At 43.2% G+C, this 144179-nt stretch overlaps 4 protein-coding genes across 10 annotated transcripts; 2 read left to right on the forward strand and 2 right to left on the reverse strand.

The window, feature by feature from the left end:
• Nucleotides 1-352: 352 nt before the first annotated feature.
• On the reverse strand, nucleotides 353-12719 carry NUDT21 (nudix hydrolase 21). Its single transcript, XM_075838713.1, has 7 exons — nucleotides 12568-12719; nucleotides 8304-8504; nucleotides 5203-5266; nucleotides 3155-3244; nucleotides 2989-3064; nucleotides 803-917; nucleotides 353-590 (listed from the first exon to the last, which is right to left on the reverse strand). The coding sequence occupies exons 1-7, from the start codon at nucleotides 12681-12683 to the stop codon at nucleotides 569-571; spliced, it is 684 nt and encodes a 227-aa protein (XP_075694828.1). The 5' UTR covers nucleotides 12684-12719; the 3' UTR covers nucleotides 353-568.
• A 113-nt stretch (nucleotides 12720-12832) lies between these two features.
• OGFOD1 (2-oxoglutarate and iron dependent oxygenase domain containing 1) lies at nucleotides 12833-22818 on the forward strand. The gene is made up of 13 exons (XM_075838714.1): nucleotides 12833-13063; nucleotides 14279-14424; nucleotides 15022-15068; nucleotides 15491-15591; nucleotides 16054-16170; nucleotides 16662-16753; nucleotides 17481-17609; nucleotides 17686-17799; nucleotides 18328-18407; nucleotides 18481-18713; nucleotides 19740-19868; nucleotides 20274-20332; nucleotides 21074-22818. Exons 1-13 carry the CDS (start codon nucleotides 12910-12912, stop codon nucleotides 21233-21235), a joined length of 1563 nt encoding a protein of 520 aa, XP_075694829.1. The 5' UTR covers nucleotides 12833-12909; the 3' UTR covers nucleotides 21236-22818.
• Nucleotides 22819-36563: 13745 nt separating this feature from the next.
• BBS2 (Bardet-Biedl syndrome 2) lies at nucleotides 36564-91455 on the reverse strand. Of its 7 annotated transcripts, none has more exons than XM_075838721.1 (18): nucleotides 91302-91455; nucleotides 74441-74565; nucleotides 71577-71804; nucleotides 69273-69398; nucleotides 66565-66627; nucleotides 58983-59060; nucleotides 55442-55546; nucleotides 52047-52133; nucleotides 50584-50719; nucleotides 47440-47579; nucleotides 47218-47365; nucleotides 44941-45112; nucleotides 43264-43393; nucleotides 41911-42042; nucleotides 41691-41828; nucleotides 39386-39498; nucleotides 38864-39012; nucleotides 36564-37199 (listed from the first exon to the last, which is right to left on the reverse strand). In XM_075838721.1, the coding sequence occupies exons 2-18, from the start codon at nucleotides 74555-74557 to the stop codon at nucleotides 37093-37095; spliced, it is 2169 nt and encodes a 722-aa protein (XP_075694836.1). In that variant the 5' UTR covers nucleotides 74558-74565; nucleotides 91302-91455; the 3' UTR covers nucleotides 36564-37092. The 7 variants fall into 7 exon arrangements, with proteins under 7 accessions (XP_075694836.1, XP_075694837.1, XP_075694832.1 ...); XM_075838722.1 differs by lacking the exon at nucleotides 91302-91455 and adding an exon at nucleotides 90048-90068; XM_075838717.1 differs by lacking the exon at nucleotides 91302-91455 and adding an exon at nucleotides 81074-81129.
• Nucleotides 91456-97101: 5646 nt separating this feature from the next.
• Nucleotides 97102-100891, forward strand: LOC142661304 (metallothionein-1-like). Its single transcript, XM_075838723.1, has 3 exons — nucleotides 97102-97248; nucleotides 97797-97862; nucleotides 100663-100891. The coding sequence occupies exons 1-3, from the start codon at nucleotides 97218-97220 to the stop codon at nucleotides 100752-100754; spliced, it is 189 nt and encodes a 62-aa protein (XP_075694838.1). The 5' UTR covers nucleotides 97102-97217; the 3' UTR covers nucleotides 100755-100891.
• Nucleotides 100892-144179: the final 43288 nt, after the last annotated feature.

Here is a 144179-nt window from a genome sequence, read left to right on the forward strand (position 1 = left end):
AGTGCTCACCATGCAGGACAATGCCTGGTTTTTCTCACCTAGGTGCCCCCAACAACTCATGATCTTGAGATTGGCACAGTTCTAAGTGGTTGAAAAACGTCTAATCTACGTAAAGGTCTTTCTACATAAAAGGCGCTCCGTGTACCAATTGATTTATTATCTGTTTGACCGCCATGTACAGAAGCACCTACATAAAGTGGAGTGCTATCTGCTGTACAATACACTGCCTCTTCACGCTGGGAAGCATTCAAAAATCCACAGTATAAATTCCATAAGAAAAGAGGGAGAAAAGTGCAGAAACAAGGACTTTAAAGGGGTAACCGTTTGATATTTGGCAACAAACTGACAGGCGGAGGAAAAAAAAATTCATTTAATTGTGTAAGAAAACCAAATGGTACATGAAAATAATAAAAATAAAAGCAATATCACGTCTTGTTACTGTATACGTCGGCACAGTCTATCTATTGTGACAGCAACAAGTTAGGTAAACGCCAAGGTTTCCACATTATAAAGCTGTTCTCACAGAGACGCTTCACCCGCACATTGTCATCCCGGACCCCGCACGCGATCAGTTGTAAATAAAGTTGAACCTGTGGAAGAGATTAGACATGAATATAAGACATAATGCTATGGATCTCCTCCATCACGAAAACACACAAAATCTTCAAGAGACCAAACGCAGCAATGTTCATAAAATGAGCTGTGAGTGCCCCCGCAGGAGAAGTGAGGTATTACACGGTGCCTATTCAAATAAATGTAATACGGCATAAATCCATATCAAAAAGGTAGAGAGCTAGCTTACCTGCTGAGCAGCTGCGGAAGGCTGGAAATGATGGGTCCATATCCAGGGGCATTATCGTACAGTTCAAACAAAGGGGCAGCCACAAGTTTGTAATTTTTCGGTACTGCGAATAGCGCTAAAATAAATTATGAAGAGATTATTACAAAATCTTTTTGCTACTTACAGCTCTTACTAACATATTGAGCGATAGAAGAAGAAAAACGAAGGCAGGTTCAGAAACCATATAAAAGCAAAAATCGAGATTGTCCACAAGTGGACCGGACTCTGGAAATGTGTGGACTTTTCAGACTGGCCCCATTGGTGCCACACAATCTGATTCACAACTACCGCTGTAGGATCCAGCACCGGCTGATATCTACTGGATTTGATCCAACAGATAATGGTTGGTTTCACTTGCTGGTCCTGACCCTCTTCACTTCTGGGCGCCGCCACACACAGGGTAATGCTGCATGGCCGGGCCCAGGATCAGTAGGTTAGGATATAGAGGCGTCTTGTCTGGGTTCTGAACTTATTTTGTGGTCTATTCTGGGGTCTGGATTAATTCTAGGTTCTGGAATAAATTTTTATCTTGTCTGCACAGTATATCGGACACATATGGCAACATAGTATTTCTCTAAGGTCACATGTGGCACAATATATCTCTGGGAAACGGTCGTCTGATAATGATCAATTGTCACGCCATGACAGGAGTTGTACTTCTTTTTTTGCCGTGACTCGGCCTAACTAAAAACTTTTAACATTGAGCTAGTAAGTGCTGTAAATGGGGCATTCAAAAGTTTGCTATGGGGCCTAGTACCTTCTAGTTGAACCCCTTTAGGGTAAGTGCACAAAGGGCAGATATGCTGCTTAAAATCACACAGCGCAGGAATTCAGCCTGAAAAAAACAAAAAACGGACCAAATCGTCCCCTGCGGAAATACTGCAAAAATAAAACAAAAAATGTATACTTACCAGCCGGGCTTTATTATGGCCTCCTGGGATGACGCTGTAGTCCATGTGACCCTGAAGCCTTTGGAACGTCATCCCAGGAGGCCAGGCGGTCCTCAGAGCAGAGGATTGTGTCGCTATGACAACGAGCAGGGGTAAGAATGAATCTTTATTATTTTCTAGTTTTTTTTTCTTTCTGCAATGCGATTTTTGCGGCAGGAACAGTTTTTCCGCCGCAAAAATCTCAACATTTGTTGTTTTACCTCCCCATTGAATTCGAAGGGGAAAATCCGAAACAGAAGATGCTGCAGATTCTCCAAAATGAAATCCGTTGTGGAAAATCCACAGTGTTTACGCTTCGTGCGAACATACCCTTAACCCCTTCCCGACTTTTGTTGTATGGATAGGTCATGGAAAGCCAGTGCTTCCCGCATTTCGCCGTATCCACGCGTCAAATGGATGGCACCGGCTTAGAAGCAGAGTCGGTGCCATCATTGCCGGATGTCAGCGGTGTATTACAGCGAACATCCAGCTGTAATGGTGGGGAGCGAAATTAGCTTTGATCCCCACCATTAACCCCTTAAATGCAGCGGTCAAAAGCGATCGCTGCATTTAAGGTGTTGGCAGCTCATCGGCACCCCAGCAACGATGTAATCTATCACGTCTAAATTCATAATTTACAGGTGGATCCTGCGTGTTAGAGACCCGCTGACACTGAACCCGTCAGTTTGTTTTTATATAAAAAAAATAAAAAATATGCCTTTTAAAAGGTTGACATAGCCGTTAAGGGTTGGCATTTTTCAATGCTTTCCACTATAGGAAATTGACGGAACCTTAATTTAATCTTCAGTAGAGTCTAAATGACCCGTCAGAGGTGCGATGCCCGGACCAGTAACTAGTCAGACCCTCTTATTTTCAGGGTTTGAAACCCAAGTTTTCAACTTCTCATGACTGAAAATGTTGAGTTACACAAGGATCAGATCAGAACCATAGCACATTTCACTCAGGACACTGGTGTCCCCGATCATTGATTCACACTGAGGTGTCAAAAGTGGAAAGCTGCGCTCATGGACAAGGCACAAAACTATTCTAATCCAATAACCTAAATTATACATAAAGTATCAATATTGTCTAAGCTTGGGAAGAAAACGTGTAATAAATGAACGGCACAATGCCGGATATCTGACAGCGAAGCTCAGGAAATGCTGTATTTTCCAGAACAGCGAAGAAGAAATCTACACAATAAATCAGCACATTCACCTTTCTCCTGAAGCTGCACCAGGAACAACTTCTTATGTTCCTTTGGCTTTGTAATATGTGCAGGAATATACGGATACTGTGAAGACAAGCAGTGATGGTAAGCGCACGGACACAATGTAATATTTCTTCAGCCTGTTGTACAGATGTTGGACTTTTAAGGACAAACCTGGGGTGGTTCAAAGTTTGGCCTCCACCAGTTACCAATACAGTCATCAATGACCCAGTCCTGCTGCACCCCGTCCTGGCGGCCAAGGATCTGCAAAAACAAATTGTCTGCTTGAAGACTACAGTCACAGTATGGGGATTTAGAAGTAGCAAAGAAGAGTTAAAGGCCCTACTACACCGGCCGGTGCAGCGAGCGCCAAACGAGACATCGTTGATCGTCGCTCGTTTGCTCCTGTCACACGGAGCTATGGATAGGGATGACGGGTCGTTACTCCGATCGCTCGTCCCCATACATTATCATCATGTCGGCAGCGCGTCTCCCTGTTTACACACCAAGATCTGCTGCCGACAACATTTTACTTTTTTAAAACGATACGACCAGCAGAAGATCCAGCGTTTGCTCGTTCATCTGCTGATCGCTGCTGTTTACACAGGACAATTATCGGGAACGAGCGTTCTGTGAACTGAAGATGACTATTCCCCTTGTCGATAAGAGTCTGTCCCTACACAGTTCGAAACAATTAGTAATGACATTTATTTAAACATTGCCAGGAAGAATAAAATAGGCCATTAATATGTGGAGCACCTCATCCCCTTTAGGGGGAGTTTACACTGAGTTTTTTTTTTGTCACGTTTTTTTGATGCGGAAAAAACGCCAAAAAAACGTCTGAAAGCGCCTCCTATTGCTTTAAATGGGAAGCGGAGGCTTTTTTTCCTTCGCGAGCGCTAAAAAATGCTCGCGGGAACAAGTGACATGCCCTATCTTCGGGCGTTTATGTATCTGAACTCCCATTGACATCAATGGAAGGCAGAGAAAGCGTTTTACGCAGCGTTATTTGCCGGCGGTGCTAAATGGCCGTGGGCGAAAAATGCGGCAAACTGATTTTGAGGCAAATTTTGATCTGCCTGCATGCAGATTTTTCTGCCTGCAAAAAAAAACTCAGTGTGAACAGGGCCTTAGGCAGCTGATTAGTGGGAGTACTGGTAGTCGGACCCCCACCGATCAGACATTGATGGTGCATCCTAATGATTATATTAAACCCTTTAGCTCCAAGTTTCAGTGTTGACAGATATAAAGTATGGATCCTTATTATAGGATCTGATGGAGCATCGAAAAATACAAAGGGGGAATTTATTAAAACCTATAGGCCCATTTTCTGGTGTAGAAAAGTACAAATGTTGTGACTTTTCCATTTTTGCACTGCCACCCCACCCAAGAAATTAACCATCATTTTTGCCAGAAATTTGAGTAAATTATAGATTTGACTTTCTGGCGCATTGCTCTCCAGAGAGGCACCTAATTTAAGAGGTGTGCGCCTCTATACAAATTAGGCGTATCCTGGTTTAGCGCATTTAGTTTTAAGGGGTTTTACTATCAGGAACATTTATGACATATCCACAGGATAGGCCGTAAATGTGAGATAGATGCTGGTCCCACCACCCATCTCTAGAACGGGGCCCCCTAAACCGCTCTGTGCTCCGGCTGACTCGTGTGATTTCCGACCATGAAGAAGAAAACAGCGCAGCTTGCTGAGCTACGCTGTTTCCACGAGTCCCATTAAACTGAATGGTAGTTATAGAAACAGTGTAGCTCGCACGCTCCGCTGCTTCCGTAACTGCTATTCACTACTATGGGAGTTACGGAAACAGCGTAGCTCAGCAAGCTAGACTGTTTCCGTAATTCATGGTCGGGAATCTCACGCTTCAGTCACAACATAGAGCAGTAGAATAGGGTTTAGTGGGCCCCATTCTAGAGATAGGTGCAGGTCCCAGAGGTGGGACTCGCATCTATCTGACATTTATGGCATATCCTGCAGATATCCCATAAATGTCCCTGATGGGAAAACCCCCTTCAGGCTGGCGTATAAAACGCCAGTCCTACTAAATTCCCTCTAGAATGCGCATAGAAAGATGAATGTGAGAGCAGCCAGAAGACTCCGTATTCAGGACCCACTCGATAAGGAAACACCCACATAAAAGAGGCTTAAATATGACGAACCCCCCCCGCCCCTTCCCCGCCACACATATTCCTTGGTAATAAATACATACTTCGGTCATGAGGCGCTTTAACCCTTCTACCTCATCCTCTCCAGGGTTGAGTTCCCCACCAGGCCTGGAAAGAAACACTTCAGTTATCATGTGATAAAAATAAAGATAGGACGAGTCTCATTTGATTGAATTAGAGAGCAGAGTTTGTATGTAAGTTTAAAGGGAACCTCAATCCAAAAATTAAAAATATTCCACTTCACTAGTAAGATTCAACTGCTGCAGAAATGTGTAGATTTTGTAAAGTAGACCTGACTGATACAGAAATGCCCTTTTATTCCCATTTTCACCATCTGCTTTTCTAAAATAATGTTCTCCAGCACATTCTACGTCCCTCTGGCTGCCCTTAAAGGTGTATACACACAAAGCGTAAACAAGCGTTTTCGCAAGACAAATTGACATGATTCAGACGGATCATCAGCACCTCAAGTCAACGTCCACACTTTTTTCTGCAGCGCATGGGGATTTGCTGAAATCTCATCCACTTTGCTGCTACTGTAATAAACTGCGGATTTTCCGCAATTAAATGCGTTGCGAAAAGTCTGAGGTGTATACGCCCTGTGTGTTCCTACCCTAAAGGAGTTTTCCCACCAATATCAGTTATGGCCTATTTCTAGGACATGCTAATAAATGGGGTTCTGACTGCGGAGACCCCATGATCCAAAAAATAGGGGTGCTGCTCCTGACCAGGCAGTAGGGATTTCACGATACCAGAATTTGGACTTCGATACCGATACTTCGTGTAGTATTGCGATTTCGATACCAAAACGATACTTTGCCAACAGTAATAAAAAAAAATAAAGTTCTTCCATTTTCTGATGTGTACGCTGTAAAAAAATAAAATAAAAACTGCTATCACTTATTGTGAGGCACGAGGTGCGATGAATTTAACCTCCACGTGCTTCACATTAATAGTAATTAACCCCATCATATTTCTCAGTCATAATGGGTTAATGTGTGAGGTACATGATGGGGTTAATTTCTATTAATGTGAGGCACATGGAGGTTAAATTCATCGCACCTCGTGCCTCACAATAAGTGATAGAAAGCAGTTTTTATTTTATTTTTTTACAGCGCGCACATCATAAATGACGCAAAAAAAATGTGGTGCAGGTTATTACGGCCGCGCCAATACTGAATATGTGAATATTGTATGTATTGAGACTTATTTTAATGTTTGTTGTAAAAAAAAGTGTGTATTTTTTTAAAATTTAATATTACTTTATTTTTAAACTTTAATATACTGGCATTTATCTATATACGGATAGCACACAGGCAGTTGTTAGGACATACCCAAGTATGCTCTAACAACAGGAAATATGTTAAGACAGCCCTGGGGTCCTTCAATGGACCCTGAGCTGTCTGCCCATATATGGTATGTCCCTTGATCGCGTCGCAGGAATTCCCTGTGTCGCGATCCAACGGGGCATCCCCCCTTCTCATTTTCCCCTGAATGCTGCAGTCAGCTTTGATCGCAGCACTCAGGGGAATAACGGCGGAGATGACAGGTTTCTTTTATCTCCGCCGTTATAGAGCGGAGTTGCGGCTGTGTAATACAGCCATTACCCTGATCCTGACAGTAAGTGCGCGTGCGGTCAGCATGAGGTGATGCGGCCGGCGCTGCACTAATAAGCGGCGGTTCAGGCACTGAAGACAGAACGTGGGGGTGTTTTGTAGAGCGCCCGCCATGTTCGGTCTTCAGTGCCGCCGCTCATTGGTGCATCGATGGCCACATCGCATCATCCCGACCCCGCGCACTTGTCAGGACTCAGGAGCGCGGCAATGGCTGTATTACACAACCGCAGCCCCGCTCTCATACATTCATGTGTTACAATACGGAGTTGTGCGGCCGCACAGCTTAGTATCGAAATACATGAAATAACGGTATCGAACCGTTTGGGGATGCGGAGTATCGAAATAGTATCTACCAGGCGGTATGCAGAGAATGTGGGCGAGTTGCCGTACCTGCACAATGTCAGATCAGGATTGACGCGATGCATTGCAAAAAATCAACGGGGCGTTGCACTTTACGATTGCTGCAATCTCCTTATTCTAAGGCTCATGGGAGGTGCCAGAGGTCGGACTCAGCAAGTGATGGCCTATGCTAGCAATATGTTATAGTCCTTCGATAAACATGTATTCTCGGCTTAGCCGAGCATGCACATTTGTTTATCAACATTTGAGAGGGAGACAAGCTGTTGCAAGACACTTCTGGTAGTCCCTTATTTCCCAGAGTAACAAAGGACCGTCTGTCACCAGAGGACAGTTGGATTGCCCCCAGACACATTAGATTGTCTGTGGATCCTGCAGATTTCATTGGGATCCGCCAACATAAATCTAACATGTATGGGCAGTTTTAGGTTGTCTCCAGGTCAGCCAAAACCGTACACGACCCTTCACCTTTGTATTAGACAGGCTGATGTGCTGGCCAAATACACAGGATTTTGATCAGCCAGAACGCGGCTGATCATTGGTCTGTGGGATCGATCGTATGAGCGATCCCAACAGCAACACGCCAGACTAAACTGCAGACAAGGGAGAAATATATTATATCTCAAACTGGGCATAGCGCAAAATGGCAAATGATTGGACAAATGATATTAACAGACAATAAAGAGAAAGATGGGACAGGCCTCCAATACGGGTGATATGCTTTGAGTGTCTACCACACCACTGCTTGGTTTGGTCTCTTTTGCTATGTATGCTCAGCCTGAAGAAGGGTTTTTTATGCCTGAAACGTTGCAGTCATGTAACTATTACACCAGCCGTGTTTCTGTGTCATGGAGTTTGAATAAAATTCACTCAAAGCATATCACCCGTTTTGGAGTTCTGTCCCAACTTTCTATGTATTGTATTTTTCTGTAGGATTGGACAAATCGTTAATATGTGCGGGTCCCTGTACCTCTTATTCAGAGAATCATTGTAAAAAAAAATGATAATATAATGTCCAAAGCTGCCTATATATACATGGGAGCATTGTTATAAGTTGTAGTAATACTTCGGTGTATAAACGGGCATCTAGAACAACCCCAATGAATACGACTGTGTGTAGTAAACGCACAAACACCCAGGAAAGTCAGAAAAGCAATAAAGGTCCAACTTACAGTTTGAAGAACGTGGTTCCCAGCTGTAATAACAGCACGTGGGGTAGTCTGTGCTCGTGTACGATCAGGACTCCTTCCACAGTGCGCCTCATTCCAATCTTATCAAACTCTTCCCGCATTCGCTGGAATCGAGCAGCCACCGAGCTGTCCTTCTCATACAGAGGCTCCTTGGTACCAAATGTGTAGTTAGTCAGAGGATACCTGGAGGGAAACGGGCCAGTATTAAACAAAAGTTTAGCACTCCGCAAGAGACAACCAAGTATAGAGAGAAGACATCTTATCAGGGGGTCAGAGCGCTCACATCAGCAGAAGAAGATGAGCGCCTCCGTCTAAATACAGACATCAAGGCCTAAAGAAGGTCATACACAGACTACTGTCAATCATACCTACTGATTTCAATGGGACTGGACAACCAATCGAATGCGTATTAGATGTTCGGCCAAAGTACGTTTGGCATATGTCGGGGAGCGGGTGACAAAAAGGATTGGGCAGGTTTCATTTCCACATGCCCGATCCTTTGTTCTCCAGGGAGATAAGCGGTCACCAGGGAGGTCTGGCAGTGGCTTATTCCCCTCTACCCATTGAAAACACATGCACGCTCAGCCGAACCAAGCATGCATGTGTATGGGGAGGTTAGGAGGAATAACAGTAGCCGAACGGGCGTTCCACCGACAGCTATTGAAAGTGTTTAGCCATCTTTAGTCTTGGTTTTACCGTCAGTATTTATTCATCATATGTACTGTATGTACAGTAGGATTTAAAGTGTATGTTCTGGTTTAAAAACAAGGTTATGTATAGAATTAATCTACAGAAATGTTATGCAAATTTGTTCATACATTGTATTACTTGAGGATGGACAGGAGGAATGTACGAGGCACTCACCGCAGTGGCAATAGAAAGGATTTATTTGAACAGATCTCGGTCAATGATGATGTGAAAGATTTTGGCATCTTTCACATCATCATTGACCGAGATCTGTTCAAATAAATCCTTTCTATTGCCACTGCGGTGAGTGCCTCGTACATTCCTCCTGTCCATCCTCAAGTTTTGCATACGTGCTTTATTTCCCATCGATGAGCATCCTGCCGGCAACAAACTTGACAGCTGTATCCCATGTGTTTTGAGCTACACTACTTCCATATGTGAGTCCATGTTTTGCTAAGTACTTGGAGCAGTGCCAACCCTCTTTTTTCTCCTTTGAGACATTTCAGCCAAGACTAAGGACGCAGTAGCATCCGAAACGCGTAGGCTCTGAGGACATCACCGCCCGCTTACCCTCACACCAGGACTATACCTCTGGACAATCTTTTAAACCAAAGAACATTAAACTTGGAAATCCGCTTCCATTTTAAACTTCACGCAGCGCTGGATCAACTCTTTCCTTCCTTTCCAATCTATTGTATTACTTATACTGATCTAGAATTACAGATTACAAGTCATCCAGCGCTGCATCCACAATTCTAGAAGCTCCAGAGCTGGAATCTGTCAGCAAGCACGGCTTGTTCAGTGTCTGCAAATAGCTTACCCTTGTGGTTTGCGTTCTGTACAATATTTACACCAGGCAATGTAAAATAATCTAATGTTTGAAAAAACAACTGTATAATAATAACAACAACTAAGCGGTTATATAAGTGTCTGATAAGCTTATTGACAATTTCTAATAACAACCAGCAGAATTGTGAATTCAGCTCTGCGGTACAATACAGGTGGTAACTCAGAATCAGTGCAAGACAGGGCTGTACAGAGTCTGTGCTCCACCTAACCCCCAATCCTGCCTCGCTGCTGGGAAACTAAGCACTTGCTGAGTGACTAGCCTTGGGATAACAGAAGGGATCCCACTGATCAGCTCTTGACAGCGGCAGCAAGAACTAGAACTTTTTACACTAGTGACAGTGGACTAAATTCAGCCGGCTCATAGATGTTTTGCATTTATGGGAGGCAGAGCTGTCAACAAATCTCAGCCATGACACTGAAGTACAGCCTCCCTGGGAATGGGGTACATCATTAAAAAGTTGGGAATCATTCTCCTGTAGGGTTGCAGTAGAGTCACTATGTAATGCAGTCCCTAAAACCTGCAGCAACCTTCACGTGGGATGGTAGCGATGCACAGAGTCACACTCCAAAAGAGATCAACATTGACCTGGTGCAGCTTTTACATGGATAGCCTATTGAGAATGTGACTTGAGTTGCATTTTCCTTGATCCAAACTGAAAAGTTGATGACAAATGTTAAAGAGGCTCTGTCACCAGATTTTGCAGCCCCTATCTGCTATTGCTGCAGATCGGCGCTGCAATGTAGATTACAGTAACGTTTTTATTTTTAAAAAACGAGCATTTTTGGCCAAGTTATGACCATTTTGTAGTTATGCAAATGAGGCTTGCAAAAGTCCAAGTGGGCGTGTTTAAAAGTAAAAGTCCAAGTGGGCGTGTATTATGTGTGTACATCGGGGCGTTTTTAATACTTTTACTAGCTGGGCGTTCTGATGAGAAGTATCATCCACTTCTCTTCAGAACGCCCAGCTTCTGCCAGATCACGCTGTGACGTCACTCACAGGTCCTGCATCGTGTCAGACGAGCGAGGACACATCGGCACCAGAGGCTACAGATGATTCTGCAGCAGCATCGGCGTTTGCAGGTAAATCGATGTAGCTACTTACCTGCAAACGCTGATGCTGCTGCAGAATCAACTGTAGCCTCTGGTGCCGATGTGGCCGACACGATGCAGGACCTGTGAGTGACGTCACAGCGTGATCTGGCAGAAGCTGGGCGTTCTGAAGAGAAGTGGATGATACTTCTCATCAGAGCGCCCAGCTAGTAAAAGTATTAAAAACGCCCCGATGTACGCACATAATACACGCCCACTTGTACTTTTACTTTTAAACACACCCACTTGGACTTTTGCAAGCCTCATTTGCATAAATACAAAAATGGTCATAACTTGGCCAAAAATGCTCGTTTTTTTAAAATAAAAACGTTACTGTAATCTACATTGCAGCGCCGATCTGCTGCAATAGCAGATAGGGGTTGCAAAATCTGGTGACAGAGCCTCTTTAAATCCATCATCCACTCAATGAGAAAAACAATACAAGTAACACTACAATTAGCTCATGTAAATGGATACAGTTTGGTAATATTTAGAGTTCTATAAAACGAACAATATCAATTATGATCAGTGTATAGGATGATCCGGGAAGTGAAAATCTTCTCTTAGGGGCTGCAAATGAAATAAATGAAATAAAAAAGCAATACTTACCTATCTTCGCCCCCGGCATCCAGCACGGACGCTCCGGTGGCACTCCCGTTAGTTGTTTACAGGCACGTGGCCTGTGACCTCTGTAGCCAATCACAGAGCTCAGCGGGACTCACTAGCGACAAATCGTATTTCTGCCAAAAGTCCAGAAATACAACATATGGGCGCAGAGCCCTCTGATTGGCTGCAGCGGTCACATGCTACGTGCATGTAAACAACCACTGGGAGAGCCACCGCCGCAGCACTTGATCGCCGTGGGGCAAGTATAGATGATTATTGCGCTTTTGTTTTACCCCATTACCATAAAACATACTGCAAAAAGAATGCAACTTAAACTCTATTTGCACTTAAGATTTTTTTACGGATCCAAGGAAAATGCAAAGTGCGCCTTCCCATAAAAAACATCTCTCCGCTGACTTCAATGAACCGGATGTTCCATGGTCTTTATTTTAAAGGGGTATTCCAATCGGAGTGATTAATGGCATATCCAGAGGATATCCCCCGTACAGGTGCGCACGTTTCCCATTGTGCAATATACACTGAACGTGCACCACAAACGTGATGTGTAAGAGCTCATTCAATGACAACGGTTATCCATGTGCCAACATTTTTTTTATAAAACTAATCGAACTGAATAAAGCTTTGTTCACAATGGCGTCAAGGCTTCTATTTATTACGGATCATGTGACAGATCCAAACGGTGACCAAAGGACACCCCATTGACTGAATACGTGGACATATCTATGTCCACGTCACATTAATGTCAATAATATCACAGCATGCTGGCAAAGGGTCATCAGGCTAGTGTGAACAAAACCGCCAGTGTAAACATAGCCTTAAACTGGACATTGTAGAAGTCACTATCAAACCGTACTATGTGTTATTATTGGTGTGTGTGTGTGTGTGTGTGTGTGTGTGTGTGTGTGTGTGTGTGTGTGTGTGTGTGTGTGTGTGTGTGTGTGTGTGTGTGTGTGTGTGTGTGTGTAAACACACACGTCTGCAGTCCCCAGCTCACAGGTTTATGGTCCTCTCCAGGGTCAGGGGCTTGGTTTGTGGCAGGTACTTGTTCCCGAATTGGTTGACTCCACGAGGCCACCCGGTCTGAGAGCGATTGGGAGGAATCACCGACATCCTGCTGCCTGCCGCTGTCCTCCGGTATCAGTTCTCCTACAAATTATTACCAAATTAACGCTCGAGCGCCCAAGAGCCAAACAACGGGTGCACTGAAAGCGTACGCGCCACTTCCGGCCACGACAGGAAGTTGTCGTCATAGCGCTGCGACGCTCTTCCGAAGGATCATGGGAATTGTAGTTCCGGAGTATAATTTTAACGCTATAGTTATTTTCGTGGAGGGGAAATGAGCGGAAAGCGACAGAAGACAGGAGAGAAGGATGGAAGGAGTAAGAAAGGCAGGCGGGAGGTGAAGGCTGAACTGTCAGATGCTCTGGGGATCCAGGCTGGGCGTGAGGAGGCCAGGAGAGCCTGGGAGAAGAGGGAGGCTGCCCAGTGTGGTAAGTGGGAACACGTGTTCTCCTGTCAGTCTGATCCTTCTCCAAGTCACAAGTTCATGTTTTACGGCATGACAAAATATTAAGCCAAATGTACCACAATGTGCGCGATCCATGACCACAAAGTGACAGCAGATGGATCAGACATGAATGTTGTGTCCACCCCAAGTATCTGTGATCAGCAACACGCCATTCCTTGTATTTAATGTGAAAGGGAGCCCTGGTTGCGAAACGCTGCCACTGATATAGAGTTCTAACACCTCAGGCCGGGACTCCAGATTATCACACATTGCGATCACATACTTCTGGGTTATGAATGACCTAAACCTCCAGTCCATGGTGGATCTGTAAGGGAACCTGTCTCATTGCACATACGTTCTGATCTGTTAGCAGCAGGTCATAGAGCTGAGAAGATTCATATATGGTTTAGTGGGAAAAGATTGAATAGAATTTGTCATTTATTGATCTAAACCTCAGGATTTAGGAGTCCAGGGGGCGGGCTCACTTACTGATTATAGTTGCAAATACATATAACTATTAATCAGTAAGTGAGCCCGCCCCCTGGACTCCTAAATCCTGAATTTTAGATCAATAAATGACAAGTTCTATTGAATCTTTTCCCACAAAACAATGTATCAATCTGCGCATGTTCGGCCACCGCTTCATTCATTTCTATGGGGCTGTCGAAGATAGCGCTCGGCAGCCCCAGGAATGGAGCGGTGGTTGAGCTGGAGCGGTGGTTGAGCGTGTGCAGTTCTGCTCCATTCCTATGGGGATCTCAGTAACGGCAAAGTAAACCCATTCTCGTGATCGGTGGGGTCCCAGTGGTCGTACCCCCACCGATTACATATTTATCACCTATCCTGTGGATAGGTGATAAATAACGATTATTGATGGGAAAACCAAGGGTTCCTAGCAACGTGAACCCCTAATCCTGCATGGCGGATGTCTACTCTACTCTGTTCTTCTATCTATGGATTTCGCGATACTCTGTTATGTCAGTGCTATATGTGTCTATGGGTGACCACCCACTGATTGTTATGTGGATTGCATCCTGTCAAGGGTTTTGCTTGCATGTTACAATATTGTATTGAATTAATTTCATGAGAAATTGGAGTCCTTAACCAAATTCAAAAAAAGGTAAGAGTGGAAACATCTATCAATCTCGGAGGGAAAGAAAATGTATGTATACACTTTATTATTCTGTTCCCTCCTTAGGCTCTGTTGTCTTGGATTCTGTCCCCTTCCAGCACTGCGTCATCCATTCCTTCATTGAAAATCCCAAATTTCTTGATGGGTTAAAGGAGGAATTACTGGCATTGAGGTTCCATGAAAAATCCAATGATCTTTACAAATTCCAGCAGGTACAACAAGTGACGTGCCCATCGTGTCATTGAACTGTACCCAGCAGGATACGGTTGTTTTTCCCCAGACTTCCCCGTTTATTCTATATTACATTAGTGATATTTTCCATTGATCAGGGAATACTGCCACCATGTGGCCAAAACTGATATTGCTGTAAATTTTCTTTTTCCACATAGTCATTACTCCCTAAGGCAACTTGTCACTGGGACAGGCCACTTCACATTAGTAACACTGAACCAGGGAGCACAATTTTGGCCACTAAACTACTGCTCAATGTGGTAAGGGAAAATAGCTCACCACGTGGGCTAACTAGGCTGCATGGTAGCTCGCCGCCATTCTAAACGCACAGCCCTTCAGCGGAGTGAAGAGGGGTCATGTCAAGTACGGTTTCTCACAAGTCATGGGTGTGGGACAGGCTTCCTCTTGCCACTTGATTGGCACATACGGGGCATGTAGTTCAACTTATAATATGACATTATCGTTGATATTACTTAATGCAAAGGCAATATGTCCTGGTGACAGATTTCCTTTAACCGGCAACCATAGCTGAATAAAGACTGTTTTTTTTTTTTTTTTTTTATTGGTTTCTTTTATAGTCTGAGGATCTGAAGAGCAGGAAGGAGCCACACATCCGCGCACTAAGGTCAGAAGACTGTAATGATCCTGAGTCTCCATTTAATACAACAGAATCCCGTTATCTTGAGAGCTGTAATACTTTGCTAACTTAAAGGGGTATTCCGACTTCAGACATTTATTGCATATCCATTGGAAAGAGATGGGACCCCATCCTAACGGAACAATGGGGTCCCCGACCCATAATCAGCAATCTAAAGTGACCATAGATGAAGTGGAGAGCGAGCCACGCAAAAGCTCCTATAAGCATCCTCCGGCCACTTTGGATTGCCGTATGGGTGTTACGAGACCCCATTTCTGATAAGCGGAAGTCCCAGAGGTGGCATTTCCTCTTATAAATTTCTGCAGTGCCAGTGTCGGAATGAACCATTTCTATTGCTTTGGACACGTTATCCCTCGCTTATCTGACATGTGATCCTCTTCTTGTTGTAGAGAGGTCTTGTTTGTAGACTTTCGGCGGTGGCTTTCAGAGGTGACAAGTGTGGAGCTGGAGACAACTGTAGACCTATCATGTGCTGAGTACAACTACACTGGTAAGTGGTGGATGCCTCACCAGTCCAGATTGAATATCCTTTATTTTTTTATTGTTTGTTTTTATTCCATTTTAAGGTCACTGGCGCTATATAAAAGAAAGACGGGATTCTAGAGTTCTTTCTTTTGACGCTCGGTTTGGTTGTGTAGGTTTCCGAGAAAACTGGGACACCCAGTAGAGAAGGCGGAAACTTTCTAGTTGTGGGTTTATTACAAAAATGTTGCCGACTACAAAGTACAACGCTCTATGTGCTATACCCACATGAATGGATTTTGGAAGGTGCACAGCAACATATAGGACTGGCACCAAGTTCCCGTGAATATGAATATCCTATAATGTGCGATACAATTGGTGCCAATAAGAAGATCTAGGCGGTGCTGAGAAGTCATTGACCGTCTGGGGAATCCTTCTTTCTGCATGTTCTATACAACCCGCCGTATTATATTCTCTTTCTCCGTCACAGACGCGTTGCTGTGCCATGACGATGAACTGGAAGGGAGGAGATTTGCTTTCATCTTGTATCTGGTTCCTGAGTGGTCCGAGGCGGATGGGGGGACTCTCGACCTGTACAGCACTGACGGTACGTCTCCTCTTCTATGTCAGATATTCCTTATAAGTGAAGGCGTGTATCTACAGGTTGTCGGGGATTCTGCAGCGTTTCGGCTTCTGACCTTGAAGTACTATTTGCTCCCCATTACATGTATAAAGGTGTAATAAGGACAAATCAATGTCTTAAAGGGAATCTGTCGCCAGATCTAAGATGCCCTATCTGAGGGCAGCATAAAGTAATGAGACCCTGATTATAGCGGAGTGTCACTTGTCAACTTGCAGCAATTTTCATAAAATCGCTATTTATCAGCTGAGCGCGAGCCGAGTGCAGCTCCTCCCCCCCACCACCGCTGATTGACCGCTTTCTTCCTATACTGTGCATCGCTGTCAATCAGTGGCGGGTGGGCGGAGTTTGCCCGCAGCTCATGAATATCGAGGACAACGGAGCGTCATAGAGAAAGTATTGATGAGTAAATCATGGCTGACTGATAAATACGCTGCACATTTGTCATTCTTTTCCAGACCGGACACAACCTGGGTCTATTGTAAAGTCTCTTGTTCCATGTTGGAATACATTGATTTTCTTTGAGGTCTCTCCAGTCTCTTTCCATCAGGTAGGAAATTCAAGATGTCACAGCGAGCAGAGTTAGGCCTTGTTCACACAGTGCAGATTTTGCATGCATTTTTTTAAAGTCAAAACCAGAAGTTGGATCCAGGCGGTTAAGGCTTAAAAAAATACATGCAAAATCGGCAACAAATCTGCACTGTGTGAACAAGGCCTAAAAGCCTACATATTTGTCATCATTTTGGGATTTTACACTCTTTAAAGGGTTCTAGACTGTTAATAAAGCGTAACCCTCTAAGGCCCGGTTCACAACTGCTTATAACGTAAGCCGTGACTCTGCTGGATCTATCGTACAACGGATACCAACCGTGCCCGATGGGTCCCATTGATTTACAGTGGGGTCCATCGGGGTTTTGACGGCAAGAATAGTGCTGCATGCTTCACTATTCCAGCCATCAAATGGGGCGCAAATGTAAATCGTGCCTAAGAATGTCTAACCTGTAATGAGATTGGGTAAGCAAAAAATTCAGTTTTAGGCCATATTTAAAAACAGTATTAATCCTGGAGTAGAAAATGGCCCATGTTCCAAATTTTTCTAGCATCTGGCCTCATAGCGGACGATTTTCAGGTTGTCATGTGATCTCTTATGTTACAGACGTGGGCCAATATCTGGTTAGATTGCAGAAGGGTTTTTCTAAAAGTCAAAAATTTGGGGCAACCCCTTTAAGTAAATTTTTTTTATATTCTAATGCGTATGATCTGTTGTTGTTTTGCAGGTTTCGGAAGTGTTATCTAAGGAAAAATGTCGCCTGTCAGTCAGTGGATGGTTTCATGGATCCTCCTTGGAGAGGCCCCCACGGTCTCTAGACCCCGCACCTATCCGTAACCCCCACATCCCTCGTGATGTAAGAACGGGAAATTGATCTGGAATCGGTTTACGGAGTTTTGAATTGTTTGCTGATCTCTCTGTCTTTTCCGCAGCATGAAATCCTATATGAATGGATCAATCCAGCGTACCTGTCATGTGAATATCAATCACAGATTCAAGATGAATTTGAAGACTCATCAGAAATTCTTTTGAAAGACTTTCTTAAGGTTTCTCTTACATTTTGTTAAATAAGTGGTGGGGAATAGGACTAAAAGGGGTTTTCCCATGAGATATTTATGGCATATCCACAGAATACCTCTAGGACCACCATCTATGGGGAGAACGGGGGTCCCATGATCTGCCGTTGTTTTAACGGAACAGTGTGGCCGTTCCGCCAAAAATAGAACAGAAAAGGTCCTAGTCCTGCCCGTTTTTGACGGAACCGTTTCGGCAATTTCATTCATTTGGTTAGTTGAAACAACAGACTGCGCATGTAAGCCATCAGTGTGCGGTCCGTGTTTCACGGATCCGTCATTAGCGGTCGTACGACAGGCAATGGAAGTGTGCATGAGGCCTTATACAGATGGCGCTTCATGACACTATGTGCAGGTACTGTAGTGGGCAAAGGGAACCCCTAAGAGCTTCACATTTTGAGGCCTCTGGAAAGTAAGGTTTTAGGGGTGAAAGATTTGCAGGTCCATGGAGGGGGAAAAAGAAAACGAACTGAGGTCAAAAATATCCTTGTCTGATTTCAGGAGGAGAAGTTCAGTGCGGTTTGTGCAGCTTTGGAGACACAGAACATCGATTGGGAGCTACTGGGCCCCCCGAACAGAAGGTGAAGATGGGGATTATTGGAATCTGTTCCTGTCGCTGTTCTGTACTCCACTTACGTTATCTATGTGTTTTAGGTGTTATAAGAGGGCAAAAGAAGAATTGCCTGATGCGTTGCGCTCCTGCGTGGATCTCTTGCGATCGGAGGCCTTTTTCCTGTTGCTCTCCAACTTTACTGGTCTCAAGCTGCATTTCTTAGCCCCGGACAATGAAGATTCTGATGAAGATGAAGGTTCCTCTGGAGACCAGGCAACGTCCTGCACACAGGAGAATGTCGTGGAGCAGGCGGGTCCTGCTGCTCAGTCAGGGGGTGAGTAGAGGCCCAACTTACCTGCCAGGTGTGGTTAAACCCCATGCTCAAAGTGTATCCTCTACCCTAACTGCACTGCGAGAGTAGAGGACGCTGCTCATGAGTAGCGGTGGCTTCTCCTATTCACTTACGAGAGGACGTCCCATATTACGGCCAGGGAGTAGTTGCAGTTTCTTTTGCTTTACTTCTCTCGTTGATTCCCCCCTTACATCCCACTGTTGGATCAGTCAAGCTAATTATCAAGCTCTATGCTTGCTGTCAGCGAATAAAAACATTCTTTACATCGGGAGAGTGCGCCCTGCTCTTGTCCAACTAAGGGCTTATTCAGACGAACGGGATATACGGCCGTGCAACGCGCGTGATTTTCACGCACATCGCACGGACCTATATTAGTCTATGGGGCCGTGCAGACAGTTGCGTTATTTTTCCGCAGCGTGAGTCCGCTGCGAAAAAGTCACGACATGTCCGTTCTTTGGGCGTATTTCGCGCATCTCGCACCCATTGAAGTCTATGGGTGCGTGAAAATCATGATTGCCCTACGGAAGCACTTCCGTGGGACAAGCGTGATTCGCGCAACAGCTGTGAAAAGGATGAATGAAAACAGAAAAGAACCACGTGCTTTACTGTTTACAAACACCCAAACGGAGTGTCATGATGATGGCGGCTGCGCGAAAACCACGCAGCCGCGCATCATACGGGGCTGACACACGCAGCTGTCAAGTGTCTTTTGCGCGCGCAAAACGCACACGCTCGTGTGAGTCCGGCCTAACAAAGACGTAGCTCTTTGATACACTCCACATCCTCCGCACCTGTGTCAGTTGGACATGATCAGGACAAGTTTTCAGCCTCTGGATATAAACAAGAATGATTCCATTCACTGATAGCAAGCAGAGAACTTCAGTTTACATGACAAAATTGCAGAATGTTCCATTATACAATAAATACGCTTTAGTTACATAAAACGTACACATTTTGACTTTTTTTTTTTTTATATATTTCTCTTATTTGTATATTGCTTTGTTCAAGGGGATAAAGTTCCTACATACACTGGAGAGCTGAGACACTGGGAGCACGGGCACTATACTATGATACATGACAACGATCCTGAGCGCCAGCAGTTTGCTCTAGACCTTTTGTTGTTTTGTGGATGTGAAGGTAAGGATTTCCGGTGATTTTAGTGGTATTGGCATCAAAATGGCAATAAAGGGTTATTCTTATCTGAAGCATTTATGGCCTATACACAAGATAGAAGGGATCCCAGAGGTGGGACCTGCTGTACAGCGGCAGCCATTGGCCACTCATCGGAGAGGCGGCTGCACATGCGCCTGGTCAGTCTCCATTGAGGCTTATAGAAAGAGCTGAGCGCTGTGTAAGTGGGGCCACCACCCCGTGGATGTTTAATGGTTAACTTGACCCTTGCTCTCCTGTTAGGTGAGGGCTATAAATGTCTACGATGGTAATGCCCCTTCAAGGCTGGGGCTACGCAGTGATGTCAATAGTTCCCTATAGAGAGAAAGCTCATGGGTTAAATGTATTGACGCCTCTCTCTTTACTGCGCAGACTGGGAAACCGAGTTTGGAGGATTCACTTCTTACATCGCTAAGGAGGAAGATGAAGAGGTAAATATAGACTCGGGGCTGAAGTCTGTGTTTTAGTTCAGTAATCTAAAAGGAGACAAGTCAGATTTTAGCCGATTATCTGTCCATGTAATATCTGCTCTGTGTATGTAGAGGAATTGTCTGCACTTCTGTGGATGTCGTTCTAGCAAAACATCTAAAAATCTTGTGCGTAATAAAGTTCCGGAAACAAGACGCTTAATGCATAAAAGAAAACATTTGAACAAAGTGTCAGCGGTGCCCATAGCAACCAGGTTTGAAATAAGTAATCTGGTTGCTATGGGAAATACTGACACTTCTGAGAATTGCGGATGAGGCTCATCCCCTTAATATGTTTGACACTTTCCTCTTATAAGGTTATCAAACGTGTCCTCCATTTATGCGACAGAGTGGCCGCTGTTCTCGCTGGACCCCCTTTTGATATATGGCCCGCTTTAGGAATAACCTAAGTTGTGCTCCTTAAGTGTAGAATGTTTGTTACCCCTAATGACAGAGGTCAGCAACCTTCGGCACTCCAGCTGTTGTGAAACTACAACTCCTAGCATGCCCTGACAGCCAAAGGCCGTCAGTACATGCTGGGAACTGTAGTTTGTCAGCAGTTGGAGTGCCGAAGGTTCCTGATTCCCTGTCCTACAACGCCCGCAGCGATCCTTGCCATATGGCATGGCAGCACTGTGCCAGACCTGCCGACATGTTCTCTCCCCTGCCTTTTAATCCTGCGACTGAGCCCTTGTCTATTCCCAGCTCCTCAGTGTTTATCCTGAGAACAACTGCCTGGCCTTGGTTTACAGAGACAAAGAAACAATGAAATTCGTGAAACACATCAACCATAGGAGTCTACAGAGAGACGCCAAACACCCAAACCGCAGAGGATTCTGGGACTTTGCTTTTGTGTACTATGAATGACAAGCTGAGTTTTTTTTTTTTTACCTTCAACACTTCAAAGCGTGACTAAATACGTACTCTTAAATGGTGAGCTCTTTAATAACCTCAATGTGATTCTCAGTGTTAATGAGTGGAGTGAACCAGACGTGACTGATTGCACCGTGCCCCAAAGCAACAAGAGCCGCAGCCTGGCGTGGACATGTTTTATATGGTCTCTGCTTAATGTAAATATGGAATATAGGTTTTCTGAGTTTAAGAAAAAAAAAAATTAAAAAAATAATTTTTTTTTATATATATATATATATATAAATTTGAATGTGTTTTATAGAAGAAAAGCAGATCTAGGAAAGATTTGTGGTTCATCCGTGACACATTATTTTGACTGACATCCATCGTGGGGAAAATGTTTGAGGGGCTATTGAGGGACTATATACAGGATTATGTGACAATAAATAGTATTATAAGTGACAGCCAGCACGGTTTTACTAAGGACAGAAGTTGTCAAACTAACCTAATCTGTTTTTATGAAGAGGTGAGCAGAAGCCTAGACAGAGGGGCCGCTGTGGATTTAGTGTTTTTGGACTTTGCAAAGGCATTTGACACTGTCCCTCATAGACGCCTAATGGGTAAATTAACCCCTTAATGACCGCCGATACGTCTTTTTACGGCGGTCATTAGTGGGCTTTATTCTAGAGCGCCGCCAAACTACGTCGCTGCATTAGAATAAAGTAAACAGAGCAGGGAGCCGTGAAATCTCCCTGCTCTCAGCTGCCAGAAGCAGCTGAGGGCTGGGAGCGTCCCTGCTCTGCCGGGTGAGATCGATATTAGTATCGATCTCACCTGTTTAACCCTTCAGATGCGGTGCACAATAGCGAGCACCGCATCTGAATGGTTTTGGAGAGAGGGAGGGAGCTCCCTCTCATCTCACTGACACCCGGCGATAAAATCGCCGAGTGTCTGTGTCTTCTATGGCAGCCGGGGGTCTAATAAAGACCCCCAGGTCTGCCTGCAGCGAATGCCTGCTAGATCATGCCGCAGGCATGACCTAGCAGATGCCTGTCCGTTTTAAACGGACAGGCAGTAATACACTGCAATACAAAAGTATTGCAGTGTATTATAATAGCGATCGGATGATAGGGAAGTCCCCTAGTGGGACTAGTAAAAAAGTAAAAAAAGTTTAATAAAGTTAATTTAAAAAAAAAGTGAAAAAAAAAAAATGAAAAACCCAGCTTTTCCCCTTACAAAATGCTTTACTATTAAAAAAAACTACAATAAAGCAAAAAAGTTACACATATTTGGTATCGCCGCGTCCGTAACGACCCCGACTATAAAGCTGTTACATTATTTAACCCGCACTGTGAACGCCGTAAAAAATAAAATAAAAAACAATGGAAAAATTGCTGTTTTCTGTTAATCCTGACTTTAAAAAAATGTGATAGAAAGTGATCAAAAAGTCGCATCTACTCTCAAATGGTACCAATAAAAACTGCAAGTCGTCCCGCAAAAAACAAGACCTTATACAGCTATGCCGACGCAAAAATAAAAAAGTTACAGCTCTTCGAATGTGACAATGGAAAAATCTAAAAAATGGCTTGGACATTAGGGCCCAGAATGCCAGCAGGGGGAAGGGGTTAAGGACTATAGGTTTAGAAAATATAGTTTGTAATTGGATTGAGAATTGGCTCAAGGATCGTATCCAGAGAGTTGTGGTCAATGATTCCTTCTCTGAATGGTCCCCGGTAATAAGTGGTGTACCCCAGGGTTCAGTGCTGGGACCACTATTATTCAACTTATTTATTAATGATATAGAAGATGGGATTAATAGCACTATTTCTATTTTTGCAGATGACACCAAGCTATGCAATATAGTTCAGACTATGGAAGATGTTCATGAATTGCAGGCAGATTTAAACAAACTAAGTGTTTGGGCGTCCACTTGGCAAATGAAGTTTAATGTAGATAAATGTAAAGTTATGCATCTTGGTACCAACAACCTGCATGCATCATATGTCCTAGGGGGAGCTACACTGGCGGATTCACTTGTTGAGAAGGATCTGGATGTACTTGTAAATCATAAACTCAATAACAGCATGCAGTGTCAATCAGCTGCTTCAAAGGCCAGCAGGATATTGTCGTGTATTAAAAGAGGCATGGACTCGCGGGACAGGGATGTAATAATGCCACTTTACAAAGCATTAGTGAGGCCTCATCTAGAATATGCAGTCCAGTTCTGGGCTCCAGTTCATAGAAAGGAACCCCTGGAGTTGGAAAAAATACAAAGAAGAGCAACGAAGCTAATAAGGGGCATGGAGAATTTAAGTTATGAGGAAAGATTGAAAGAATTAAACCTATTTAGCCTTGAAAAAAGAAGACTAAGGGGGGACATGATTAACTTATATAAATATATGAATGGCACATACAAAAAATATGGTGAAATCCTGTTCCTTGTAAAACCCCCTCAAAAAACAAGGGGGCACTCCCTCCGTCTGGAGAAAAAAAGGTTCAACCTGCAGAGGCGACAAGCCTTCTTTACTGTGAGAACTGTGAATCTATGGAATAGCCTACCGCAGGAGCTGGTCACAGCAGGGACAGTAGATGGCTTTAAAAAAGGCTTAGATAATTTCCTAGAACAAAAAAATATTAGCTCCTATGTGTAGAAATGTTTCCTTCCCTTTTCCCGTCCCTTGGTTGAACTTGATGGACATGTGTCTTTTTTCAGCCGTACTAACTATGTAACTATGTAACATATTTGGAGCCAGAAAGAATTTTTATATATATTTTTTTCCCCTAAATTGAGAAAATTGGTTTTTGCCTTGTGTTTTTTTTTTTTTTTTTGCTTTTCTCTAGAATAACATTGTAGGATAAGGGTATGTTCACACAAATCTGATACGCTGCAGAAAAATATGCATCATATCCGACCTAGAGCCTGTATGATCGGTGTTCCGCTGCCTCCAAGCACCAGAAACTATACAGTGGTCGGTGCCAGATCACAGTATAGTGGCCGCGCTGCAGCCCTGCTCATATTCAAGTGAATAGGAGCGGAGCAGCCATAACCCAGCACGGCTGTTATACAGGGACTGGAGCCTTCTGCTTCCGGCACTGACCCCGCGTAACTTCCGACGCACAGAGGCAGCTGGAACAGCTGATTGGTGCGGGGTCCATGTTAAAACTGCCCCAACCTGGACAACCTGTTAACTACCCTTCCTTATGGAATCTGGAATCGTAATGTCAAGAAATATGTGGATGTAACATGGACTGCAAATATGGTCAAGTGAATGTGCCTTAGGCCAGAATCACACACACAGTTTTGAGATCAGTTTTTTTAGCCCAAAACGGGAGTGGACACAAAAGGAAGGAGATGTATCAGTGTTTTCTTTGTCTTTCCTTCCTCTTGGATCCACTTCTGGTTTTGGCTGAAAAAACTGCAACCCAAACCGTGTGTGTGATCCTGGCTTAAGCTCCCCTCCGTTAAAAATTTATGCAAGCCTCGGCCTACATCTGTTCTGTTCTCCAGGCCAACTTGTATTGCCAGTAGAACAGATGTTAAGTGGCATCATAAAAGGAGAGATATCCATACCGCCATGTTAAATTGTGCTTATTTTTAAAATCTATGCCAGGGTTGTAGATTAGAAAGTTTCTGGTCCCCTTAAACAGTTCCCCTCTTGTCCAGGGGTTGCCTGGTAACACAGCTTTTACCCATATTTAACCCCTTAATGACCGCCGATACGCCTTTTTACGGCGGTCATTAGTGGGCTTTATTCTAGAGCACCGCTATTCTACGTCGCTGCTGTAGAATAAAGTAAACAGAGCAGGGAGCCGTGAAATCTCCCTGCTCTCAGCTGTCAGAGGCAGCTGAGGGTTGGGGGCGTCCCTGCTCTGCCGGGTGAGATCGATATTAGTATCGATCTCACCCGTTTAACCCTTCAGATGCGGTGCTCAATAGCGAGCACCGCATCTGAATGGTTTTGGAGAGAGGGAGGGAGCTCCCTCTCATCTCACTGACACCCGGCGATAAAATCGCCGAGTGTCTGTGTCTTCTATGGCAGCCGGGGGTCTAATAAAGACCCCCAGGTCTGCCTGGAGCGAATGCCTGCTAGATCATGCCGCAGGCATGACCTAGCAGATGCCTGTCCGTTTTAAACGGACAGGCAGTAATACACTGCAATACAAAAGTATTGCAGTGTATTATAATAGCGATCGGAGGATAGTGAAGTCCCCTAGTGGGACTAGTAAAAAAGTAAAAAAGTTGAATAAAGTTAATTAAAAAAAAAAAGTGAAACAAAAAAAATGAAAAACCCACTTTTTCCCCTTACAAAATGCTTTACTATTAAAAAAAACTACAATAAAGCAAAAAAGTTACACATATTTGGTATCGCTGCGTCCGTAACGACCCCGACTATAAAGCTGTTACATTATTTAATCCGCACTGTGAACGCCGTAAAAAATAAAATAAAAAACAATGGAAAAATTGCTGTTTTCTGTTAATCCTGACTTTAAAAAAATTTGATAAAAAGTGATCAAAAAGTCGCATCTACTCCAAAATGGTACCAATAAAAACTACAAGTCGTCCCGCAAAAAACAAGACCTTATACAGCTATGCCGACGCAAAAAAAAAAAAGTTACAGCTCTTCGAATGTGACAATGGAAAAATGTAAAAAATGGCTTGGACATTAGGGCCCAGAATGCCAGCAGGGGGAAGGGGTTAAAGGGGTTTTCTAGCTAATAATAGTTTTTTTTGCTCATTTAAATATAAAGTGAGACTTGCATATAGGTGGCTGCTCCGTCGGTCATATGCGCCGTTCCATGTTATCAACGCCAGTCATGTGATTACATCAGTTCCGCCTCTTCACAGGCCCGGACATCTTCCCACGATTCTGTTTTCAGAATTCCCCTATAAAGGGTTTCTTACAGCAGACCTGCATTGTAAATTAAATCGGTGCCTTCACTGGTCGTTCGATTAGTGTCACCGATTATAGTGAAGATCTGTCATGTCCCTTTCATCACTTATTTAATTTCTGTAAGTTGTAAGGGAAGCAGCTTAGGCTAAGTTCACACTAGCGTTAGTATACGTTTACCTGTCTTCCGTTAGGGGAAAAGAGGATCGAAACATTAAACGGAAAGCAACGGTTCCGTGAGAATTACCATTGATGGTAAGGCCGCCTTTTCTACATGGGCCACCGGATGTTCGTTAGGATTTTTAATGACTTAAAATTAATATCTGTATTTAACCCCTTCACGCTCCTTGACGTACTATTACGTCATGGCAGCTCTATCGTTCGCGCTCCATGCCGTAATAGTACGTCTTGCAGTTAGAACAGCGGTGCGCGCGCCCGGCGCGTTCATGCGCTGTGATAGCTGCTGTTTCTGACAGCAGGCTATCACGGCATAATGGGACGGGACCATTTACTATGGTCCCGCCTCGCCGATCGCCGCTATTGGCTAGTCAGTGAGTAACTAGCCAATAGCAGCGATCGGTCTCATTCAGCACAGCAGTGCTCGAGCCCGGCGTTCCTGAGCTGTGATAGCTGCTGTTTCTGACAGCATGCTATCACAGCATAATGGGCCGGGACCATTTACTATGGTCCCGCCTCGCCGATCGCCGCTATTGGCTAGTCAGTGAGTAACTAGCCAATAGCAGCGATCATTCTCGTCACTTCCTCTCTCTGACCTCACATCCTGCTGCAACCGCCCTGAACGCCCTGTTGGAGTTAGCGAGGCGTTGAGATCGGTTGTGAGCAGAGAGTCAGAGAGAAAAGAAGTGAAAAAAAGTGAAAAAAAGTTTCTAAAACAACGTTTTTTTTGCTTCCCACCACCCCATCCACTACCCACTCCTGTTCCCTTCCTCTTTGAGTTCTACCCACGTTTTTTGGTCAGTGATCTCCTATCACTGACCACTTTTCAGTCTTCAGGACCACATTTCTTGGTCCCTGGGGATTTTTTTTTCATTTTTTTCTATATAAAACATAAAACAAAAAAAAAAATATAAAAAGAAAAAAAAGAAACAAAAAAAAATAGTTAGTTTAGCCAATTTTGAAAATTTAACTGGTTAGTTTAGTATTAGCCCCTTCCCGCTCCTTGACGTACTATTACGTCATGGCAGCTCTATCGTTCGCGCTCCATGCCGTAATAGTACGTCTTGCAGTTAGAACAGCGGTGCGCGCGCCCGGCGCGTTCATGCGCTGTGATAGCTGCTGTTTCTGACAGCAGGCTATCACGGCATAATGGGACGGGACCATTTACTATGGTCCCGCCTCGCCGATCGCCGCTATTGGCTAGTCAGTGAGTAACTAGCCAATAGCAGCGATCGGTCTCATTCAGCACAGCAGTGCTCGAGCCCGGCGTTCCTGAGCTGTGATAGCTGCTGTTTCTGACAGCATGCTATCACAGCATAATGGGCCGGGACCATTTACTATGGTCCCGCCTAGTAACTAGCCAATAGCAGCGATCATTCTCGTCACTTCCTCTCTCTGACCTCACATCCTGCTGCAACCGCCCTGAACGCCCTGTTGGAGTTAGCGAGGCGTTGAGATCGGTTGTGAGCAGAGAGTCAGAGAGAAAAGAAGTGAAAAAAAGTGAAAAAAAGTTTCTAAAACAACGTTTTTTTTGCTTCCCACCACCCCATCCACTACCCACTCCTGTTCCCTTCCTCTTTGAGTTCTACCCACGTTTTTTGGTCAGTGATCTCCTATCACTGACCACTTTTCAGTCTTCAGGACCACATTTCTTGGTCCCTGGGGATTTTTTTTTCATTTTTTTCTATATAAAACATAAAACAAAAAAAAAAATATAAAAAGAAAAAAAAGAAACAAAAAAAAATAGTTAGTTTAGCCAATTTTGAAAATTTAACTGGTTAGTTTAGTATTAGGGTTAGTTAGTGTCAGGGAACCGTCAAAAAGCGTAGTTAGGTATAGTGTCAGGGAATTTAGCGTCAGGAATCGGTCACCGTAGATAGGCTTAGCGTTAGGGATCCATCACCGTAGTTAGGTTTAGCGTCAGGGAAGCTCGGAATAATTAGATAGGTTTAGTGTCAGGCACCCGTCACCGTAGTTAGGTTTAGTGTCAGGGAAGCTTGAAATAATCTAGATAGGTTTAGTGTCAGGGAATCGTCGCCGTAGTTAGGTTTAGCGTTAGGGAAGTCCACATAAAATTTAGTTAGGTTTAGTGTTAGGAACCCTCGCCCTAGTTAGCTTTAGTGTCAGGGAAGTCCACTTGCTCTCTAAAAACAAAACACACATTTGTGCTAGTTGTGCTATCCTATTGCTCCCAGTTAGGGATTTATTTTTTTGCAGTATATAAATTTTGTCTTCGCACAACAAGCATGTCCCAACGGACATTTACTGCTGAAGAGGCGTATGCATTTCTGGCCTCCGACACAGACTCGTCGGATGGCGATACACTATTTTATTTGTCTACCTCCTCATCCAGCGATGAAGAGGAGGGACCCCCTAGGAGACGCCCCAGGACCACCACCATAGTAGAAATCCCTGAGAGAAGTGACCCCACAACAAGTGATACCCCTGAGCGAAGTGACCCCATTTGGACGCCCACACCAGACCATTATGAACCCCAAATCCCTGAGTACACGGGCAGCCCAGGCATCAAATTTAACACGGCAGGGTTCAGTGAGATGGACTTTTTCAAGTTCTTCTTCACTGATAACTTTATAGAGCTAATGGTCACCCAGACTAATTTATATGCCCAACAGTATATCACCAAGAACCCCAACTCATTTTATGCCCAATCCCAGAGGTGGACTCCTGTAAACGCAGCAGAGTTGGGCAAGTTCTGGGGACTGCTCTTGAACATGGGGCTTCTAAAAAAGCCATCCATTAGGACCTACTGGAGCACGGACATCCTATACCACACCCCGATGTACCGTATGGCCATGTCCAGGATGCGTTATGAGGCAATACTTCGCTTCCTACATTATGCCGATAATGAGCAGTGCCCACCCCGAGATGACCCCAGTTTTGACCGTTTATATAAACTGAGACCCCTATTAGACCATTTCAGTGCCCGGTTTGCCCAAGCATACACCCCCGAGAAGTGTATTTCCATTGATGAGTCCCTGGTACATTTTAAAGGGAGGCTTCAATTCCGCCAATACCTGCCAAGTAAGAGGGCAAGGTATGGCGTGAAGTTGTATAAGCTGTGCGAGAGTGCATCAGGGTATACATATAAATTCAGGATATATGAAGGGAAGGACAGCAGTATTCAGCCCCCAGAATGCCCCCCCTTACTGGGAATTAACGCAAAAATTGTGTGGGATTTGGTGCACCCACTGCTGGACCAGGGTTACCACCTCTACCTGGATAATTTTTATACCAGCGTCCCGCTCTTCAAGTGCCTCGCTTCCAGAAGGACTGCGGCATGCGGCACTGCTAGAAAAAATCTTAGAGGCCTCCCTAAAACACTGCTTGGGCAAACACTCAGAAGGGGTGAGAGCAGGGCACATTCTAGTAGCAACATATTGTGTGTCAAGTACAAGGACAAGAGAGATGTCCTTGTATTGACAACAATACATGGCCACACCAGTACCCATGTACCTGTACGAGGTACCAGTACAGAGACCCCCAAACCAGATTGCATCCTGGACTACAATAGGTACATGGGAGGGGTGGACTTGTCAGATCAAGTCCTGAAGCCCTACAGCGCTACGCGGAAATCGAGGGTGTGGTATAAGAAGCTGGCCGTGCACATCATACAGATGGCATTGTACAATGCGTACGTGCTACGTCGATGTGCAGGCCAGAGGGGAACTTTCCTGGAATTTCAAGAGGTGGTTATAAAGAACCTAATTTTTGGCGACCAGGAAGGAGGGGCACCCAGTACTTCTGGAAGCGAGGCCACACGCATCGTACCAGGGCAACACTTTCCAGGAGAAGTTCCCCAAACTGGCAAGAAGGGAAAAAGTCAAAAGAGGTGCAAAGTGTGCTATAAGAGGGGGATAAGGAAGGACACAACATACCAATGCGACACGTGTCCCGAAAAACCAGGGCTCTGTATGAAAGATTGTTTTAAAATTTATCATACATCCCTTGATTTTTAATTTACCCTGATGCACTCCGCACAGCTTATCCCCCTCATCTTTCCCTTTTGAGCCCTGCAATGTGCCCAAGCAGCAAATAACAGCCACATGTAGGGTATTGCCGTACCCGGGAGAACCCACATTACAATTTATGGGGTGTATGTCTCCGGTGGCACATGCTGGGCACAATATATCGGACACTGAAATGGCATATATGTATAGGAAATTGCAAATCTCACTTTGCACCATCTACTGCGCATTACCTTTTACACAATAACTGTTGGGTCAAAATGCTCACTACACTCTAGATGAATGTCTTAAGGGGTGTAGTTTTTAAAATGGGTTCACTTCTCGGGGGTTTCAACTGTACTGGTACCTCAGGGGTTCTGCCTACATGACTTAGCACCAGAAAAGCTCCAGTAGGCTAAATGGTGGTCCTTCCCTTCTGAGCCCTGTCGTGTGCCCAGGCAGCTAATAACAGCCACATGTAGGGTATTGCCGTACCCGGGAGAACCCACATTACAATTTATGGGGTGTATGTCTCCAGTGGCACATGCTGGGCACAATATATCAGACACTGAAATGGCATATATGCATAGGAAATTGCAAATCTCACTTTGCACCATCTGCTGCGCATTACCTTTTACACAATAACTGTGGGGTCAAAATGCTCACTACACCACTAGATGAATGTCTTAAGGGGTGTAGTTTTTAAAATGGGGTCACTTCTCGGGGGTTTCAACTGTACTGGTACCTCAGGGGTTCTGCCTACATGACTTAGCACCAGAAAAGCTCCAGTAGGCTAAATGGTGGTCCTTCCCTTCTGAGCCCTGTCGTGTGCCCAGGCAGCTAATAACAGCCACATGTAGGGTATTGCCGTACCCGGGAGAACCCACATTACAATTTATGGGGTGTATGTCTCCAGTGGCACATGCTGGGCACAATATATCAGACACTGAAATGGCATATATGCATAGGAAATTGCAAATCTCACTTTGCACCATCTGCTGCGCATTACCTTTTACACAATAACTGTGGGGTCAAAATGCTCACTACACCACTAGATGAATGTCTTAAGGGGTGTAGTTTTTAAAATGGGGTCACTTCTCGGGGGTTTCAACTGTACTGGTACCTCAGGGGTTCTGCCTACATGACTTAGCACCAGAAAAGCTCCAGTAGGCTAAATGGTGGTCCTTCCCTTCTGAGCCCTGTCGTGTGCCCAGGCAGCTAATAACAGCCACATGTAGGGTATTGCCGTACCCGGGAGAACCCACATTACAATTTATGGGGTGTATGTCTCCAGTGGCACATGCTGGGCACAATATATCAGACACTGAAATGGCATATATGCATAGGAAATTGCAAATCTCACTTTGCACCATCTGCTGCGCATTACCTTTTACACAATAACTGTGGGGTCAAAATGCTCACTACACCACTAGATGAATGTCTTAAGGGGTGTAGTTTTTAAAATGGGGTCACTTCTCGGGGGTTTCAACTGTACTGGTACCTCAGGGGTTCTGCCTACATGACTTAGCACCAGAAAAGCTCCAGTAGGCTAAATGGTGGTCCTTCCCTTCTGAGCCCTGTCGTGTGCCCAGGCAGCTAATAACAGCCACATGTAGGGTATTGCCGTACCCGGGAGAACCCACATTACAATTTATGGGGTGTATGTCTCCAGTGGCACATGCTGGGCACAATATATCAGACACTGAAATGGCATATATGCATAGGAAATTGCAAATCTCACTTTGCACCATCTGCTGCGCATTACCTTTTACACAATAACTGTGGGGTCAAAATGCTCACTACACCACTAGATGAATGTCTTAAGGGGTGTAGTTTTTAAAATGGGGTCACTTCTCGGGGGTTTCAACTGTACTGGTACCTCAGGGGTTCTGCCTACATGACTTAGCACCAGAAAAGCTCCAGTAGGCTAAATGGTGGTCCTTCCCTTCTGAGCCCTGTCGTGTGCCCAGGCAGCTAATAACAGCCACATGTAGGGTATTGCCGTACCCGGGAGAACCCACATTACAATTTATGGGGTGTATGTCTCCAGTGGCACATGCTGGGCACAATATATCAGACACTGAAATGGCATATATGCATAGGAAATTGCAAATCTCACTTTGCACCATCTGCTGCGCATTACCTTTTACACAATAACTGTGGGGTCAAAATGCTCACTACACCACTAGATGAATGTCTTAAGGGGTGTAGTTTTTAAAATGGGGTCACTTCTCGGGGGTTTCAACTGTACTGGTACCTCAGGGGTTCTGCCTACATGACTTAGCACCAGAAAAGCTCCAGTAGGCTAAATGGTGGTCCTTCCCTTCTGAGCCCTGTCGTGTGCCCAGGCAGCTAATAACAGCCACATGTAGGGTATTGCCGTACCCGGGAGAACCCACATTACAATTTATGGGGTGTATGTCTCCAGTGGCACATGCTGGGCACAATATATCAGACACTGAAATGGCATATATGCATAGGAAATTGCAAATCTCACTTTGCACCATCTGCTGCGCATTACCTTTTACACAATAACTGTGGGGTCAAAATGCTCACTACACCACTAGATGAATGTCTTAAGGGGTGTAGTTTTTAAAATGGGGTCACTTCTCGGGGGTTTCAACTGTACTGGTACCTCAGGGGTTCTGCCTACATGACTTAGCACCAGAAAAGCTCCAGTAGGCTAAATGGTGGTCCTTCCCTTCTGAGCCCTGTCGTGTGCCCAGGCAGCTAATAACAGCCACATGTAGGGTATTGCCGTACCCGGGAGAACCCACATTACAATTTATGGGGTGTATGTCTCCAGTGGCACATGCTGGGCACAATATATCAGACACTGAAATGGCATATATGCATAGGAAATTGCAAATCTCACTTTGCACCATCTGCTGCGCATTACCTTTTACACAATAACTGTGGGGTCAAAATGCTCACTACACCACTAGATGAATGTCTTAAGGGGTGTAGTTTTTAAAATGGGGTCACTTCTCGGGGGTTTCAACTGTACTGGTACCTCAGGGGTTCTGCCTACATGACTTAGCACCAGAAAAGCTCCAGTAGGCTAAATGGTGGTCCTTCCCTTCTGAGCCCTGTCGTGTGCCCAGTCAGCTAATAACAGCCACATGTAGGGTATTGCCGTACCCGGGAGAACCCACATTACAATTTATGGGGTGTATGTCTCCAGTGGCACATGCTGGGCACAATATATCAGACACTGAAATGGCATATATGCATAGGAAATTGCAAATCTCACTTTGCACCATCTGCTGCGCATTACCTTTTACACAATAACTGTGGGGTCAAAATGCTCACTACACCACTAGATGAATGTCTTAAGGGGTGTAGTTTTTAAAATGGGGTCACTTCTCGGGGGTTTTAACTGTACTGGTACCTCAGGGGCTTCTGCCTACATGACTTAGCACAAGAAAAGCTCCAGTAGGCCAAATGGTGGTCCTTTCCTTCTGAGTCCTGCCATGGGCCCAAACATCAGTTTATCACCACAAATGGGGTATTGCCGCACTCAGGACAAATTGGGCAACAAAATGGGGTGTTTTATTCCTTGTGAAAATAAGAAATTTTGAACAAAAATTACATCTTAATGGAAAAAAATATCATTTTTTTAATTCACAGCCCAATTCAAATAGGTGCTGTGAAAAAACGGTGTGGTCAAAATGATAACAACAACCATAAATGAATTCCTTGAGGGGTCTAGTTTCCAAAATGGGGTCACTTCTGGTGGGTTTCCATTGCTTTCATACCTCAACACCTCTTCAAACCTGGCATGCTGCCTAAAATATATTCTAATAAAAAAGAGGCCTCAAAATGCACTAGGTGCTCCTTTGTTTCTGAGGCTTGTGTTTTATTCCACGAGCGCACTAGAGCCACATGTGGGACATTTCTAAAAACTGCAGAATCTGGACAATACATATTTAGTAGTATTTCTCTGGTAAAATCTTCTGTGTTACAGAAAAAAATGGAATAATATTGAAATTCAGCAAGAAAAATGAAATTTGCAAATTTCACCTCCACATTGCTTTAATTCCTGTGAAATGCCTGAAGGGTTAAAAAACTTTCTAAATGCTGTTTTGAATACTTTGAGGGGTCTAGTTTTTAAAATGGGGTGTTTTATGGGGGTTTCTAATACATAGGCCCCTCAAAGCCACTTCAGAACTCAAGAGGTACCTTAAAAAAAAGGCTTTTGAAATTTTCTTAAAAATATGAGAAATTGCTGTTTATGTTCTAAGCCTTGTAACGTCCAAGAAAAATAAAAGAATGTTAAAAAAACGATGCCAATCTAAAGTAGACATATGGGAAATGTGAACTAGTAACTATTTTGGGTGGTATAACCGTCTGTTTTACAAGCAGATGCATTTAAATTCTGAAAAATGCAATTTTTTCAAAATTTTCTCTAAATTTTGCAATTTTTCACCAATAAACACTGAATATATCGACCAAATTTTACCACGAACATGAAGCCCAAAGTGTCACGAGAAAACAATCTCAGAATCGCTTGGATAGGTTTAAGCATTCCGACGTTATTACCACATAAAGTGAAATATGTCAGATTTGAAAAATGGGCTCTGAGCCTTAAGGCCCAAACTAGGCTGCGTCCTTAAGGGGTTAATATATCCCTCTGAGTGCCAGTTCTTACCCTTGTTTTTTTCCCATTCCACTTCGCCTACTTTATTTATGAGGCACTGTACTTACTGCATTGTGATAAAAGCTAACTAAACGTTAAAGAAATGTTTTTGACATATCAGAAGTTTTGATCAGTGGGGATCCGAGCACTGAGCCCTTCACCGATCACTAAAACGAAGTGGCAATAGTGCTCGGGTTCAGCGATGTGCCGCTTAGTTTCTGATCGTCTTTGTGCAACTTTATAATTAATTTTTATAAAAAATAATTTTTACTTTTTGAGATACAACTGCTCTGTATACAAAGCAGCTCTATCTGGCGCTGAGACCTGAATCCGTCAGGTCAGTGGGTACTGCGTGTCTCTGACACAACCGATCACAACTAAGTTCATAACTTAAATGTTTGACAATAGGTGGATCCTGCGCAAGACCCGCTGTCACTGAACCCATCAGTCCCACTGATCTGACTGGTACAGGTCTCAGCGCTAGATACAGCTGCTCTGTATACAGGATACAAAGCAGCTATATCCCAAAAAGTAAAAATAATTTTCAATAAAAATGAATTATAAAGTTGCACAAAACAATGATTGACCTCATGAAAAAAATAAAAAAATTCAAAGGTGTAGACTTTTTTTTTTGTGTTACTATTTACTATATGTATATTTTTATGTTGTGTTTTTTTTTTTTTTTAATACAAACACCATGCCTATGTGGCACTTGCATTTTAACGGGACTTAAAGAGGCTCTGTCACCAGATTTTGCAACCCCTATCTGCTATTGCAGCAGATAGGCGCTGCAATGTAGATTACAGTAACATTTTTATTTTTAAAAAACGAGCATTTTTGGCCAAGTTATGACCATTTTTGTATTTATGCAAATGAGGCTTGCAAAAGTCCAAGTGGGCGTGTTTAAAAGTAAAAGTCCAAGTGGGCGTGTATTATGTGCGTACATCGGGGCGTTTTTACTACTTTTACTAGCTGGGCGTTCTGATGAGAAGTATCATCCACTTCTCTTCAGAACGCCCAGCTTCTGGCAGTGCAGACACAGCGTGTTCTCGAGAGATCACGCTGTGTCGTCACTCACTTCCTGCCCCAGGTCCTGCATCGTGTCGGCCACATCGGCACCAGAGGCTACAGTTGATTCTGCAGCAGCATCGGCGTTTGCAGGAAAGTAGCTACATCGATTTACCTGCAAACGCCGATGCTGCTGCAGAATCAACTGTAGCCTCTGGTGCCGATGTGTCCTTGCTCGTCCGACACGATGCAGGACCTGGGGCAGGAAGTGAGTGACGACACAGCGTGATCTCTCGAGAACACGCTCTGTGTCTGCACTGCCAGAAGCTGGGCGTTCTGAAGAGAAGTGGATGATACTTCTCGTCAGAACGCCCAGCTAGTAAAAGTAGTAAACACGCCCCGATGTACGCACATAATACACGCCCAGTTGTACTTTTGCAAGCCTAATTTGCATAAATACAAAAATGGTCATAACTTGGCCAAAAATGCTCGTTTTTTAAAAATAAAAACGTTACTGTAATCTACATTGCAGCGCCGATCTGCTGCAATAGCAGATAGGGGTTGCAAAATCTGGTGACAGAGCCTCTTTAAATGTTTTTGGTCATTTGTTCAGTTGAAAACATAGAGCTGTGATTGTAAGAAAGCATAAAGCAAATACAAACATCTGCCAAGACTAAACTTTAATGCACAATATTACTATAAAAAGCTATAAATATTCAAAAAATAAATATAGTATCCACAGGTGTAAAGCTCTGTAGGACCCTGATGAATGATTTTCAGAGATGAAATAACTTAAAGGAATACTCCGGGCAACGCTGATACTTTGTGTTATGCCTAGTGCAGGTCCTGAGGGGGCACGAAGAATCAAAGGAACAAAGATAGAAGTCCCGCACGTCCCCCAGAGTCCCTGCACTAGGGATAACACAATATCAGAGTGGCCTGGAGTTTTCCTTATAATATAAAAACCTAATAAAACACAAATAACAGACGAGCAGCGTTCCTTTATCCAGAATACGTTGACTCTGCTTTTCAGTCTCCTTTCACACCTGAAGGAAACAGTTACACCCAAATAATCCCGTAATCCTTCTGTGAGGCTTATTATGTCAGAATTAAGATCTTCTAAATGAACAGCTCACAATCCTTTGGTTTTCATGTCTGTTGGATCCCAGTTGTCTCCGTTCCTGAAGGCCTCGACTAGGATGGAGTAGCCCCCACACGCATGATTTTGAGCAAGGCATTGATGTTATTGCTCCGGATTGCGTCCCGGCATGCTGTGATCACCTGGGCTTTGGGTTTGCCAACTAGAAAAACAGGAGTTGTACAGTCGCATGAGTGCTCAGCAGCAATCAGATAATGCTTCTCAATTTCTATTGGAACGTATAAAATAAAATGCATCATTTGTTAAAGGCGATTTCTGGGTTATAACGTTGATGGTCTGAACATTAGGATAAGCCATCAGTCAGGGGCATAACGAGGAAACACTGGGCCCCATAGCAAATGTTTGACTGCGCCCCCTCCCCTGGGTGCCACACACAGCCCGCTCTTGTAGATACAGCGCCCCCCCCTGTAGACAGCGCTATGCAGCCCCCCCTTATAGACAGCACTATACAGCCCCCCCCTTATAGACAGTGCTATACAGCCAGGCCCGCCCCCCCGTACAGTGCTATACAGCTCCCCCCTTGTATTGTAGATAGCACCACCACCTCCCTTGTATATAGTGCGATATATCATCCCCCCCCTCCAAACCCCCAAAAAATGATACTCACCCGGGTCCTGTTCCCCAGTCAAACGGAGCAGCTCCTCAACGCCGACAGGATCCTTGCGTGGACCAGCATAATCCAGTGAGGTCATCGTCACGCCGGCCTGTGCAGCGATCCTGAGCCTGTGCCTGATAGGCTGCACACCGAATGTGGCCTGAAGCCTATGGTAGAGCAGAGAGATACCTCCCTTCTCTGTCAGTGTTCAATAGTATCTGCTTCCTTCGGACGGAGATGCTATAAAATGTGGCATCGCTACCGCTGTAGCAGCTGCTAGCGGAGACTCCGGCATGGGGGGGGGTCCGTGGCGCGGGACTCGTAGCCGCCGCTATGGCTACTACAGCGGTAGTTACGCCTCTGCCATCAGCCACTGGTGCCCTCACTATCTGTAGACAGAAGGACTGTAGTGCCCTAGCGACACAATGCTACTATCGTCCATGTTGCAGTGATCTACTCTACCAGGGACAGCCACACGGACATCTTCCTGGGGATCGGAACCTCACAGATCATACATTGACGGACTACGGACAGCACTGTGCCTCACTGGGCACTCAGACATGACCCCCATTACAGTTTAACTTGGTTAAGTTACTTCCTAACTTCATTTTTTTTTTTCTCTGCGTTTCTTCAGCGACTGGTGCATGAAACACAGACAGCGCACAGATGACATCCGTGTGCTGTCTGTGTTTTTCATGCACCCACAGATTTCAATGGGCGACATGGTCCACAAAAACGCACCAAAATAGGACATGCAGTGAGTTTCATGCAACGTACACATGCTGCTTGAAAAATCACGCATGTGTGAACAGCCCCATTGATTTACATGGGTCCATGTGCTGTCCGTTAGTTGAACGGACAGCATACGGATGTGAAATACGTTTGTCTGAATAAGGCCCGAGGTTTCAATCAGACGGCTGTAATGGATGCGCATTTTAGCGTCTGTATTATTGCCACAAGTCGCGGTCCGACCACACTTCTAATGACCTGAACTAACAGCATTGTAGGACTCTATGATGCTGTTACGGTCATTAGACTTGCAGTCGTGGCCGTGACTTGTAACTATAATACGCGCACAAAAATGCGCCCGTACCACGCTTGTTTGATCCCGGCCTAAATAAATTCGCAGGAGTGCAGAATTGGCCAGCAAAAAAAAAGTGTGAGCCGCTTTACTTCCTTACTCTACGTTACTTTGGTTACCTCTGACATACCTCGTAAACGTCCTGCCCGCTGGATCGCCTGGTTTACACACTTTAGATTGTTCAGTAGTTCTGTATGGTTGTTACAACGAATCTTATAGCGATTGATCAGGTCTTTGTTGAGGTCATATAGTTCTGTGTAACGGTTCTTCATGTTCTTTCTGTTTGATTACGAGAAAAGAATATAAGAACCCAATTACATGTGACGCTGTATGTCATCTGTTGTTCTCTGTAAGCAGCCGCATACACACAAAAACGGCACTTTTATAAACTTTGGATTTTTTTCGAAAGTCTTCATTGAATAAGAAGTTGACAATAGTTGGCCATTATTTTCGGGGGTACGGTACACCCCCCCTTCCCATTACCCTGCCGTACAATAGCGCAGTCAGGACGAATGACAGGACTATTCCTATCTAGCGAACCTCTGAATAACGTATCAGTTTAGATCGTTTACCTCTATGAACATTTATAGTATCATCCCTGGTGACAGCCTATAAAAGGCCACATAGCTACACACTTAGGAAAAAGACTTACATGTCCCTCATGAGGCGGGAGTCCTCGGCCTGCACTAGCATACTGCGGATTAGGTTGGATTGATCTGCCATGTCTGCAGTTAGTTTCTGATGTACAGAGTGAGAGTCATCTACCTGTGAGGCAAAACAGCATTTCGTATACAGCTTTATAAGACCGGATTCTCAACCGTTTTAGGAACATGTAATAAGCCTTCCAACTTACCAGAATCCGAAACTAGGAAGCCGCAGCTTCACAGAATAGAAAGCTTAAAGAGGCTCTGTCACCAGATTTTGCAACCCCTATCTCGTATTGCAGCAGATCGGCGCTGCAATGTAGATAACAGTAACTTTTTTTTTTTTTTTTTTTTAAAACGAGCATTTTTGGCCAAGTTATGACCATTTTTATATTTATGCAAATGAGGCTTTCTAAAGTACAACTGGGCGTGTTTAACGTTAAAGTACAACTGGGCGTGTATTGTGTTCGTTACATCGGGGCGTTTTTACTACTTTTACTAGCTGGGCGTTGTGTATAGATGTATCATCCACTTCTCTTCAGAACGCCCAGCTTCTGGCAGTGCAGACACCGCGTGTTCTCGAGAGATCACGCTGTGACGTCATTCACTTCCTGCCCCAGGTCCTGCATCGTGTCGGCCACATCGGCACCAGAGGCTACAATTGATTCTGCAGCAGTATCAGCGTTTGCAGGTAAGTAGCTACATCGACTTACCTGCAAACGCCGATGCTACTGCAGAATCATCTGTAGCCTCTGGTGCCGATGTGTCCTCGCTCGTCTGACACGATGCAGGACCTGGGGCAGGAAGTGAGTGACGTCACAGCGTGATCTCTCGAGGACACGCTGTATCTGCACTGCCAGAAGCTGGGTGGTAACAAAGAGAAGTGGATGATACTGATTCGTCAGCATCATACACTCCCATTCCTAACGCCCAGCTAGTAAAAGAAGTAAAAACGCCCCGATGTACGCACATAATACACGTCCAGTTGGACTTTTACTTTAAACACGCCCAGTTGTACTTTTGCAAGCCTCATTTGCATAAATATAAAAATGCTCATAACTTGGCCAAAAATGCTCGTTTTTAAAAAAACAAAACATTACTCTTATCTCCATTGCAGCGCCGATCTGCTGCAATAGCAGATAGGGGTTGCAAAATCTGGTGACAGAGCCTCTTTAAGCATTATTCCACCCACAATGACTGTTTTTGTTTTTTTTACTTTACTTTTTTAAACTAGAAATCCAAATAGATATTATGTATAACTTATAACAATCATGTATTTCAATGGTTATTACACCTTTTATAGATTCAAATATTTCACTGATTGCAATAAAGTTTGTACAATGAGGGTACCCACATACGTCGCGGATTCGATGCAGATTTTCCATCCAGATTGGCCGGTGGAAAATCCGCAGCAAAAGATTGTAGCAGACAAATCTCATCCACATTCTGCTGGACATTTTCCGCAAGGAATTTAGTGCATTCTGTGGATTTTCAAATGCTCCTTCTGTTCTGGATGTCCGCTATGGATTTCACCATTTTCAATGTGGAAGGAGTGAAATCCGGGGTGAATCACAGTAAAATCTTCACGTAACACATGCAGATTTTCCTGCGGATTCAGTGGGGAAAATGTGCAACAAATCCGCTACGTATGTGGGTACACTTAAAGCTTATGTTTAGCTTGTTCAGGAAATAGATTTTCAAATACCCTATTAGGATATTCTGAGTTTGTTGGGGAGAGGCAGTAATGCCGATGTGGCCCCTGCATTCACCAGGCCTGTCTTCCCACATGCAAACAGCTAAAAGCTCTTACTAAACACACATAATAAATAATGTGTGTATGTATATATATATATATATATGTATATGTGTGTACATACACAGCACACAAGAAAATGGCGACCGCACTCTGCGAACACTAATGCCACCTAAACCACTAAATATGCATTACTGCTAAAACTACTTACAATAGTGAGGTTCTTAGCGCACATTTTGATCAAATTGTGTGAGCCCACCTGCCACGACAAGGCAGTCTATAAGGTGGGTCCCTTCACTGCACATACACCCAGAACTGGGACTAAATCTTCATATATCTGGGGATGGTAGGAACCAGCATTAAACTAATTAAAATCACCCATAGCAAAATTTATATATATATGCTGAATGTCATCTGAAGACCAGTTTACACGTACCAATTCTTCAAACCACGACGAACGATCAGTGATTTGAAAAATCTTTACCAGTATCTGACAGACATTTCCATCCGTCCTCGTGTAGGTTCAATGATAAAGACATATGTATTGTAAATGGACTCACCTGTACAAGCACCTTCCGCAGCTGATCAAAGTATTTGGGGAAATTGGCCTCTATTGGGAGGTCTTCTATAGCCAGGAAGGCTGCCATGGACTGAATTATATCTCCAGCAAGGTCAATGTCATCAGTTCGTAACGTGATCTGCCGGGATAAAACAACATATTATACAATAGTAAAATAGAGACGTTACTGCTCTAGATGTGACATAAGGAACAGACTTCACCTCTCCATTGGGCTTCATGTTCAGCAGGAGGGGCCCTGAATCACGGAGTGAGGTAAAACTAATCTGGAATGGAGCGCTCTGCACCTCTGTGTCTTCTGGTAACAGGAAGTTCTGGTTCAACCAAAGAACAACCTTTCCGAAAGAAAAGAAAAAGCTGAACTGACAAGTTATCGTTACAGTTTATATGACTCGTATTCTGGCTTTTTTGTATTGTTAAGATCCTTTAGTGTACATGAAAAATGCCCAGCCAGTGCTTAAGGTTACAGGTCCAAAGCCGGCAGCTGTGCTACTGCCAGGTCCTCATGACAACACTTCTTCTGATATCTGATCAGTTTAACATTTTGTGGATCCCAATTACCATCTATATCAATGTATATATCCTACTTGGCTAGAACAGTGGTAGTGGGCTTGGTAGAAATCAGAACAGGAAGTGTTGTCATGAGGACCTAGCAGTACAGCTGCAGCCTATGAGTCTGTTTCTCTAGCAAAGTTCCCTCAGCACACAAGGAAGATACTAAAACGCTACTACACGAGGGTTGTTTTAGATGTTTTATACCTCCCTGTTCTTGGTTGCTGATGTCTGGGTACGACTGGTAGTTTGCCTTAGGATTTATGGGCTACGGTACTTTGGGTCTGGGTTCTTTTTACATTCCTTTTATCACGTGTTAAATGCGAGCACTGGACTCTGGTCTCTTTAAAGAGGACTTGTCGGCTCTACTGACATGTCTGTTTTATGCAAATATTTATATTCCACCTTCTTTTCAGGATTTTGAATTGTGCCGTTCCTCTGTTATTCTTCCTGGAAATGTATGAATAAATAGCCAACTGGGCGCTACCATCTTCAGTAGTATGTGTCTCTTAACCAGCGCTTACAATGCCAGCCTGTATAAAGAGTGCGAGACTGTGTAAGTTTACACTGCATTGACAAGGGGAATGGTAATGCCCAGTTGTCAACTCATTCATACACTTCCAGGATGTAAAACAGAGGGACAGCACAACACAGATTTTTAAGAAAAGATGCTCCAGAATTGTTATTTCATTTGGGAATGCAAGTCTATAAAGAAACAGACATGTCAGGAGAGGTGGCAGATCCTCTTTAAAATACTATATATATATATATATTGAGCCGATTGAACATGTCACAGCGCCGTAATTAGAATACACGCTTTGAACGGCCGTACATCAGTGTAAAAGTTTTGTAACTTTCTAATATACGTTTTTTCAATTCCTCCTCGAGCAGACTGTACCTGAGGTTGTCATCGAAGACGTGGCTGACCATGATGGACGTTATTGGTGCACCTACAAACATTCCCAGCTTTACTGAAAATATGAAGCTGCTGAAAATCCACTTACCCTCTGAACCCGCTCATTGATGGTGAAGGTGACATGGCTGCCAGGCTCGGGGGCAGCGGCAGGGTTACTAAGCACATACATGGAAAAGCGAGGGAGCTGCCTTGTCAGTTCAAATACATGGTACTGTGCACTGTTTACAAGAGAAAAACTCAGCGTTTAGTTATAAAAACTAACAACATTAGAAACTTATTGTGTTAATAGTAATGAATCAGGAAGGTATTTTTTCTTTTTTCTCCTCCCAAAGGGTCTCCTACAAAATGTAAGCTGGAATCTGATTGGTGGCTACTGGAAACAAATAATTTTAATGAACTTGTCTACGTTGACTGTGCACCTGCGTGAGCATCACATGACCAGGACAGATCGTCACCCTGTGACAGTAAACAATGTGGTATATGCATGCAGTAGGATAGACTCCCATTGTAAAAAAAAAAAACGTACGCCACGTGGTATACGTTTCTTTTACTCTATACAGTTGAATGAAATAGTATAGTCGACTACGCTATTGATTCCATCAAAACGACGGAACCCTTGCACAACGGAGACAAACGGAAACCATGGGCACCGGATCCGTCACCGTTGAAATCAATGGTGATGGAAAAGAAAACACATTTGTGTCTGTCAGGGCTCCGTTCCGACGTAAAGCTCAGACGGAACGGAGAACTACATGATGTGAACAGTATCATCTGTCTAGTGTATGTATATGTGGAGCGGCAGATATATACTATCAGCAATACAGATGGCATGGACTTTTGTGTATATAGATAAGGGAAATCAATGATCTATCTACAATACATTTCTGGAAATAGCCCAGAGATCTGCAGATAACACCCAAGGTAGGTTTGATGCTGCTCTTTTCAACTACAATGTGATCAAAGGGGCCCCTTTTACTGCCAATCGAGATCAATTTGTGGTCCAAGGACGGCATTCTCCAAAGTATCTATTCAAAACAGAAGCAGAGAAAAGGAAAACTGGACTAAACCTACTAACACCTAGGCTGGGTTCACACGACCATGTTACATCCGTAATGGACGGAACGTATTTCGGCCGGAAGTCCCGGACCGAACACAGTGCAGGGAGCCGGGCTCCTAGCATCATAGTTATGTACGATGCTAGGAGTCCCTGCCTCGCTGCGGGACAACTGTCCCGTACTGTAATCATGTTTTCAGTACGGGACAGTAGTTCCACGGAGAGGCAGGGACTTCTAGCGTCGTACATAACTATGATGCTAGGAGCCCGGCTCCCTGCAGTGTGTTCGGTCCGGGACTTCCGGCCGAAATACGTTCCGTCCTTTACGGACGTAACATGGTCGTGTGAACCCAGCCTTACAGGGCTAACTGCACATACAGGGCAGTCTTTAGGTTGGATGGCGCCCTATGCAGAACCTTCTATTGACACCCACCCCCTTATGGTCTACCATATAGTGCCTAAATAATACAATATTAAATTGTACAACCCACCGTACCATATCGTATCCAAATAGCACAGCCAGACAGTTTTAAAAAAAATAACACTGATCAATCAAACTAGGGAACGTATCTAGATCCGGTGGGTCGATCTTTCCATAGGTTCGGCCACAAAGTGTAGGATCAGGGTTCCCGGTGCCCAGGGCCAGTCCGTGTGACCGCACACCTCTAAAGTTGGCCTAAACAATCTGCCTGACCCCTGGTATGATCTTACCTGCTTTTGTAACCCACAAAAGCTTTAATGTGCAGATCCACAGGGACATCTTTAGGAGGGCAGATGGGAACTCGAATCCGACCAGTGAGATGTTGAGCACTGGGGTGTACAACATGGCTTTCGCCCTCAAATATTCCTTCAGCAAAGATAAGTATTGCGCGTATAATGGTGTCTATGGAAATACAATCTCTTTGTAAGGTTCAAAGCGGTAAACACGTGTAAAAAATAGTTATGGAAACTGTCACGATATATGTCGTCCTAAACATTAAAGGAGTATTCCGGTTTTAGTAAATAAAGCTCTTTAAATGTTTAATGGAAAGTTATACAATTTTCCAATATCATTTCCATATCAATTCTTCATGGTTTTCAATATATCTGCTTGCTGTCACTTAATAAGAATTTTCCTTGTTTACTTCCTGGTCATGTGACGATCACGCAAGTGCAAGGCCCGTAACAAGACATAATCTGATAATGTCCTGTCCACCACATGACCAGGACAGATTATGACCTGGAAGTAAATAAGGGTTCCCAATGAATGACAGCAAGCAGAGATATTGAAAACCATGAAGAATTGATATGGAAATGATATTGGAAAATTATACATAGTTGTATAAGGTCTTTTTTCTTGCGGGACAATTTTTAATAGCACCATTTTGGGGTACATATCATTTATTGATTAACTTTTATTAACTTTTTAATAAGAGGGGGAATAGAAAAATAAAAGCAGATTCGCCACTCTTTTTTTGCATCCTAAATTTACGCCGTTTGCCGAGTAGTATAAATAACACAATAACTTTATTCAGTGAGTCGTTGGAATTGCAACAATACCAAATTTATATAGTTTTCTTATGTTTTACTACTTTTAACACAGTAAAAACCCTTTTTTTTCAAAATTATTTGTTTTTGTGTCTCTATATTTGAAGAGCCATCATTTTTTTATTTTTCTGTCGATGCAGTTAGATGAGGGCTTTTTTTTTTTTGCGGGACGACTTGTAGTTTTTATTGGTACCATTTTGGAGTACATGCGACTTTTTGATCACTTTTTATCACATTTTTTTGTAACGCAGGATGCACCGAAAACGGCAATTCTTGCATTGTTTTGTATTTTCTTTTTCACAGCGTTCATCAAGTGGGTTAAATAATGTAATAACTTTATAGTCGGGGTCGTTACGGACGAGGCGATACCAAATATGTGTAACTTTTTTACTTTTTTTCATGATAAAGCATTTTGTAAGGGGAAAAATTGGGTTATTAATTTTTTTTTACTTTCGATTTTTATTTATTTATTAGAAACTTTTGTTAAACTTTTTTATTAGTCCCACTAGGGGACTTCACTATGCGATCACCTCATCGATTTTATAATACACTGCGGTACTTCTGTGTAAAACGAACAGGCATCTGCTAGGCCATGCCTCTGGCATGGCCTAGCAGGCATTAACTAGAGGCCTTTATTGGGCCCCCGGCTGCCATAGCAGACACCGGCACCCTGCGATCGTATAGCAGGGTGTCGGTGGGGGGAGAGAGGGAGCCCCCTCCCTCCAAAACCACTCAGATGTGGCACTTGCTATTGAGCGCCGCATCTGAAGGGTTAAACGAGCGGGATCGATACTGATATCAATCTCGCCCGTCGAGCAGGTCTTCAGATTTAACTGCTCCCCGCTTTGTTTATTTAGTCCGATGCAGCGCCGTAAAAAGGCTACTGCATTGGAATAAAGCAGTAAAAACACTAATGGGCGGTTAGTAACGGGGTTAAAGGGGTGTTCTTAGAACAGGGTAGTTGAGAACAGTCTGATCGGTGGGACTTCCACCTAACACCAAAATGGGGGTCCCGAGCCCCTGTTCCTCCTCACTGCAAGACCACTTTGAATGGAGTGGCAGACAAGCATGCACTGTGCCGTTTTATTCAGAGTCTATGGGACTGATGGAGACAGTCCAGTACAGCGCTTTGCCGTTTCTGTCAGCCCTATAGACATTAAATTGAGCGGCAGGGTGCCTGCTCGTCCTCTGCTCCACTCAAGCTCCTCCTCACTACAGGGGTTGCTGTAAGAAGGAATGGGGGGCTCAGAACCACCATTCTAGTGTTTGGTGGGGTTCCAGCGGTGGGTAGGTGATAAATGTCTATTCTGGGAATACCCCTTTAACTTGAATTTCACAACCTACCATACCCGAGACTTCTACCAACATTCATAAAAGGGAAAATATGTGAGCAGAGGTTTGAAAGGAAATCCATCTCCTTCACTTCCTACAATTACCACCATTAGTCTGGATCATCCTCACCATTTGATGTAGAAATGCTGAGCTCGACATGTGCAGACTGAGTCTCAGAGCCCAGGTTGACAGATAGAGCCGTCTGCAGCTGCGTGTTCGCTGGAATCACTCCCATCTGCCCATCAGGCTCGCTGACTTGGAGTCGTAGTTCTGCCTGCTACAAAGAACAACCAGCTATCAGCTCACTGTGGCGCTGTACACTGTGGCATAGATGTCAATTTTAGGATGAACCTTTGAATTCTCCTGATAGTTCTTCAGTTCCAGCAATAAGTTCTGCTTCTTCTGACTGAGCTCTCGGACAAGTTCCTGCTCCACACTTGTGTCCATTAGACTCCCAGCAGTTTCCTGACTAGAAGGAAGGTAGCCCCTCACTGCAGGCGAAAAACGAAATCCGTCACTTACCAATTATCAGCTTTCCGTAATAATCCAAACTGCACAATAATCCAAATCATGACCAGAAAAGGATTCGATGGCGGCCTATTCCGACCCAAAAGAACGAATATTGGCTTAAATTGATAAACTTGCAGTGGGTTGCTTACATATATCTGACATTATTTATAGCAAAGTAACATCAAATAGAGACGTAAACTACCCACAACCAGGTTCATTAACAAATCATAAAACGGTGATCATATCCTACTACTATCATCACCAGTTCTTAACCCCTTCCTTCCACAGCCATTTTTTGGATTCAAATTTTTGCCTTTTCCTCCCCACCCTCCAAAAGCCCTAACTCTGTTTTTCTGTCGATATAGCCGTATGAGAGCTTGTTTTTTGTTTGACGAGTTGTCGTTTTTCACAGTAACATTTATTATACCATATAATGTACTGGGAAACTGGAATGGAATTGTGGGGTGGCATGGGAAAAAAACAGTGACTCCTCCATAGTTTTTAGGGTTATATCAAGTCCAGAGTCAGCGCAGCGTCTACCAGGACATTTTAGGGCACTTCATGCTTCCCTCTGCTGACAAGCTTTATGGAGATGCTGATTTCGTTTTCCAGCAGGACTTGGCACCTGCCCGCACTCCCAAATGTACCAACACCTGGTTTAATAACCACAGTATCACTGCGCTTGATCAGCCAGCAAACTCGCCTGACCTAAACCCCATAGAGAATCTATGGGGTATTGTCAAGAGGAAGATGAGACACCAGACCCAACAATGCAGACGAGCTGAAGGCCGCTATCAAAGCAACCTGGGCTTCCATAACACCTCAGCAGTGCCACAGGCTGATCGCCTCCATGCCACGCCGCATTGATAACACCTCAGCAGTGCCCCAGGCTGATCAACTCCATGCCACGCCGCACTGATAATACCTCAGCAGCGCCACAGGCTGATCACCTCCATGCCACGCCGCATTGATAACACCTCAGCAGTGCCACAGGCTGATCGCCTCCATGCCACGCCGCATTGATAACACCTCAGCAGTGCCACAGGCTGATTGCCTCCATGCCACGCCGCATTGATAACACCTCAGCAGTGTCACAGACTGATCGCCTCCATGCCACGCCGCATTGATAACACCTCAGCAGTGTCACAGACTGATCGCCTCCATGCCACGCCGCATTGATAACACCTCAGCAGTGTCACAGACTGATCGCCTCCATGCCACGCCGCATTGATGCAGTAATTCATGCAAAAGGAGCCCTGACCAGGTAGTGAGGGCATATACTGGACATACTTCTCAGTAGGCCAACAATTCCGTATTAAAAATCATTTTTGAAATTGGGCTTATTTAATATTCTAATTTTCTGAGACACTAAATTTGGGCTTTTCATTACCTGTTACCATAATCATCAACATTAAAAGAAAAAAATGCTGGAAATAGATCTCTCTGTGTGTAATGAATGTATAGAATATATGAGTTTCTCTGTTTGAATTTAATTACTGAAAGAAATTAACATTTCTCAGTGCTCCGACCCCCACCAATCCAAACTTCTGACATGTCAGAAGTTTGTCAAACGTTTAGCTGCACTTTAAACCAGCTACCTAAATTCTGCATAAGTCTATATCACGTACTTAAAGGGTAACTAAACTCAAAAAACTTCTGTCATGTCATAGCGACATGTCAGGAGTTTTGATCGGTGGGGGTCTGAGTACAGAGACCCCCACCGATCGGTAAAACGAAGCAGCAGATGTGTTCGGAAAGCGCTGAGCTGACTGCTTTCTGATCGGCTTTTATCAGACAGCAGAGCAATTGGTGCACGGGCTCAATAGAAAGTCTATGAGCTCATACACCAACTGCTCGGCTTTCCAAGAAAAGCCGATCAGAAACTAGCGGCTAGGCCCTCCTCTGAGGATTTGTGCCTCTTTGTTTTAGCGATCGGTGGGGGTCTCAATGCTTGGACCCCCATCAATCAAAACTTCTGACATGTCACTAGGACATGTCAGAAGTTTTTTGAAGGTTTAGTTACCCTTTAAAGAGGACCTGTCACTTGGTCATATAAGTCGAACTGATTAACTGATCTAAATAGTGCTGTCTCCCTGATTCCAGCGCTGTTTTTTTCCTGTACCCCCTGTTCCAGAGATATGGCCCACTGTTGTGTTGGCTCCCTCTATGCTAATTTGTTGTGGTCAACCCACGGGGTCTGAGCTATCCTCAAGCTGCCTCATGCTGATTGGTCAGTATCAGAGGCAGGGAAGCTAGCTCCACCCCAATGGCGAACTACAGCAAATTAGAATAGAGGGAGCCAACACAACAGTGGGCCAGATCCCTGGAACTGGAATGGTCCAGGAGAAAAAATAAACAAATAGCACTGGAATCCGTGAGACTGCGATATTCAGGTCAGTAAATCAGTTTAACTTGTATGACCAAGTGACAGGTCCTCTTTAAAGGAACACTTTAGGCAGAAATGTTATGTCTAGTCCAGGGCCTGAGAGGCTGGTGCGTGACTCAGGGATATAGAGAGAACCCTTGAGTCATGCATCGCCGCTGTGGCTCTGCATAGGACATAACACAGTGCATTAGTTTTGCTCAAAGTTCTTTTAACTCTAAGGCCTCATTCACACGAGCGAGAATAACGTCTGTGTGCTGCGCATGGAAATCACGCGCAGCACACGGACCCATTGATTTCAATGGGGCCGTTCACACATGCACACGAGTTTTCACGCAGCGAGAGTCCGTTGCGTAAAACTCACTGCATGTCCCATATTGGTGCGTTATCACGCACCTACGCGCCCATTGAAATCAATGAGTGCGTGAAAACCACACGCTGCACACTGATGCATAACGCAACACACACGGACCAGATTCACGTGCGTTTTTCACGCGCGTGAATCTGATACGCTCGTGTGAATGAGGCCTAAATCCTGTAGTGTATTTTCACCAACTATATACTTTCACCATAAATGCTGTTATACGCTCAACATTTATCACCTTCTCCATCTATAGAGCAACAGATAAGTTGGGTTTTTCCATCCATGCGGTAATCTCCTTCTACCACGCCAGCTATAGATGATGAGAAATTATCCTTAAAAATCACTTCTCCTGTGCGATCACTGCGAGCGTCAACCTATAAAACAACCCCAGTAATAAACGAATGAATACCAGGATATCAGCAACAACAGGCATAAACCAAAAGGACTATATTGTCACATGCAACAGCGTAGAAACGACGCACAATTCATTGAAACGTAAACCAGAATATATTGTTATACATTCTAGACTAGATACGGTTTACCCAGTAATATGTTTAGAACAGTATGTGTAGCCATTACTGCGGTTATTTGCTATCCATAATGCAAGTAAAAGGAATTGCATGGAACAGGGTCCATCTCATTCTCAGCTCTTGGGATGATTTCCTCTGGATTAAAACACCCTAAGGACCTGTATAAAGTGGCGTCATGATCTGCCCCCCTCTGTATAAGTAAATACCCCCTCTTCTATGTTTAGGATGCAACAGATGGGATATTTGTATTTAGATGGGGGGAGGGGCGGTTCAGTTCGACAACATCCGTAAAGACCGTAGAGATAGATGTTGTCACTCAGTTCTATAACTGTAATGCAGATACTTGGAAAAAATCATGGAAAACGTCCAGCAAAATGTGGACAAGGCTTATAGAATGATATGTACTAAAGATAATGAAGAAAAGCAGTGAAAATCACCTTTTGTATGGCAAACATGTACTCCTGTGTATATAGAGGACAGATCGATATAGAAGATAGATATAATAGGTCGATAAAATGGTGTGCATCATTCTTATGTGTCTGACATTGATAAAGCCCCACAATGTATAAATATTGGAAGGTAGAAGAGGCAGAACATTGGGGGCAGATTTACGAATACTGTAGGTTTTTAGACCAGGCATTCAGAAAATGTGACAAATTTAAGAGGTGCATGCTGTATGATAAATTTGTCGAATCTTCCTAGACACTTTTTTCTTCCTTATACCAACTATTTGTTGGCTTAGCTCGCGACAGTTTTTGTGCCAAATTTGCGTCAAATTTTTGGGGCATGGTGGTACACTTTAAGCCATGCCTCTTTTCCAGACCACACCCATTTCCCGCTAAGCCACACCCCCTGGTTGAGAATGACGGGAAAAAAAATTCAAAACCAGTTAATAAATGTGGCGCACGGCATGTAAGCAAGAATTTTGTCGCATTTTGAATAGTAAAACTGCCCTATTGTATTCTTCCCCCACCTCAGGAGCAAGCCATTGGGTCTTTATTTCAGACCTGCTATTCTACGACGAGGCACAGAATGGTCAGGGAGTGGTTAGATGGCAGTGGATACATTTAACCAAAGCTTATATTCATGACCACTAGTCTGACCATATTTACAATACACCAACAGACCACAGGTAAAGCGCTGTCCTAACTAGAGAATGTAAGACACTCACCTTCCCATTGGACCATCCTGTGATCAACTCACAAACCCCATCAGAATTAAGGTCGAAGGCGTGGATGCTCATTGCAAGGTTTTTAGACTGTGGATGGAAAGATGTAGAGAAAAGTTCACTTACAGGAATTGATATAAAGCAGCAGTTTCATATTCCGCTTTCCTCCACTATATGTTTACATTATAGAGAGTTAGTCCATTGAACTTTGCAACTGGTACCGTCTTATACTATAGTGTTCAAGAAGCAATGCAAATACAATGTAGAAAGTCCCGTGTGAGCTCCTGTTATAGCTCAATAGTATCAATTTGACATTTAACTCAATCTATATATGACTTTATTTTTAAAGGGGTTTTCCAGTCCTAAGAAATGCACGGCCTGTCCTGAGGATTATCTGATAGACACGTGGTAATGTCTGACATATACGTGTATTGATCATTATTCCAACACAGGGTTGTGTCTGTATAACACAATTCCAGAAGATGAGGATTCACTTTACTTGACCCCACACCAAACAGATACCTGTCCCATGTAGCATTCTTGTCTCTTTATCCTCAGGATAGGCCATTAATACCCGATCAGTGGGGGTCCCACTCCTGGCACCTCCACCTATCACTTTTTTTTCTAAGGGGCCGTGGCGTACGTATGAGCGCTGCTTCCCCTTCATTACTTAGGCTTCATGCACACGACCATGCCCGTAATTACGACCCGTAATTACGGGCACAGCCAGCCGAGGACAGCCTGTCGTTTTTACCGACCGTGCTCCCATTATAAAGTATAGGAGCACGGTCCGTAAAATAAAAAAATAGGACATGTCCTATTTTTTCCGTCAGGTTTCTACGGCACGGACACCCTCCCTTAGACATACGGGCAGGTGTCCGTCGGCCATAGAAATGAATGGGCCCGTAATTAGGGGCGATTTTACGGTCGTGTGCATGGGGCCTTACCTGCTTGTACTGTGAATCGCGGACACACTTGTAGCAGCGGTTCACAGTAATACAGCCTTCTCCCGAATGGGCACCTTCAAAACACCTGATCGGCAGAGGTGTTGGGAGTGGGACCCCCACTGATCAGGAATTGATGGCTGAGGATAGGACGTCAATTTCTTAGGACGGGAAAACACCTTTAATATGGCTGGGTTTTATTACAACACCCACTACCAAACAGTTTCATCAATGAGTGAGAATACAGGGTGTATTAAAGTGTTTTAAACCCAGTAGACCCACGGCCCATGAATTGTAGGACACCTTTGTGCACTAAAAAGTACTTAAAATAAAGACATAACAAGAATAACAGATCAGTCAGCGGCTTTGGTGAACAGTTTAATGGTAGCAACAGGAGATTGATTTATTTTAAAGTGCACAAAAATGGACGGAAAAGTGAAAAATAGCAATAAATATACAGAGGTGTAACGTGAAGCTCCTGTGCCCCAATGAAAAATCTGTAACAGGGCCCCCACCTACCAGGTGCTATTTTAAATATTGGTGTCTCATTATGTTGCACCAAGGATCGATTGTGCCGGCTACTTCTGCCCCCCCTAAAGCCACGCCCCTGACTACAATCAAACTCACCCTATGTAAACGTGGCTGACAACAGGGAACAATAAATTGCATTTAATTGATTGATCTTGGTTCATTGCAGGGTATATATATATAGTTTGAAATGCTTGTTGATACAACAGTAATATATGTACAAGTTCTACCCTGAACTTAGTTATTGCCTCAACTATGGACCATACACTACAGATTTTGAGATATCAGTGAAAAGGTCGATCTACCGTACGGTTTTATTTTCGGTCATTGTCGGGTACAGTCTTGTAAATGCTTTAATGTCAAACGAAAGATCTGCACCCCATCACTGGAAGCCAAGACCAGGCCACAGATCAAGGCAGATATCGATTGGTGATTTGTTGTCTTAACTTATAGAGTTGTCCTACAGAACATCAACCCTCACAGACCAACAAAGAACGGCAAGTTGTTTAGAAAACGGCTGTCTGAAACTCCTTATGTAGGGTTAGCTTAAAGAGGCTCTGTCACCACATTATAAGTGCCCTATGTCCTACACAAGGAGATCGGCGCTATAATGTAGGTGACAGTAATGCTTTTTATTTAGAAAAACGATCTATTTTAAACCACTTTATGAGCGATTTTTAGCTTTATGCTAATGAGTTTCTTAATGCCCAAGTGAGCGTGTTTTACTTTAGACCAAGTGGGCGTTGTACAGAGGAGTGTATGACGCTGACCAATCAGTGACCAATCAGCGTCATACACTTCTCTCCATTCATTTACACATCAGATAGCGATATAGCTATATCGTTATGTGCAGCTACATACACAAACACTAACATTACTGTAGTGTCCTGACAATGAATATACATCACTACCAGCCAGATCGTGATGTTTATTCAGAATCCTGACACTTCTGAATCTTTTCTGTGAGATTCCAGCAAGGCAAGCGTAATCTCACGAGATTACGATGTAACCTGTCATTTCAAATGAGATTACGCTTGCCTTGCTGGAATCTCACAGAAAAGATTCAGAAGTGTCAGGATTCTGAGTACACATGACGTCCCGGCTGGTAGTGATATATATTCATTATCAGGACACTGCAGTAGTGTTTGTGTATGTAGCTGCACATAGCGATATAACTATATCACTAGTGCAGTGTAAATTAATGGAGAGAAGTGCATGACGCTGATTGGTCACTGATTGGTCAGAGTCATACACTCCTCTGTACAACGCCCACTTGGTCTAAAGTAAAACACGCCCACTTGGGCATTAAGAAACTCATTAGCATAAAGCTAAAAATCGCTCATAAAGTGGTTTAAAATAGATCGATTTTCTAAATAAAAAGCATTACTGTCACCTACATTACAGCGCCGATCTCCTTATATAGGAGATAGGGCACTTATAATGTGGTGACAGAGCCTCTTTAAGGGCATAGAAGGTGCATCAGGGCTCAGCAAGTCCTAGACCACACCTGGCTCGTATCTTCTATTGTTTTATTAACCATAAAAAGACATTTAGGCCTCATGCAGACGACCATAACTGTTTTTACTGTCCGCAAATATGGATCCGATGGCTACGAATACACATTCGTGGCCGTTTGCAATTGCGGAAGTGCCCATAGACTTCTGGGGGGAGGGGGGGGGTGAGTCCATGCTGCATTTGCGGACAAGAATAGGACATGTTCTATGTTTTGCGGATCATTTCTGCGACATGGACACACATCCCTAAACAAAGGGTGTCCGTGGCCTATAAAATTGAATGGGTCCGCAATTTTATCCGTAATTACGGATTCTGTAATGACGGATGAAAACTACAATCGCGTGCATGGGGCCTTGGATGGCGCTCCTTCAAATAACCTCAACGCAATGTCTGGCAGATTGATATACATACCTTTATCCTCCAGTATCGTGACATCCGTTCATAAACCCCAACCGTACCATTAGACAGTGCGTATCCAAAGCGACTGGAATACATGGGGCACAGTGATGTAATCGTCTGAAATGAGAAGTATCATTTAAAGTCTCTTATTGAGACTGTGACCTCTACAGTTTCTGTAATTCATCCATAATATTCTAAGCACGCGGCTATTGATGTAAATAGTCCTATGCTTGTAAAGCTATTTAGGTACAAAATATACAACACTTAGGGCTTATTCAGACGAACGTGATATACGTCCGTGATTTTCACGCGCGTCGCATGGACCTATATTAGTCTATGGGGCCGTGCAGACAGTCCGTGATTTTTACGCAGCGTGAGTCCGCTGCGTAAAACTTACGACATGTCCGTTCTTTGTGCGTATTTCGCGCATCACGCACCCATTGAAGTTAATGGGTGCGTGAAAATCACGATCACCACACGGAAGCACTTCCGTGGGACGCGCGTGATTCGCGCAACAGCAGTAAAACTATGAATGTAAACAGAAAAGCACCAAAGAGTGTCATAATGATGGCGGCTGCGCGAAAATCACGCAGCCGCGCATCATACAGGGCTGACACACGGAGCTGTTAAGTGCCTTTTGCGCGTGCAAAACGCAGCGTTTTTTGCGGGCGCAATACGCACACGCTCGTGTGAATCCGGCCTTAGTATTATAAACCTGGTTTCTATTTTGCACAGTTATTTAATACAGTGATTTCCAACCTTATTACTACTAGGGAACCCCTGATTTTTTTCTCACTCCTGAGGAACCTATACTCACATTCCTACCTTAAAAAAGTTTAGTGTAAGCGTGCCTAAAGAATTCTATAATTCTACATTCTGGACAAGATTTGTTGTCTGCGTGGTTAGGCCCATGCCGAACGTCTTCGGACAGACTGAAATCAATCTTCCAGTGACCGCTCCTGCTGCTGCGGTCTTCAGGGATCCAGGGTATTATGGCTGGGAAACACTAGTGCAATGGATGTTTTCATTCTGGTTGCTGTAGTTGACTCCAGCGCATGTAAATACATATTCTCCTCTAGTAAACACTATAATAAAGACGTTAGAAAACGGGTCCGTGGAAGCGTAAAATACCAAAAGCATAATTTACCCTTACCCAATTTGGTCCCTATGTTAACCCACTGCCATAATGATGTCGTCTATAGAAATGACTCGTCACGTGAACTTTGCAGACTATCACAGCCCGTTCCGAGAGATTTTAACATGTACCGGGATGCAGCATGGAAACCAGCGAGAAAACCTCCATAATCTACACTGATGCCTGAATTACAGTGCGAAATAGAAATAAACTTCATATTACAAAGTCACTTATTTGATAATTAACCCCTTAATGAGAAACCTATTTTAGACGTTAATGACCAAGCCATTTTTTAAGTTTTTCCATCGTCGCATTGCAAGAGCTATAACCTTTTTATTTTTGCGTCGACATAGCTGTGTAAGGTCTTGTTTTTTGCGGGACAAGTTGTATTTTTTAATAGCACCATTTTGAGGTACATATTATTTATTGATTAACTTTTATTAACTTTTTTTTGGGGGGGAATAGAAAAAAATCAGAAATTTCGCCACTCTTTTGCGTCCTAAATCTACGCCGTTTACCGTGTGGTATAAATAACACAATAACTTTATTCAGCGGGTTGTTACGATTGCAACGATACCAAATTTGTATAGTTTTTGTATGTTTTACTACTTTTACACAGTAAAAACGCTTTTTTTTCAAAATTATTTGTTTTTGTGCCTCCATATTTGAAGAGCCGTAACGTTTTTATTTTTTCGCCGATGCGGTTGTATGAGGGCTTTTATTTTGCGGGACGACTTGTAGTTTTTATTGGTACCATTTTGGAGTAGATGCGACTTTTTGATCACTTTTTATCACATTTTTTTAAAGTCAGGATTCACAGAAAACAGCAATTTTTCCATAGTTTTTTATTAAATTTTTTACGCCGTTCACCGTGCGGGTTAAATAATGTAATAGCGTTATAGTCGGGGTCGTTACGGACGCGGCGATACCAAATATGTGTAACTTTTTAACTTTATTTTGTTTTTTTAATAGTAAAGCATTTTGTAAGGGGAAAAGCTGGGTTTTTCATTTTTTTCACATTTTTTTTAAAATTAACTTAATTAAACTTTTTTTTCACTTTTTTACTAGTCCCATTAGGGGACTATAATATGCGACTCTGCGATCGCATTTATAATACACTGCAATACTTTTGTATTGCAGTGTATTACTGCCTGTCCGTTTAACACGGACAGGCATCTGCTAGGTCATGCCTGCGGCATGATCTAGCAGGCATTCACTCCAGGCAGCCTGGGGGCCTTTATTAGACCCACGGCTGCCATTAGAGACAGACACTCGGCGATTGTATCGCCGGGTGTCGGTGGGGGAGAGAGGGAGCTCCCTCCCTCTCTCCAAAACCACTTAGATGCGGTGCTCGCTATTGAGCACCGCATCTGAGGGGTTAAACGTGTGAGATCGATACTAATATCGATCTCACCCGGCAGAGCAGGGACGCTCCCAGCCCTCAGCTACCTCTGGCAGCTGAGAGCAGGGAGATTTGACATCTCCCTGCTCTGTAAACTTATTCCGATGCCGCGACGTAAAAAGTCTATGGCATCGGAATAAGGCCCGTTAGTGACCGACGTAGAAACACGATGGGCCGGTCACTAACGGGTTAAAAAGCTTTATTAAAAATCCCTTTAACTTCTAATGTCCAGTAGCACTGGCGTTAATCTCATAAAGACCCTTCAAAGTGTAACTAAACTTTGAAAAAACTTTTGACATGTCATAGTGACATGTCAGAAGTTTTGATCGGTGGTCCGAGCACGGAGAACCTGACCGATCGCTAAAATGAAGCGGCAGAATAGCTCGGGTGAGTGCTGTGCCACGTTTGGTTTCTGATCATCTTTCCTTGGAGGGGCGTACGGGCTCAATGGAAAGTATAGGAGTCTGTATCCGCTCGCTTAGCTTTCTGAAGTAACCCAATCAGAAACAAAGCGGAACATCGCTCAACCTTGCGCTTCTGCCGTTTCTTTTTAGCAATCGTGCGGGTCTCAATTTTGGACCACCACCGTTTAAAACTTCTGACATGTCAATATTTTTCAAAGTTCAGTAACTAATATTATACAGCTCATTCGGATGATAGGCATTCTGCCCGACCTACCCATACACATCCAAGATTGGTTTGGCTGAGCGTGCCAGTGTTTTCAATGGGGCGAGTGGAACAAGCCGCTACCAGACACCACGGCTGGCGGCTTATCTCTTGAGAACAAAGGATCAGGCATGTTAAAATCAAACATGGCTGATCCTTTTTTTTCCTGACATCTGCTGAACAAATGTTGGTCAAACATATAATACAAATTACAAGGTCGGCCGATCCTGATGAAATTGCATTAGACTAACTTTGCCAAGTTCGGCCTACGCTAATCTAATGTGTTTGGTGATCTTAAGAGATGTAAATGGGCCTTGACCAGTTCAGAATGACTGAATACAGCCAGTTACCTCAGTCTCTGTCATTTCAGCAACAATCTCATCTTCTTTGAACACTCTAATATCAAAGTCTTCAGATCCGACAAGAAGCTGTAATAAGTCATGAAAAATCGGTATATTAATGCTACAATTAATTGGAAGCACATTCAATAAGAGTGATCTTCAGGGGCCTGCCACTCCTACTAATCCCTTGAACAGAGTACGGTGGCGGCCCCTTCATGTTCACTGAATTCTACCTAGTCCCTTCTCTCTCAGTGACAGCTCTATCATCCAATCAGGAGACCGCTAGAGCTGTCACTTAGAGTAGAGTGGAGAGGCAGGGGAGCGGTCAGTGTAGAGAGCAGGTTGCATGACCATCACCTCCGGTATTGTAACACTTCTCTCCCCGTCCTCTATATAGCGCTGTCAGCAGTTTGAGGGGTCCCCAAGATTCCCTTCAAATCTGTTCTGCCCAGAGCTGAGAGGAGCAACTTGGTCCAGACATCCACCTTATTGCATATCCTAATCAGGAGAGGATATATAATATGGCTAATAGAAACTTTAACCAATTTAGCTATCCTATTCCCCAATTATTTGAATTCTGTTATGCATGAGATTGATATCCCAGACAGGGCAATAGGGGTAGGTGTGTGCTCTAGGGGTTAGAGGGCCGACTTCAACCAATTTATTTTTCAGAGAGAGAGAAGGAAGAGAGGAGGCTGGCACTGCCCAATCCAGACAAAGCGATCCTTCTACATAGAGATTTCTACTGACATGTGGTCATATATGGAGTCGGCTATATGATTGCCCACAGGGTGCCATCCACGGCGAGTGCCTCGATTTTTCTATCTTTTTTAATTCAACCAATTTATGGTCAGACGTGAATACTTTCCAAACCGATTTATAATATACATGCTAGTGGTTCCACAGCCAATGCAAACAGCAAGGGTGAAAGAGGGCATCCCTGCCGTGTCCCATTTGCCAAAAGAAAAACGATCTGACAACGGCCCCATTAGCGCATTTGGAGCGTGGTAGAGCAATTTAACCCATCTGCTGTAATTCGGACCAAATACCATATTTTCCAGAACTGTCCGCAGATATCCTTCATTCAACACTATCGATCAGAGATAGGACAGCTCTGTTCTGGGGATTGCCTGGGACCACCTGGACATTGAGAAATAGTCTACAAAGGTTCACTGCTGTAGACTTCAATGTCATGAATCCGGACTAGACCGGGTGAACCACTGAGGTAACTACTCTTGTCAATCTGGTAGCTAGAAAGTTTTCCAGACTCTATATATGAGATGTGAACTAGGAAACAGGCCTCAATGAGTCGGGTAAAAGTAAGTAAGTAAAATCATGACTACCGCTTCATATACCGAGGCCGGTAATCTCTCTATACCATGACCATCTTAAAGCATACTCAACAAGTCTGGTAGTAGTATCTCTCCGCATTCTTAACTGGTACAGCTCTGTACATTTAGTAGCGGCTGTGCACGGTATTACGGCTCAGTACCATTCACTGTAGAGAGCTGTAATACCAGACACAGCCACTGCCAAAAGTACAAAGCTGTGCCTGGTAACCAATGAAGGGGATGCGGCGGGGGGGCGTGGCCAGGCACTGATGTGAGCGGTCGCACTGAACCTTAGCTCCGTGTGCTGAACCCTGTATTTCATCCTGTGGAGAAAGTATTTCAGCCAAGATTCCTTACCTGTTGAGAAAGAAGGGTAAGAAACCCACTCGACAAAATATGGGACCCTCCAAGACATCGGGAGCTGGGGAAAAACTGAAAGAGTTCGCCAGGAACTCGGGACAAGATGGCGCCCGGGGGGAGCAGTCCTCGTCGGCACATGTTCAGGAGAGACGGCCTGCTGCACTCGCCGAGGCAGGGGAAGCGGCGCCCCCTGAGTTAACGCTGAAGCAGGTGACGGAGACGCTCCTGGCGGCGATTTTGGAGACACGTACCTCGGTAACAACGAAGGTGGAGGAGGTGAAGGTGGATGTCGGGCTGATGCGGCAGGACCTCCATAATCTGAGAGACCGGGTAACTCAGGTTGAGACAAGGGTTTCGGACCTGGAAGATGTGACGGCAGCAGTACCGCGCACGCTGAGAGACCTGTCGGGGAAAGTGGAGTTGTGGCGCCAAAAAGCAGATGATCTCGAGAATCGACTGAGAAGAAATAATTTGAGGATAATAGGCCTCCCTGAAAGGTCGGAGGGGCCTAGACCAGATGAATTTGTGGAGAAGTGGCTGAAAGACCTATTTCCAGATACAGTATTTTCAATGGCCTTTGCAGTTGAAAGGGCGCACAGGGTGCCAGCGAAACCACCACCACCCGGGGCGAATCCCAGACCATTGCTGGCGAGATTGCTAAATTGCAAGGACCGAGATTTGGTGCTGCATGCGGCAAGGCGCAAAGGAGTGATCAGAGTGGAGAACACGACGGTGTCCATTTTTCCTGATTTTTCCCCGGAGTTACAACGACAGAGGGCCTCGTACATCCACGTCAAGAGACGACTTCGGGAGCGGCAGATCCCATATTCTATGGCGTACCCTGCGCGACTGAGAGTGGTGGATGGAGAGAGATCCATGTTTTTCACTACCCCTGAGGCGGCAAATGAGTGGCTCACCAGAAATGGACGGTCTCCTCGACGCTGACTTGAAGACCACGTTTTATATGAAGGGGACAGTGAGTTTACATGATTGCAATATGCATTTATTGAGGGGTCCCTATGCAGTGGATGTTTAATCTCACACACACGTGGGTTATATACAAGTGTATATAAGTGTTCTTGGTGTACTGAATATATGTATGTACTAAACCTTGAAGAAGATAAAGGGAGAGGGGCAGATATATTGAGGCGGCAGAGGAGTAAAATGTTATAGTTTAAATAACTGGATTAATTACCCTCACGTGTATCTAAGTTATAAGGAAAGAAACATGGAATCTTATATGGCTGAAATACAGCTTAACAAAGGGTGAAGCCATTGAAAAGGTACTATTGCTTATCTTGATTCCTCTGTGTCACTAACCTAAGCAGTGGAAACTTCCCCCGTTTTTATGCACTTTGCATTTTTTATACCTTGTAGGCTTAAGCAGCTCCTGATGAGCTTAATTGTTCAAAGTTATTGGTTTAAGGTTCAAGTCGGTTTTGCATGCCTGCTACATGATGACATGGGAACAGGGTCCCATTATTACTGCTCGCTGATTGTGGGGGGATGGTGCCTTCACATAGAGATATGGTATAGAGTGGAATATGGCGACACTTAAATTTATGTCCTGGAATGTGAGGGGGATGGGAACGCCGGGTAAGAGAAATGTGATCTTTTCTATTCTACGGAGGCATATGCCTCATATTATATGCCTTCAGGAAACGCATCTTACGGCAGATAAGGTGCATATGCTGAGTAAATCTTGGATTCAATGGGGGCGGCATGCTACTAGATCCTCAGCATCACGGGGAGTATCATTGCTAGTACATAGGAACTTACGCTGGGAGGCGTTACATACAAGAATAAATACTGATGGTAGATATGTGATGGTTCATGCTAATATAAACTCTGTCCCTTATGTCATAATTGGTATCTACAACCCGCCACAGGGCTCAATGAGTATACTCAGAGAGGCCATCACATTCGCATCCACTTATCAGGAGGCGCGAGTTATACTAATGGGGGACCTGAACCTCACCATAGACCCTCTGTTGGATCGCTTTACTGCTAGGTCGGGCCCCCGGGACCCCACGAGCCCCACTCCGCTAGCATCTATGATAGAGGAGATAGGATGGTTGGATCTATGGAGAGTGAGCCACCCGGGAATAAGGGAATACACGTGCCATACTCCGCAGTTTAACGCTTTGTCTCGCATTGACTACGTGTTGGGATCTCCCGCCATTTTCTCAAGCATGGCTTCTATAGAGCACTTGCCCAGAGGGGTGTCGGATCATAGCCCGATTCTTTTACAGTTACATCAACGGGAAGAGGGAAGGAGGGGAGCTCTTAAGATACACCCATTTTGGTTGCAGTTGTTTACGGGAAGTGATAGGATACCTGACCAACTAGATGTCTTTTTAGAAGCGCATTCACAAGAACAAAATAGTGCACTGGTTTGGGATACATTAAAAGCGTATTTGAGAGGGTGCTTGAAATCCTCTATTTCCTATGTTAAACGCTCCTCAGCCAAACAAGAAATGGATTTAGCACAACAATGCAGGGGTTTAGAGGATACTTTCGTACGGGACCCATCCCAGGGTAACAGAGAAGCGTGGCTGGCAGCGGGTAGACAATACTTGCTTCTAGTCAAAGAAAAGGCAGCAAGAAGGATATTCTTCTCTAAACAATCCTTTTTTGAGCACGGTAATCAGTCGAGTAAGCTGCTTGCACAAATAGCGAAACAGAATACCATGTCACCCCCAGTGCTACGTATATCCCAACCAAACCAGGGTACAGCTAATACACCATTAGACATACTGAATAGATTTACAGATTTTTATGGGGAACTCTACACTTCGCAGGCACAGTATTCGATGGAGGAACTGAACTCCTATTTAGATGTGGCAAACTTCCCAGGGTTGTCAGAGGAGAATAGAATCAAGTTGGAGGCCCCTTTCTCGATACAGGAGATAGAAGACTGCTTAGCCTCCATGACAAAAGGGAAGGCGTCGGGTCCGGATGGTCTCCCTGTAGAGGTGTATATTAAATATGCAGATACTCTAAATTCCCAGCTATTAACGGTATATGAGGACGCCTTTCAGAAGGGTGAATTGCCAGTCTCGATGAAGGATGCCACTATAGTTGTCATTTTGAAACCGGGAAAAAATTCAGAGGAATGTGAGTCGTACCGCCCGATATCCCTACTCAATGTGGATTATAAAATCCTAACCAAACTTTTAGCTAATAGACTTAGTGGTGCTATCACAGATATTATTCATCCGGACCAATCCGGTTTTATCCCAGGCAAATCAACATCGGATAATATCCGCAGAGCTCAGGTAGTGACCCAGATAGGGTGGTGGGAGCAGCAAGACTGGGCATTGGCCTCGCTGGACGCGGCTAAGGCCTTTGATTCAGTAGAGTGGCCTTATTTGTTTGAGGTCCTTCGCAGATTTGGATTTGGCGAGAGATTCCTTAAATGGATTAACATCCTATACAAAGATCCGAAGGCATCGGTGTTGGTCAATGGGATTTTGTCTCCCTCCTTTTGTCTCCATAGAGGTACGAGGCAGGGATGCCCCCTGTCCCCTCTTCTGTTTGCAGTGGCCATTGAGCCCCTGGCTATCCGCATCCGTCTAGATACGGCTTTTCAGGGTATCCGCATAGGACCACGGGAGGATCGGATTGGTCTTTATGCCGATGACATGATTTTGTATATGGCTAATCCAAACGCCTCCTTACCAAGAGCAATGACAATACTGGATGAGTTTGGACGGTTCTCAGGCCTATATATCAACTGGAGTAAGTCATTTCTTATGCCCCTTAGACCCGATAACTGTGGGTGGGATAGGGACTTCCAGGGCCTGCAGGTGGTTTCCTGTTTTAAATACTTAGGGGTCCATATAGTTAGGGATAGTGGCGCTTCATATGATCTAAATATATATCCCCTGTTGACATATCTGAGGGATAAATTTGCTGTTTGGAAGGCGCTCCCTATATCGACGGCAGGAAGAATAAATTTAATTAAGATGATAGTGCTGCCCAAAATGTTATACCTCCTAGAACACGCGGACACCCTGGTCCCTAAACGATTTTTCAACTTGGTAAGCTCATTATTTTCCTCATTTGTATGGGGGGAGAGTCGCCCCAAACTTAAACTTAGCACGCTCCAACGCCCCAAGGAACAGGCAGGGGCTGCTCTACCTGACGTGTTTTTGTATTACTTGGCAGGCCAATTAAGATTTATTAAAACATGGGTGGCTGAGGAACCAATGCCTAATGCAGATCTCCACTTGGCCCATTTTCTTAGGATTCCCTCTTTGTGGCCCATACTTGAGCCGCATGGATATAGCCCCAGGCATTCCTTGCCAATAATTAAACTAGCCAAACAGGTTTGGTCACACGTTAAGAAAGTTCTGGGATGGGAGGACATAGTTGCAGAGCTGCCACTTTGGTCTCATCAGGGTCTTTCTCATTTTAAGGGGATGCAGGATTCTGATTTTTGGATTGAAGTAGGTGTAGCGCAGGTGCAAAACCTGATAGATGACGAGGGACATATGATATCAGCCAGAGAGATACAGGATACATTCCGGATCCCTGAGAGAGACGCATTCCGCTGTGTACAAATTAGGCATGCTTTAAAATCCCAGTTCAGGGAAGATCAGAGATCCATTTCTTCACTTCCACTCATTGGTATTCTGAGAACACAGGGACCAAGGGGGATGGTGTCTGCACTTTATACTTACCTCCTGTCGCAGAGGGTCGCTCACGCTGAAATGTCGGTTGAGGTTGGATGGAGGGGTCTTATTCCTACATTATCTAGTGAGGACTGGGGGGAGGCCATGGGATCACATCTCTTGGTCTCGCCTGCAGCGAACAATAAATTGACACAATTGTACATCATACACAGATGTTATATTACCCCCATTAGATTATATCGGATGGGAAGGGCACCTAACACACAATGTCCTAGATGCTCTCAAGATCAAGCTGGCTTTGATCAGATGATGTGGTTATGTCCAGTCATAGCCAATTTCTGGAAAGAAGTGACGCAAATACTGTCCTCAATTATGACCAACCCGATTCCATGTGAACTAGGTCTATGTTTATTGGGGCTGTTGGGAGAGAGACCCCGGACACACTATGAGGGTATCTTCCTGCGAGAAGCCCTGTTCTTAGCCAGAAAAGCGATAGCCATCCGATGGATGGGGGACACTTTTCCGGATATATCGCAATGGAAAAGCCTGGTCAATGCTATTCTCCCATATGAAAATATAGTATATAAACATAGAGGATGTCAATATAAATTCTTGAAAATCTGGGGAGAGTGGTGCTCCTCACCTCTTGCCTCTTTCAGCGTGGGTGACCTTAGAGAATCCTTACCACTTCAAGTAGGAGGGATCTGAGATCTATATGTCCGGGTATTTTGATGCCCTAGATGTGAGAATGGAGCTTGATCCTGGTAAATAACTGCGACCTGTATGTCTATAGATTCACAAATAAGTGTGACACTGACCTGCCTGCGTGCAGTGAGTATTTGGAGTCTCCTGTGACTCGCCTTCATGTATAAATGTAAATTGCAAACTCTTGTTTCTAGTGTGTATTCATGGTATGCAGGAATGTTAATGTTAATGTCATTATTCTGTTTCCATTTGCTGATGATTTTTGTATGTACTTTTACAATAAACCGAGTTTGAAAAAAAAAAAAATGAAGGGGATGCGGCGCTTGGAGGAGTGCCACAACCCCGACAACTGATCGGCAGGAATACCAAGAGACGGACCTCCACCAATCTAATATCAGTTTTAAAGAAGCGGATAACCCATTTAACGTTTCTATTTAAACCAGGAAAAAAAAAAGCCAATTCTTGATTGCAAACTAAATTATTTGCACCGTTAAGGATAGCAATTCATAAAATTTGTTACATAAGGGAGGATTTCTGTAAACTGTAAAGCGAGCTTACCTCATTTTTCCCATCTCCATTAAAATCACACAATGCTAGGGAGCGCACATTGTCCCCTGTAACCTAAAACATAAGAATCAGGGAATATTACACATGCACACAATGATGTTTACAGATAGAAAAAGCAGAGTCAACGATTAAGCCCCTATTGTGGCCTATAGAAGAAACATAGATAAGGGGGCTTCCCCATTCAGACAGAACCGAGACACTTTTCAATGAGTATCATGTAATGCTTCATTTTCCCTGCGACATACAGCGGCAATGAGCATTTATGGAGCTGTTCCTCCAGATCAGATAGTTACAGGGAACCAGCACACCACTTTATTAAAGGGGTTGTTCCATGAGAGACATTTATGACATATCCACAGGATATGTCATAAATGTCAGATAGATGCGGGTTCCACCGCACCTCTCTCCAGAATTGGGCCCACTAAATCCCGTTCAGCCGTTCCATGTTGCGGCTGAATGAGGTGAATGCCGACCATGAAAAAGGTTATATAGTTATGTAAACAGGCTAGCTCCCTGAGCTACGCTGTTTCTGTAAGTCCCATAGAACTGAATGGAAGTTACGGAAACAGCTTAGCTCGCATGATAAGCTGCTTCTGAAACTGCCATTCACTACTATGGGAGCTACGGAAACAGCGTAGCTTTTTCATGTTCGGAATTCACCTCATTCAGCCGCAACATAGAGCGGCTGAACGGGGTTTAGGGGGCCCCGTTTTGGAGATAGGTGCGGGTCCCAGAGGTGGGAGCCGCATCTATCTGACATTTATGACATTTCCTGTGGACATGTCATAAATGTCTCTCATGGGAAAACGCTTTTAATATAGGTGTATGTTCTAGATGACGAGTAACCTTGTAAGTAGAGGTAACAAGGAAGTTGAATCCAGCGCTTAGGTGAAGGTAAAATGGAAAGATTTTCCAAGTTTAATTAAATTTTCATTAAAAGTCCAATAAGGTATGGTCCTGGTGTGTGGGTAATGGGAGAATATGATCCTGTAAAGCCTACGCGTTTCGGACGATAGCAACGTCCTTAGACTACAGCCAAGTCTAAGGACGTTGCTATCGTCCGAAACGCGTAGGCTTTACAGGATCATATTCTCCCATTACCCACACACCAGGACCATACCTTATTGGACTTTTAATGAAAATTTAATTAAACTTGGAAAATCTTTCCATTTTACCTTCACCTAAGCGCTGGATTCAACTTCCGTGTTACCTCTGTTCCTGCATCGTGTGCCGACACGAAAAGATCCAGGCGCTGACAGCGACACTCAATATTGTGTCAGGTGAGCTGGAGGATTCCTCCCCTTGTTTCCTAACCTTGTAAGTACATTGCATTACTTATCTTGGACTGATCACGAATTACAGCCTCATTCAGAGCTGCATTCACAGTTCTGCTGGTAGTCATGAGAAACAGTCGACAAGATTGTTGTCAGACACAGCCCTAACAGCTTAGATGAACTCTTATAATGCAGTTTTGGAGTTAGTTTTCCAATTCGATTATTTCATAGCGTCTGATATAAAGACTAAACTTCCCAGAAGGCAAACCACCAGAGCAGACTCCGTAAAGACAATGGACAAGCAGGAAAGTCTATGGGATTTTGGTGCTGAAATTTGTAGAATTGTGAATAGAGTAGAAGACAGACTGTAAACTCGGGATAAGAACTAGATAAGTAATGCAATGCTTTTGGAAAGTTACTCACCTTTTACGTAGATTCATTTAGACGTAAACTGTAAAATGATGTCTGAGGGAACGGGGTTTTACTATAATCAATATTTATCACCTATGCACAAGATAGATGATAATTATCTGATCGGTAGGGGTCCAACAGTTGGGACCCCACCGATTTAGAGAACGGGCTTACCTGGCCGTCCACGTGCACCCCATATGAATGGAGTGGTAGTGCGCATGCTCCATTCCCGTCTATGAGGCTGCCGGAGATAGCGCTTAGCAGTCCCATCGAAATAAATAGAGCAGTGGCCGAGTATGCGCAGCATAGCTACATTCATAACGGGTGCACAGGGACGGCCAGGTAAGCCCGCTGTCGGGATCGGTGGAGGTCCAGCAGTCGGACCCCAATGGATCAGATATTTATTGCCTATCCCAAGGATATTGATTATGGTAAAACCCCTTTAAGTAGTAAGATGACAATGGGAGGGGGTTACGGTAAGACTGCATGATCAAATGACTCAGCGCAATGCTTCACCAACAGCATTTAGGAGCTTAGTGCACTGTAAGAAGAGATCTCTCTATGCTGCGCTGGCACCTATGATCAATCAGATCTTTCCTGTTCTCAAAACTTTCATTGTGGGGCTGGCACAGAGAGGTGAATTATCGCACAAAGATTTCCATTATGCTGGAAAATATCTGAGATGAGCACATTTACCAACTCAAGTTTTGCAGAATCGCATATAAATCAGTGATGCGCTCTACATTAGGATACATTAGTGAGTCAATCTGACATGTTTGTAGTTCGCATTTGGCGTTATGAAACGAATAATAGGCCAATCCATTCGTTGACTCTATTCTGTGGGCTGAGGTGATGAATCAGTTGGATTGATAAACTTGTCTCATTCAAAAAGCCTTTTATGCAAAGAAAAGTCAATGAAAAGACCAAAAACACAATAAAACGAGATAACAGATGAGAACATCAAACTCCTATCTTTTACCATCTCCAAAAACACACAAGAACATAAAGTCCTACCGTCCAAAACATGTCATTCCCTCTGCAGTCAAATCCTTGCAAGGCACAGTTTCCACCAATAATTGCAAGGGGACAAGTGATATCACCCAAGGATCCAAGGACGACTGCATTGGCTCCATCCACAATCTAAAGGATTTTGAAAAAAAGTCAAAAAATGACAAAAGTAGTTATTATCATGCACATTCTGCAGCTCTTTCCAATCAGGTAGAAGTAGAAGCCATTGAGTCCTGCTCCCCTCCCCCACAGAGTGATTGACAGCACCCCTATATAAGTTTGTATATCAGGAAAGTTGTCAATAACTCTATGTGAGCCTGTCATCGCAAATTCACTAAAACCGCACGGACAAAGGCAGCATTTGACGTGTAGATTTTGAAGAAGAAGGACTTAAAGGGATGGTCTGGTTTTAGGTAAATAAAGTTTAATTTTATAATAAAACCAATAAAATAACTTTCTAATATTGTGTTTCAATTCTTTGCCATTTTTAGATCTCTGCTTGCTGTAAACGTAAACATTCTTGTTTACAGAGTCTGAAAACCCACTTATGGCTTATTAAATACGGCAGCAAGCAGAGATCTTATAAACAGTGAGAAATTATAACACAAAGTGTATTAGAAAGTCCCAGAACAGATGCAATGCAATGATTAACCCCTTAGTGACCAGCCCATTTTAGGCCCTAATGACCAAGCTATTTTATTCGTTTTTCTATAGTCGCATTCAAAGAGCTATAACGTTCTTATTTTTTCGTCTACATAGCTGTATGAGGACTTGTTTTTTGCGGGATTAGTTGTGCTTTTTAATTCACCATTTTTGGGTACATATAATTTTTATATTAACTTTTATTAACCTTTTTGGGGGGGATTATAAAAAAAACCTGAAATTCCGCCATTGTTCTATGCATTTTTAAATTGACGCCGTTCACTATGCGACGTAAATAACATGTTACCTTTATTCTCTGGGTCGGTACGATTACGGCGATACCACATATGTGGAGGTTTTTTTATGTTTTACGACTTTTGCACAATAAAAACACTTTTGAACTAAAATTATTTGCTTTTGCATCGTCGCTTTCCAAGAGCCGTAATTATTTTATTTTTCCATCAATGTAGTGATTTTTTGGGCTTGTTTTCTGCGGGACAAGACGTAGTTTTGAATGGTACTGTTTTGGGGTGCATGGGACTTATTGATTCATTTTTATTATGACTTTTTTGGGGGGCAATGGAAAAAAATTGCAATTTCGCCATAGTTTTTTTGCGTTTTTTTTTTCCAGTGTTCACTTTGCGGTTTAAATTATCTATTAACTTTATTAATGGAGTCATTACGGTCGCGGCGATACCACATATGTGTACTTTTTTTTTTTTTACACTTTTACTAAATAAAACCACTTTTTATGGAAAAAAATGGATTTATTTTTTTACTGTACTTTTTATTAATAATCTTTATTTCACTTTGATGACTGATTTTATTAGTCCCACTAGGGGACTTTACTGTGCGATGTTCCGATCGCTGCTATAATGCTCTGGTATACTTCGTATACCAGAGCATTATTGCCTGTCAGTGTAAATCTGACAGGCAATCTGTTAGGACGTGCCTCCGGCGCGTCCTAACGGGCATATGTCCAGGGCAGACCTGGGGGCTTTTATCAAGCCCCCGGCTGCCATGACACCCCATCGGAGACCCGCAATTTCATTCGCGGGCCGCCGATGGGTGACAGAGGGAGCGCACTCCCTCTGTAAACAAAGTTAAATGCCGCGGTCGCTATTGACGGCGGCATTTAACGGGTTAAACGGCCGCGATCAAAGTAAACTTCGATCGCGGGCGTTGGAGCAGGAGCTCAGCTGTCATCAGACAGCTGAGCCCCGGCTCCAGCCTGCACGGGGGACCCGTGCAGGACTTAGACTAGGCTGACGTGAAAAGGCGTCAGCCTAGCCTAAAGCCCATTAGTGAATCACGTGAAAAGGTGTATTGGTGGTCACTAAGAGGTTAATAATGGTTTCATAAATGCTTCCTACAGAACAAACAGCCGACGGACGAGCAAACACTACTGATAACAATAGGGTATAGTAGAGGTTAGAGATTGGCCAATCAATCCATTAATATGTGATATACAAATCAATTCGCAAATTGCCTGTTGGTCGATCTGATTTTCCTTTTGGCAAAGTGATTAAAATATGAATTGATTCACCAACTATATTCTATAAATGTATCAAGCAGGTTGATTTGCAAACTCATCTCAGAGAGTTGGCAAAAGGCTGACGGCATCAATAAGTCAACTGGCGGCTATGTAAATCAATTCCTTTCATTTACCTCTTTAAAAAACAGGTCAGAATTGTTATGAACATCATAGGCCAAAAGGTTGGTTTGGGTTCCCACTATAAGCGAGTCACAGTCCAGTTGGGGGTCCAGCACTCCAGCAGCGAGGCAGCTGACACTTTGGTTAATATTTAGCAGGGAGATGTCCGAGTCTTGAGCGCTTTGTACTAAGCGGTTTGCAGAAAAACGTTGACTGCGAGCATGAGGATTATGTATAAAAACCTAAAGGAAGTGTACACAAAGCGATTACATATACAGAGTACAACAGATTCAAAAAAGTAGACTAAGTGGATCCCTATCCAAGCAATTCATGCCATTGCTATGGGGCCCAGCAGGTGGGGATCCAGCACCTTCCTCAAGTACCAATTCAGTGCTATGATGTTTGGAGAGATGGAGCTGCACCCCCTTGTGTCTGTCGTAGCCCCCCCCTCAGCACTGCTGATCTTCAGTGTATAGTTATAGTGGGTACCCCCTGTATAGAACTTACCACGAGGTGCTCCAGAAATGTCTGCCGGTCACAGCCACTAAAGTTCTGATCGATGTAGCAGAGCCCGACTTGGATGCGGGACACTACATGCACAATATGTGTGGCTACCCGATCAATTCGAATAAAGGGTGCTTAACCCTTTCACGACCAAGGGTTATTGCTGCCCCTGTGTCCAGGTCAAATTTTCAATTTCTGATGTGCACTTCTACAAACAATAATATCTTTGCAGCCGCTTTGAATATCACAACTATTTTTACTTTGTTTTTTTTTTACAAGACTTATGAAGCTTTCATTTTCTAGATTAGTTTAATTAATTCCGTGTTTTTAATTTTTATTACGAGCAGACAAATCACTAAAAATGTGAAAAAAAACCAACACTTTTTTGTAATTTAAACAGTCAGTTTTTCATGGCTGTTTTGTATCAATGTGTCTCAAAATTTGATTCCATTTCGCGGCCATCTGACCGTTTTTAACCGCCATTTGCCATCCATTTTTCATGGACGCTAAATTTTTTTATACATTTTAATCGTTAGGGTTGTTTTGTCCCAACTCCCTGAAAACACCACAGTGCCGATGTAGATAGTGACGTAATACCACTGTAGATAATGCCACATTGCCCACATATATAGTGCCAGTGCCCACATAGATAGTGCCACAGTGCCCACATAGTGCCACACAGTGCCCATGTAGATAGCGCCACAGTGTCCCCTGTAGGTAGCGCCCATATAATGCAGTGCGGTGGTCTAACTATCTACAGCGGGGATGGAGAGACGGCTGGGGCTCCCTCTAGGAGGGGAATCTTCGGCCAGAGAGCTGGCCGGGGATTCCGCTCCTAGAGGGAGCTTAGGTGGCATTATCTACAGAGGGCTGTGTGCGGCGCTATCTACAGTGGGCGGTGTATGCCAGCCGACATGAGAGTGCAGCGCTGCTCACACTGAAGCAGCACTGCACTCATTAAACCCCGTTCCAGGCTGTCAACGTTTATATACGTGCTAACTGCACGGGGCATCGGCAGTTGGAGCGTATATAGCCGTATGGTAGTCGTGAAGGGGTTAATGTTTCTTGCTGTTACCTGCTGATCACTGACTTTGTGACCTGGATTGTTTGACTATGCTATTAGTTTGTGACCCCTTTGTCTCTGGTCTGGATTACTGATCTTCTCTGTTTTCATGACCTTGGCTAGTTTGAGTTTATTAGTTTGTGCTCCATGTACTGTATTTGGCTATTGTACTTTGTCGTTCCAACCCTGGAGAGTTTTTTTTATTACGTTTTTGCTGTATTCTTTGGCACTGCACTGGAGTAATTTATCTAGACCTAGTTACATGACTACGAAACTTCTGCTCGCTCCACTACGTTTTCCTGCCTCTGTTCCACCCACATTAGCCAGAGAATTGGTCACGGGAAAAACTCTTTAGCGCTCTTGCACACGACCGAGATCGAGCCATGAAAAAGGGTCCGAGTGTCGGTTGGATTTCCTGGCCCGACCGCAGTACAGGTGAACTGGACTCCTGGCATCATAGACATTTTATGCCTCCCCGCGGAACTGCTGTTCCTTATTGAACAATATGATACAGTATGAAACGGCAGTTCCGTGGGGAGGCAGGGACTCCTGGCATCATAAAATGTCTATGATGCCAGGAGTCCCGTTCACTTGTACCGTGATCGGGTCAGGAAATCCATCCGACACACGGACCGCTTTTCACGGCCCGAACTCAGTCGTGTGCAAGACGTGTTAGGCCTCATGCACACTTTGGTTGCCTGTCGTACGGCCGCTAATGACAGATCCATGAAACACGGACCTCACACGGATGGCTTTCATGTGCAGTCCATTGTTTGAACGGACCAAATGATTGGAATGGCCGAGACTGTTCCGTCAAAAATGGACAGGAGTAGGATCTGTCCTATTTTTGTCGGAACGGCCACACGGTTCCGTTAAAAAAACAACGTAAGTGTGCATGGCCGCATAGAAATGAATGTGCTATCCGTTACAAAAACGGATAGCACACTGAAGAAAGTAACTGAAGTGGGCATCCTTACACTTGAGTCCTGGGGCCAACAAAAAACACAAACCAAAGTGTCAGGAAAAGGCGGTTTAGTAGGTGAAATGCGAGATTCACTTTAAATCGTTCTTTGAGAACAGAACTCGGTATCAAATTTGAACTTGGTGTGTATTACAGAGCAATAGATATGTCAAAGAGAACCCATCCCCCACATAGAAAGAAGCCAGTCATTTGTTGGATTGATGCCTATCAGTAAAGCACGTACGAGCACAATGATCCATGAAGATGGCATAGTGCCTCAGTGATGTCACTTGTAACCTGTGATATACAGTGACTCATATCATATGGATATCACCGTTTTATTCTTATACCTTTCCAGCTTGGGTGGCTGCAGTCAAACATGGGTGCGTCCCATCATATTTCCCCACGGTCACCATGCGAGGGTTGATTTTGTGATTCAATTTCAGGGTAAATATTGGAACAAGCATGATCGCTCCTAACAAAGAGATAAATTAAGAAAATATTAATTGCACACAATGCTAGGCCAAATGCACAAGATGCGTATTATGTGTGGATTTGCTGCGCGTATTTCCGTGTGGTAAATCCGCAGCGCAATACAATACCAGCCACGGAAATTAGATTTCAAGAAATGTCATCTACACTTTGCAGATTTTTTCTGCACGTAAATTCATCTGCGGTGCGTTTTTCAAAATCCGAGGCATCTCAATTTATCTTGCGTTTTCGCTTGCGAATTGTATCTGACGCATCTACACTACCGTTCAAAAGTTTAGGGTCACTTAGAAATTTCCTTATGTTTGAAAGAAAAGCACAGTTTTTTTCAATGAAGATAACATTAAATTAATCAGAAATACATTCTATACATTGTTAATGTGCAAAATGACTATTCTAGCTGCAAACGTCTGTTTTTAATGCAATATCTACATAGGTGTATAGAGGCCCATTTCCAGCAACCATCACTCCAGTGTTCTAATTGTACATTGTGTTTGCTAACTGTGTTAGAAGGCTAATGGATGATTAGAAAACACTTGAAAACCCTTGTGCAATTATGTTAGCACCGCTGTAAACAGTTTTGCTGTTTAGAGGAGCTATAAAACTGACCTTCCTTTGAGCTAGTTGAGAATCTGGAGCATTACATTTGTGGGTTCGATTAAACTCTCAAAATGGCTAGAAAAAGAGAGCTTTCATGTGAAACTCGACAGTCTATTCTTGTTCTTAGAAATTAAGGCTATTCCATGCGAGAAATTGCCAAGAAACTGAAGATTTCCTACAACGTGTGTACTACTCCCTTCAGAGGACAGCACAAACAGGCTCTAACCAGAGTAGAAAGAGAAGTATGAAGCCCCGCTGCACAACTGAGCAACAAGACAAGTACATTAGAGTCTCTAGTTTGAGAAATAGACGCCTTACAGGTCCTCAACTGGCAGCTTCATTAAATAGTACCCGCAAAACGCCAGTGTCAACGTCTACAGTGAAGAGGCGACTCCGGGATGCTGGCCTTCAGGGCAGAGTGGCAAAGAAAAAGCCATATCTGAGACTGGCTAATAAAAGGAAAAGATTAATATGGGCAAAAGCACACAGACATTGGACAGAGGAAGATTGGAAATAAGTGTTATGGACAGACGAATCGAAGTTTGAGGTGTTTGGATCACACAGAAGAACATTTGTGAGACGCAGAACAACTGAAAAGATGCTGGAAGAGTGCCTGACGCCATCTGTCAAGCATGGTGGAGGTAATGTGATTGTCTGGGGTTGCTTTGGTGCTGGTAAAGTGGGAGATTTGTACAAGGTAAAAGGGATTTTGAATAAGGAAGGCTATCACTCCATTTTGCCACGCCATGCCATACCCTGTGGACAGCACTTGATTGGAGCCAATTTCATCCTACAACAGGACAATGACCCAAAGCACACCTCCAAATTATGCAAGAACTATTTAGGGAAGAAGCAGGCAGCTGGTATTCTATCTGTAATGGAGTGGCCAGCGCAGTCACCAGATCTCAACCCCATAGAGCTGTTGTGGGAGCAGATTGACCGTATGGTACGCAAGAAGTGCCCATCAAGCCAATCCAACTTGTGGGAGGGGCTTCTGGAAGCATGGGGTGAAATTTCTCCCGATTACCTCAGCAAATTAACAGCTAGAATGCCAAAGGTCTGCAATGCTGTAATTGCTGCAAATGGAGCATTCTTTGATGAAAGCAAAGTTTGAAGGAGAAAATTATTATTTCAAATAAAAATCATTATTTCTAACCTTGTCAATGTCTTGACTATATTTTCTAGTCATTTTGCAACTCATTTGATAAATATAAGTGTGAGTTTTCATGGAAAACACAAAATTGTCTGGGTGACCCCAAACTTTTGAACGGTAGTGTATTTCTGCATGAAAATGTAAAAACCGCACCTAAAAACGCATCAAAAAATAATATTTCGGTTTTTTAGGCATTTTTAGGTGTGGTTTTTACATTTTGATGCGGAAATAGGTGCGGTTTTATGCTGCAGATTTTGGTGCGTTTTTATAAACCCGTCAGATACAATTCTCAGACGGAAATGCAAGATAAAGTGACGCTGCAGATTTAAAAAATATATGTGTGCAAAAATTCTGCAACGCGTAGATGAGATTTCTTGAGATCTTATTGACTTTGCTGGTACTGTATTACGGTGCGGATTTGTCGCAGGAAAATCCACGCAGCAAATCCGCACGAGATGCGCATCGTTTGCATGTGGCCTAAAGGTAAAAGTTATGATAACAGCACAAATTTAGGGAATAGCTGGTTAAAGGGTAAATATAAACGTTCGACAAAACATGGCAGAAGTTTGGATTGATGGGGGTCCGAGCACTGAGACCCCCACCAATGGCTAAAACGAAGCGGCAGAAACGCTCGTGTGAGCGCTCAGCCGCTTTGTTTCTGTTCGGCTTTTTCCGGAAAGCCGATGTATCGGAATACAGGTTCATAGACTTTCTATTGAGCCCGTACTCCGATACATTGATTTCCGGAAAAAGCCGAACAGAAACGAAGCGGCTGAGCGCTCACGCCGATTCGTTTTAGTGATTGGTGGGGGGGTCTTCGTGGTCAAACTCCCACCAATCAAAACTTCTGACATGTCACGTCAGAAGTTTGTTGAACGTTTAGTTAGGGCATGACCACACGTGGCGGATTTCCTCCGCAACTGTCCGCATCAATGCCGCACAGAATCTGCGTTGCAGATTCTGCTGCGGATCTGCACAAAATGTGCAGTACATTGATGCGGACTAGCTGCTGCGGACTGCGGGAAAAGTGCTTCCCTTCTCCCTATCAGTGCAGGATAGAGAGAAGGGACAGCACTTTCCCTAGTGAAAGTAAACGATTTTCATACTTACCGCCCGTTGTCTTGATGACGCGTCCCTCCTTCGGCATCCAGCCCGACCTCCCTGGATGACGCTCCAGTCCATGTGACCGCTGCAGCCTGTGCTTGGCCTGTGATTGGCTGCAGCCGTCACTTACACTGAAACGTCATCCTGGGAGGCCGGACTGGAGACAGACGCAGGGAGTTCTCGGTAAGTATGAACTTATATGTTTTTTTACAGATACATGTATATTGAGATCGGTAGTCACTGTCCCGGGTGCAGAAACAGTTACTGCCGATCGCTTAACTCTTTCAGCACCCTGGACAGTGACTATTTACAGACGTCTCCTAGCAACGCTCCCGTCATTACGGGAGCCCCATTGACTTCCTCAGTCTGGCTGTAGACCTAGAAATACATAGGTCCAGCCAGAATGAAGAAATGTCATGGTAGTAAAACCAATACGCTCCGCAGCACACATAAGATCTGCGGACTTCATTGCGGAATTTTGACTCTCCATTGAAGTCAATGGAGAAATTCCGCCATGAGTCCGCCACTGCTCCGCAACAGACAGAGCATGCTGCGGACACCAAATTCCGCTCCGCAGCCTATGCTCCGCAGCGGAATTTTACGCCTCGTCTAAACGAACACTGCTAAATTAAAGTGTAAGTCAATGGACAAACGGCACCGCTGCGGATTAACGCTGCGGAGTGTCCGCAGCGGAATTTAAGTGAAATTCCGCCACGTGTGAACCCAGCCTTACCCTTTAAAAAATACCCCAACATATTTTGTCCATATCGTGTCCATGGGCGATGTCTGGTGTTGGGAATGGATCCCAAGAATAGGGGGTGCCTGTTCCCTGCTTAGTCATTCGATGATGGCGCTTATATCTTGTCACATCACACGTGTATAGGTTTCTTTCCACTTTTAATTGGTGGGGGGGGGGGGTGCGATTTTACATGTTGCTGCTGGCAGCAGAAATGTAGAAACTAGAGATAGTATGGGATAAATGTCTGAAAACAATACGACCTTTCTGTACGTGCCAATAAGTAAGTGACATTGTGCCAGGCATAACGTTGCAGTGTGGGCACACATATAATGGAGGCTTTCACCATAAAGGGTAAAAAGGAAATAACAAAAAGCTAAAGGGTCATGAGAGGAATCTGTTACAGATGGAAATGAATAAAACTTCCTTAGAGAAAAGAAAATCGGGAATTAGGACTTCTAATATCTGAATATATGTTGAAAGAGAACACCTCCATCAATACTAATAGGGGTTCCCCTTAAAGTCACTGAAGCCTATAAAAAAAACAAAAACTGATATATAATTTTTTATCTCTGTGGGAAACAAATACATAGAGCCCTATGGGCAGACATAATATCCAGATCACCACGGACGCTGCCGCACTTCCGAAAATTCTATGGTGAGGAAATGTAGTGAACTATTTTTCTAGCCACCCGTTATCATTACAAAAATCTGGGAGATAATCTCTTGTAAATATTAGTCGTATAAATCCTAGAAATATTTTATTTTCTGTTGTCACTCGGCTTTCTGGGGCTCCTCCAATATTCCTAGTTCTTCCACTGACAGGAGGAGGGTTCACCCAGTGTGGAATTGCTGCAGATCTTTGGTCAATGAAAGTGAATGGGACTTGGATGTTTTGCAGATCCCTACACAACATGTGGGACGGGAGTTGCGATCCCTTTGTTCTATCAGTAAATGATGGTGTATCCCAGAAACACGACACAACTTTCTCTCATGTAAAAACATTTTTTAAAGGGAACCTGTCAGTAGTTTTCGACCTCAAAATTGCTGGCGGGGTGATGTAGGGGAGGGGGAGGGAATTTTATACTTACCTTTTTTTTTCTTGGTGATGAAAGTTGCATCACCGAGAAAACGACGTTTGATTCCCCTGGCGCTGCGGTCACAACGGCCACTCTCTGTGTTGAGCGAGAGTCTAGTGGCCAATCAGGAGACCGCTAGAGCCATCACTTAAAACAGAGGAGCGTGGCTGACTTGGGGCAGTGCAGGAGCACTTGCACATCAAGCCCCGCCTCAGTGGCACTTGCGATCGGCACAAATAAACCAGCGTGAGAAAACTTGCATGACTGAGAAAAAGGTAAGTTTCAAATTCCCTCCCCCCTATATCGCTCCGTCAGAAGATTTCCGACCTCAATACTGCTGACAGGTTCCCTTTAAAAGCTAAAGGGGTATGTGTGAAAAGCACCATGGACACCTTCACTTTAGGGAGCAGTTCTGGTCCCGGTTACACTCCCCCACCCCCCACAACATCTTCGGAACGACAAGTCAGAAGATGCCTAAGGACTGATGCACACGGGCGTATTACACCCCGTAAAAGCTCTGAGGTGTATGGAGCTGTAATACGGCACCTATGGCAGTCTATGGAGCCACACTGTGCCCCTGTATGCCCCTTATTTGCCTCAAGAAGCATTGTTTCTGGGGGAGAATATCTCCATAACACGATGCCATATGGAGTAACCGCGCCGTCATATGGCAGCACGTGGAGTACTACGGGGAACTCTGTGCCACCATACAGCCTAATCTAGAGGTGATTTTTAGAAGCGTGATCAGACGATCAGCGATCCATTCCTGACAATCACATGATCATGCTTTTAATCTCCCCAAGTTCAACGTCTGAAATGAATGACTTAATAGTAGATTGCGGCCTTTTATTCGCCTATACTTTATATTGGTAAAATAGTAAACAAAAGCAATTTTTTATATCCACAGTGGCGTAACATCACGTGACTGCATCGTCCAATGGCTGTCATGGTATATTATAACACTTTGGACGCAATTGTGGTTTGGAGGGATTGGACGGCGTGGCCGTTATACGTTTTATCACTATAAATCACTACAGCCATAGTCTGTGACATCAGCCTAAGGCTACATTCACACGAGCGCCACAGATTACGCGCATAATCTGGTCCGCGTGCATTTCGTTATTGAATCCGTGCTTTGCGAGTGACATGTTTTTCACGCACTCGCAAAGCACATTTTTTATTTATTTTTAAGGCTACATCCACACAAGCGTGACAGATTTATGCAAGTAAAGTACGCGCATAAATCTGGTCCGTGTGCGTTGCGTTATTGCATCTGCGCTTTTCAGAGTGGCGTGTTTTTTACATAATTATTTTTTTTTTAATGCTATTGATGCGCAAATCACGCACAGCACACAGATGTGCATCCGTGTGCTGTGCGTGATTTTCACGCACCCATTGACTTGGGTGCGTGAAAAACACACCAATATAGGACATGCAGGACTCTCGCTGCGTGAAAACTGCATGTGTGAACGGCCCCATTAAAAAAATCAATGGGTCCGTGTGCTGAGCGTGATTTCTATGCACAGCACACGGACGATGTGAAGGGTATGTTATACAGCCATTACTATACACCTCCCAGCACTGCTACATACAGAGCTCTATACACACGGAGGTAGTAGCTCTGCAGACTGCACTGGAGCAGGTTAGGAGCTAAAGCTGTGTCCTCTTGTCTCCATGGCAACCCAATCTGCCCGCACCTAACGACACTCTCCCTGCCCCGGTCATCATGGCCTCCGGGCTTTACGTTCCTCTTCCTGCTCTGATATCACATCTCATCTCCCTCTGGTCTTATTGTTATATTCACTGATATGGATAAACTCACCGTAGCTAGATCCTGGAGAGCTAAAGGACCTTTGATGATGTCATGGCCATGTGATTAGTCACATGTGTGGGAGGAGTCAGGCTCTGCGTTGCGCTGGTTTGTTCCCCTCCCCCGTTTTGTTTATTAGATTTTGTTCACACAGTGCAGATTTACTGCAGATTATTCATGTATATATATTTTTTTTAAATCAAAACCAGAATTGGATCCATGAGACGAGACACTTTAAGGCCTTCCTTTATGTATTTTAACTGTTTAGGCTTTGTTCCTGGTTTGGGCTTAAAAAATACATAGAAAATCTGCAAAAAATTTTGTTGCCCAAATAACCCCATTAAAGCCTTATTCACACGAACGTGTCCGTTTTGCACGAGTAAAAAAACGCAGTGTTTTTTTGCGTTGCGGTTCCGTGTGACATCTGTGTACGGTGCGTGTCTACGATTTTTACGCGCGTATGTCATCCGTATGTCACGCGTTTTTTACGTGAGCAAAATAAACGGAAGGGGGTTGGGTTTTTTTCTCATTATTTCTTTAGCAACTGTTGCATGAATCACGCACAGCACACGTAGGACATGCAGTGAGTTTCACGCAGCGGACACACGCAGCGTGAAAAACACAATGTCTGAATCGGACCATTGAATTGCATAGGTCCGTGTGATGTCCGTTGTTTTAACGCACGGTGAATCCAGCCTATGAAGTGTCAATCATGAGCAGGAAGAACAAAGCAATCTCATGTGCATGTAGCAGATCTGTGTCTGTAAGCCAGGGTTCACACTATGCGTTTTAGCATGCAGTTTTTTTGTTTTGGTTGATGAACTCCCATTGAGGGACATGGAAGTTTATCTACCAAAACAAAAAAATGAAACAAAAAAGCACAGTGTGAATCCAGCTCAGTCCTCATTCACACATTGCTGATTTTGTCAGCATTTTATATCAGTATATTGAAGCCGTATAAATGACTGGATCCTAAACACAGGGGAAATATAATGTAAAAATGTATAATTCTCTCTTTTGCATCAACTCCTGATTTTGGCTTCAAAATACTGATCAAATCTGCAATGTGTGATTGAGGCCTTAGGGCACTTTAAAGCTGGGCTCACTCGAGCATGATACGTCCGTAATGGACGTAACGTATTTCGGCCGCAAGTCCCGGACCGAACACACTTCAGGGAGCCGGGCTCCTAGCATCATAGTTATTTACGACGCTAGGAGTCCCTGCCTCTCTGTGGAACTACTGTCCCGTACTGAAAACATGATTACAGTACGGGACGTTGTCCTGCAGCGAGGCAGGGACTCCTAGCGTCATACATAACTATGATCAGCTGATGAATGAGCATCTGCTCTTTCATTGGCTGATCGTTGCCCTATTTACACAGGGCAATTATCGGGAACAATTACCTGTGAACGCTCGTTTGCCCGATAGTTGGCCGGTGTAAAAGGGCCCTCAGGCTCTGTCCACATTTGCATTTGCGTCCATTGAGGATTCTGTCGCTCTCTCTGGTATTTTTTATGCTAAGGGCCTGTTCACATCACCGTTCGCTTTCCGTTCCGGGGTTCCGTCTGAGGTTTCCGTCGGGTGAACCCCGCAACGGAAAGTGAAAGTGAAACCACAGCTTCCATTTCAGTCACCATTGATATCAATGGTGACGGAAACATCGCTAATGGTTTCCGTTCGTCACCATTCCGTCAGATTTACGTTTTTCTGACAGAATCAATAGCGCAGTCGACTCCGCTATTGATTCCGTTGTTAAAACGGAAACCTTCCGTAATGGTGACGAACGGAAACCATTAGCGATGTTTCCGTCACCATTGATATCAATGGTGACTGAAACGGAAGCTGTGGTTTCACTTTCCGTTGCAGGGTTCACCCGACGGAAACCTCAGACGGAACCCCGGAATGGAAAGTGAACGGTGATGTGAACAGGCCCTTATCTTGACATCAAAAATACCAAAAGCCCTACAGATTCCCTTGGCTCCTAAGCGATATCAACTGTCAATGTAATGTCGTTGGATGTGCGCTACCCCAATATGGAGCTGAGCCCGCACTGAGACATGCCACCAGCCTACAACAGCCAGGATCGAATATAACTCCGGGCCCTGTATAAGTCTGTCATGTGTGATACTGTCTGCTGGGCCCTGTATCTAATCATATCATGTGTGATACAGTCTGCTAGGCCTTGTATCTAAGCCTATCATGTGTGGTACTGTCTGCTGGGCCCTGTATCTAATCATATCATGTGTGATACTGTCTGCTGGGCCCTGTATCTAAGCCGATCATGTGTGGTACTGTCTGCTGGGCCCTGTATCTAATCATATCATGTGTGATACTGTCTGCTGGGCCCTGTATCTAATCCTATCATGTGTGGTACTGTCTGCTGGGCCTTGTATCTAAGCCTATCTTGTGTCATACTGTCTGCTGAGCCGCTGTATCTAATCCTATCTATGGCCGTCAGCCATGAAAAGAAGTTGAGGGGGCCCCAAGAAGAATTTTTGCACCAGGGCGCTTGAGCCTTTAACTACACCCCTGATACTACATCATGAAAAAAAATTATAGAAATTTTATATCGCCGTAAGGCGTTATTCAGACGAACTTTAAATGCGTCCGTTGTTTCAACAGACTGTATGAAGGGTCAGTTGAAAAATAGAACTTGTCCTATTATCTTCCATTTTCACGGATCCCTACACAGGCTTAAGTCTATGGGGATCCGTGAAAACGGGACCTCCACGGGCGCACCTCAGATGTCAAAATCTTCACGTTTTTCATGCCCGAGTTTCCCCACGTTCGTGTAAATCTGGCCTAATCCACAGAATAAAGTTAACATACCACTTTTTCCGCATAGGGAACGCCGTAAAAACAAGACCCAAAGAACAATGGAGGAATCACAGGTTTTTTCCCCTACATACCACTCCACAAAACGACAACTCTTCCCCCAAAAAACAAGCTCTCATACAGCTATATCGGTGGAAAAATAAACAGTTATGACTCTTGGTATGCAACGATGGAAAACAAAAATGAAAAAAAACGAAATTGACAATGTCTCCAAGAGGTTAAAGTCAATACGGTTCGTTGGGTTGCATCAGTATCCATTTGAAAGCGGATCTGGCACAGCTGTTTTAGGGCCTGTTCACATCAGCGTTGGCTTTCCGTTGAGGGGTTCCGTCTGAGTTTTCCGTTTGCAGCACAGCTGTGTTTGTTATGTGCAAGTAGCAACGCTGCGTCTGTAAGGGTCTATTCGCACCATGTTTGGTGTGTCTGTTCAGCGTATGCCCTACGGAATAATCCCAGCGCATACGCTGAACAGGTACCAAAAGAGTGTCATTTTGGCATCTCCCGGGCAGGTATACGTCGATATACCTTCTTATCACTATATAGGAAGGTGCAGCCCCACAGTATACTTTTTTTTTTTACATGGCAGCCTATGGACAAAGTATGCAACATACAGGTGAGTATGTCAAGGGTTACACTACCGTTATAAAAGTTTGGGGTCACCCAGATAATTTTGTGTTTTCCATGAAAACTCACACTTATATTTATCAAATGAGTTGCAAAATGACTAGAAAATATAGTCAAGACATTGACAAGGTTAGAAATAATGATTTTTATTTGAAATAATAATTTTCTCCTTCAAACTTTGCTTTGGTCTTGGAATGCTCCATTTGCAGCAATTACAGCATTGCAGACCTTTGGCATTCTAGCTGTTAATTTGCTGAGGTAATCGGGAGAAATTTCACCCCATGCTTCCAGAAGCTCCTCCCACAAGTTGGATTGGCTTGATGGGCACTTCTTGCGTACCATACGGTCAATCTGCTCCCACAACAGCTCTATGGGGTTGAGATCTGGTGACTGCGCTGGCCACTCCATTACAGATAGAATAGCAGCTGCCTGCTTCTTCCCTAAATAGTTCTTGCATAATTTGGAGGTGTGCTTTGGGTCATTGTCCTGTTGTAGGATGAAATTGGCTCCAATCAAGCGCTGTCCACAGGGTATGGCATGGCGTTGCAAAATGGAGTGATAGCCTTCCTTATTCAAAATCCCTTTTACCTTGTACAAATCTCCCACTTTACCAGCACCAAAGCAACCCCAGACAATCACATTACCTCCACCATGCTTGACAGATGGCGTCAGGCACTCTTCCAGCATCTTTTCAGTTGTTCTGCGTCTCACAAATGTTCTTCTGTGTGATCCAAACACCTCAAACTTCGATTTGTCTGTCCATAACACTTTTTTCCAATCTTCCTCTGTCCAATGTCTGTGTGCTTTTGCCCATATTAATCTTTTCATTTTATTAGCCAGTCTCAGATATGGCTTTTTCTTTGCCACTCTGCCCTGAAGGCCAGCATCCCGGAGTCGCCTCTTCACTGTAGACGTTGACACTGGCGTTTTGCGGGTACTATTTAATGAAGCTGCCAGTTGAGGACCTGTGAGGCGTCTATTTCTCAAACTAGAGACTCTAATGTACTTGTCTTGTTGCTCAGTTGTGCAGCGGGGCCACCCACTTCTCTTTCTACTCTGGTTAGAGCCTATGTGTACTGTCCTCTGAAGGGAGTAGTACACACCATTGTAGGAAATCTTCAGCTTCTTGACAATTTCTTGCATGGAATAGCCTTCATTTCTAAGAACAAGAATAGACTGTCGAGTTTCACATGAAAGCTCTCTTTTTCTAGCCATTTAGAGAGTTTAATCGAACCCACAAATGTAATGCTCCAGATTCTCAACTAGCTCAAAGGAAGGTCAGTTTTATAGCTCCTCTAAACAGCAAAACTGTTTACAGCGGTGCTAACATAATTGCACAAGGGTTTTCAAGTGTTTTCTAATAATCCATTAGCCTTCTAACACAGTTAGCAAACACAATGTACCATTAGAACACTGGAGTGATGGTTGCTGGAAATGGGCCTCTATACACCTATGTAGATATTGCATTAAAAACCAGACGTTTGCAGCTAGAATAGTCATTTAGCACATTAACAATGTATAGAGTGTATTTCTGATTAATTTAATGTTATCTTCATTGAAAAAAACTGTGCTTTTCTTTCAAAAATAAGCACATTTCTAAGTGACCCTAAACTTTTGAACGGTAGTGTACATTCAGCGCATACATCGGAAGATATTCCCAATGTATGTGCCGAACATGATCCATATAGAGATCTATAGATTATATTTCTCTTCAAAATGGGGTCTCAGAAGATCAGGGTTATGGAGCTTCTCTCCGAGGTGCTGGTTATGCAGGAGAGACCTACCTCCGCACCGTCCCGGATCCGGCGGGACAGTTCCGGTTTCTCACCGCTGTCCCGCCGTCTCGGGCGTTGTCTGTAAATGTCTCGCTGGGCGCTGCATCAGAACAGCTGATCGCTGCTGACTGCAGCAGTGATCAGAAGAAAGCAGGAGTCTTGCGACGGTGTTCTCACTGGGATCGATGCCGGGCCCGTGAGTGGACCAGTCCAGTCACCTGATTTGTCACCTGACCTCACCGGTCAGGTGACTGGACTGGTTCACTCCCGGGCCAGCATCAACGCCAGTGAGAACGCCGCTGCAAGACTTCTGCCTTCTTCAGACAGTGAGTGATGGGGCTATTCACACGACCGATTTTTTGACGGCCCGGGAAACCTGGCCGTCAAAAAATGGGACAAGCCCTGTTTTTGGCCGTTTACCCGGCCGCCCGGCTCCCATAGAAGTCTATGGGGCCGGGTATTACACGGCCATCACCGGATGTGTCCCGACTGACGGCCGTGTCTTCCGTCGCTCGCATTCTCTCTCCTCCTCCTCCTCACAGTGCAGAGTTCATGTGAGGAGGAGGAGGGTCTTTTTTTGCTCCCTGTAGGAGTTGGAATCCCCAATCCTCGGCTGGGGATTGGGTATTCCGCTACAGGAGAAGTGAGTGACTACAATGTACATATATGGACACAGCGACGCCACTCACTTCTGAAGTGGAATCCCCGACCCTGTGGCCGGGGATTCTGCTACAGGAGAAGTGAGTGACTACACTGTCCATTTATGGACACAGTGACGTCACTCACTTGTGAAGCGGAATCCCGGACCCTGTGGCTGGGGATTCCTCTACAGAAGAAGCGAGTAAACACACTGTCCATATATGGACACAGTGACGTCACCCACTTCTGAAACGGAATCCCCGACCCTGTGGCCGAGGATTACTCTCCAAGAGAAGTCAGTGACTACACTGTCCATATATGGACATTGAAGTCAGTGACTACTCCTGGAAGGGGGGGGGGGATGGGTTCAACCTACAAGGGGCTGTGTGGCAATAGCTACATGGGGCTGGGTGGCATTACCTGCAGGGGGCTGGGTGGCATTACCTGCAGGGGGCTGGGTGGCATTACCTACAGGGGGCTGTGTGGCATTACCTACCAGGGGGGCTGTGGCATTATCTACAGAAGGCTGTGTGTAGCAACAAATTTAAATGAAATTCATCCGATTTCAAAACGGACAGGGAAAAAAACGGATGCAAAACGGGTCAAAATCGGACATTAAAAACGGCAACATGGCCCGGAGCAGATTCGGAACGGATGCAAAACGGCCGGGAAAAACGGCCGTTTTTATCGGCCGACACTCGGGCCCTGTCATGTGAATAAAGCCTACCTCTACCGCTCTCCGCTCTGGCGGCAATGTGGCACCTACAGGGGGACTGTGTGTGGAGCTATCTACAGGGGGGCTGTGTCTGGCGCTATGTACAGGGGGGCTGTGTCTGGCGCTATGTACAGGGGGCTGTTTGTGGCGCTATTTACAGGGGGCTGTGTGTGGCGCTATGTACAGGGAGCTGTGTGTGGCACTATCTACAGGAGACCTGTGTCTGGCGCTATCTACAGGGGGGCTTTGTGTGGCACTATCTACAGGGGGCTGTATCTGACGCTATATACAGGGGGGCTGTGTGTGGCGCTATCTACAGGGGGCTGTGTGTGGCGCTATCTACAGGGGGGCTGTGTCTGGAGCTATCTACAGGGGGGCTGTGTCTGGCACTATCTACAGGGGGACTGTGTGTGGAGCTATGTACAGGGGGGCTGTGTCTGGCGCTATCTACAGGGGGCCTGTGTCTGGCGCTATGTACAGGGGGGCTGTGTGTGGCACTATCTACAGGGGGCTGTATCTGACGCTATCTACAGGGGGACTGTGTGTAGAGCTATCTACACGGGGGCTGTGTGTGGAGCTATCTACAGGGGGGCTGTGTCTGGCGTTATGTACACAGGGGCTGTGTGTGAAGCTATCTGCAGGGGGGCTGTGTGTGGAGCTATCTACAGGGGGGCTGTATCTGGAGCTATCTACAGGGGGGCTGTGTCTGACGCTATCTACAAGGGGCTGTATCTGGAGCTATCTACAGAGGGGCACTGGTGGATGATTTTTCCATTAACCGGTAGCAGAGTTACACAACTGGAAAAAAAAAATCCCCATCATGTAACTCTGCTACCTGTCAATTGAAAAGTCAGCAACCACAGGGTCTCCCTCTTGACTTTCATTGTTCTCAGCCTTTTGGTTTGTCCTGCAGCTGCTGCCGCCATGATGAGCAAATGTTATACTCAAGATAGGAAAAGTAACACAAAGACGATATAACCGGATCCATAATATCTGTGATATCCAGACAGTCTAGAGATCCGCAGGTACAATGTGCGCGCGTTATTTGCAGAAGGATCTGGCTGTGATTTGATGTGTTTATGCGGGATATTGGGCATGGTTAGGGGGCGTGGCTTAAAAATGGCCGTCTTTTCCGAGTTCAAAAGTTGGGAGGTATGGCGAGGTATTTGGGCGAAAGAGGTTGGCATGACAACCGCCAAATATAGCTACTAAGCCCGGACATGATATGTAAAGTGATTGTCTCACCGGACAGTTGCAATCAGAATATATATATATATATATATTTTTTTATAATTTTTTTTTCAAGAACAATTTTAGGAATTTTGATATTGCACATTATGTTTTCAGTGTGGCTGTAATTTAAACACATCCCGGCCGGCATTGGTCTTCTCGAGGTGCTTCCCTTTTCACAATTTTGTTGGGGTATTGGAATTGCAACTCCTAAGGTTATGTTCACACGGCTTAGCAAAATACGTCTGAAAATACGGAGCTAACTGTAGCAACTCGCGTTTTTTGGGGCGTATTTTACGGATGTTATTGGAGCTGTTTTTCAATGGAGTCAGTGAAAAACGGCTCCAAAAACATCCCAAAAAGGGACATGCACTTCTTTTTCGCGGGCGTATTTTTACGCGCAGTATTTTGACAGCGACGGGTAAAATAACACCTCGTGTGAACAGAACACCGTAAAACCCATTGAAAGCAATGGGCAGATGTTTGTAGGCGTAATAAAGCCATTTTTTCAGGCGTAATTTGAGGCGTAAACGCCCGAATTACGTCTGAAAATAGTGCGTGTGAACATGCCCTAATAGTTGTCATTTTGGCGAAACTGCAGAACGGGCTACTCTGAGAGAAAATGTAATATTACATTCCAGCCATTCAATGCATGGAGGAGCCGGGACTACCGGATCATGAGCCGATCTTACATAGCGACTCTGTTTTCTGGCTCATAAAGGGGCTTCCCAAGCAGGGGACTTCCATATGCTGTTGTGTCATATCACCACGAGACAACCCCTTTAACATGCAGTTTCCAGTCTATTTGCTAGATATGTAAAGTATGACTAGTTGTTTTGCTACTAGTGACAGTAGGATTCTCTATATTACTCTGCACATACTATATTATTACTCCGCACATACTATATTATTACTCCGCACTTACTATATTATTACTCCACACTTACTATATTATTACTCCGCACATACTATATTATTACTCCGCACATACTATATTATTACTCCGCACATACTATGTTATTACTCCGCACATACTATATTATTACTCCGCACATACTATATTATTACTCCGCACATACTATATTATTACTCCGCACATACTATATTATTACTCCGCACATACTATACTATTACTCCGCACATACTATATTATTACTCCGCACATACTATATTATTACTCCGCACAAACTATATTATTACTCCGCACATACTATATTATTACTCCGCACATACTATATTATTACTCCGCACATACTATATTATTACTCCGCACATACTATATTATTACTCCGCACATACTATATTATTACTCCGCACATACTATATTATTACTCCGCACAAACTATATTATTACTCCGCACATACTATATTATTACTCCGCACAAACTATATTATTACTCCGCACATACTATATTATTACTCCGCACATACTATATTATTACTCCACACATACTATATTATTACTCCACACATACTATATTATTACTCCGCACATACTATATTATTACTCCACACTTACTATATTATTACTCCGCACATACTATATTATTACTCCGCACATACTATATTATTACTCCGCACATACTATATTATTACTCCGCACATACTATATTATTACTCCGCACATACTATATTATTACTCCGCACATACTATATTATTACTCCGCACATACTATATTATTACTCCGCACATACTATATTATTACTCCCCACATACTATATTATTACTCCGCACATACTATATTATTACTCCGCACATACTATATTATTACTCCGCACATACTATATTATTACTCCGCACATACTATATTATTACTCCGCACATACTATATTATTACTCCACACATACTATATTATTACTCCACACATACTATATTATTACTCCACACTTACTATATTATTACTCCGCACATACTATATTATTACTCCGCACAAACTATATTATTACTCCGCACATACTATATTATTACTCCGCACATACTATATTATTACTCCGCACATACTATATTATTACTCCGCACATACTATATTATTACTCCACACTTACTATATTATTACTCCACACATACTATATTATTACTCCGCACATACTATATTATTACTCCACACATACTATATTATTACTCCACACATACTATATTATTACTCCGCACATACTATATTATTACTCCGCACATACTATATTATTACTCCGCACATACTATATTATTACTCCGCACATACTATATTATTACTCCACACATACTATATTATTACTCCACACATACTATATTATTACTCCACACTTACTATATTATTACTCCGCACATACTATATTATTACTCCGCACATACTATATTATTACTCCGCACATACTATATTATTACTCCGCACATACTATATTATTACTCCGCACATACTATATTATTACTCCACACTTACTATATTATTACTCCGCACATACTATACTATTACTCCGCACACCACTGTTCCTTCTTCATCTTTCCCTGATTTCCCCCTCAGAGGGTGAGAAAGTGTCAGAGATTTGTCGGCCCATAAAGCCCCATGATTCAGTGTGCCATGATCTCAGCACTGGGCGGCATTCTTCCTACTTCCTCCCTGTTGCCTGGTGACACACGGCATAATGTGTACAATTCATTGCAGCAGGAACCGTGTGCAGAGACTCCGAGAAGAGAGCCGAGTGCAGAGCTGTTTGTCAAACAAATGAGTTTTTAACAGATCCAAATCAATACTGAATTGAAAAATAAAAGTTAGAATAAACTGAGAAAGTTGCTTGAATATGCAAATATATCTAGTTGATTATATATATATATATATATATATATATATATATATATATATATATATAAAAAATAAATATATCCATATAGAAACACATGTATAGAAGATGACTAGAGCTGAGCTTTCTAAGGTCTCATAATAGCAGAGATGGATAAATATATGATTTATAGGATTTTCCCTTTTACTTATATGTAAAAAAAAATAAAAAATACCAGAGCTGCAACACCCGACACAGGCTATAGGCTAGAAAAGCACTGTTTCTGGGCTGCATTACCGGACACAGCCCATACAGAAAAGTGGCGCTGTTTCTGGGCTGCAATACCAGACACAGTCCATGCACAAGACTGGCACTGTTTCTGGGCTGAAATACCAGACATAGCCCATGGTGGCGCTAATTCCTAATGACTGGGTATTATTCATTAAGGAATTTACTAATGCTGTCTAAGATTTAGAAAGCGTAAACTTAAGATGTATCATTTGGTGCATCGTGCAAGACATGTTAGACACTTTTCGCTTGCTTATACCACCTCTTGGTTGGCTACGTTTATGAGTTAATTTTTTTGCGCCAACTTTAAAGTGTAGCTAAACGCAAACCCAGAATTGCATCCAGGAGAGCAGACCTATAAGCTCTTCCTTTATATGTTTCTTAAAAACATGTTTCTTTGGCTTAAAAAAATGCATGCAAAATCTGCATCAAATCTGCACTGTGTGAACAAGAATCTTCAGGAAGAAAGCCTGAAATAGTAATTACATAATATGCTATTTTATTTTTTTAATAAGAGGGATTTCTGTATTATCGGATGCCCGAGTACAGGAATTTTACTGTAATATATACATAATAACAATTTACAATCCATTACATTGTTCAAGCCATCCTCCGCATCTCCTATTTCTGATTGGAAGCGCTGTTTGCATGTAAAAATACAGCTAATGAAGATCGGTGCGAATCCGCCGCAAAAAACTTGACAACTTCTATTTGCTGCGAGTTTTACCTCCCCATTGGATTCAATGGGGAGAAGCCACAACAAATTTCGGAGCGTTTTTTTCTGCCAAGGGTATGTTCACACGCAGTGTTTTCAGACGTAATTCGGTCGTTTTACGCCTCGTATTTCGCCTGAAAAAACGCCCCTAATACGCCTACAAACATCTGCCCATTGCTTTCAATGGGAATTACAATGTTCTGTTCCCACGAGCCTTTATTTTACGCGTCGCTGTCAAAATACAGCGCGTAAAATGACGGCTCGTCAAAAGAAGTGCAGGACACTTCTTGGTACGTTTTTGGAGGCGTTTTTCATTGACTCCATTGAAAAACAGCTCCAAAAACGGCCGTAAAACGGCGAGTTGTTATAAAAACGTCTGAAAATCAGGAGCTGTTTTCGCCTGAAAACAGCTCCGTATTTTCAGAAGTTTCTGGTCACTGCGTGTGAACATACCCTTAGTATTTACGCAGCGTGTGGATGAGATTTGTTTTATCTCAACCACTTTGCTGCTATATCCGCAGTATGTACGCAACGTGTGAACGGACCTTTAACTGGTTGCCGACACAGGACGAGTATGCTCGTCCTGAGCAGCGAGCACTTCCCGCATTAGGACGAGCATACTCGTCCTGTGTGACAGCCGTCCCTGCGCGCGTCTGTGCGCGCGATCAAGAGCGGGGCAACGGCTGTAATACACAGCCACGGCCCCGCTCTGACAGCGGAGAGGAGAGAAACATCTTCTCTCCGCTGTTAACCCTTTGAACGCCGCGATGACAGCTGATCGCGGCGTTCAAGGAGAGGGGACTGCACTTTGATCGCGTCACAGAAAATAACTGTGACGCGATCAAAGCCCACAACTCGTATGGGCAGACAGCCCAGGGTCCATTGAAGGACCCCAGGGCTGTCTGAACTTATTTCCTGTTGTTAGGGCATACTGAGGTATGCCCTAACAACTGCCTGTGTACGATCAGTAACCGGCTAATGTACTGGCATATAGATCTATGCCAGTACATTACAGTTACAAAATCAAAATGATAAATCCCTTTATGGGATTAAAAAAAAAGTTAAATGAATGTAAAAAAAAAAAAAAAAATGGTAAATAAATAAATAAAAAGTAAATAAAATACACAGAAACACACATTTTTTATAATAAATAAACTTTTTAAAATATAAGTCCCAAAACATGAAATAATATAGAGATATTTGGTATCGCCACGACCGTAACAACCTGTACAACAAATGTATAGCATTATTTATTATGATCGGTGTATGATGTAAAAAAAAAAATATTAAAACTGCTGCGCAACTGCTTTTTTTTTTGCATTTTAATCTAATTAAAAATTTATAGAAATTAAACGATAATGTATTTGTACCAAAAAATGGGACCTACATAAAGTACAACTCGTCCCGCAAAAAACAAAGTCTCATACAACTACGTCGTACAAAAAATAAAAGCGTTATGAGCGTCGGGATGCAAAGAGGGAAATGTAAAAAAAATTGCTCTGTCCTCAAGGCCAAAATTGGCCGTGTCCTTAAGGGGTTAAAGTGTAGGTTTGACAAACTTCTGACATGTCATAGTGACATGTCATAAGTTTGGATTGGTGGGGGTCCGAGCACTGAGACCCCCACCAATCGCTAGAACGAAGCAGCTGAAGTGCTCGTGTGACCGCTCGTGTCTGTTCTCACGATGCACAATATAGTTTATTTTTATTTTTTGGTTTACTTTTATATGGGGACCTAAGGAATCTGAATCTAAAATTAGAGTTAGCTGCATGAGCGGACTTGTATTATAATTATAGCGATGTACAATAGAGAAGACTAATACATCATTTATAGTTAAATATCCATATTTCTAACAGAAATTTCCATTAAAAAACATAAAAGGCAGTTTATTATTATGTGTATAGACTCCTGGGACCTGTCCTGTCCTTGTTTACAGCCTGCTGAGCCGTGTGCAGACGTCAGGAGCTTTGGCTCAGTCATTGCAGGAGCCGTGTGCACACACCTCCCCCGCTGGCCTTGCCTCCATTCACCTTCTGCTAGAGGAAGTTGCCGGCCACATTACTGCATAAACAAGCCGCAAGGCATTTTCACACGACAGTATTTTGCATCAGTATTTGTGAGGCTAAACCAGGAATGGGTGCAAAACACGGAAGAGGTGCCAATCTTTTTATTATACTTTATTATGTTTATGTTCTACTCCTAGTTTTGGCTTCTAGAATACTGACTAGAATACTGACGTGTGAAGGTGCCGTTAAATGCGAGGTTTTTGACCTTGCAGTCAGAACCAAATAAAAAAAAAACAGATGTGGTTTTAACACGGTTTTGCAACGCGGTTTTCGGTCATGCGATTTTTACAGGTAAAGTAAATGCATTTTACATTTGGCTGCGTTCTCACGTCGCGGATGCGCGTTTGACTTTCTTTTCGCTGCATAAAAGCACGGCTATTAACAATAAAAAGTGCTTTTACCTTAAGGCTGGGTTCACACGAGCACATTAACGTCCGTAATGGACGGACGTATTTCGGCCGCAAGTCCCGGACCGAACTCAGTGCAGGGAGCCGGGCTCCTAGCATCATAGTTATGTACGATGCTAGGAGTCCCTGCCTCTCTGCAGGACAACTGTCCCGTACTGTAATCATGTTTTCAGTACGGGACAGTAGTTCCACGGAGAGGCAGGGACTCCTAGCGTCGTACATAAGTATGATGCTAGGAGCCCGGCTCCCTGCACTGAGTTCGGTCCGGGACTTCCAGACGAAATACGACCGTCCATTACGGACGTTAATGTGCTCGTGTGAACCCAGCCTTAGTCAGCTTGAAAATCACGTTGATTTACATTCTGCACAACGTGAGTAGCCAGACTTTCAACTGTAAAAATCGTGCTGCCGAATACCACGTTGCAAAACCGTGGCAATTCATGGTAAACCTGGTGCGGCAAAAACATCTTATGTTAATGCACCCTAAGGCCGGGTTCACACGAGCATGTTCGGTCCATAAAATACGGACCGTATGTTGACCGCATTTCCTGTACCGAACACACTGCGGGGAGCCGGGCTCCTAGCGTCATAGTTATCTATGACGCTAGGAATCCCTGCCTCACTGAGGGAAAACTGTCCCGTACTGAAAACATGTTTTCAGTGGAGGACAGTTTTCCTACAATGAGGCATTTTAAGGTATTTACCAGCAGCTATAAGGCCGGGTTCCCACGGGTCGAAGGCACTGCGTAAAACTATGCAGCGTATCCGACCTAGAACCCGCAGCACCTCGTGGTGCAGTTTTTTGGGCGGAATTTCCACTGTGAAGAGCAGCGGTAGAAAAAAAACCATTGTGCAGCGTAGGTTCCCTCCTCATAGAGGTCGCCTTGTCGTGGCAGGTAGGCTCACACAATTTGATCAAAATGTGCGCTAAGAACCGTAAGTAGATTTAGCAGTAATGCGTATTTATTTACGTATATTTAGTGGCTTAGGTGGCATTAGTGTTCGCAGTGTGCTGTCCTCATTTTCCTATGTACTGTCTATCTATCCTATCTATCTATCTATCTATCTATATATATATATATATATATATATATATATATATATCTCAACATAATAATGCCACAGTTGGCCTAATGAATGACTTTTTCAACTTCCAGGAATCTGCTAATTAGATCCGTGTAGGAAACATGAATCCTCCAGATTTTGAGGAGCTGAAGTATTGTCTGCATTGTGGAAGCATTAAGGGTATGTTCACACGACAGCGTCCGTAACGGCTGAAATTACGGGGATGTTTCCGCCTGAAAACATCCCCGTAATTTCAGCCGTTACGGCATGTGCAGGCGCTTGAACGCCGCGTCCATTACGGACGTAATTGGCGCTGCTATTCATTGGAGTCAATGAATAACGGCTCCAATTACGGCCAAAGAAGTGACAGGTCACTTCTTTGACAGCGGCGCGTAAATATACGCCTCGTGTGAACAGACAAACGTCTGCCCATTGCTTTCAATGGGCAGATGTTTGTCAGTGCTATCGAGGCGCTATTTTCGGACGTAATTCGGGGCAAAAACGCCCGAATTACGTCCGTAATTAGTGCGTGTGAACATACCCTTAATCTCATTTAGACGGCAGCCTTTAGGTCAGTATTTTGCATCAGTATTTGGAAGCCAAAACCGGGAGTGGAACCTACACAGATGACCGATATAATAATGTAAAGAAACCCTTCTGTGTTATGGACCCACTCCTGGTATTCTCTTACTGATGCAAAATTCTGACCTGAATAGGTAAATGTGGAAGTGGCCTTTAAACTTATTTGAATCACCAATATACTTCTCAGTAATGGGCTGATCTAGGGGGCGCTGTCCTTTGTGCGTCTCGGTTGACTTGGTAATCAGGGCACGTAGTATTTACACTTTGTCATTACACATGTGGGTGTAGGTCACATGCCGGGGGGGGGGGGGGGGGGAGTTGTGCACTTGTCTGTGTTTTGCACTCAGCTCAGGATCTTGTGTATATAAGGAAGCATCAGAGGAGCGTGCTTCATAGCGCAGCATCAACACGTCTGAACACTGAGCAACAGCATCTTCCTGAGCAACAGCATCAGCCATGGACCCTCGTGAATGCAACTGTGCCGCAGGTATGACGGGGCTCTATTAACATTGTGATACGTATAACTAGGGATGAATGGTACGAGGGGCGTAGCTGAATGAGTTTCGATTGTCATATAACCTGCTGGTGCTTATGTATTTTAAGGCTCTGTTCACATCTGCCTTGGAGACTTCTATTGGGGCCTCTGTCGCAGATCCGTCTGAGACCGGAGACACTAGCGCGGCATTCTGTGCTATTGTCTCCAGTAAAATCACGGACACTGTGATGGAACCCAGTAAAATCAACGGGTTCTGTCGGCCGCCGCCGGTGTCCGTTGTGCAATGGAGCCGTTGCCTCTGTTGTTCCCTTGTTCTGCTCCTCTGAGCAGAACGGAACATACCGATGCAGGTGTGAACACAGCCTAATGTGTAGCATCTTGTATCGGGCTGGTCTCCCTTATATTATGTTTTTTTATTTACTTTAAATCTAAAAAGCACTACATATATTTTTTGGGCATTTTTAAAATAAATATCTCTGAAAGCTGAACTACAATGGGTTCTCCAGACGCTTAATAAATGTCAATTTGATATCTCCTAGGTGGTTCCTGTTCTTGTGGGGATTCCTGCAAGTGTAAGGACTGCAAATGCAAGTCCTGCAAGAAAAGTGAGTACAAATGTTCAAATAGGGCAGATTCAGAAAATTCAGTGCAATGAAAGCGATGGGGGTTTTATAGAAACCCGTTCACATGTGGTGGAAAAAAACCCAAGAATATTAAGGCATATTGATTTTTCAAATCCACAGCATGCCCTATGTTGATGATATAAAGTGTAGAATCTATCCCCCCCTCCGCCTCAAAACCCTGTCTGTTGACCAGTTCTCTTCAACACGTAGATCAGTCGGCAGATACCAGTTATCTGTTAACAGCCTGTGTCTCCGGTCTGTTGGCCGACCGTGTATTCAGCTGATGGGTCTGAGAACTTGCCCCGCAGGTTCAGCAGGACAACCATTGTTAAAGATTCCTGTAGCATTAAATTAGGGACTTGGTATTCATGCATTTCTTTCTTTAACCTTTTCATGACCAAGGGTCATTGGATTCCCCTGTGTCCAGGTCAAATTTTTGATATGCACTTTTTTAAACGATATTATCTTTGGCACCGCATTGAATATCACAACTATTTCTACTTTGTTTTTTTTTTTCTTTTTACAAGACTTTTTATTTTTCATTATTATGAGCAGACCAATCACTAAATACGAAAGAAAAAACACTTTTTTGTATGTGTGTGTGTGTGTGTGTGTGTGTATGTGTATATATATATATATATATATATATTTTTTACTATAGCGCTCTGTAACAATTAGACCTCTTCTCTCTGTCACCCTGGATCGCTGTCAGGGGAGAGTGAAGAGGGCTATATACACACGACCGTAAAAAAAAAATGGCAGTCAACAACGAATCAACTGTCAGTTTTTCATCAATGTGTCTCAAAACTTGAATCCATTTCCTGGCCGTCTGACCGTTTTTAACCGGCATTTGCCAACCGTTTTTCATGGACGTTAAAAAAATCGATGCATTTTATTCGGTAGGGTTTTTTTTCCCAACCCCCTGAAAACACCACAGTGCCCATGTAGATAGTGACGCAATACCACTGTAGATAGATAGTGCCCACTGTAAATGGTGCCCACATAGTGCCACAGTTCTCCCTGTAGATAATGCCCACATAGTGCCACACACAGTGCCCATGTAGATAGCACCAAAATAATGCCACAGTACCCATGTAGATAGTGCCTCCCCCCCTGTATTTAGAAATATCCCAGCTGCAGAAAGCGCCCCCACCCTGTAAATGGCACCACTGTAGCTCCCTGTAGGAACGGAATCCCTCTGGCGAAGGTTCTGCTCCTACAGGAAGCCCCTGATGTCTCTGTCCATATATGGATAGTGACACAAGGGGCTTCTCCAGTAGCGGAATCCCCGGCACAGAGCGAACTGACACCGGGGATTCCGCTCCTAGAGAAAGCCACTGACGTTACTGTCCAAATTGACCGTGACTTTAAGGGCTCTGTCTAGAAGCTCCTACAGTCAGTTCAGGTGGTACTATCTACAACAGGGGGGTTTCTATCGGCAGGGTGCGTGGCATTAAAAGGGCATCTCCTACCTTGGAACTGTAATGTGTTGCACCTGCAGAATGCAGCAACTCATGGGGTGGGGTACTGTATGACAAGTAAGGCTATGTTCAAACCTGCGTCGGTGTGTTCTGTTCTACTCCATCAGAGGCGCAGGACCAGGGAATAACGGAAGCAATGGTTCTGTTGCACAGCGGACACCTCCAATGGAACCCGTTGGTTCAGTCAGCTTTCCGTCAGGGTGTCCATGGTTTTACTAGTCACAATAGGGATGCATGCTGTGCTATTGTTTCCGATAATCCCTGCTGGATCTGCGAGGGAGGCCCCTAACTGAGAGTCCAACACAGATGTCTACATGGCTTAAAGAGGCTCTGTCACCAGATTTTGCAGCCCCTATCTGCTATTGCAGCAGATCGGCGCTGCAATGTAGATTACAGTAACGTTTTTATTTTAAAAAAACGAGCATTTTTGGCCAAGTTATGACCATTTTCGTATTTATGCAAATGAGGCTTGCAAAAGTACAACTGGGCGTGTTGAAAAGTAAAAGTACAACTGGGCGTGTATTAGGTGTGTACATCGGGGCGTGTTTACTACTTTTACTAGCTGGGCGTTGTGTATAGAAGTATCATCCACTTCTCTTCAGAACGCCCAGCTTCTGGCAGTGCAGACACAGCCGTGTTCTCCAGAGATCACGCTGTGACGTCACTCACAGGTCCTGCATCGTGTCAGACGAGCGAGGACACATCGGCACCAGAGGCTACAGATGATTCTGCAGCAGCATCGGCGTTTGCAGGTAAGTTGATGTAGCTACTTACCTGCAAATGCTGATGCTGCTGCAGAATCAACTGTAGCCTCTGGTGCCGACACGATGCAGGACCTGGGGCAGGAAGTGAGTGACGTCACAGCGTGATCTCTCGAGAACACGCTGTGTCTGCACTGCCAGAAGCTGGGCGTTCTGAAGAGAAGTGGATGATACTTCTCATCAGAACGCCCAGCTAGTAAAAGTAGTAAACACGCCCCGATGTACGCACATAATACACGCCCACTTGTACTTTTACTGTAAACACGCCCAGTTGTACTTTTGCAAGCCTCATTTGCATAAATACAAAAATGGTCATAACTTGGCCAAAAATGCTCGTTTTTTAAAAATAAAAACGTTACTGTAATCTACATTGCAGCGCCTATCTGCTGCAATAGCAGATAGGGGTTGCAAAATCTGGTGACAGAGCCTCTTTAAGGGCCTGAAATACTGCCCCTAGTGGTAGCTGCTTTTTAATGCAGTGTTTAAATTTATAATTTTAAAAAATGTGAAAGTGATTATATATTTTTGTTTCGTACACAGGTTGCTGCTCTTGCTGTCCAGCGGATTGCAGTAAATGCAGCAAGGACTGTCAATGTGCAAAAGGTTCTGATTCCTGCAGCTGCTGCAAGTGATTCGCTCTGTTGAAAGTCCCTCCTGTTACTATGTCCTGAATGTAGCATTACAGATTATTAGATCAATGCAATATGTGTTCAAGTCTAGAGAATTTCTATGGAACTTTGTATTTTGATAATAAAGGATGATAAATATATTTTGCCTGAGCTCTTTTATATTTGCAATAATTCTAAGGTAATGGCTGCTGCTCATGCACAAAAGATGAGGAAAAATATTATACAGTGGTCACTCAAGTTACAATGGCCTCCGGTCACAATATTTTCAACATACAATGGTCTTTCCTGGGCCATTGTAACTTGAAACCGCATTCAACATACAATGGCACAAAATGTCTGGATCTCGGGCGCGTGTGATTGGCTGAATCTTCCAGCCAATCGTAAAACACCTGCTGTAATGCGGTGCATGTCCTGATTGGCTGTCTAGTAGCGCCTCTCTACAGTAGATGTCCTGTACTGCTCCTTACCTGCGCCATATTGCAGTTTTGATGTGGTTTTTGCCACGAATCATGACAGAAACCCCGACTAAACGTCTTTGTACAGGACCTGCAGACATAAGGTCACATAACCATGCGTGAGCAGGGCTTGTTACTGTTAAAAGCTGCTTCTTACTAAGCGGGTGTCAGCTTTATGTTACAGCCAACGTTTTGTTTTTTTTGTGCGGGATTCCACTCCTTTAACCTCTGAGATGGTCAATAGCGACCGCAGGATCTAAGCCTTAGAAAAAGGGGGGCGCCCTCCTCTGATGTCCCATTGGCCCCCCGCAATGCGTTCGCTGGGTGCCAATGTTTGTCTTTGCAGCCTGGGGGCCTAACGAAGGCCCCTAGGTCTGCATCTTTGTGCTCCTATTAACTCCTTAATAGGAGCCTATAAAAAATTACGATTAGTTTCGCAGTATATAGTGCAAGCAATTCAATGATCGCTGGTTCATGTCCCTTAAGTTCCTTAAAGAGGCTATGTCACCAGATTTTGCAACCCCTATCTGCTATTGCAGCAGATCGGCGCTGCAATGTAGATTACAGTAACGTTTTTATTTTAAAAAAACGAGCATTTTTGGCCAAGTTATGACCATTTTCGTATTTATGCAAATGAGGCTTGCAAAAGTCCAACTGGGCGTGTTGAAAAGTAAAAGTCCAAGTGGGCGTGTATTATGTGCGTACATCGGGGCGTGTTTACTACTTTTACTAGCTGGGCGTTGTGTATAGAAGTATCATCCACTTCTCTTCACAACGCCCAGCTTCTGGCAGTGCAGACACAGCGTGTTCTCAAGAGATCACGCTGTGTCGTCACTCACAGGTCCTGCATCGTGTCAGACGAGCCGGCACCAGAGGCTACAGATGATTCTGCAGATGCATCGGCGTTTGCAGGTAAGTCGATGTAGCTACTTACCTGCAAATGCTGATGCTGCTGCAGAATCAACTGTAGCCTCTGGTGCCGATGTGGCCGACACGATGCAGGACCTGTGAGTGACGTCACAGATCTGCACTGCCAGAAGCTGGGCGTTCTGAAGAGAAGTGGATGATACTTCTCATCAGAACGCCCAGCTAGTAAAAGAAGTAAACACGCCCCGATGTAACACACATAATACACGCCCAGTTGTACTTTTACTTTTCAACACGCCCAGTTGGACTTTTGCAAGCCTCATTTGCATAAATACGAAAATGGTCATAACTTGGCCAAAAATGCTCGTTTTTTTAAAATAAAAACGTTACTCTTATCTACATTGCAGCGCCGACCTGCTGCAATAGCAGATAGGGGTTGCAAAATCTGGTGACAGAGCCTCTTTAAGTTAAGTTAAAAAAATATTTTAGTACAATATATTTTTTAAAAGTAAAGAGAACCCATTTTTTAATTGTCAAAAGTAATAATAAACATAATTGGTATTGCCGCGTCCGTAAAACATTATTCAACCCGCACAGTGAACGCTGTAAAAAAGAAACATTTAGAATTGCTGTTTTTTGGTTACCTTGGCTCCCACAATTTTTTTTTATAAGTAATCAAAAAGTCTTATGTACAGGTAGCTGGACACTGGCAGACAGCGAATAACTGGATACTAAACCAAAAAGAAAAATCTTGATATAATATTATTTTATCAAAATATTTTTATTTATTATAATTAATAGTTTATTACACATAAATACAAAAATAGAGATACAAAAAATAACCCCCCTCCCAAGTATATACTATAGACAATTAAAATATCATAAAATATATGCCAGCTGCAGTATGATGAATATTCAAAAAGATAGTAAATATGATAATATCAATAAGACGTCCTCATACAGCAGAGCATGTACCCTACAAATGGATAGGAAAACAAATATGTGTATATACATGCAATAGCAGCATCAGAACACCAGGGAACTGATATGAATAGTGCTGCAATGACAGGTCACTCCAGTCGCAAAAGTGCAATGATGTGAGTAAAACATGGAGCACAGAGTTAATAGAAGGAGATCAACTACAAAAGGTATTAGAAATAGACTATACCTGCAGAGGACATGATGGAGGAAAATATACACCTGGACACAGAGCACCTCGACGCGCGTTTCGCAACCGTCAGGAGGCATGCATGGGTCACACAACTGGCAACCATTTTTGACCAGGCATGGGTCACACAACTGGCAACCATTTTAGACCAGGCATGGGTCACACAACTGGCAACCATTTTTGACCAGGCATGGGTCACACAACTGGCAACCATTTCAAATTCGGGTGCTTCCAGTGTAAGCCATAATGGTACTTTTGTGGTAGCGTGGTATTTTGCTAGTAGGGCAATTTTAGTCATGTTGTAGTTCTTAGTGATACGGATCAGCCGCACTTGAAGGGTTGTCCTGCTTATTTCTTGGTTTAACTCCTTAATGACCACCTACCGTATTTTGATGGCAGGCGGTGCAGGTGCTTTGTCTACAGGGACGTCTTTTGGCGTCGCTGTAGAAGAGGCTGAGTGCTCCTGTGAGCGCTCATCCTCTAAGCAGGTGCAGTAACTAACCGCTCCTGATTTCAGAGTAGCCTGCTGAATACAGCAGCAGTCGGGAAAACATTCTGACCCCAGCTGTTGAACCCTTTGATCACCGCGGTCCATGACCGTGGCATGATCAAAGAGAACTTACCTCTTTGATCAGGTCATCGGAAACCCGGGGACGTGATCAAGGACCAGGGAATCCCTCTGCATTTAGTCCTGGGGACCTCAGGGACCCCAGGGCTGTCTGTTCAGTTTGCCTGCTGTTAGGGCACACTATGTGCTGCCCAAACAGCAGCCTGTGTCATAGTGACACAGTGTAATGTATTAGTATACAAGAGTATGCTAATACATTACAAGTAAAAGATAAAGTTGTAAGTAAAATTCTCCCTTAATGGGTTAAACAAAAAAGTAACAAAATAAATGAATAAATAAAAAAATGTACCCAAAAAAGTGTCATTATTTTGCATAAGATATATTTTATTGCCCCCTACATTACATGAAAAAAAAAAACTACACATATTGGGTATCTACACGACCGTAATAACCTGAAGAATTTAACAGGTTATTTAGCATAAAGCGTGAACGGGATAAAAAATAAGAACGAGGCCGAGAATCGCTTTTTCCTATAATCACGCCACAAAAATAGTTTTTTGTTTTTTTTCTACCCCCCAAACTGCTAGAAAAAAATATACTATTTCTCCGGCATGAAATAAGGCCTCATGCAGCCATGTCAATGAAAAAATAAAAAAGTTATGGCTGCTCATAGTCAGAGAGGCAAAAACAGTCAATGTTAGGCCCTGTTCACACTGAGTTTTTTTGACGAGTTTTTTGGGGCAGAAACCACGCCAAAAAACTCCTCAAAAACCGCCCGAAAATGCCTCCCATTGATTTCAATGGGAGGCAGACGAGTTTTTTTACCACGAGTAAAAAAAACTTGTCGTGGTAAAAAGAAGCAACATGACCCATCTTTGAGGTGGTTTTCGGCTCCAAAACCCATTACAATGAGTCAGAAAGAGGAAAAAAAAACCTTGACGAGTGTTTTGACGAGTTTTTGTCAAACCACTGTGCAAAAACCTACTGGAGCAGTTTTTGCAGGAGGAGTTTTCCTCCTGCAAAAAACTCAGTGTGAACACAGCCTTAAGGGTTTTTCCCACGTGGGACGTTTATGATATATCCACAGGATATGTCAGATAGATGCAGGTACCACCTCTGGGACCCGCACGTATCTCTAGAATGGGGCCCCCTAAACCCCAATCTAGCTTTGTCTGCTATCGCTGACTCCCGGCCACTTCCTCACCATATGGTCGGGAGTTATGAAAACAGCGTAGCTTGCTGAGCTACGCTGTTTCTGTAACTCCCATAGTACTGAATAGCAGTTAACGAAGCAGCGTAGCATGCGAGCTACGCTGTTTCCGTAACTACCATTCAATTCTATGGGGCTTACAAAAACCGCATAACTCAGCGAGCTACGCTGTTTTTACCTTCATGGTTGGAAATCGGCCGACACACACACAGGTAGTACAGGATTTAGGGGCCCCGTTCTAGAGATAGGTGTGGGTTCCTGAGGTGAACCTTATATATATTATAAGATTATGATATAAACACTTGGGTATTTTTTGGGGAATTGTTTTATTTCTGAAGAGGAGGTTGTACTCCCCCAGGTTTTTTCTTCTCTTTGGAGGGTTATACACCCAGGCATTTATCTTGGAAAATTTTTATACACTCTGAGATTTATCTCGGTCGACTGTTATATACCTGTGGTATTACTATGGGGAATGGGATACACACCCGGGGATTTATGTCTATCTGGGTTATGCAGCTAGGGATTTATGTTTTATAAGGGGGATGAGATATACACCCAGGAATTTATCTTTATTGGGGCTGTTATACACCCGTTTTCTTAACTTTCTTGGGTGGGTTTTATCTCTGGGGAGAGTATTACCCTTAGGAGTTTATCTCTGTGTGGCATACATACCTGGGGTTTTATCAGGTAGGTGGTGGATTACACTACTGGGATTAATCTCCTGGGGGGAGAGGGTGATAGCTAGAAAAATTGATGTTTATGTATTTCTGTATTTATATCTAGGTTTGGGTCTGTATTTAATCTCGGTGTCTCGACACTGAAAATATTTCTCTCTTTAGTCCGGTGTTTGAAATTATTCTGGGGCTCTGTTTAACCCCTTAATGACAGGGCCCGTTTGTCACTTAATGGCCAAGCCAGATTTCGAAAATCTGGTATGTCTGAATAACTCTGAAATGGTTTTGAATATCCAAGTAATTCTGACATTGTTTTTTTCGTCACATGTTGTGCTTTATTTTAGTGGTAAAAGTAGACTGATACGATTTGCGTAAATTAATTCAAAATTCAGAAATAGAAGACATTTAGTAAAAATTTTCATTTTTCCCTAGTTTGAACTGCAATATGTCACATATGTACATACCTACTGTACAATTTTTTTTAAATTAAATATATATTTCCATCTCTTTACTCCATTTTGGCTGCACTTTTGAAAAAAATAAATAAAATTTTTGAGCATTTTAGAAGACTTTCAAATTTAATGATGATTTTATACATTTTGAAGTACATTTTGTTTTCCTGCACCAAGCAAAGTTTCATGAGGTTCATAGGTGTCAGAATGATGGAAACCCCCATAAATGACTCCATTTTGAAAACTACACCCCTTCAGGTATTTATTAAGGGGTGTTGTAAGTATTTTGACCCCATAGTTTTTTTTGTAGGAATTCATGCGAAGCAGGTGTAAAAAAATATAATTACAATTTTTACACAAATGTATCAATTTAAAGGCATATTTATTTGTAAAGCAAACATGGGAATGAAGAATCACACCCCAAAATATATCACCCTGTTTCTCCTGTTTTCAAAAATACCCCAATTGTGTCCCTAATGCGCTGCCTGGACACACGGCAGGGCCCAAAATGAAGCGAGCACCCTTTGGCTTTCAGGACACATATTTTGCTTGAAAATGTATTGGGCCCCACTGCACATTTGGAGAGGCATTGAGCTGCCAGAACGATAGAAACTCCCCATAAATGACCCCATTTAGAAAACCAGTCCCCTTAAGGTATTTATCTAGGGGTGTAGTGAGTATTTTGACCCCACAGTTCTTTGCTGAATTTAATGCAAAGACAGCGTAAAAAATAAAATGTAGATTTTTTTTCACAAATGTGTCATGTATAGGACATATTTTTTGTACACAGTACATGCAACTGAGAACATGCACCCCAACATTTATTGCGCTGCTTCTACTGTTTTCAAAAATACCCCCCCTTAGGACGTAATGCGTTGCCTGGCCGCATGGTGGAGCCCAAAATGACAGGAACCCCTCTATGGTTTTCAGGACATAAGTTTAGCTTGAATGACTTATAGGCCCCACTCCTACTTTACAAAGGATTTGAGCTGGCAGAACGATGTAACACCCCCAAAAGTAACCACATTTTGAAAACTACACCCCTAAGGTATTCATCTAGGAGTGTAGTGAGTAGTTAAAGGCCACGTTTTGTTGCAGGAATTAATGCAAAGGTAGTGTAAAAAATAAAATGGAATTTTTTGTTTTTTTTCCACAAATACGTAATTTACAGGACAAGGTATTCATCTAGGGTGTAGTGAGAATTATTATTTATTTTTTGGTGGGGGATTTTTCCCTAATGGTATTCATCTAGGGGTATAGTGAGAATTATTATTTTTTATTTTGACGTTTTTCTTGCATTCCAATTTATATGTGGGCTATAGTGTAATAAAAGGTGACGTTAAAATAAAATAATCTAAATTTAGAAAAATGTCAAAGTGCATGAGGCCTAAAAAAATATTTAAAATAAAATTATAAATTTAGGGTTGTATTGTACACCCGGAAACATTCCCTAATGCAGAGCCCTGGTTTCTCTGGGCAGGTGTCGCATTGGTAACTGGTTTCCCTCCGTATACAGTTTTTAGAACATATGCGACATCTCTTTTGGGGTCGGCTTTTTTTGGCAGTAGGTGGCACTTCGGATGGGAAATGTTGTCCTGGGACAATTCTGCTGGTTTGACTTGATGATGCCACCCCTACCCTCCCCTGGGCCTGGTCTCCAAATATAAGATTTTTTTTATCACCTTTTCTTGATATTCAAGATAGGATCCCTGGTTTCCCGCCTTTCTAAAAATCACAAATGTATTATATAGGGACACTTAGATGAGGTGAACGGACAGTTTTTTGTACCATATTCCGGGATTTCCGGACAGCGCTGTAGGGCTGCAGCATCTGGTCTGCAAGGTCCACCCCACCCATATATTTATTGTAGTCCTGTATGCTCACAGGCTTATGGACAGTACTACTACTTCTGCGTACAGGAATGTGGCTTCTGCTGTCTGGGTGAATAGATGTAAGCATCAGGACCTCTCTCTTGTTACTTGACAAGAAGCAAGTCCTGATTACAAAGTCCCCTGATTTCTCCAGCTTTTAATTTTTGGTTGACCAGGGACTTTGGCAGGCCTTTTTGATTACGGCGTATGGTGCCACAGGCCACGATTTTTTTTCTCGGACAGGCACCTGAAGAGGGGTATGATGGAATAGAAATTGTCCACATGTAAGTGGGTACCCCTTCTCAAAAATAGAGGGTGCAAAAGGTCCCATACAATTTTCCCTCTGATGTTGAGTGAAGGGGGGCATTCTAGAGGGACAATTTGGGAGTCCTTCCCTTCATACACCCTAAATTTGTGAGTGTAGCCCGAGTCACTCTCACATAATTTATACATTTTTAACCCGAATCGGACCCTCTTATTTGGCAAATATTGCCTGAATTGGAGGCGGCCTTTGAAAAGGACCAGGGACTCATCCACGGCAATATTTTTTTCGGGGGTATATGTCTGTGAAAGCTTGTGGCCTAATTTTAAAAAGCCGGTCAGGGCTGGGGTCACTGCGGGGTGGGCAAAGGGTGTTATCCACGAAATGAAGGAAGCGCTGTATGGTCTCAAAGCGCTGCCTTGTCATCACTTCCCTGTACAAAGGTGTGTCGTACAGGACATCAGATGTCCAATAAGACCTAATTGAGGGTTTCTTAACCAAACCCATGTTCAATAGGAGGACCCAAAATGTTAGAATGTCTGCCACAACTACTGGTCGCCACACACTATTTTTGGCGTAATAAGAGGTGGGGTGACTGGCAATAAATTGAGCAGCGTATAAATTGGTCTGCTCAACCATTAGGACTAATAATTCCTCTGAGAGAGATATTTTAAAAAAGTCCTCCTCCCTAAACCCCCTCGATGCCGATTTGGATGCCCATCACAGACTTAAATTCTGGAACCAATCATGATCAGTGGCACTATTGTCAGGTGGACAATTGTGCCTGCGACGCCTTGGCTGTGGCTCCTCGTCACTGGTGCTAGTGGACGATGACAAAACGAAAAATTGCTCATCAGTCTCACTTGCACTTTCAGTATCCGACCAGATCATGACATAGGCCTCTTCTGCCATATACAGACGCTGAGCCATGCTGATCTTACTAACCCAACTAACTATTTCTAACTAATTGCCCCCCCTAACTAACGCCCTACACTTAACACTACCTAATGCCCCAAGTCTAACGCTAACTAAACGCTACAACGCTACACAATTTTTTATTTTATATATAAACGCTAAAACTACCACACTATAAATCTAATGCTAATAAATATTCCCTAACACTAGCCCTAACTAACTAACTAACTAACTAACTAACTAACTAACTAACTAACTAACTAACTAACTAACTAACTAACTAACTAACTAACTAACTAACTAACTAACTAACTAACTAATTCTAATACTAAGTAATTGCCCCCCTAACTAATGCCCTACACTTAACGCTACCTAATACCCTAAGTCTAACGCTAACTAAACGCCTAACGGTACTCTATATATATATCGTGGCAGGTGGGCTAACACTTTTTGATCAAAATGTGCACTAAGAACCTCCCTATTTGTAAGTAGATTTAGCTTTAGTGCATATTTATTTATATTTAGTGGTTTAGGTGGCATTAGTGTTGCAGGGTGCTGTCGCCATTTTTTGTCTGCTGTATTTCTGCAGTCACAGGTGTTCTTGCACCTGCATACATTTTGTATCATTTAGTTGGAATGTGCTGTTCAACTTTTTGTTGTGTTTATGTGATCCATATATGTGGGGTTAGTGACTGCCTCCACTTGTTGTTCTTGCACTCCTCCCATTCTGCCCTGGGTGATTTTAATCAGTTCAATGCTGGATCCTACCATCCCCAGGTATATATGTAGGCTTAGTCCCAGTTCTGGGTGTATGTGCAGCGTAGGTTCCCACCTTACAGAGGTCGCCTTGTCGTGGCAGGTGGGCTAACACTTTTTGATCAAAATGTGCACTAAGAACCTCCCTATTTGTAAGTAGATTTAGCTTTAGTGCATATTTATTTATATTTAGTGGTTTAGGTGGCATTAGTGTTGCAGGGTGCTGTCGCCATTTTTTGTCTGCTATATATATATATATATATATATATATACATATATATTTATTTTTTTTATTCACTTTTATTATATATATATGTATATAAATATATATATATTTATTAGCACATAGGAGGGGGGGGGGTAGTAAATGGGGTACTGGGGGTGATCAAAAGGCTTTTTTTCTTTCACTTTTATAGAGGTAAAGCACACAGCTCCGATCTCCTCACAAATCTGACAGGCATGAGGAGAATGGAGCTGTTTGCCCTGCCTTTACATGCTGTGATTGGTCAGTCAGATTTGACTGACCTATCACAGTGATCGCCGTACGGGGACCACTGTGATTGGTCCCCTGACGGCTCCCTGTCATGATCAGCTGTCTACTACAGCTGTTGCCAGGGATTTATCACTGTGTGTTTACACACAGTGACAGTTAAAGTGAATGACGGATATATCCGTCACTCGTCACTAAGGGGTTAAACTCTGGTATCTATTTATTTTGGGTTTTTTCATGGGTTCGAATTTCTTTTGGTGCCTGAATCTAAATGCAGATTCAATGATCCTGACAGTGGAAGGCATTCCCAAAACAATCCCACATTGAAAACAGTACAAAATCAATTATCTAGAAACAGGATTTGTGCCAGCTTCTCCTCTCCTGCGCCACTGTCTTGCTTGGTTCTTCTTTCTTCTCTCTACTGTCTTTAATTAAAACAACATTGCATCGTATTTATACTCATATATCTAAGGTATTAACCTCATTAGAATAACATCCCACGTAAACAAATACACAATGCTATTTTGTTCAATTTACGTAATTATAACTTACTTACCTGCTGTCAGCAAGTCACTCCTCATTTGTTGAATCTTTTCAATTAGTGAAATTTGCATATTGATTTCAAAACAGCTGACAACACGTGCATATAGAGGAGCCTTCAACACACAGCCAACATCTTTCCTGCCATGACTAAGAACGCAGACCGCGTTCGAAACGCGTAGTCTTGGGCATCCACCCCAACTACTCCTACCCTTTTGCCCTGCGTCTCCCTTTCGATTTTAAGAATTTTCTGAAATAAACATGGGACTCGATTTTCCCTTTTAATCTACATCAGCGCTGGATCATTTTCTCTGTCTCTCTGCATATATATGCCGCGGGCCGTCGCGGGGATCCGTTTGACGCTACTTGAAGACGCAGACCTGTGAGCTGGAGGTTTCTCCTTGTTTTCCATATTATCTTTGGTCTTTACTTTGATCTTTGCTGATGTCATCGGGACTTGGTTTGGTCCTTCTCATCTGTCAGACACCGTCTCTTTTAGTATACGTCACCGGGCTGTACATAGCACCTCATGCTGTGAGCCTGGGGTGAGATCCCACGTAGACGGATTAGTGGAGTTTTATTGTGACTACCACAAACCCTCTGTATCTATCCTCTTCCTCTGGCAAGTTACTTGTCTGGGCGGCTGCTTAGAATTGTCACACTGCCGTCAGTTCATGATAAACACGTTGTACTGGCTCAGGATGCGCCTGCCGCATCTCAGTGATGGAGTTCATCATAATAAAAGTCTTCTAGTTCATGTTTACTGGCACTTGCCGGGGACCCCCAACCCTTGTCAATTGTTAAAATAAATACTAATCTGGTGATAACATCATCCGCATACACTATAAACGTTGTTCTAAGTACATACAATAATAATGACAGGCCCTTAAACTACATCAAACAAACACCTTCATGTAAGAAAAACTTCTCTGTTCCACTGGACAGGGCACCTAGACAATGTGTAATTACTGGGTACACTGTATTTGAACTTGGTGTTACACTTTCCAGCAGGATTTATACCTTATTCTCAGCTGATTACCTGGAACATCTCCTATTCACAGAAATATACACAGATTCCACATGTTTACCTGACAAGTGTCTCAAACCAATTTTTCCCCCCCTACTCTGGTTTGCTCTACCTGGGAAGGCCTCTCAAGGTCTCTTCTCTTCGTGGGAGCCAAGTATGATAAGGTTGGCACCGGTCTGCCAGGACTGTTCTGTAGGCAAATCAAACAGCTCTAACAGAATTTAGCAGCATCAGCTGTAAAGCCTGGGACATACCAATTAGATATTACCACATCGATCCTTGCAGTCTTGGGGCATATGTGAGGTCATACACCATCAATACAAGTGCCATCAAGAGTACCTTGGGTGCTACCGATTTACCTTCCTTTATCCGTCCACATTCTGTCAGAATCTGGTTCTCATGCCTTCCGCTCCCAGTTGGACTCTTCCTGTAGAGAACAAGCTTTTCATCGCATAATCAGTAATTGATCTTAATCAGATAATTAATTTGAAGAAAAAACATTAACAATGACAGATTTATGTTAAACGTTCACACTCGGCAGTAACTAAAACTGATACATACAAACTGATTCTTCTTCTCTTTATATATATATATATATATATATATACATATACATACACACATACACTGCACAGAATTCTCTGCTCTAAAATTTTCCATTCACAACAAAAATATTTTCAAATGGGAATCTACTTGCACTGTGAAGTTATCATTTACACAAACATAATACTGACGCATGCCTCCAATAGTCCAATGCTAAGGCTGGTCTAGAACTTTACATAAAACCTAACCTCAGTATTTAATATTCCCACAACACTTTTTGAATATCGTTATTAAACAAACTAACTTTGGGACAACGTCTGGAGAGCTGCTGACATCTTACCATTGTACAAACACCAGGTCAATACTTGGGATAGCACTGTTCCCCTGTCACTACACACAACGTCTGCAGTGGGGAAGATACTGGGCGGGCTTCAGGCTCCCCTGAGAACAGGTCTACACACACGAGCACATTGTCATACACGTCTACCTCGGGTAGTTGCATGTTCTGCAGTCGCTGGGACGGGTAATCTGACCGGGCTTGCACTTTTCACAGGTACCTTTGCTGTTTTACCTATGTCATGCCGTGCGCACATCATGCAGGCTGCTACAAACCTAGTGATGGCATTATTGTATCCAGGGACAAGCCAATTTACTGACACCTGGCTGCACATACCCTTGTTGTCAGGTCTGTCTTCTCTTGCTCTCTCAATTGGCTTACCCGATGATCCAATAATGTTCCTACTACCAATGGGCCCATAATTGTGAGCGATGCCAAAAGCGTACCTAGAGTCAGTTTAAATGTCGGCCGTCTTACCTTCTGCCAGGTTACAAGCCTCAGCGAGCACCTCCAGCTCTGCTCCTTGAGATGAACAAGAAGGTGAGAGTGGTTTCCGGATAATTTACCTTGTGCCTCGTATCCTGTCTCGTACATACTGTATATGATCAAGTATTTCTACATTACAAATTTACATTAAAAACACATGTGACATAGATAGAACATTTCAAAGGGGTGGCGTCTTTATCCTCTAAAATAAAAACAAATGTTATACACTTCTCCACACTCATCTGATAATCCAGAACACTTTGAGAATCTCACTTTTATCAGGTTCCTTCCCTCCTAAATCTGTAAAGACTCATCTGTGAGTGACCTCGGCCTCTTGGGTCAATTTGCTGGAGGGGGATGGTCTCTTACACAATATCTCATATTGAGTGGAGACTACAGCACAGCATACACGGTGCCATATTTACTGTTCTGGAAGGATCTACACAGAAAACCCTCAACATTTAGGTTACTCTCATACACATTTAATCTGGATTACTCATTGGGGTCTCATACACATTTTGTAGATCTCCTGGAACCAAATTCATTAATTCAAAACAAACCAAAATTGTACCTGATCAGTTCCTTCACCATTCCCCCCTTTGTGGACTCTGCGAAAGTAGTGTAGCAGGGTTCAAAACTACATGTCAACATAATACGGTTGAGCACTCTATCTGGGGGGCACTAGTTTAACCCCCTGTAATACACAACAGCCTGGAACCAAAATGACTTTCTCTTGACAAAAATAAATTTTATCTTTAAAATTACTTGCAACCATTTACCTGTAAAACATCTCACATTTTCCAAAATAACATTTAGGCCGCACTATAGCACGTGCCTCATGTGTAAAAACAAAAACAAAACAATTGTAATTAGTTATTCAATAAAACGTAAAATATTATATCTGGTAATACCGTGTTTCCCCGATAGTAAGACACCCCCGATTGTAAGACGTATCGGGGGTTTCAGGGGGGTCGGCTAATATAAGCCGTACCCCGAAAGTAAGACATATGTCTTACTTTCGGGGAAACACGGGGGTATTTCTGATGCGCGGCTGCGTGATTTTCGCGCAGCCGCCATCATAGAGATGAGTCTAGTCGCCGCCCGTCACTGTCCAAGGTGCTGAAAGAGCTAACTCTTTCAGCACCCTCGACAGTGAATGCCGTGAAAAAAAGAAAAAGTTCGTACTTACCGAGAACTTCCCGGCCGTTGCCTTGGTGACGCGTCCTTGGTGACGCGCCTCTCGACATCGGGCCCCACCTCCCTGGATGACGCGCCAGTCCATGTGACCGCTGCAGGCTGTGCTTGGCCTGTGATTGGCTGGAGCTGTCACTTGGCCTGAATTGTCATCCCGGGAGGTCAGACTGGAGGAAGACGCCGGGAGTTATCGGTAAGTCAGAACTTCTTTTTTTTTGACAGGTTCATGTTTATTGGGATCGGAAGTCACTGTCCATGGTGCTGAAACAGTTTAACTCTTTCAGCACCATGAACAGTGACTATCTAGAAAATCGAGCAACGCAACGCAATATAAGACATACCCCGAAAGTAAGACATAGTGGGGATTTTGGGGATAAAAAGAAAGTAAGACACTGTCTTACTTTCGGGGAAACACGGTATTAATTACTGCAAACCAGTAAACTCTATATAAAAATAGGGAACAGTGGGGGCACATACACTACTCAAAAAAGAAACAGGTTATGGCTAAACCATACCCAAAAATCATACCCAAAAATGCAATATACATATAGCACGGTGCCATTTCTGAAGAAGATATATACCAAAAAAGAAAAGAAAAAAGATCCAGAAATATATCAAGGCACTCTCAGGTAAATATAATTTATATAAAGTCAATTTTATTTATTTAAACCTCCGAATATTTTCAGATACATTAATATATACATACAAAAAGTTTTTAAAAAAGATCTCCTGGCCAAGAGAGGAAGGATGACATATAATCTGATACACCTTTACATATTAATTGATTCACTCATACAGTACGTTTGTTCTCCCTAAGCATAGGGACAGATAATAAATTTGGAACAATCGCTAGGTTGTGTTCACACTTGCGTTTTTGGACAGAATAAATTTTATATGCTCAAGGTGGCCACCATGCCTATTCATGACAAGTAGAAATATCTTTATCTTTATAATCTCCTATGTAGTGAAATTCCAATCCTGGGAGAATAATCATCCCATGGTACATAAACTGTTTGGACGGCAGATTTTTATATTGTTTAGCTCTTCCCTCCTATTGCATATAGCATTGGATTTTGGGGATGATAAGTAATAGGCAGTCTATTTAGTAGACGCAAGGTTTAAATATATCCCCCTCGATCCTCTTTGTTCAAAAGGCAATCAGTTTTCCAAGATTTCGTAAAATAGCTTGTATTTTTACCTCTAATGTTCCGGTGAGCCTCTGTAATCCATGTGCGGGAGCAATCTGTTAACAGGTGGGACGAAAAAGCCTTCCAACGGCAAATTCCAGGCTATATATTCATCTGTTTCTCAACCCACTTTGGAGCTCCACCGCAAGGTCGGATGGCTTTAGATTTTCTTCTGAATATCCGCTTATTCCACACCGTGCACAAGGCGGCACGAGGTTCGGGAAGGCAAGAGCATATGCCGGCAATAAGGTGAATTACAATTCACATGATGTCTCCTTCCATATCATGTCTCCAAATTTGGTCAGGGATTTGCAGGGCCAGGTATAGACGTCACTACCTGCCCAGCTTGATTAAGTCAGCTGACGCGTTTCATCCCTACACGGGATTTCCTCAGAGCCGTTTTAGCAAGTGTAGCCAAGGGCATTGTATTTATAGTGTCCCAACAGTTATTCATTGGTTCCTCAATTGCAAGTGTAAAGAGGCTTTATTTCATATATATATATATATAAAAACAGATGTGTATAGATTATATCATGTCATCTTTGCACAATATAATTATTTGTAATTTGCAATTCAAAAAAGGAAAAAACTTTTCCTTTACATTTTAATCAGAACAAATAAATAAATAGATAATTCCTTTTATCATTAACCCACATCTATACGATATTTAGTTTATTAACATAATAATGGAGGATCAGTGGTATGTCTCGAAAACTAATACAGATAATCTGTTTAGTCTGACACGAATAGCATAGGGCAAGGTGATTTTTCACAATAGAACTATTCCAGATTATAATTTATTCCCGGATCATAGAAAGACGGAAAACAAATTTCTTCCCTTCCCCCAATGCATCCGTTCTAATCATATAGCCAATTTCTCACCTTTTTTAGCGTCATGCATTGACTAGATTATACAGTCTCTCGGGGAGGGCAGGGAAACATGTCTCATGCCAAAGGGCAATATAACCTGTGTCCCCACCCACCCCGAGAGTCCGCAAATCCATTGCCAATCTGCCAGAAAGGAAATTCTTTCAATAACGCAATCTTAATACATAATTTTTATTAATATCACCATTCTATATGGAACCAACAAGATATTCTCTGATCAATATGCCAGGTGCCTACTTTTGAAGAGGAGGAATTATTTATATTATAGCGCAATCTGATCATTTCATAATCTTTTAATATGAGCACATACACTACTGTTCAAAAGTTTGGGGGTCACCCAGACAATTTTGTGTTTTCCATGAAAACTCAAACTTATATTTATCAAATGAGTTGCAAAATGACTAGAAAATATAGTCAAGACATTGACAAGGTTAGAAATAATGATTTTTATTTGAAATAATAGTTTTCTCCTTCAAACTTTGCTTTCGTTAAAGAATGCTCCATTTGCAGCAATTACAGTATTGCAGACCTTTGGCATTCTAGCTGTTAATTTGCTTAGGTAATCGGGAGAAATTTCACCCCATTCTTCCAGAAGCCCCTCCCACAAGTTGGATTGGCTTCATGGGCACTTCTTGCGTACCATACGGTCAAGCTGCTCCCACAACAGCTCTATGGGGTTGAGATCTGGTGACTGCGCTGGCCACTCCATTACAGATAGAATACCAGCTGCCTGCTTCTTCCCTAAATAGTTCTTGCATAATTTGGAGGTGTGCTTTGGGTCATTGTCCTGTTGTAGGATAAAATTGGCTCCAATCAAGCGCTGTCCACAGGGTATGGCATGGCGTTACAAAATGGAGTGATAGCCTTCCTTATTCAAAATCCCTTTTACCTTGTACAAATCTCCCACTTTACCAGCACCAAAGCAACCCCAGACCATCACATTACCTCCACAATGCTTGACAGATGGTGTCTGGCACTCTTCCAGCATCTTTTCAGTTCTGCGTCTCACAAATGTTCTTCTGTGTGATCCAAACACCTCAAACTTCGATTCGTCTGTCCATAACACTTTTTTCCAATCTTCCTCTGTCCAATGTCTGTGTGCTTTTGCCAATATTAATCTTTTCCTTTTATTAGCCAGTCTCAGATATGGCTTTTTCTTTGCCACTCTGCCCTGAAGGCCAGCATCCCGGAGTCGCCTCTTCACTGTAGATGTTGACACTCGCGTTTTTCGGGTACTATTTAATGAAGCTGCCAGTTGAGGACCTGTGAGGCGTCTATTTCTCAAACTAGAGACTCTAATGTACTTGTCTTGTTGCTCAGTTGGGCAGCGGGGCCTCCCACTTCTCTTTCTACTTTGGTTAGAGCCTGTTTGTGCTGTCCTCCGAAGGGAGTAGTACACACCGTTGTAGGAAATCTTCAGTTTCTTGGCAATTTCTCGCATGGAATAGCCTTCATTTCTAAGAACAAGAATAGACTGTCGAGTTTCACATGAAAGCTCTCTTTTTCTAGCCATTTTGAGAGTTTAATCGAACCCACAAATGTAATGCTCCAGATTCTCAACTAGCTCAAAAGAAGGTCAGTTTTATAGCTCCTCTAAACAGCAAAACTGTTTACAGCGGTGCTAACATAATTGCACAAGGGTTTTCAAGTGTTTTCTAATCATCCAGTAGCCTTCTAACACAGTTAGCAAACACAATGTACCATTAGAACACTGGAGTGATGGTTGCTGGAAATGGGCCTCTATACACCTATGAAGATATTGCATAAAAAAACAGACGTTTGCAGCTAGAATAGTCATTTAGCACATTAACAATGTATAGAGTGTATTTCTGATTAATTTAATGTTATCTTCATTGAAAAAAACTGTGCTTTTCTTGCAAAAATAAGGACATTTCTAAGTGACCCTAAACTTTTGAACGGTAGTGTACATTTTCAAGACCCCGTGTCTCACAATATCTGTAGTTTAATACATTTGAATTATTATCAAAACACATAAAATCCTATCACATAATAGCACATAAATATGCATCGTAACTTTTATCTTTTTTTTTTTTTTTCCGACATATCCAGCAGTCTGTAATATTTTCCTTGCTGGGTGAAGGTTAGGACACAGCGCATGCGCAAAGATAAGAAACTTTCCTGTACACAGAAAAAAAGAAACTGATTTTAACATACACAAAACATTAAGAATTTCATTTTTTAGACATTACTGCTGTTAAAAATAAGAGCATACAATATAGATCTAAAATCAGTGCAATATTGTAATCACTTGTCTCATCAGTCCACGCCCTGTATACCTGCTTTTCAGACTGCACACAGGCCCCCTCCCCCACACAATCGATATCCCTCATGGCATTCTACAGGAGGGGGTCACACACTCACTCCTCACAGCCTCTGTTCTCACAATCTTAACAACTTCAATGCCGGCAAAAATTCTCCCATACAATGAATCTCCAAGAGTCATACATCTATACAAGAGAACGTACGTATCTGCAATCATTCGTCACACTATTGTATAGGAATTATCTACGTTCAAAACATCAAACACATAATCTGTAACTGTGTCCAATCTGTCGGCCACCATCTCTATATTATGCTGACGTGTCTTTTCACCAGTGCACAGCGTCTTGCACCCTGGGACCCAATCTAGAATAGAAGAAAACACTGCAGCATGTGTTACTGGCAACTCGTTACTGAGGGAAATGACAAAATTAACAAGGCTATCATTTCATACTGATTTGATTGGGCCGGGCGTGACCTCATCAGGGGGTGTGGGGGCAGCCTCTCCCACAGGAAGCACATTGCTCAGCTGTGAGGGGGGTTTTGCTGCCCACAATGAGGACACACTCAACATGAGGGACGGCTGCCATTACAGGGCGACGGCTGGTCCTGTGTTTTCTAATACATATAACATACAATGCCGTTCTTATTTCCAACTTCCATTCGCTTCACCAAATCATACGAATAGCATCGTCCGGGTACGGGTGATCCTGATGATTTGAATATGGACTGTAAACCATCCATTCTAACCGTCTATATTATACACGTAATTTATATAACAACTTTTGGTCTGCAACATTCTAGTGACTGGTTTCACCATGGTCTGGCCAACATATTACCTACGACTTATCACACGACTTATCAGTGCGTTATACACCCCGCGTGCACCTGTCCCACGACTTATAACACGACTTATCGCACATGTGCCCGCATGCCCGCGTATAAGACAGGTTATAATACTACCCACGACTTATCAGTGTTTACACTCCATGTGCACCTGTATAAGACAGGTTATATTTTCTATCTAGTCCCTAATTACCCAAAGGATGGCTAGTCGGGCGCGACTAATTTCTTACGGGTACGTGACCACACAGCGGGGATGTCGCCCCTGTCGCCTGAGCTAATCCAGGCAACCGACAAGGGTTATACAGATTCCCACAAGACCATCCACTAACACAGATAAGTCGAAGATTAATAAAATCAACTGACTTACCGTGTTATTGTGGAGGTGATCAGGCTCCTTCAGTGGGCAGTGCTGGGTCGTCTGTTTCACCCTGTGATTGTCGGTTGTCCGGATTCCGAGATCCCCTCAAGTGTGGCCCCACGCTTCGGGCGCCAATTGTCAGGGTTAACTTCCTTTTTCCTGTTATTTCACACCGAATAACCACCTCCGTAAGTTTGAATCTGAGGGCATGCGTGGAGAAAATATACCAGACAAGTTGGTACACATCCTCCCTCAGTCAAGTAGAAAGTAAGAACTGAACTCTTTATTGAACAAAGAAAGAAACACAATCTCCTCCCTAGAGATGTGGGACGTGCTTAAGCCCCATTGGCTCCTCAGCTGTAAGTTCTTCTGTAAACTCCTCTTGCATTCCAGGAGCGGTGTCTCCATAGGCGTGTCCCTCATGCAGGCTCCTTTGTGTTCCATAGATCCAATCTCTTTGTGTAATATACTGATATATATATATATATATATATATAAAACAAAAGAAGATTTGCTTGATAAAGATCCTATTGTAGGATTCTAACGTCGCTTTTGTATTGAGATTGAATAAACCACCATTTTCTTCATTGGAGTGCCGCAAATCTTCTTTTGTTATATCTGACATTTCGTCCGAGGATCAGGACGTTTTTGCTGGGCACCCGTTCATTGGTTTCCCTGTGAGTGCTGCTGCCTTCTCCTTGTGTATGTATATATATATATATATATATATATATATATAAATATATATATATATATATATATATATGTGTAAGGGTAATATTTTTGCAAACAATATACATGGTAATGATCCCTGACACTAGCTCCCGCCCTTGGTCTATTTATACCCTCACTTGCAGCATGTTCCTTGCCTGTGATTGTCTTGTTTCCTGGCTCTGCGACTCCTGCTATTTACCTGATTAACTGCTGTTACTTATTGACCCTGGCTTGACTGACGATTCTCCTGCTCTGATTTTGCTACCACGTACCCTCCTGGTTTGACTCGGCTCGTTCAGTTCTGCCTGTTGCTCACGGTGTTTCCGTGGGCAACTGCCCCTACTTCCCCCTTGCTTCTGTGTGCCCTTGTCTTGTGTTGTCTGTCTTGCACTTATTGAGCGTAGGGACCGTCGCCCAGTTGTACGGTGTCACTTAGGACGGGCCGTGCAAGTAGGCAGGGACTGAGTTGCGAGTAGATTAGGGCTCACCTGTCCGTCTCCTTCTCCGATTCATTACATAATCACAGGCCCTATACCTTTTCTTACCTTGGTCCCTGACTCTACTATGGACCCCCTTGAGGCCCTGGCTCAGCAAATGCAGGGTCTCTCCCTACAGGTCCTAGGCCTGGCTCAGAGGTTCAACCAGCGTGATGCTACCCAGGTAGTGCCCTTCACCTCACCTCTTGAACCCCACCTCCAGTTGCCTGACCGGTTCTCAGGGGACCGGAGGACTTTTTTCTCTTTTCGGGAGAGTTGTAGACTCTATCTCCGATTAAGACCCCACTCCTCAGGTTCTGAGAGCCAGCGAGTGGGTATAATTAGGTCCCGGCTCCAGGACGGCCCCCAGGAACTTTCTTCTGTTGACCTTTTTTTTCTGCTCTCGGGCTCATCTATGACGAGACTGACAAGACTGCCTTTGCCGAGAGTCAGCTGGTGACCTTATGTCAGGGTAAGAGACCCGTTGAGGAGTACTGTTCTGACTTTATTAAGTGGTGTGTAGCTTCTCGGTGGACAGACCCTGCCTTGAGGTGCCAGTTTAGATTGGGTCTGTCGAACGCCCTGAAAGACCTGTTCGTTAGCTATCCCACTTCAGACTCTCTAGATCAGGCTATGGCTTTAGCGGTACGTCTTGACCGACGTCTCAGGGAACGACGACTTGAACGTTGTTCTGTGTTTGTGATGCAGGGGTTATCGTCCGATTTGATTTTAGGCCTTCCTTGGTTGCAGATGCATAATCCCACTTTTAACTGGAATACTGGTGATCTTACTAAATGGGGTAATGAATGCATGACATCATGTTTTTCTATTAGTTTGGTTTCTCTCGTTGAGGAGGTGAACACTCTATCTGAGTTTATTCAGGACTTCGCTGATGTCTTTTCTAAAAGGGCCTCCGAAGAGTTACCTCCTCTTAGAGAGTACGATTGCGCAATCGATTTGGTACCAGGAGCTAAGCTCCCTAAAGGTAGGATATTTAATCTCTCTTGTCCTGAACGTGAAGCCATGAGAGAATATATCCAGGAAAGCCTGGCTAAGGGTTACATTCGCCCCTCTACTTCTCCGGTAGGTGCTGGCTTCTTCTTCGTAGGGAAGAAGGATGGTGGTCTTAGGCCGTGCATCGATTACCGAAATTTTAAAAAGATCACTGTAAGGAACTAATATCCCCTTCCTTTGATTCCTGATCTCTTCAATCAGGTTCAGGGGGCCCAATGGTTCTCTAAGTTTGATCTTCGGGGGGCTTATGACCTTATCCGGATCAGAGAAGGGGATGAGTGGAAGACTGCGTTTAACACACCCGAAGGTAATTTCGAATATCTCGTCATGCCCTTTGGGTTGTGTAATGCTCCCGCGGTCTTCCAGAATTTCATAAATGAGATTTTAAGAGACTATCTGGGGGTATTTCTTGTAGTGTACCTTGATGATATACTTGTGTTTTCCAAGGACTGGTCCTTCCACATTGAGCATGTCAGGAGGGTGCTCCAGGCCCTTCGGTAAAACAAACTCTTTGCTAAAACCGAAAAATGTGTGTTTGGGGTGCAGGAGGTACAATTTTTGGGTCAAATCCTGACTCCTAACGAATTCCGCATGGACCCTGCCAAGGTTCAGGCTGTGGCAGAATGGATCCGCCCTGCCTCCCTGAAGGCCTTACAGTGTTTCCTGGGGTTTGCTAATTATTACAGGAGATTTATTGCTAACTTCTCGGTCATCGCTAAGCCTCTTACGGACCTCACTTGTAAATGTGCTGATCTCCTCTACTGGCCTCCAGAGGCGGTCCAGGCCTTTGAGATCCTTAAAGGGTTATTTCCAAGTTGATAAATGGAGCTATAAAGCTCCCCCATGTAAAAATAAGTAGAATTCTAATTACCTGTCCGTCGTCCAGCGATGTCGTTTTCTTGATATCCTTGACTGAAGTTGCGCTCAGTCCCTCTTTGTATCCTGCTCGTTGCCTAGGTTCCAGGCCACCGCTATTTACCCTTAGCGGTGGCCGCGCATGCGTAATGACATCCTCTGCGTCCTGAGCAGAGGATGTCATTTACCCGTGAACGCGCATCTCGGCGCATGCGCAGGAGATGCAGTGGAAGGCACCCGTCGCGAGAAGTCTGCGCTCCGCTAAAGGTAAGTGTGTGTGTGTCTGTGTGTGTGTTTGTGTACATATGGGTGTGTTTATGTATATGTGTTTGTGTATATGTTTGTGTATATGTGTGTTTGTTTATGTGTGAGTGTATATATGCGTGCATTTGTGTGTATGTGTATATGTATATGTTTATGTGTATATTTTTGTGTTTGTGTATATGTGTGTGTGTTTGTGTGTTTATGTGTGTGTGTGTATATATGGGTGTGTTTGTGTATATGTTTGTGTGTATATGTTTGTGTGTGTGTGTTTCTGTATATGTGTGTGTTTGTGTATGTGTTTGTGTATATATGGGTGTGTTTGTGTACATATGTTTGTGTGTATATGTGTATATGTTTGTGTGTATATGTGTGTGTGTTTTTTTGGTGTGTTTATGTGTGTTTGTGTGTATATATGGGTGTGTTTGTTTATATGTGTGTGTGTTTGTGTATATATGTGTGTGTTTGTGTATATATGGGTGTGTTTGTGTATATGTGTGTGGTTGTGTGTGTGTGTGTATATATGGGTGTGTTTGTGTATATGTTTGTGTGTATATGTTTGTGTGTGTGTGTGGGTGTTTTTGTATATGTGTGTGTTTGTGTATGTGTTTGTGTATATATGGGTGTGTTTGTGTACATATATTTGTGTGTATAAGTGTGTGTTTTTTTGGTGTGTTTATGTGTGTGTGTTTGTGTATATATAGGTGTGTTTGTGTATATGTGTGTGTTTGTGTATATATGGGTGTGTTTGTGTATATGTTTGTGTGTGTGTTTGTATATGTGTGTTTGTGTATGTGTGTTTGTGTATATATGGGTTTGTTTGTGTACATGTGTTTGTGTATATGTTTGTGTGTATATGTGCGTGTTTGTGTATATGTGTGTGTGTGTTTGTGTGTTTGTGTATATATGGGTGTGTTTGTGCATATGTGTATATGTTGGTGTGTATATGTTTGTGTGTTTTTGTATATGTATATGTGTGTGTGTATATGTGTGTTTGTGTATATATGGGTGTGTTTGTGCATATGTGTATATGTTTGTGTGTATATGTTTGTGTGTGTTTTTGTATATGTGTGTGTTTGTGTATATGTGTGTGTTTGTGTATATATGTGTGTTTGTGTATATATGGGTGTGTTTGTGTATATATGGGTGTGTTTGTGTATATGTTTGTGTGTGTGTGTGTGTTTGTGTATGTGTGTTTGTGTATATATGGGTGTGTTTGTGTACATGTGTTTGTGTATATGTTTATGTGTATATGTTTGTGTGTGTCTTTGTATATGTGTGTGTTTGTGTATATGTGTGTTTTTGTGTATATATGGGTGTGTTTGTGTATATGTGGGTGTGTTTGTGTATATGTTTGTGTGTATATGTTTGTGTATGTGTTTGTGTATATATGGGTGTTTGTGTACATGTGTTTATGTATATGTTTGTGTGTATATGTGTGTGTTTGTGTGTATATGTGTGTGTTTGTGTAGATGTTTGTGTGTATATGTTTGTGTGTTTATGTGTGTGTTTGTGTAATATATAATAGATATAAAGGAAAGGACCTCAATAGTTGGTGGGCATTAAACAGTTAAATTCAAAAAGAGCTGCCTGCCGGCAGAAAGAAGCCCTGTTTTCCAACTATTATGTAAAATAAAAAATTCTTTATTAGATTTGCAACAGGACAGACTACATAAAGTTTAAAAGTTAATGTCCATATCTGACAGCAGTCAGCATAATGCCAGACGTAGGAGCTCTGTCTAGAAAGGGTTAAGTACCACAAACACAGAGCGCTACGTTCAATTAGTTAGTAGTTAGATTCTAGAGCGTCAATAGGACAATTATTAAAATGAAGGTAGAAGCCCCCCCGACATGTTTCGCTACGATGTAGCGTCTTCAGGGGTATCGGGGCCAATGACAGCGAGCGGCGGTGTCGGCCTAATTATATATTCACTGCACATAGCTACACATGTGTCTACAATCGGTCAGTAGCCTATCAAGAGAGGAATAGAGGGCCGAGCCTCCTCCTGTATTGATAGACGGACGGTGCTACAAATCACTGGCTTAGCAGATGCCACCAATGGGTAACGCTCAGGCGCACACGCGCAATACGGTAATTGAAGGTAATATAGATAATCGCTGTGCTCAGCATTATAGCGTTGCTGTGATGCAGAAAAAGTTACCAAGGGGTTTATAGATCGGTGCACAGGCGCACTAGGGTGAGACAAGGTGATAGAAAATTACTAAAGGTGATAAATAAACAACCGATTTTTACGCTCAGGCGCAATGGAATAATTAGACGTAATGTAAGTAGTTGCTATAAGCAGCACTGTGATATTGCAGTGATCAAAGGAGGCTATCCATAAGCCTATAGATAGATGCGCTGACACACTCAGGTAAATACAGATAATAGACAAAATAATATTAAAAACTGCAAATAGGTATCCAATTCAGTGCGCAGAACTATAAACGCACGGATGTACTAAGGTAGTGTGAATAGGAGTACTTTATATGCCGGACACCGATGTAGGTCTTCTAGAAAGACATGTGTAGATAAATAAAGAAGTATAAGATATTCCACTTATCAGATTTGATATAGACCAAATCTTCAGAGTAAGTTGTTATAGGAATAACAAACGAAGCTCAAATAAAAATATATACAGTGAATTAAAATAGGTCAGAGTATTAACACAGCCGCTGTGTCGCTTACCAAGCAGTAGCCTGGAAGGTACCTGAAGCAAATACTGAGTATAGTTAGTAATGATATATTTATACGAAGAAATAGATGATAAGGCAGATCATTAAGAGTTCAATTACTATATAGTCAATATAGTTGACAGAATGATCACATAAACGTGACGTGGGGTCCCCCCCATTTTTATAACTAGCCAGATACAACACAGCAGCAGCAGCCTAGCATTACAAGGGTGGGAAGGTCCACTGTTTTTGGCCCTTCCCAGCCTCATAATACCAGCCTGCGGCCGCCCCAGAGCCCGGCCATCACAACAGATGGTCGAGTACTGGATCGTACCCAGCTCTTCCCGGCACCCCTGGTGGTGGTGGGTACCGGGGTAATAATGGTGTTTAGTGTTAGCCTCTGTACCGGCTAACACTAAGCCTCCCCTTAGTAATGGACCTTGTCCCTCAGACAGCGGCCATTACTAAAGTGGTAGTAATAAAACTTGAAAAGAAAAGACAAAGATATAGATAAAATATTTTATTGAAATAAAGCACCCCCAACACAACCCTCATTAACCATTTTATTGATGAAAAAAAGCGTCATCTAAGTAGTCCTCGAAACCGACGTAGTCCAAACACCAAACCTGTAAAAAATCAAAAATATAAAAAAAAAAATGAAATAAAACATGTCGTAGGCTTAGTTTCACTTTAATGTGTGATACTGACTGTTATACCATGTATAGAAGCCTTCGGCAAAGTTGGCTTAGATACAGGGCGCCAGCAGACAGTATCATACATGGCCGTACAGACATTTATACAAACAAACATACATACATACATGCAAACATACATGCACATATACACATACAAACATGACAACATACATACAAGCAAACATACATACAAGCAAACATACATACAAGCAAACATACATACAAGCAAACATACATACATACAAGCAAACATACATACAAGCAAACATACATACAAGCAAACATACATACATGCAAACATATATACATCCAAACATACATACATGCAAACATACATAAATGAAAACATACATGCAAACATACATACATGAAAACATACATACATGCAAACATACCTGCACATATACACATACATGCACATATACACATACAAACATGACAACATACATAAAAGAAAACATACATACAAACATACATACAAGCAAACATACATACAAGCAAACATACATACATGCAAACATACATGCAAACATACATACATGCAAACATACATACATGCAAATATACATACTTGCATTCAACCATACATACAAACATGTACATATATACATACATGCAAACATACATACATGAAAACTTACATACATGAAAACATACATGCACATTTACAAATACAAACATGACAACATACATACATGAAAACATACATACATACATACATGCAAACATACATGCAAACATACCTACATGAAAACACATACATGAAAACATACACACATACAAACATGACAACATACATACATGAAAACATACATACAAGAAAACATACATGCATACAAACATACATACATGCAAACATACATACATGAAAACATACATACATGCAAACATACATGCACATATACACATACAAACATGACAACATACATACATGAAAACATACATACAAGCAAACATACATGCAAACATACATACATGCAAACATACATACATGCAAACATACATACATGAAAACATACATACATACATACAAACATGACAACATACATACATGAAAACATACATACAAGAAAACATACATACATGCAAACATACATACATGCAAACATACATACATGAAAACATACATACATGAAAACATACATACATGCAAACATACATACATGCAAACATACATGCACATATACACATACAAACATGACAACATACATACATACATACATACATGAAAACATACATACAAGCAAACATACATACAAGCATACATACATGCAAACATGCAAACATACATACAAGAAAACATACATACATGCAAACATACATACATACATGAAAACATACATGAAAACAAACATACATACATGCAAACATACACACATGCAAACATACATACATGCAAACATACATACATGCAAACATACATGCACATATACACATACAAACATGACAACATACATACATACATGCAAACATACATACATGCAAACATGCAAACATACATACATGAAAACATACATGCACATATACACATACAAACATGACAACATACATACAAGAAAACATACATACATACATACATACATACATACTTAGATAGAAACAGATCAACAGCACAGGACAATAATTTCTCTCAAGCGGGTGCACGTCTCCTAGGTCACAGTCCAAGAGTGACCCCTCAGTCAGAATAGGAAGAAATTGAGACAGCACTCCAAAATATTCAAAAATAAAGATCCTTTATTCCACATGCAATGTTTCAGCTCAATGCGAGCCTTTCTCAAGCATAACAGTGTGACACTCAAAACACATATATATGTAGTACAAAATCACAAAACCAATTACATATACATTATAAAATCGTGAGAAAATGATACATCAAATATGCATAACATTATATCAATGGAATCCCCTATAGATATGACAATACATATATAGGGAAATATATATGAAACATTGAATGTGTTTAATATAAATAGTGTGTTTATTATAATAAGGCCAATCAATCAGATGGGCTACATGTGTGTGGTAACATGTGAACAATGTCGAAAGACAGGTGAATATTATAAAATTTAAGTTAAAAATATCTTACCCTCACTGGATCGGCTGATGGCATTTTACACTCTCTACTACGCAGATCTAAACGTTATGTAATCCTATCACCTGTTGGTGTGAGTCATCGCACAACGCGTCATATCGCGCATGCGCATAGCCCACTCATAGCGTAAATCGCCATTTTAGAAGAGGGCTATTCACCCTTTCATGTTCCATATAGATGGCGTCAGATCCTCTCGATTTCGGATATGAGTCACAGTGTGTTTCATCAGTTCGCGCTTGCGCGAAACTCACTGAAAATACTCGGCGCCGTTTTGGGAAAGGGCAATACCACCTCATACGTTATAGGTCCATGTTATCCTCTCATACGTCTGCAAATGTACATGCATATATATAAATATAATTAGCCATATAAACAGCGATATATAGTGTATAAAGCACCTCTATAATTTGAGAAAAGATAAATATTATGTCCCTATAAAGATGTACAGTAAATAATAAATCCAAATATCCCAAAATAAATATAGAAATAAGGATATTGAAATATACAATCATAGTGCATAAATGCAAAACAACTGCATCACCAAAAAGGTGGTATTTATTTAGAGGTAAATCATGGACAGATGTAACATATGAATAAAGCATTTAGAATAGGGTACATGTAATAAAGCATAGGAGCAGTGTATATGTATAGCTTCAACCGATCCTTGAGGCAGAACTTTGAGAAAAATATCTGAAAAAAAGAAGAAAATATATTAAGTATTTTTCAAAATATTGATGGTATATCTAGACCAAAATATTATAAATAAAATATATAAAGAAATATATATAAAAGGTATATTCATAGTACAAAATGGTCAAACTGTTATTGATTTCCTAACCACAGAAGAGGGGGAGGAATGCAGGGAAGATGGTAAACCCACGGGCAGATGTTCATATCAAAGTACAACTCTGGGCTATCTAGAGAAACTTGGAAAAATCTTGAAATCCATATTAAGACCTCTAGGGGATAAAGTGTCTAGTTTAAAGATCCACTCAAGCTCCAACCGTTTCAATTTTGAGATCCTATCACCGCCATGTCTATGGCGCGGTACATGATCTACGATGTGTAATTGTGGACTTATGATTATTTATTCGTTTTCTGCAAAACTACTCTGGATTGCAGAAAACGAATAAATAATCATAAGTCCACAATTCGTACTAATAAAATTGACCTACCCTTACCTAAACATTTTGTTGAAAAAAACCATGGGGAGAATGACTTTAAATTACACATCGTAGATCATGTACCGCGCCATAGACGTGGCGGTGATAGGATCTCAAAATTGAAACGGTTGGAGCTTGAGTGGATCTTTAAACTAGACACTTTATCCCCTAGAGGTCTTAATATGGATTTCAAGATTTTTCCAAGTTTCTCTAGATAGCCAGAGTTGTACTTTGATATGAACATCTGCCCGTGGGTTTACCATCTTCCCTGCATTCCTCCCCCTCTTCTGTGGTTAGGAAATCAATAACAGTTTGACCATTTTGTACTATGAATATACCTTTTATATATATTTCTTTATATATTTTATTTATAATATTTTGGTCTAGATATACCATCAATATTTTGAAAAATACTTAATATATTTTCTTCTTTTTTTCAGATATTTTTCTCAAAGTTCTGCCTCAAGGATCGGTTGAAGCTATACATATACACTGCTCCTATGCTTTATTACATGTACCCTATTCTAAATGCTTTATTCATATGTTACATCTGTCCATGATTTACCTCTAAATAAATACCACCTTTTTGGTGATGCAGTTGTTTTGCATTTATGCACTATGATTGTATATTTCAATATCCTTATTTCTATATTTATTTTGGGATATTTGGATTTATTATTTACTGTACATCTTTATAGGGACATAATATTTATCTTTTCTCAAATTATAGTGGTGCTTTATACACTATATATCGCTGTTTATATGGCTAATTATATTTATATATATGCATATACATTTGCAGACGTATGAGAGGATAACATGGACCTATAACGTATCAGGTGGTATTGCCCTTTCCCAAAACGGCGCCGAGTATTTTCAGTGAGTTTCGCGCAAGCGCGAACTGATGAAACACACTGTGACTCATATCCGAAATCGAGAGGATCTGACGCCATCTATATGGAACATGAAAGGGTGAATAGCCCTCTTCTAAAATGGCGATTTACGCTATGAGTGGGCTATGCGCATGCGCGATATGACGCGTTGTGCGATGACTCACACCAACAGGTGATAGGATTACATAACGTTTAGATCTGCGTAGTAGAGAGTGTAAAATGCCATCAGCCGATCCAGTGAGGGTAAGATATTTTTAACTTAAATTTTATAATATTCACCTGTCTTTCGACATTGTTCACATGTTACCACACACATGTAGCCCATCTGATTGATTGGCCTTATTATAATAAACACACTAATTATATTAAACACATTCAATGTTTCATATATATTTCCCTATATATGTATTGTCATATCTATAGGGGATTCCATTGATATAATGTTATGCATATTTGATGTATCATTTTCTCACGATTTTATAATGTATATGTAATTGGTTTTGTGATTTTGTACTACATATATATGTGTTTTGAGTGTCACACTGTTATGCTTGAGAAAGGCTCGCATTGAGCTGAAACGTTGCACACACGTGGAATAAAGGATCTTTATTTTTGAATATTTTGGAGTGCTGTCTCAATTTCTTCCTATACATACATACATACATACATGCAAACATACATGCACATATACACATACATACATACATACATACATACATACAAAAATAAACTCACCTAAGACGTTCCCACGAAGAGCTGAACGGTCCCGTCACTTTTCTTCTAATGCTCCCATTCACAATAACAGAGCGGTGGGCGCAGATGACGTAATCACGTGGGCCTGATATGATTACGTCAACTGCGCCACAACGCATTGTTACTATGAATGCGAGCGGCGCCAAGAAGAAGGAAGATGGCAAGTGACGGGACCGTTCAGAGCGCCGTTAGAACGTCTTAGGTGAGTTTATTTATTTTTTTATATATTTTTAGTTGTTCACCGGGTGCTGATGCAGCACCGGTGCGGCGGATACGCAAATTACATGTAGTGACAGGATGGGTGATGGAAAAGTGGCTTGCCGAAACGGGGAGAGTGTAGTGTAGTGTAGTGTAGTGTAGTGTAGTGTAGTGTAGTGTAGTGTAGTGTAGGGTAGTTGACATTCACAGTAAGTTCGTCTCAATCGGGCTTGCCATGCACGCTTGAGACGAACATTCTCCCGATGTTGCTAGAACTACAGTATCTAGCAACGTCGGGAGCGCGCACACTGCAGAGCGGAGCGGCTTGATTGACATCAAGCCGCTCACGCCCCTTTTTAGAAAAGATAACAAGCACTTGCTGAGTTATCAAGTGTAAAAAAAAGGCACTTAGGAAATGAATTTTTTAAATTTTTTAACACCAAATGTTTTAAAAGAAATTTCCTGCTTAGAATGTCTAAAAAAAAAAATTTGAGTCAACTTGGGAATAACCCTTTAACAGGTTCCCGACCGCTGGCTGTATATATACGGCCAGTGGTCAGGGTCTCTGAAGTCCGCCGTATAGACTAATTACGGCGGCACTTCAGAGACTGTGTACGCGCAATCGCGTGCACACAGCTCTATGCCCTGGCTGTTGCTAACAGCCATGGGCACTGGGCAGAATGGCAGGGGCCAATCTTTTGGCCCCTGAACATGTGATCGCTGTGACAACCAATCACAGCGATCACATGCATTTCTGCGTATAAAACAGTGTGCACGCGATCGCGTGCACACAGCCCTGTGCCCACGCTGTTACCAACAGCTCTGGGCACTGGGCAGAGTATCAGGGACCAATCTGATGGTCCCTGAACATGTGGTCGCTGTGAAAACCTATCACAGCGACCACATTTGTTTTATTTAGACTATTCTGGCAGTAAATCTCCTGCCTCTTTTCTTCTCCTCAAACATTGTTTCAGTTTGAGGAGAAGAAGAGACTCGAGAGAATTGCTGCCAGAAGATTACAGTGAAAAAAAATACAGTTACACTCTAAAACATTCTCTGTATAGATAGATTTCTATCTATCTATACAATCTATCTATCCATCTATCTTTTTTTTCTATCTATCTATCTACCTTTCTTTCTTTTATTCTATTAGAATAGGCAGGTAGGGAGTATATAATTATATATATATCCACATACAGTCCAAAGGTAGATGAACACAGCACTCCAATGGTTTCCAGGAAATCAGGCCATGTGCTCGTTACCTGGGGTTGAATCAATTCCCCAAAGAGATAGACAGAAGCATAGAACACAGCAACGGCACCAGGACTTCAGAGTAGATGAAAGCAAAAAGTGGATTTTATTCACCTCAATACAGCAACGTTTCGGTTCAACAGGAACCTTTCTCAAGCCATAATGAACTAACAGAGTGTCAAATATTTATAGGAGGAGCATACATAAATCAGCAATAAAACAATTACATGTATATTTCCATCAAAACATAAAGAAAAAAGTATCTCAATCTTGTGACAATGCATTCAAAAAGTGCACAAAGTTCCTCTACTGTAGATCATATAGGAGCTATACAGTATGCATAACAGGTGCACTAGTAATCATATAAAACACTGTAAACCAAGGCAATTGGAAATGATTGGAAGCAGGCAGAAGCTAATCGTAATTAGGCATAATTGAGCAAAGATGTACTTACTGTACAACGTTCAGTCTTGCAGGAAGTAGGAAAATGCGCCCGACACACTCGTGTGTGTCTACTGCGCATGTCTCAAGATGGCGCCCATACCGGATATTAAATCCGGTGGAATGCATCAGGAGTCACATCGCCACCGCGCATGCGCCACGATGGAGCTTGCGTTCCACCCCTACTGCGCACGCGCTGGCCGGGATATGTTAAAAAAATAGAGCAGAGGAATAATTCACTATAGCATCAAATAGATGTTTAAACACACTCTCCATGATGTAGTGGATCACAAGAGCGATCCCCCCGAGAATTATATAGGTTTTAAACCAAATTCTCAAACATCGGGAGGTTAGATCCAAAGTCATACAGACAGATTATTGTAAATGTAGTATAGCACCCCCTAGTGGTAAAAATGTAGATATATGTCATGATAGCTCATCTAACTTGTCTATAGACATCAATAGGGCAGAGTAGAGATATTATACATAAAAGAAAAATGAATATTCCAAAATTATAATTAGCTTCTGCCTGCTTCCAATCATTTCCAATTGCCTTGGTTTACAGTGTTTTATATGATTACTAGTGCACCTGTTATGCATACTGTATAGCTCCTATATGATCTACAGTAGAGGAACTTTGTGCACTTTTTGAATGCATTGTCACAAGATTGAGATACTTTTTTCTTTATGTTTTGATGGAAATATACATGTAATTGTTTTATTGCTGATTTATGTATGCTCCTCCTATAAATATTTGACACTCTGTTAGTTCATTATGGCTTGAGAAAGGTTCCTGTTGAACCGAAACGTTGCTGTATTGAGGTGAATAAAATCCACTTTTTGCTTTCATCTACTCTGAAGTCCTGGTGCCGTTGCTGTGTTCTATGCTTCTATATATCCACATATATATAATATATATAGCAATAGCTGTTTATTTTTTGTTAGCGGTAGTGTAGATATATATACCAGTTAGTTTGTGTGTTTTATAAAAAAAAATAAAAAATTTGTTTAGTTAGTGTTAGTGACGTTATGGCGAGGAAGTTGTTTAGCGCCGAGGAGGCATACGCCATGCTGTGGTCTGAGTCGGAGACCGCATCAGAGATAGCGTCAGAGATGGAACCTGTTTTGGGCAGTGACGATGACAGCGTCACTTCAGGTTCATCTTCAGGGGACGTTGTCCCTGATGCAGTTGAAACTGCAGAACATGAAAGCGCAGGGCCAAGTAGCGCTGTAGCACGGGACAGCCTGGTCCCTCCAGTCCAGGCTCTTGTATGGGCACCTGCCCCATCTTTTGGGCCTAGAATCCACTGATTTACTGCCACTCCTGGCATAACCGTGGACAATATAAATTTTGTCCAAATGGATTAATTCCATTTATTTATAACGGACGACATCCTAAATCAGATTGTCCACGAAACAAATTTATATGCCACGCAATATATAAGGCAGAAACCTTCATCCACCCATGCCAGAGATTGGACGCCCACCAATTTGCAGGAATTAAAACAATTTTTGGGGCTCACCCTAAATATGGGTATTGTCAAAAAGCCCTCCATTAGGTCTTACTGGTCAACAAGACCCGCCCAAGCCACCCCAGTATATTCTGCAGTAATGCCCAGGTCTCGTTATGAGACAATAATGAGGTTCCTCCACTTCAACGACAACGCACAGGCCCCCCCAAGTACCGATGCAAACCGGGATCGGTTGTTCAAAATAAGACCGCTAATAAATTCCCTGAATAATTTATTTCTGCAACTCTACACCCCTGAGCAGAATGTAAGTGTGGACGAATCCCTCCTCAACTTCCATGGAAGACTTAGCTTTTTCAAGAAACTTTCAGAAGAAAACTGGACTGTCTAAAAATATGATAAACCCTTTGAAGAAAACCTTGTGGGGTCTACTTGCGTGAATGAAATAATTTATGGGGTGATTCTAATGTTTCAGCAGCATTACGCCCCCCAGAATACAGTATGCTGCTATAAAATCAAGTGCAGAATTCCTGGACCGAAAAGGCCAAAAAGCCTCCTTTTATGCCAAGCCCTGGCACATGCGCGTGAATAAAGCACACATATTTGGTATCCCCGTGCACGGGAGAAGTGGAGAATGTGAAATGGGATGAATTTTGGCCGTGGTCCATTCTGTGTGTGAAAAAGCTAGCATAAACTGACGCATTTGTTAAAAAAAAGCTAATTTTATTTTGTTCCATCTTATTCAAGAAACTTTCAGAAGAAAACTGGACTGTCTAAAAATATGATAAACCCCTTGAAGGAAACCTTGTGGGGTCTACTTGTGTGAATGAAGTCATTTATGGGGTGTTTCTAATGTTTCAGCAGCATTAGGCCCCCCAGAAAACAGTATGCGGCTCTAAAATCAAATGCAGAATTCCTGGACCAAAAAGCCTCCTTTTATGCCAAGCCCTGGCACATGCCCGCACAGTGAATAAGGCACACATATTTGGTATCCCCATGCACGGGAGAAGTGGAAGAATGTGAAAGGAGATTCATTTTGGCCGTGGTCCATTCTATGTGTGAAAAATGCTGGCATAAACCGACGCATTTGCTAAAAAAAAGCTAATTTTATTTTGTTCCATCTTATTCAAGAAACTTTCAGAAGAAAACTGGACTTGCTAAAAATATGATAAACCCCTTGAAGGAAACCTTGTGGGGTCTACTTGTGTGAATGAAGTCATTTATGGGGTGTTTCTAATGTTTCAGCAGCATTACACCCCCCAGAAAACAGTATGCGGCTATAAAATCAAATGCAAAATTCCTGGACCGAAAAGGCCAAAAAGCCTCCTTTTATGCCAAACCCTGGCACATGCCTGCACAGTGAATAAGGCACACATATTTGGTATCCCCATGCACGGGAGAAGTGGAAGAATGTGAAATGGGATGAATTTTGTCCGTGGTCCATTCTATGTGTGAAAAATGCTAGCATAAACTGACGCATTTGCTAAAAAAAGCTAATTTTATTTTGTTCCATCTTATTCAAGAAACTTTCAGAAGAAAACTGGACTGTCTAAAAATATGATAAACCCCTTGAAGGAAACCTTGTGGGGTCTACTTGTGTGAATGAAGTCATTTATGGGGTGATTATTTTTTTTTAAAATATCCTTTTTATTGTCAATTTTCACATTTTCTTACAAACATTTCACGTAAAAATTACATCATGAGTGCGCAGCACTCAACTGTCATTGAATTAACTTTGAATTAAATTCAACATAACATAACATATAAACATATAAACATGGCATAAGTGTCGATCTTCATATGGACCGAAAACATGACTTCCCCCAACCCCGACACGACTTAGGTCATCAATGAGTATCTACTTATCATTTATCCCCCAACTAGTTCAAAGTTGCAACCCCCCTAAAGTGCCTGCCAAGAGCTGTGTGCAGTACCACTTTGTATGCTGGAAAGGCTTAACAATTTCCGCTATTTCGGCTGCTGTACATTGCGATTCTATGAATGTTTGCCACTTATCAAATAGCTTCTTGGTTCCCGTTTCCTTCCGCCTTTCCACCTCCACCCTCTCAAGAACTAATAACTGTTTCAGCCGTGACACAATCAGTTCTAACCCCGGCGTGTCTGCCTCCAACCATTTACTCAGCAGGCATCTCAAGGCTACCAGTAAAATCGTGTGCACCAGCGCTGGAGGTGATCTCACTCCTCGAGCACCCTCTTCCTCTGGCGGCCGCGCCTGATGGAATAGTAGCGCTTGAGGCGTCAGTGGGAGATTCGCTTTCCAATGATCCTCAATATATTTTTGTACCATCCGCCAAAATCGTTTCGTATGTACGCACCCCCACACTCCATGCCATAAATTCGTCAGAGGTGTATTGCATTTGGGGCAACACGTAATGCGGTATGGGAAGGATTGTGAAGGCAGAATATTAAAGCCATATATAGCTGAATGCATCAACGTAAAATAGGTTTCCCTCCAGCTCTCATTTATAACACTCTTCCGTACCGTCTCCCAACCCCTCAGTATGATCTCTCCTATACCTGGATCTTGGGTCCACCGTTCCCAGATTTTGAAACTAACCCTTGATTGCGGACGAACAAAACCATCTCTCAGTGCTCTATACAACCCTGAAATGGTCTCCCGCCCAGTTGTTGGACCTATGACCTCATCTAGAGTGTGCGAATTAGCTTCCTTACTCAAATCCCTGAGCCTGGAGGTGAAAAATGCTCGTACCTGAAGTATTTGTAAAAAATTGACCCTACCTTCTATGGGTCTGAGTTTAGTGGTAATTTCCTCCCCAGTTAACCACCTCCTTTCCTCTATGTGCATAAGATCCCCTGCGTTGTCAATGCCTACCATCCCCCATGAGGCAAATCCGTCCCCTTTGCCTACTCCCGGTAGGACTCCCTTTGCCTAATTCCGGGTGTCCGCTCAACGGCATATATTTCGATACCAGGTGAGGTAACCCAAACTGCTTGCATACCACTTTCCAAGCTAGGACTGTATCTCTCAATACAATGGAGGTTTTGAGACGGCACGGAAGAGAAGCAACTCTACAATGTAACAAAGCTTTCAGGTTCCAGGGTGAGGCATACTCCCCCTCCAGATCTAAGTTGGAATAATTGCTCATTTCGTGAAGCCAATCTACTACATGACGAAAAAGACAGGCCACGTTATAACCCCTGACATTCGGAAAGTTCACACCCCCTTCTTGTTTGCCCATCATGAGCTTGGTAAGTGCGATGCGAGGCCTTTTTCCTGCCCATATAAATTTAGTGAATGAGGCCGTCAGTTTAGAGACATCCACATGCTTCAATAAGAGAGGGATTGTTTGAAAGGGGTATAGCAGTCTGGGGAAGCTAACCATCTTAATCAGGTGGCACCTTCCCAGGAGGGACAACGGCAATTGGCCCCATCTAGTGAGTTCCGCTTGTATTTTTTTAATTAACGGGGGATAATTTAGGCCATACAGGGTGTCCGGCACCCTCCCTATTCTGATACCCAGATAAGCAATGCAATGTTCAACTGGGGATATCCCACACCCCAAGGATTGCCAAAAGGTCTTAGGCAATGGCCTGCCCAACTCCAGCAGTTCGCTTTTAGCTAGGTTGACTTTATATCCCGAGCATTGCCCAAATTCCTGCAAAAATTGAAAAACCGTCCTTAAATGTTCCTGAGGATTTGACATAAAAAGTATAACGTCATCAGCAAACAGGGCTAACTTCACTGCCCGAGACCCTACTTGAATGCCTCTGAACATATCCGATTCTTCCAGAAATCTAGCCATAGGTTCCAATGCGAGATTGAATAACAGGGGCGACAGGGGACAACCCTGTCGTGTTCCTTTATGTAATTGGAAGGGATCCGACAGGAACCCTGAGGAGTGAACACGTGCCTGCGGGTTATTGTAGACACCCTTCAGGAAGACCCGGAAGTCTCCCTGAACGTTCATTTTGTCCAGCACCATCCCTAGCCATTCCCATTGTATGTTATCAAAGGCTTTCTCTGCGTCTAACGCTAATAGTGCCGGCCTGGTACCTGGCTGGGGATCGTGCCTGACTGTTTCTAGCACCGTCAACACTTTGCGTAGATTCGTCACTGCTGCCCTGCCCTTTACAAATCCTACTTGGGTTTTTCCCACCAGTGTGGGTAGATACATAGCCAGCCGATTGGCCAAAATTTTCGTGAGCAATTTCTGATCTTGGTCTATCAGTGAAATGGGACGGTACGACCCCGGGTCAAGAGGATTCTTCCCCTTCTTGGGTAACACCTTTATATGCGCTACTTTGGCCTCTGCTGGTAAAGCACCCGTCCTTAGTAAAATATTATAGTATGCCACCAAGGTAGGGCTGATTTCTTCTCTCAGAGATTTAAAAAACTCTCCTGTGAATCCATCCGGACCCGGGGCCTTTCCGTTAGATAAGATCTTAATGGCGCTCCGAACTTCCTCTAATGTAATCTCTGCGCTCAAGTGACCATTCTGCTCCTGAGTGAGCCCTGGCAGCTTCACCTTCTCCAAAAATTCCCTCCCTTTTTGGAGATCTATAGGTGTTTCTGAGTAAAGGGCTTGGTAGTATTTACTTAATATGGTGTTGATTTTTTTTGGGTCTGAGGTAGAAGTTCCATTAGATTCGTTAAGTGTTGAAATGTGTGACGGTGCATACCTCCCCTTCGCTAATCGCGCTAATAATTTGCCCGCTTTATTGCCGAAACGCATTAGATCGGCATCAAATTGGGACCGGTAAATACTCTCTCTTTTGTCTAACCACTGATCAAACTGTCGCTTGGCTTCCCTCCATTTCTCCTCCAATGGCGGTGATGGAGAATGTAGAAATGCTGTGTATGCACACCGTAATCTGTCGCTTGCTGCCTTGTATCCTTCGGCCGTTTTGCGTTTAAGATTAGACATAAATTGCATAACTTTCCCCCTTATTACCACTTTGGCTGTACGCCAATACAATGACGGTTCCGAACGATGCGATACATTATCCCCATCAAATTCCATCCACCACCCCTTAAGCTTCTGTATAAAGCCCTCATCCTTTGCCAGAAAGGCGGGAAACCTCCAGATAAAATCCGTTCCTCTAGCTACTGTGTCGGCCAAGGTAATGGTAACCGGGGCATGGTCCGAAATAACTAGATCTTCAATCGCCGCTTCACGTAATCGTCGCGATAATGCGTCATTAACTAGCAAGTAATCAATACGCGACCATGACTGATGAACATGAGAGAAATGTGTATATTCCCGCGCATCTGGGTGTAGACTCCTCCACGCATCTATTAGGGCCGTGTGTCTTAAAAAGTCGGGCAAGATCCTATCTCTATTTCTCTGCGAACTAGTCCCTGCGCTCCTATCTTCCCTTGAAGACCTCACAGTGTTAAGGTCTCCCCCCAGAATCAAAAACCTAGTGCGATCCTGCTGGAGTTGGGTTTCCAAATGACCAAAAAAACATGTGTTAATCGTATTTTGGCCATACACATTATGAATACTGATAGTTTCCCCTGCATGCTCCATCACTAGATGGATCCAACGGCCCTCGTCATCCCGTTCCTGGGACACAAGCGTAAACGCAAAATTTTTATGTATCAAAATTATCACTCCCGCCTTACCCTCCCTTGCCGACGAGCCAAAAACCTGACCCACCCAGAATTTTTGCAAATACTTAAACTCTGGCTCGGTAAGGTGAGTTTCCTGTAATAGGGCCACATCTGGGTGCAATCGTTTCATGTGTCGCAAAAGTTTGGTCCGTTTCTGTGGGGCTCTCAGCCCTTTAACGTTCCAAGAGACTATTTTCATGTTATTGGGCCGTGCATAAGATGAGCTAAAATGCCTAAAAGTCGTGATAGGTTCGGGGAGTCAGATCCGCCTTTTTCCAAGAGCCATGTATAAACATTAATAACATAACCAAAACCCGGCTTATAAACCAGAACCAAACTCCATGTCAAGGCCATCCGGCCCTTATCTAACAACACCATAAAATCACCTACGGCAAGGGTTATCAGCCCCTTAATACCCACTGGTGTAAGTGACTTCACTTTTTTCTGTTGTGTCAAAACACGCCCCTCCCTCCCCCTCCCACCCAGACCTGCATATATGTCTCCTTCAATGAGGAAGCAGCACCTGCCCATACCACCTCATTACCCCTTTGTCGCCTGTGCACACATTTATACATTCTCATACCGTCGGTTTAACAACCTAGAGTCCGTTTGGATTATATCCTCACATAACCACATAAATCTTGTTTCGCCTCTAGGTTTCCCTGCCTCCTTTTCCCAGATCTCCTACCGCAACTTCCCCCAGTATGCCGTCTGTGGCAGATATAACTAATCCCTTGCGTAGGGGAGGCATTGTATCATTCCCGGTCGATCCCGCCCACAAGGAAAAATCTCAGAACCTGATCTAACTCCCTCACTAATCTCCTGTAGCGAGAATGCAGGGAAATACCAAAAATGCATACATTTCAACATTGTAACATTATAACATTAGGTCAGCTGTTGACCGGTACAAAGTGCCGTACAAGACCGCCAAACATCGCCCCCAAAACTTTCAAATTATCTGCAAACTTATCTGTAGCCGGTCGGAATCTGCAATTGGTCTACAGCGTCCACAAAATCATCATCACATCAGCTTAAATAAAATGGTGCTGAAAAGAACTTCGTCCGTCAATCAGGAGACGTAGATCGGGTGCGGTCCCGCGTTCACCTCTGCGGCTTCGGAGAGTCCCCTCCATTTCCGGCTCGACCCCCCCGGGATCTTCCTGGTGTGGGCATTAAAGCTTCTACCCAGGTTCGCTCCATATTTTGTCGGTTCCGTTTGGCTTCTCTTGACTTGCGATTTGGACTGTATGCTGGACTGTGACGCTCCTCTTCTTCTTGCTGGGGTCTGTGCCTGCAAAGCTCTGTAAGTGCGTCCTCCGCTTCCTGTGGCGTGGTGAAAACCTTGTTCCGCCCGTTCTCTTGAAACACCCGTAAGATGGCTGGGTACTGCAGGTTAAAGCGTATTTTCGCTTGGAACAGCGCGGTGCAGATCTTGCTGAAGGCCCGCCTTCGTTTTGCAACCTCCGCAGAGAAATCCTCAAAAAGTAGCACTTTCATGCCCATTATTTCCAAAGGACGCGATCTGCTGCGGAAAGCTTTCATGAGTGCCACCTTGTCATTGTAATCCAACAGCTTAAAGATTACTTGTCTGGGACGAAGCGAACTGTGGTCATCTGTTGCTGGGAGGTTTCTGGGGTCCGGCCCCACTCTGTGCGCCCTCTCCACCCGGCAAGGACGGGGAAGACCTAAAGCTGCTGGCAATGTCCTCTCACATAGTCGCTGTAAATCAGAAGATATCACCGCTTCCTTCAGCCCCACCAGTCGCAGGTTGCTCCTCCTGGAGCGGTTCTCCAGATCCTCCACCTTGTCCCCCAACTGCGTAGTAACAGACAGCACCCTTTTCAGTTTCGTTGCAGACGCTCATTTTCATCCTCCAGCAGCGTCATACGCTGTTCTAACTCATCAGCTCTGGTAGTGACTTGTGCCAGCTCCGCCTGCACGTGGTTTAGGGAATCTTGCACCGTTTTTTCCAACGCCTTTTGCAGTTCTGGCGCTATCTGTTTGGCTACTTCACGGGCCAGGGCTACATAATCAATGGCTGCAGGATGAGAGGACATTATGTGTTCTGCCGGGCTTGAAAGCTGGGACTGATGGTGTTGCAGCTCATCTTCCTGTGTGTATAGCAGGGTCGCAGTGGCGGGAAGCGCCGCCATCTTACCTCCCTTTACCACGGCCGCGGCTGAATCTTCCATGGCTGGCTTCTGCACGCTTCTGAGGAGGTACCAGTCCATACAGGCACCACCGGGTATGTTTCCGTGTGCAGGGCTGGTGGCTTCACCGCTGATTGTCGTCGCCGAAGCGACTATTGCGATCAAACAGGCTGGACGGGAGCGGGAGCTCAGTCACTCGCATCCTGCATCGGCAGCGCCGGAAACCGGAAGTCCACCATGGGGTGATTCTAATCTTTCAGCAGCATTATGCCCATCAGAAAACAGTATGCGGCTATAAAATCAAATGCAAAATTCCTGGACCGAAAAGGCCAAAAAGCCTCCTTTTATGCCAAGCCCTGGCACATGCCTGCACAGTGAATAAGGCACACATATTTGGTATCCCCATTCATGGGAGAAGTGGAAGAATGTGAAAGGAGATGAATTTTGTCCGTGGTCTATGCCGTGTGTGAAAAATGCTAGCCTAAACTGACGCATTTGCTAAAAAAGCGCTGATTTTATTTTGTTCTATCTTATTCAAGAAACTTTCAGAAGGAAACTGGACTGTCTAAAAATATGATAAACCCCTTGAAGGAAACCTTGTGGGGTCTACTTGTGTGAATGAAGTCATTTATGGGGTGTTTCTAATGTTTCAGCAGCATTAGGCCCCCCAGAAAACAGTATGCGGCTATAAAATCAAATGCAAAATTCCTGGACCGAAAAGGCCAAAAAGCCTCCTTTTATGCCAAGCCCTGGCACATGCCCGCACAGTGAATAAGGGACACATATTTGGTATCCCCATTCACGAGAGAAGTGGAAGAATGTGAAAGGATATGAATTTTGTCCGTGGTCTATGCCGTGTGTGAAAAATGCTAGCCTAAACTGACGCATTTGCTAAAAAAGTGCTGATTTTATTTTGTTCCATCTTATTCAAGAAACTTTCAGAAGAAAACTGGACTGTCTAAAAATATGATAAACCCCTTGAAGGAAACCTTGTGGGGTCTACTTGTGTGAATGAAGTCATTTATGGGGTGTTTCTAATGTTTCATCAGCATTACGCCCCCCAGAAAACAGTATGCGGCTATAAAATCAAATGCAAAATTCCTGGACCGAAAAGGCCAAAAAGCCTCCTTTTATGCCAAGCCCTGGCACATGCCTGCACAGTGAATAAGGCACACATATTTGGTATCCCCATGCACGGGAGAAGTGGAAGAATGTGAAAGGAGATTAATTTTGTCCGTGGTCCATACTGTGTGTGAAAAATGCTAGCATAAACTGACGCAATTGCTAAATTCTTGCATTTTTTTCCAATTTTCCCACTTTAGAGAAAAAAATAAAAATGATATTGTAAAGGATCTGC

This window comes from Rhinoderma darwinii, chromosome 9 (assembly GCF_050947455.1).
Source record: "Rhinoderma darwinii isolate aRhiDar2 chromosome 9, aRhiDar2.hap1, whole genome shotgun sequence".
Taxonomy (NCBI): Eukaryota; Metazoa; Chordata; class Amphibia; order Anura; family Rhinodermatidae; genus Rhinoderma; species Rhinoderma darwinii.

What these genes read in the sequence shown, in the direction of transcription:
- NUDT21 (XM_075838713.1), bottom strand. Translation starts at nt 12,683, where the DNA reads ATGTCGGTGATTCCTCCCAATCGCTCTCAGACCGGGTGGCCTCGTGGA. An exon ending in GGAACCACGTTCTTCAAACT is followed by an intron (nt 5,267 to 8,303) that starts GTAAGTTGGACC and finishes GTTTCTTTCCAG; the next exon opens with GCCTGGTGGGGAACTCAACC. An exon ending in CAAACTTTGAACCACCCCAG is followed by an intron (nt 3,065 to 3,154) that starts GTTTGTCCTTAA and finishes TTGTCTTCACAG; the next exon opens with TATCCGTATATTCCTGCACA.
- BBS2 (XM_075838715.1), bottom strand. Translation starts at nt 80,979, where the DNA reads ATGATGACCGGGGCAGGGAGAGTGTCGTTAG. An exon ending in CTGAAATGACAGAGACTGAG is followed by an intron (nt 55,547 to 58,982) that starts GTAACTGGCTGT and finishes TTCTCATTTCAG; the next exon opens with ACGATTACATCACTGTGCCC. An exon ending in GCGGGCAGGACGTTTACGAG is followed by an intron (nt 37,200 to 38,863) that starts GTATGTCAGAGG and finishes CTGTTTTTCTAG; the next exon opens with TTGGCAAACCCAAAGCCCAG.
- OGFOD1 (XM_075838714.1), top strand. Translation starts at nt 12,910, where the DNA reads ATGAGCGGAAAGCGACAGAAGACAGGAGAGAAGGATGGAAGGAGTAAG. An exon ending in CCACACATCCGCGCACTAAG is followed by an intron (nt 15,069 to 15,490) that starts GTCAGAAGACTG and finishes TTCTTGTTGTAG; the next exon opens with AGAGGTCTTGTTTGTAGACT. An exon ending in CGACCTGTACAGCACTGACG is followed by an intron (nt 16,171 to 16,661) that starts GTACGTCTCCTC and finishes ATTCTTTTCCAG; the next exon opens with ACCGGACACAACCTGGGTCT.
- LOC142661304 (XM_075838723.1), top strand. Translation starts at nt 97,218, where the DNA reads ATGGACCCTCGTGAATGCAACTGTGCCGCAG. An exon ending in TGAATGCAACTGTGCCGCAG is followed by an intron (nt 97,249 to 97,796) that starts GTATGACGGGGC and finishes GATATCTCCTAG; the next exon opens with GTGGTTCCTGTTCTTGTGGG. An exon ending in ATGCAAGTCCTGCAAGAAAA is followed by an intron (nt 97,863 to 100,662) that starts GTGAGTACAAAT and finishes TTTCGTACACAG; the next exon opens with GTTGCTGCTCTTGCTGTCCA.